General features: G+C 41.8%; 6 protein-coding genes and 1 non-coding gene across 8 annotated transcripts; 4 read left to right on the forward strand and 3 right to left on the reverse strand.

Annotated features, from left to right (window-relative positions):
- Nucleotides 1-5326: 5326 nt before the first annotated feature.
- On the forward strand, nucleotides 5327-14664 carry sass6 (SAS-6 centriolar assembly protein). Its single transcript, XM_076141604.1, has 16 exons — nucleotides 5327-5562; nucleotides 6028-6088; nucleotides 6348-6427; nucleotides 6560-6664; nucleotides 7565-7733; nucleotides 8398-8475; nucleotides 8779-8898; nucleotides 9135-9326; nucleotides 10654-10848; nucleotides 11255-11344; nucleotides 11467-11646; nucleotides 12590-12671; nucleotides 12911-13020; nucleotides 13383-13486; nucleotides 13841-13932; nucleotides 14256-14664. Exons 1-16 carry the CDS (start codon nucleotides 5501-5503, stop codon nucleotides 14306-14308), a joined length of 1773 nt encoding a protein of 590 aa, XP_075997719.1. The 5' UTR covers nucleotides 5327-5500; the 3' UTR covers nucleotides 14309-14664.
- Nucleotides 14665-24219: 9555 nt separating this feature from the next.
- LOC142991470 (leucine-rich repeat-containing protein 24-like) lies at nucleotides 24220-31051 on the reverse strand. The gene is made up of 7 exons (XM_076141636.1): nucleotides 30870-31051; nucleotides 29595-29681; nucleotides 28654-28845; nucleotides 28323-28491; nucleotides 26769-27031; nucleotides 24861-25436; nucleotides 24220-24621 (listed from the first exon to the last, which is right to left on the reverse strand). The coding sequence occupies exons 1-7, from the start codon at nucleotides 31038-31040 to the stop codon at nucleotides 24220-24222; spliced, it is 1860 nt and encodes a 619-aa protein (XP_075997751.1). The 5' UTR covers nucleotides 31041-31051.
- Nucleotides 31052-37164: 6113 nt separating this feature from the next.
- Nucleotides 37165-51083, reverse strand: lonp1 (lon peptidase 1, mitochondrial). The gene is made up of 21 exons (XM_076141615.1): nucleotides 50523-51083; nucleotides 49524-49612; nucleotides 48724-48843; nucleotides 48286-48451; nucleotides 47964-48077; nucleotides 47484-47545; nucleotides 46062-46191; nucleotides 45517-45600; nucleotides 45353-45421; nucleotides 44850-45001; nucleotides 42695-42833; nucleotides 41959-42137; nucleotides 41691-41778; nucleotides 41455-41577; nucleotides 41026-41142; nucleotides 40611-40751; nucleotides 40003-40168; nucleotides 39732-39818; nucleotides 39417-39544; nucleotides 39149-39313; nucleotides 37165-38172 (listed from the first exon to the last, which is right to left on the reverse strand). The coding sequence occupies exons 1-21, from the start codon at nucleotides 51075-51077 to the stop codon at nucleotides 38029-38031; spliced, it is 3018 nt and encodes a 1005-aa protein (XP_075997730.1). The 5' UTR covers nucleotides 51078-51083; the 3' UTR covers nucleotides 37165-38028.
- Nucleotides 51084-51857: 774 nt separating this feature from the next.
- dohh (deoxyhypusine hydroxylase/monooxygenase) lies at nucleotides 51858-55620 on the forward strand. Of its 2 annotated transcripts, none has more exons than XM_076141633.1 (6): nucleotides 51858-51949; nucleotides 52306-52500; nucleotides 52772-52939; nucleotides 53915-53991; nucleotides 54711-54966; nucleotides 55183-55620. In XM_076141633.1, the coding sequence occupies exons 2-6, from the start codon at nucleotides 52395-52397 to the stop codon at nucleotides 55491-55493; spliced, it is 918 nt and encodes a 305-aa protein (XP_075997748.1). In that variant the 5' UTR covers nucleotides 51858-51949; nucleotides 52306-52394; the 3' UTR covers nucleotides 55494-55620. The 2 variants fall into 2 exon arrangements, with proteins under 2 accessions (XP_075997748.1, XP_075997747.1); XM_076141632.1 differs by having other exon boundaries at nucleotides 51861-51949; nucleotides 52276-52500.
- An 871-nt stretch (nucleotides 55621-56491) lies between these two features.
- Nucleotides 56492-56563, reverse strand: trnah-gug (transfer RNA histidin (anticodon GUG)). The gene has a single exon. It is a non-coding gene; the product is annotated as a tRNA-His (tRNA).
- Nucleotides 56564-57023: 460 nt separating this feature from the next.
- Nucleotides 57024-63862, forward strand: LOC142991468 (radial spoke head protein 4 homolog A-like). The gene is made up of 7 exons (XM_076141634.1): nucleotides 57024-57518; nucleotides 60647-60869; nucleotides 61466-61756; nucleotides 61852-62301; nucleotides 62938-63082; nucleotides 63170-63287; nucleotides 63376-63862. Exons 1-7 carry the CDS (start codon nucleotides 57412-57414, stop codon nucleotides 63608-63610), a joined length of 1569 nt encoding a protein of 522 aa, XP_075997749.1. The 5' UTR covers nucleotides 57024-57411; the 3' UTR covers nucleotides 63611-63862.
- An 18681-nt stretch (nucleotides 63863-82543) lies between these two features.
- Nucleotides 82544-88086, forward strand: LOC142991422 (radial spoke head protein 4 homolog A-like). Its single transcript, XM_076141555.1, has 7 exons — nucleotides 82544-82644; nucleotides 84535-84757; nucleotides 85860-86150; nucleotides 86243-86701; nucleotides 87417-87558; nucleotides 87644-87761; nucleotides 87855-88086. The coding sequence occupies exons 1-7, from the start codon at nucleotides 82544-82546 to the stop codon at nucleotides 88084-88086; spliced, it is 1566 nt and encodes a 521-aa protein (XP_075997670.1).
- Nucleotides 88087-114639: the final 26553 nt, after the last annotated feature.

Genomic DNA, 114639 nt, shown 5'->3' on the forward strand with positions numbered 1-114639 from the left:
TGGGTGTCTTGTTATCCTTTCCATTTAAACAAAAGTTGAGATCATGTCAGCCCTAGAACAGCTCGGCAGCAAACCAGCATCTGACCGCAGAGATGAAATTAAGTTTTGTCTTTGTGTGTTACATCCAGCAACACGATCATTCAAAGCTACACAAACTGTATTCAAGCAGTGAGTTTATTTGTTCTTTGTGCAGTTATTCATAGATTTGTTAGTGATTTCTTTTAAACCTTGCTGAATGAGTTTAACCCCTATTGTAACTTGATATGAACTGGAACATGACTGATTTTAGAGTCAGGCAAAATGTCACCCTACTCACATGTTATTTGACATGCAGCATCAGGGGGTCTCAATGTCCAGAGGTGGGACAAAGTCATTGTTTTACAAGTCATTTGTATGGCTCCCACTGCTTATTTTGGAGGGACCCAGTCCAAAAGTAATAAAATGTCAAGTATTTTGTTTTCAATGACTGTAGTTAAGAAGAGATAACAGTAGTGAGAACAGCTGTATGCAAGGTCTGCAGCTCAAAACTCATTGACACAATCATTACAACATCCCACTTCATCTGTCACTTTAGCTAACCCAGTGGACCCCAAAATAAATAATGTGTCGCAGTTTGATGAATACAATTTTTAAAATAGATTCCAGTGGAGTTTGGAAGCTAAAGGTGCGTGCGTGCGTGCGTGCGTGCGTGCGTGCGTGCGTGCGTGCGTGCGTGCGTTCAAGTGGCCAGCTTTCAAATGAGTTGTAGTTGAGTTTAGGTCTAGGGTTGATTCAAAATCAAAAACAAAGTTCGTACTATTAACATTGCAATTGAAAAAATTGCAGTGATTAAATACTTTTGTCAATTTGAACTAATTTAAGCACCTCACAATTAGCAAGTTATTGAATAAAACTTTTTTTGCCTCATTTTAACACTAGTGATGTGAAGTGTCATTTTATGTGTGTGGTGAGACTGCTTTAGGTTTCCTCCGAAAGTCACACTTGCATGTTGCATGCAGCAACAGTTTTTGGGCAATTTTTGCGGGACGATGATGATGTTTAGAACAAAACAAGAACAAAAACAGGTAAAAAAGTCCACACAGTAGTGCTGTACCACCGGCAGCTTAGCCAGAAATAGTTTTTCACAATACTTCCGCAGCATGGCACGCCAGGGTGTAAGAAGCCATTTAAGCAGCTGCTGCAGATTGGTTTAACAACTCTGTGACCGCCCCTGAAAGGGTATTGCACACCTCCCCAAAATCTCATCTTCATATCAAGGCATGATGCGTTTTCTTGATTGATTTTTGTTGTGGTTGCCCCTTATAGATAGAAAATTGTAACATATCCAAGCTTATTTAATAGCCAATAAGACTGTCTGCGTGTGCATGTGTGCGTGAGAGAGAGACAGAAAGAGAAAGATTTGTGGGAATTGATCCGCATGTTATACTACCACACCGCAGTACAACTTGGACTTGCCCTTGTAGAGCTTGAAGTCGATGGTGTAGCCATTCATGCCAACAAGCACAAAAAACTTCAGCCCCCACTTTGTTGGCTTGGCCTTCATGTTCTGCTTGATGCTGAGCTTGGCCTTGGTTACAACCATCCTTTCATCGACTGCAAGGTGCTGTCTTGGGTGGTACATGGATATCATTTCCATGAGAGGTCTGACCCGGTGGAGTTGGTCATACTCCGCTGTGCCCTTTTCCTGATAATAATTTTCCTAGTTTTTCACTGGGTCACTCATATGAAGATTAGATAAAATGGCCATGTCCATAATGACACCATATTGGCTGTAATATGTAACGTCTTAGCTTTCAGAAACTGTTAGTAGCACAGCCGTGATGTAATTATGGCAATCCAAAGTGCGCATGTGCAACGTGTCGCCGACGATGCACTCGGTGTTAAAGGGTTAACCAATAAGGGTTGTTGTATTTGTACATGTGTGTGAAGTTATGATACAAATACATGTTCAGTAGTTTAATTTTCATTGTCATTTTCATAAATCAAGACATTCTGAACTAAGTCTCAATACTTTGAAAATCTATCACAAGGTTTCTTCCTTAAGCTTATATGTTAAGGTTTTTTGGGAGTTTCCCTTGTCTTCCCAGAGAGCTCTGCGCTGGGTCAGGACCCGTCTGCTGTTGTGGGCCTGTTAAGTCTTTTGTCACATTATATTGGGCTATACAAATAAATGTGATTTAAATTGATTTGAACAATCTTCACTGTGTGTGTTCCATTTATATGCAATGCTCTCCGCCAGAATGAGGTCCATTGAAATATGCATTCAGTGTAAAAGTAGTATTTCGACCTCCAGGCTTAAGTGTTTGAACATTACAGAGGTAAATTCATCACAAGTAGTAGAGGAGTGTCCATGTTTTCCGTGGGTTTTTGCTGCGTGCTCCGTTTTCCTTGCTTCCATCACAAGCTCAGTTTAGCAAAGGAATCAGGCTCCAGAAGACTTTAAGAGAAAGCACATTAGCCTACGCTCTTGAGCAGGGGTCTGCAACCTGTAGCTCTGGGGCCACAGGCAGCTCTTTTGTCCATCTCCAGTGGCTCCCTGTGGTTCTGACCAAACTGCTACGGCAATTAACACCAATGTTTTAAAACATTTTAAAAAAATGTTTAGAAAGTAATTTTTACATGCCAACTGAAAAGCGGACAGAGACATGAAAAACATATTATTCTGCAGATGGAGGGTATCAGCTCAGCTCCAGTAGATTCAGTTAACTGTGATGACGATGTGAATGATTCTGATCCGACAGAGCTGCTGTGCAGGTGTATGAGCTCTGATGAACTTCTCCACTTCACTATTGTTCAGTTTCTTGGTAATAGCCTCCCCCAACAAAAATAACAATTATTTTTTTGTTTTTGTTCTATAATTATATTAATACAAAACATAGTATAATTGTAATGGAAAAGCAGAGTCAGAGTACAATCACATCAAATCATGTGTAACCTACTGCAGAGTCGTCACATTTGGTCAAACATTTGATTGACAGCTCATTTACAATGATTTGTAATGTTGATAGGCTCATTTAGACTTAATGGACTGTTTTCCTTCATTATAAGGCTCAGGCAGATTTTCTTAGGCCAAAAATGGCTCTTTTGATAGTAAATGTTGCTGACCCCTGCTCTTGAACGAAGCTCTGCTTTTGTATTTGTTTTAGAACACCACCATCTTGTGGCTAAATTCGTCACTGCATCCTCATCTTTACAAACCCTCTAATGACTTTATATACAACCCTCCCTCAGCATCTGTAACCATACCACTGTACCACTAACCAAACCATCTGTAACCTTCCACATTTATATAACATCACAAGGATGAAAAAATAATAATAATTATATCATGCCTTTTCACCTGGATAACCTTGATGCTAGAGGTAGGGAAGTAGGCGACTTCACACTGACTTCACACTTCTTTGTCCTCTGCTTCTACACTGGGCAGGCAAAGATGGGCTCTCATTAGGTATATTTACCGCCCTAGAATTCAACACAACACAAACTTAGGCAGGATAAACACTTGGGGCAACAACAGTATGTTTTTTTACTTTTTTTTATGCAACCTTTTAAGTGGTTTTCTTAATATACAGATTGCCCCAATTTTTTATTTGGAAAATTGCTCTGCATTTTTGAAGTTGAACACCTTTTTTTCTGGAATACTAACTTGCTGCCCTTTTCCCCCCTGCGTGCAGCAGCGAATGCATTATAATTGTACGGTCTCTACCTCTGTCTGTTTGTCGGAGCGATAACTTGGACATTTGTAATCTGATATGGATCACATTAAGCAGGTTGATAGGGTTACGATCTGGAATTTTACTGTAATTTTGTTTTTCTGGACACACAGTAGTACCTACTTTGACCAATCATTTTTATAAATTAGTATTGTAATTGTTGAACTGAAAGTCATGGAATCAAAATGTGTTTTTCCCTGAGTTCCTCGGGTCTGTAAAATAAGAACGTGCTTCATTGGCTGTCAGTTACACTAGTCATTTCATACGACTTTAGAACCAGATATTGAAAACCCTGATCAATATCTGATTTCATCAGGCCAAATTGAGTACATTTACACTATGACAGTTCAATGCGACCTGGGCTCAGATCTCATATCTGATCGCATTATTATAAATATTTAAAACAACCGGAAAAGACATTGCAAAAAACTCTGCATGTAAGGAGGTAGCTATTTTTCATTTTGATGCAACTGATGGGAATTCGAGGTCGAGCCGCATGTGAAGTTTAGAGCTGTGGCGTGCAGCTGTTTCTGTGGACAGAAGGGTCTGAGTGTACGACTGCACTCTCAGCGTAAACGAGTGGCTGTTGAGCTCTGGAGGTGAGCCACAGGGTCATGCTGCCGTGCCATTGCACATTGGTTGGGGATGAGGTTTCTGAAGCCCTCTACTCTTTGCACAAAGCGTGTAGAAGCATAACCACCTTTTTCTTTTGAGGGGGAACCATAGTGGAAACCCATGTTTTCATGACGTCTGTCCGGTGAAAGCGTTTGTTTACTATTATAGCCCTACGATCAGTTGGATTTATGTTTAATTTTTCTGCATAATAGTAGTGTGTGTGCATGTCCAAAAAGTTTGGTTATAGTGCACTAATTCATTCCAGAATTACAGCATTTTTGAAGCATGAACCAAGCCCTCACAACTTCGGCAGCCAATCATAGAATAATGTTCAGAAATATCAAAAAACAAAGCTAAAAAGTTTCATCCAGCTTGATCTAGACATTCTACCTGTAAAATGTTGGGACTGTGAACCGACCCAAAAATTTAGGAGGTAGAAAACACTATTTTGTTGGAAAAAGGCAGAAAATGGAGTTGGATGAGTGATAGTTAATGGATATCAACAGACCCAATGAACACCGGACATTAAGATTCTTTGACTTATAGTTCAATGTAGCGTATGTCACTGCCAAAACATGAGGGATTTGGAGGAAAATTGGGTAACAAACTGAAGTATCTGTGAATTTCCCTGTTGTGGGATGAATAAAGGATTATCTTTATCTATTATCTTATCTTATCCTATCTTATCTTATCTTATCTTCTTCATCTTTATCTATAGACTGCAAAACATGGTGTTCATCAGACAAATCAAGTTATTGCAAACCATTTAAACATTTTTTACAATTTTTTTTTTTTTTTTTTTTTACCTTTATCTGTTTACCACTATTGATAATGTCATGCAATCATTTCCTCATTTTCATCTGATTTGAACCAGTGTTACCAACACTAACACTCCCGCTCACTAGGTGGCGGTAATGCGCGTTTGGGTTACCGACCGTTTCCTGACGTCATAAAAAAATAAAAACACCATGGTCTGTTTCCAGGTCGGTTCAATTGGCGGCTATTAAGCGCGAAATACAACAGGACTTCGAACAACACCGAGTACACTGCGGTGGGATGAAAGTCTAGCTTCGTCAATATTCCACCGTCGTCATATTTGTGCCGTTGTCATAAGTTAGTTGACCGACGTATCGTTTCAATACACGAAGAAAAAGTGTTTGTTTTCGAATGACATGGAGGAGCTTTTCAGCAAATTACTCCAAGTGAACATTAGGTCCAAAGACAGTGATGAAAGGTAAGAGGTCACTTTAGCCTTAGTCCTACGAAGTGTACAGTGACTTAAGCATTGCATCAATTTTGTGTCCTATGTAAGACAAGTACAAGCATTACAAGTGGTGTGTGTGCATTGGTTGCATACTAACTGCCAATACTGTTTAGGAGGTCAGCACATACAGTAGTACACTTAGGTCACAACCTAAAGGAAACGCCAACAAAAGGTGCTGTTCTAGTGTACAAAGCAATGTGTTGATTGTTTGTCACTTTATTTTCTATCGTTGTCAAAAATATCCATTGTGTATGTGGATTGTCAGCTTGCTGTCAGAATTAATTTGATATGGTGATCTCTCCCAGTCAGGTGAAACAAAGCAAACAGGCTAATTAAGGAAAATTGCATTAGTAGAGTTTATTTTAGATGTTTCTGCGATGAATATCCCTCTGTTTGAGGACAAGTATTAACTTTTCAATTTCTGTGATTCCACAGGAAAGAAAATATCCGCGTCACCATTGAGCTTCATTTGACAACGAGTCCAGTCCACAGACGAGTAAGTCCTGTATTTGTATAGATAAAGGTCATTTGATGTAGTACTGATATTTACTCTGATCTGACTCAGTAGATTAGTGTTTACTCAGTAAGGGAAGATTCATATTTCTATGTTCTACAGGCTTTTCCCTCCCATTCTACCACTTAAGAGCAGCGCTAAATGTTTCTTCTCATCATCAAGCCAACCAAAACACATAATTGTCACATAATGAATCTGAAGTGTTTCATTCTGGTCGCTAACTGTCTGAATTTTACGTTAGGATCTCCTGGTGAGACTTACAGATGACAGTGATCCATATTTCCTCTTCAACCTCTCTATATCAGAGGAGGATTTCCAAAGGCAAGTACTGGACTGCACTAACTATTAATTCTATTGCAATACTCGGCTTCTGTCTGAAGTCTGGGTATAGATATTATTCACAATTCTTCTATGAAGCTCACTCATTTTTTTCTTTGTCAATCTTTTGTCTAGCTTGAAAGTCCAGCAGGGGTTGCTCATAGACTTTGCTTCATTTCCTCAGAAGTTCATTGACCTGCTTAATCTCTGCTTCTCGGAGCAAACATCAGACAATCCAAGGTACAAGAAGATGAAGTTAACGTCTCTGTATTTTTGTGTGATAGCACTGCAGTCTCCCAGCAGGTGTGGGTTCAAACCTCATGGCCTGCTGGGTTCTTTCTTTATGGTGTCACCCAGTAGGTTCTCCCAATGACTGTGGGATTCCTTCCATAGTTCTAAATTACACCACTTATATGCAACTGGATACTGGCTTTAGTTGTGAATGTTTTTGATAGACTGAACCCAGTCCACAGTCTTTGCTGCCTCTCTCACATCTGGCATATTCTTCAGTCCCCACTCAGAATGGGTGAACTGTATTAATATTCAGGAGTATATTACATTACATTACATTACATTACGGTCATTTAGCAGACGCTTTTATCCAAAGCTACTTCCAATAAGTGCGTTCAACAAAGGTAGATAAAAGAACTTCAGGTCACAAGAAATCGTAAGTGCATTTCCTTCCAAAACCAACAGCTAGGAGCATAACTAGAGCTAGAGTAGAAGTGCAATAAGTTAGGTACCAAGATGGATGAGAAAAAGGGACAAATTAGAAACCAATTAAAACATGAATTATCTCATATTTGTACTGTTTCAAATTAAGTAAATTAGTCATTTTCAAATTACTGCTTTCTGTATTTATTTGTGTTTTACACACTGTCTCAACCTTTTTTTTGAAATTGAGGTTAGGAATAGGGTCAGGTAGTTTATGCTCCAGTGCCCAAAGTCCAATTTTACTGTTGTGACTGCATGTGTTGATTTCATTTTTGCAAAGTTACCTACAGACTATTTCAAAAATTCTAACAAAAGTTTTGCCTCCATGGGTGATTCCTACATTTGGCCTGGCTGATGCACAATATGTGCCTACAATACAGTTTGTCCACTGTCAGCTAACAAAAATATCTCTTTCTTTTCCTACAGATTTCTCCTGCAGTTGTCATGTCAATCTTCACTGTTTGAAGGTCCCGCTAACTTCAGTGTTGTGGAGACAAATGCATTCAAACACCTGAATCATTTGTCCTTGCGACTAGCTCAAGGGACTGACAAGAACATTAAAGATTTCCTGGCAGTGTGTCTGTCTTCTCTGAAGGTCAGTTATTTCATCATCATTTATAACAAAAATGTAGTGGCTTACAGAAAGATGAGTCATGATGTCGACCTTGTTGGCTCAGCAGGCAGCAGCTGCAGCTCTCACTCTTCTTTCGTCTCACTTATGGTTGTTTCTGTCTAATAACTTTAGTCATCAGTCATTCAGTAGGTCTTCAAATCTAACAAAGGTTATTCAGCTCTCAATATTGGATTTTTGTTGACAAAATTCGTTACAGCTTCGAATTGATGACTCATTATATATTCTTAGTTCTGCAGATTGATTGTGATCTTGGATTTTAAAATAAAGAATATAGAAATAGGTTTTTGGTTCCTACAGCTTGTAAATTGCAGTGTTACAGAAGCTAAGTCACATCACTTACAAAAACAAATAAGTATAAGTTCTTATTATTGTTACTATTATTATTGGAACATACCTGGATGCCCCCTGATAAGGAATCCTTAAGCAGTGCTCAGTGAAAATGAGAGAGAGTTGTGGAGGCAGGGCCGAGGTGCAGCAGGTAAGAAGGTGAAGGAGGGAGTCGATCAAAATTCCCCTGCGATTCCATCCACTCCACAATCTTACTGCACAGATTGCTTCTCTTAAAATGTGAATTATTTCCACTCTCAAAGTCCTGATTGTAAAGAATGTTGCTTCCATCATTCAGGGGGAGAAACAGACATTGGAGATTAAACTGAAGAAGACTGAAGAGGATTTCTCCAGGCAGCTCACCTATGCTCAACAGGTGTATGGAGGCAATTCACTCTTTCCTTTAAGTTTCAAAAGGCCTTATCACCTTTTATTTGGCTTTCTTTTTTGAACATTCATTAGTAATCAGCTCTACATGCTTTGACTGTTTGCCTTGCTATGAATTATTCTGTTGGAAATAATTATGCCAATATTTTATGATACACAGTACAACAAGTTATCATAATTAAAAAATAATATCAGTAGTTTCATATTAAACTCTATAAATGAATTTCCCAAAGCAGTGTTACACTCGACCCCATCTCAAATATAAACTAACGTGTCTGTTTCCGGCCCACAGACTCTCTCGGAGAAGACGAGAGAGCTGGACAAGCTGCGCTCAGAATGGACGAGTCAGACGAGCTCCCTGTCCAGCCGCCACACTCAGGAACTACAGTCTGAGAGAGAGAAGGCTTTAGAGGTAACTCATGCTGGCTGAGTCCAGAGAATATCTGTGCTCAGATTTGTATACAAACCAACATCAGCACTCTCCAAAGTTCTGCACAGGTTAATGAATCAGATTATGATGTGTCACGATAATTGAATTTGAACTCTTAATGATCATTCTGCCTGTTTATTAATATTAGTTTAATTCATTCATTGTTGTTTTAGTTGGTCATGAGCAGATTCTTAACTGTGCTATATTTTGTCTCCCAGTTACAGAGCCGACTCCAGCAGCAGACTGAGCAGCTGCGTAAAGAGCTGGAGAGCAGCCATCAGAAGAGCAGCCAGCAGCTCCACTCCAGGCTCAGTGAGCTGGAAGCCTCTTCCGGAGAGCTGACAGAGAAGAAGTACAAGAATGAATCTGCCATCAGAGACCTGAAAATTAAACTCTCAGGCTCGGAGGAGGTACGTGACAGAAGGGAACGGGGCGCTCCAACTTGGTGGACAGCCCAGAATGCTTTGTGCTTTAGGGGAGATAGAGCAGTCAATATGGGTTCACAAGGTCATGGCTTGTATGTACATTAAGAGGGTCATTTGAAATATTACTTATATTATGTTATAAAACTGACATTTCAGTTATCTGCCACATTTGTTCACTCCTCATGGAAGGTCCCCAGACATTCCAAGGACAGATGGGATATGTGATCCCTCCAGAGTATTCTGCTGGTCTGGTCCTAGCTGGACATGCCTAACCACTTCCTAGCGAGGCATCCAAGACATTACATTACATTACGATCATTTGGCAGACGCTTTTATCCAAAGCGACTTACATCATGTTACCACCCTTCGCAGAGGGGGGAGCAATTGAGGGTTTGGTGCCTTGCTCAGGGGCACCTCGGCAGGGGCTCGAACCGTCGACCCTCCCGTTCCCAAGCGGAAGCACTACCCACTGAGCCACTGCCTCAAGACACATCCTGATTAGATGCCCCAACCACCTCAACTGACTACTTTCAATGAATAGGATACATTTTTCTACTCCTAACATCCGATACTTGTTCATTATTATTATTATTATTAGTAGTAGTAGTAATATCAGTATTGTTATTGTCGTTCATTTTACCACAAAAATCCCATTGAGATTATTAACTTAGTTTTCAAGGGAGTCCTCTCCACAGAGTGTGTCCTTGAAATTCTGTCCATAAAAATTGAATTTGAGGATTGGAGACAATAGACAGCCTTGCCAGAGTCCAACCCTCCCATTGAACCTGCTTGACTGACCGCCTAGACTACAGACAAAGTGCTCACTTTAAACATTTGAGTACAGGATGGCTCACAACGGCAGCCCTTGTACCACATTTTCCAATCATAAGCCTGTAATGTAATGTAATTCGTATGGGCCAACTCCTGTGACCCCTCCTGTGACCCCTCTCGTGCAGGCACAGTTCCTTGTGTTGTATAAAAATGTCATACTGCATGTGTCACTTTGGATAAAGGCATCTGCAAAATGACTAAATGTGGAGCTGGTCCCCTTTTCCATGACAAAGATGAAATCCAATTGCTCCTTAATTCACAACAATTCACAACAGTAATTGTAATTCCAATACCCATCTGCTGCCCAAAAGGCTTGTTAGGCTGTTATGATCTTGTGTTCAACCAGCTTTTCAAGCTCAAGTCAACTCAGGTCAAATTAAACTGCCTGTCCGTTAGGGAAATCATGGTTTTGAAATTGTACTTATCATTAATAATTTGTTGCCGTTATGGATTATTTCTGTCCTTTTATATTTGTGTGTAGGAGTGCCAGCGTCTGAAACAGCAAGTGCTCTCTTTGAGAAGGGAGAATAGCACACTGGACACAGAATGCCATGAGAAGGAGCGCTTGGTCAGCCAGCTACAGATGAGAGTTGCCGTTCTGGAACAAGAAGTCAAAGACAAGAATCAGCTGATGTGTCGCACAAAGGAAGTGCTAGAAGCCACGCAGCAGCAGAAGGTAGCTATGTCCAAGCCTTTAGCAACTATTTATAAAGCCAAGTAAGTAAAAACACAGGTTAAAAATAATTCTTTGCAATGTTAGGATGCTGAAAATGAGAACTCCAGTATCCAGATCAGATCAGAGTAGAAGTGATAAGAGTGATGACGAAAACAGGGCAGCGCAAACTGCCCCTTTAACTCTCTAGGTTCTCTAGGTGGGTGACCTTGACCGGTTGGGGTTGAGAGAGAAAGAGGGAGAGAATCTCATTCTCATACTGGCCCTCAAACCCTCTGACATGTGGATCAACACCTAAACACCTTTGAATAACTTCTGTGAAATACAGTAGTGCCAAAACAAATCCAATGTGTAGTTAGTGCTGTATCTTCTTCTCTTCACATATCTGTTCCATTTGTCTTTTTTCTAGGAATCAGTAGAAGGAAATGCTGAAAGTAAAGAACTTCAAATTAGAAAACTTGAAACAACGGTGAAGTCGCTGTCTGAAGAGCTGAAAAAGGTGAAGCTTGGCCATCACATGGTTAATTTGATTCCCTAAACTCTGCTGCTTGGTGTAACTGGTGTAACCTTATGTTTGAAAGTCTCTCTCTCTCTCTCTCTGACCTCCTCCTTCCTATCCAGGCCAATGGCATCATTAAAAAGTTTCACGGGGATGTCCGAGGCTTAGCTGGAAAAATGAAAGTCAAGAACACTGTGATCGTGTCACAGGAGAAGGTGCTGCAGGACAAAACAGAAAAACTAGAACACGCTGAAAAAGATTTACAGAATACTCAGCAACAGCTCGTCACCAAGGAGGAGCAGGTAAGCTGCAATCTGTTCATGTAGTTCTACCTAATCTGATTTACTGCTACTGAAATCACAGAGGACTACATGAACTTAATGAATGAATAGTTTGCTGTGGGACCTATGGGCGTTGTCAGAGCAGTGGTTTGTTTGTTCTGGTTTGATTCAGCGATCTAACCCATTTTTCCTAAAAAGTAAAATGTCAGATATCATGACATATAATCCTAGGAAAACATTATTGTGCCTGTCCTCAGAAAACAAAATAAGACAAGCTTTGTATTTGTAAGATACAACCCCCTTAGGCCTTTGGCAGCCAGCATGGAAAGTTTAAAAAGTATTAAAAGTGAAATATTATTGTTGGCTTGAAACACACAAATGAGGCCGGGCACACTTCACTTTGACTAAAACACAATAATACAATAACTGCTTCTTCCAAATAAATGATCTATGTCTGTCAGAAAAAGGATTTCAGATTACATTTTCTAATACAAAAGAATGTAATATTGACAACTATCTTTTTAGTTTAATACAATATTTGCCAAAGTCGATTTATAAACACCCCTTCTAAGAAAACCCTAACGTAACATTTCTCCCATTTGTCAAACGGAAACCATGTCATTTTTCTATTTCCTAACAGGAAGCAGTTGAATCAGTATTCATCAGCAATCATAAATGAAAAGGGAATGTTTAAATACTTAAGATTTGCAAATGTTACAGAACTTCATTTTGACCATTCCCATAACCGATCAATTGAAGTAGATACCAAGGGAGCGATGTTTAGGTCTCACTGTGATCTCTGGTAACTCCATTTGTTATTAGCTTTGATGTTTTATTGCCTAAATGACTCATCAGGTAAATTGCAATTGTTAGTAGCAGGCTTAGTGGCTAGAGATGCATAACGCTTTGAAGCAGATATGACAGAAAGCACACGTACAGAACTTCAAATTGATTCTGCTTACAGGTTTCCAAACTGAAGGAGCAGTTGGAGCTGACGGTCCAGAAGCTAAATGAAAGCAAGGAAGTGTTAAAAACAAATGAGAACGGTAAGGCGGGTCTTCTTTTTCATTTCACTAATGCATGCACTGTGAAAATATTGTCTCAAATTCTTAATACCAGATTATTAGGCCATTAAAACCATCGTGTTGGGGCTGTTTCCTTTAAATTCCTGTAAAATTTTGACTTGAATAGTTTTAAAATGTAAACACTGAGATATTTCTGCATTGTCAGTTTTGTAAACTTTTCATCATGCCTCTGATTGTTGTTGTTTTCTCATTTACAACAGTTATAAATTGGCTGAACAAGCAGCTTAATGAGAAACAGCTGGTGAGAAAGCCACACACTCTTGAATCGAGTGAGACTCCTTCAGTTTTCCTCCCGACAGCAGGACTCAGGGTAGGACACACAATCACTTTGTACAAATGTTTCTTCCTCCCACATGCTGTTTCTGCGACTTTCGTGTTTTGCTAAATCGGTGATCTATCAGGAATTCATTTGAATGTGGAGAGCAGTAAGTTGATTCACAATAGCGTTTAGTTACTCAATTTTCTGGTCAGTCTACTGTTTGTTCCAACTGTTTTGGTCTTTGGTGATGAGTTCTGCTTAATGATTGATGTCTCCTACATACAGTATATACAATATGTGTGTCTTTAATGTGAGTTTTCCTTTGACAAACCAAAGCAGAGCCAGACATCAACTGTGTAAAGTAAAGTGACGCAGACCTTGAACTGATTTCACACATTCACATATGTTTCCAGGCACAGTTTTGTCCTCTGACTGGTAAAGCCTCTGCGCCCTCTGTGGACGCCACAGACTTCACTCCTGTGGAGCGGCGAGCAGTGCAGCTGATCAATAAACAGAAGTGAGTTTTTATATATAGATTCTTACAAACAATAAGGGCCTGAAGTAGAAACAATCTGTATAATAGAGACTCTACTGTGTGTGAAAATGTGATCCACCTGAACACCAACAGAGGTAGCGGCATGATGCTCCACCAACTAACAAGCATCTTTTGTCTCATCTGGTTCCTTATATTGGCAAAGAATGTCACAAACATGAGGCCTGAACTAATGGCACAGGATCTGACCTGATTAGACTGAACGTAGCGTGCACCTAATCAGTTCCGGGCCCAGTTGAAATGAACCAAATGAAATGTTCACTCTGTGTTCTACAAATCCAAGCCATCAAGCACCTGTGTTCCTCCTGTTGTCCTCAGCGGCGATGCTGCTGGTCTGGATTCAAAGTACTTTGAGAGACGAGAGGACAGCATCCCACTGTACGGTCTGTCATCTACGCTGCTTCACAGAGGTAAACTCATCTGAAACAGCACATTGTTGACCAGATGTGTTCCACTATTCACCAAATACGTTAAAAATACATAAAAATCAAAGTTTTAGCTTCCTGACAAGTGCCTCCGGGTCTTTGGGTCACTCTGCCTGCAATGTCTTGTTATTTTTCCATTCATTCTACATTGTCAAAGTAAGTAACACTTACTTAGAGATACACTTAAGTTTAAAACGAAAACTTAATACTGTGATCATTTTACATGACTTTGTTATTTTCAGATCATGTACTTCCAAACTCGGTTTCTCACATTATTTTTTTTTTATTCACCTAATTTTCTTTCTCAGATTTCCCTCAGCGATCAAAGCAATCCGTTTCCTCTGCTTACTTCTCTGCATGAAGCAGCAGCAGCCTCACACAGAACAAGTAGTTCACGTCGTCTCCAGATGAGGAACTGAAACTGGACCTGAAGACAACCTTTGTAATTTCAGTTCTACAAATGCAATTTAGTCATACGATGTTAATGAAATGTAAACTGTCTATGTTGCGTTGGTATCTTTGTTGGCTTCTTGTCATATCTGTACTGTTTTTGTGTTTTCTGCCTTTATGGCTAAGGATGAAGCATTTGTTTTTGTCCTCATGTAATTTTCATCCTTTCTTCTTTCTACCTTTTATAGGCTTTGATAAACAAGTTTTCTATTACAGCTGTGTGTTGACTTATTGTTTTGTGTTTCCCGTTAAACTATTACTAATAAAAATGTGCTTCACTTTTCCTGAGTTCACTTTTTTGTTCTGTGTTCATTTATTCCAGATATACTATTGTGTATAAATGTGAATTGTTTATGTAGTGACCCCTGGTTCTAATATGATTTTAACTGACTTGGATGAACAGAAACACAATTGACACAAATGAAATTGAAATAACTATCCTATGATGTCATTCTTTTGTGCTAGTTTGATGTATGAATTTCAGTGATCAGCATTTCAGGCATATGTTTCCTGCTTTGAGCCGTGTGATGTTAATTACAGAGTCACTGAATATATGCCACATAGTGTATTCATAAAGCTTCCTAGACATAAATTAGCACAGCCACATTTTTAAAAGGGGTGTCCCAGGTGAAAACCAATAAAAATCAAGGTTAAAGAGCAGGCAGAGAGCAAATATGGTGCAGAGCTCAGTCAGAGATCATGGGAATGATGAAAGGGGGATCTGATCTGTCTACTTCTCTGGACCAGGAGGGGACCCTTGACCTTGAGCATGGGGTGAAGAACATGTTGGGGTATGCATATGTGCTCCTAATGGCCAGGTTCCAGGATAGTGGTATTCATTTAAGACCATAACAAAGAGTGTTTGTATTTTAGAAGCTTGTAAGAATATGAATATAGCAATAATTAATCATTTGTAGGAATGAACATTTGGGGTAATAAAATATTGCAATGCTCCAATCACAGAGCTTTGGAGATAATAAAACAAACTGTAAAGCTGTACATTTGTGGAATGTTAAAGTGGACATATCATAGTGGGGTAGAATTCAGAGTTAACAGGTTGAAGTTCTTGTGGTCTAATAAGAGGAGCAGCAGACAGCATGTTGCTTTGGACAGACGGCGAGAACAAGAACATGAGTGATAATTATTAAGGCCACACATACAATATGTGGACAAGGGACCCCTCCTAATTATTTAGGTCAGGTGTTTCAGTCACACCCATTGCTAACAGCTGCATAAACTCAAGCACGGAACTCAACCATGCAATCGCCAAAGAGAAACATTGGCAGTAAAATGGGTTGTACTGAAGAGTTCAGTGACTTTCATACAATGCCACCTTTGCTACAAGTCAGTTCATGACATCCCTGCCCTGCTAGTTTCGCCTCTGGTCAACTGGAAAGGCTATTGTGAAGGGGCAACAACAGCTCAGCCTGTAATCAGTAGAACCTGCAAACTCACTCTGAGCAGAGGCACCAAGTGCTGAAGCAGAGAGCTGCCAGAGTCAACAGATCCTTTAACCAGTGAAGTATTTTATTTTGAATGTTTCATCATAGTCATTTACCTTTAACATTAGCATTTTGGCTTTTCGATAGAAAGGTGCATTTTTGCGAATTTAAGCCATTAATGCAGAAAAACATGAACTTGCCCCACACAAAATTTTTGCAAGGGGCCCAACAAGTGTGGAGGTATTTCACTGCGTAATGTTGATAGTGTCACAATGGCACTATGTGATATCATTTAACTATCTAATGGTTCATTCGAAAATTCTAACTTTCCCTCCTCTTGCATGAATTCACACCCCTCTCACCTGAAATTGGTTTTCTCTCGCTTGTGAAGAGCGACTTGCTCAGCTTTAGCATGATAGTAAAGTGTGAGAGCCTCCGAAAAATGCTCTTTATCAAAAGCTGTGCTCTTGACTGAGCTGTGTTTATCAAGACATGACAGCTCAATGTAAATGTGCCCTTTGGAGAACCAACAGAGGGACATTTTAAAACATTCATCATAGTTGGACCTGAAAATACTGCAATGTTAGGAGCTGCATCACAAGACAGAAAAAACATCAAGACAAAGATATGAGAATGACATTTAATGAATAACCCAGTTTGACCAGCATCAACCTCTCACATGTGTATTTCACCAGGGATCAATTGATTGAGATTGTTGAGATTGATTTTTTGGAAATGTTAGATCAACGATTTTTGGTTATTTGCTGTGGCTGCAGATGTCCGAGTCGGACATGTGAGGTCTCATTTTGTGGTGGTCTCAGGTGTCCTCAGCATATGTCCGATTGAGGACTTAAACTAATCAATTGGTATCAAATATGAAGCAAGGGGAAAATAAAAAACGACTTTAGACTATGGACTAAAGTTTAGGACTATATTTTACGCAGAATCCAGGGTGAAATCAAACTGGTTGAGCTTGGAGAACAGATGATCGTGAACAAGTGTTATCCCAGCCAGGGCATCGTGTCTTTATTTTATAAAAAGAATACAGCAGACAATAAATAGTATAATTACCAATAAATGAATATAGACAATTGCCGTAAAATCTATACAAAAATGGATGGAAAATTGACGATACTTGACTCTGTATAAACACACAAACTAAAGTGTGAAAAGTGGTAAAACATGAGAACCAAATTGATTGAAATAAAGCCAAACCCCAAATATCAATGAAATAATATTTTGAAAGTAAAACAAACACATCCCAAGGAGGACACTGCCACATAACATTAAGAAAGGAAAATACCGTACACGCTTACCACAAAACATGATATAGGAAAGTGAATATCATTGGCCGGATCATGGTTTTTGACAATCATCAGCCTAAATATTTTGTATTTCGTAGAAACTTGGAGTAGCTGTGCTTGCTAATAACATTTTGGCCCATTATTTTGAGATGACAAATGAATCATTTCATTCAGCTTTTAAGTGTTAATGACTTTACTGCAGAAAGCAAATTCTGATATTCATGTTGAATATGATATATAATATTCAGTATACAGTGTCATTTTGCTCTGACACCATGACTGACTATCCATTCAATTGATTATTAACATATCTTTATCTCAGCGTGAAGGTAGAGGGGCACAAGAGGCGCCAAGACCCAAGAAAAACAAAAACAAATTTCTGTCTGATTTGGATTTACATCACATGTCTAATTATTTGAAGAAACTGCCAAAATATCATCGAAATTTTTAAAGAAAAAAACTGAACGGGTTCTTCCACGGACCGTGCTGAACCTGCCCACCAAGTTACATGAAAATTGATTTATATATTTTCATGTCATCAAACAGACAACACAAACCTAAGCAAACTCACCAACATAGATGAATGCAAATCCATGGCAGAGGTAAATGTAAGAACCAATATTTCAAGCTGGAGTGGATAGTAGGATTTCTAAATGGACAACAGAATTCAGAATCTTGAGATGAGTGGCATTTAAAATGACTAGCTGCTCTCAGCTTCCATGGTGTTTTAGCAGGTTATCAGTAATCAATAGTCGACTAAATTTCATCAGAACATCATCCTCATAGAGCTGGACACAGACAAGCGTGTGTGGTTGAGTACAGGGAATTATGTTATTCACAAAGACAATAAATTCAACATTTGCAAGAACAAGATGATTATGAATGTTTCAGTTTAGTATATGACGGAATTGACAAATAATGTCCTGAAATGTGACAACATCATGCATGTTCACACTGTACACAGAGCTTCATCCGCCAGAAACGTTAAGTCTGCTGAGAACGCAAAACCTGAGAGCAGACACGTGTGACTCAATTTGTATGTTTCTATTCAAAGGGTTGGGGATACACTGTTAACCCAGATGTTTATACATCAGGAGGAGGGACAGAAGACTGGACAATGTTCATTACCTAGCCAACAGGGTGTCACATCCACTAACTCCACTTCACATTTCCTCCAAAACCCACAGGTTTCATACAACAGGCAACAAAAAAGGACTGTTATGTTGGTAAGATAATGAATTTGTATTTTTAAGTGATCAAGCTTTGCTTACATCATCATTTAGTTCAGGTTTGTGAGCACAACTACTTTGTTTATGGTTTTGTTTGTCTATGTCTTGGCTTGAAATGTGCTTAAAAAACACCATGTCCAATGTCCATGCAGTCCACAACTTAATCCATGAATCAGACAAAAAATATGACATTGAGGTTTCATAAGAAGATCTGGCAAAATTAGGTAGTATTAAGAAGAGCACAAACATCTAGTGCACTGCTACCAGTCACACAATTCCTGTCATTATCAGGTCAAAAATTACCTTTAGGACTCTATAAGAGGAAAAAATTACTTGTTAAGACCAAGCATTGTGTTGAGACATGTAGTGCACAAACATATACGATTTTCTCATTTTGCTGCACCTAAATCAAGATGGATCCCCTTTTCCAAAATCTTACTATTTGTTTCAAAATATCATTTTTTTTCACACGCCAGGTAGAAATGTAAACTAGAGGAGAACATCACTGCTGCTGTTGTCATGGTTACGTCTGGCCTTAGTTAACCGTCATCCACATTTGTTGTATCTCCTAAAGTTTTCGAATATGGACCATCTCTTTAGAATAAATCAATAAAGCATTTCTAGCTCCAACAGCTATAGAGCTTTACCACAGGTTAAAGGCATAACAATAACTCAATAAAGATAAGAAGCAGCTGGAGAATAATGAACAAATGTGCTGCGGGAGTGACAAGCAACTAGGTTTGTGTTGAGGATGGAGTGCAACGTCGACAGGGAGGGTTCAGAGTAAACATCCGATTGTGACTCCTTGGAGGACTTGGGTGATAACTTGTGTTGTTTTGTTTTTAGACACACTCACGTGGACTCTGCACACGGCCCCACAGTTGCGTTGCCAATGGTTGATAAACCTTTAATGAACAATTGTTTTTGTGTGGGTACCTTTGTTTGTGTAATGTATGCTATAATGTGACACTTATGCTAACCATAACCAAGAAAATCAACTTTGGTAGAGAGATGGATAAGGAAGGTTTAATATTTAATGCTTGCTCATCATATTAGCTTTCTTCTCACGTGATACATTTAGTCATGCACATGCACTTCAAAAAACAGTTTGCAGCTCACAGCACATTCAAATAGAGCAAAACTGTTTTTGTTGTTGTCCCTCTGTTAGAAGATTTGTTTGCTTATTCCGCTGTTCAGCTTAAATACATTCTCAATTTCAAAAAATATAATTTAATTCCACAATTTAAATAGAAAATCACTAGGAAAAATTCACAAGACATACAACAGATTAGAAAAATAATTTCATATGATTTGATCAATTTATGAATGATTTCTTTTTGTTGTATTGTTTGTGCGATTGAGGGCCTGGTCCATCGTGTGCAAGTTAACATGCATGAAACCAGGTTAAGGAAATGCAGAGAACATATTTTCATGCACTGCAGTAAACTGATTACTCTGCACTCTGGTTTACCTGCAGCTCCTCAGTAATCAGATTATCCCTCCTACTATGTTTGAACAATGATATTGACACATGTACATTTAGAATTATTATTACCTGGGTTTGACTTGTATAAGTACACAGTCATTCAGTTTACACAGTTAACTTGTCAATGACATTAGAACTAAACAGCACCTCCACCTAGCTTAGTGTCACGCTGTAGCCACCTTGCCAACACTTTCAGCACATTCAGAAATGTGCTTACTGTGAATATGTGTGACAGTCAGTCCTATCTGAAACCCAACTATATCAAATATGTAAGTAAATGGGCCTTAAGTACATTAGTTACATCAGGAGTTTGTTACAAAGTGCCAGACTCAAATCTAGAGGCAGGATTTCCACAAAGCATTTCCAAATAAAGTCTGTGGTGATTAAGTTGGGGATAATGTGGCCTCAAATAAGGTGACCCACTAACAATACATGATCCCGTTTATTACATGGCTACTTACCAAAGAAATAAATTATTTCACACAGTATGTTACTTTTAGATCAATTGATTACTAATTACAAGCTCCCACTGAAAAAAGTAGTCCCTTGTGTTACACTGCGCTAGCCTAGCAACTGAGTTGCTGTGTAAACAATGGCACTAGGGTCAAATGTACGAGCAACTACATAGAAGTAGTCTATTTGGAATCCAGATTCAATTGAATACTTCCATTAATTGTGAAATGTGACGTATTGAATAGGGCAGCTTGTCGCTTTTAAGGTCCCAAGTTCACTTGATAGCTTTAATGACAGTGCTAGATTGTAGCTAGCTAGGAATGCTGGCAACTTTTGGCATAGCAACATAAAGTAGCTCAGCTATGTGAAACAAGTAGACGCATAGATAGAATGGCCGGTTAATTATCAAGTTCAGCCATCATTACAAAGAAAATAATTTACTGTAGAACGCCGAGATTGAACAATCAGAATTACAAATTACATAAAGCTGTATATATGCAATTTACTGGACCTAAACTTTCCATTCTGTGAAAAGTCTGTAAAAATCTAAATCTAAAGCAAATCTAAATGGGGAAGGAGTGGAAACACAAGTGCACTGTATACTGCATTCAGTGTACCATATGTATCTATCTATATGTACTGAGCATTACAAACTGCAGGAAAAATCCAGTAATATTGAAGCTAAATTCTAGCTGAACAGGAGTCAGGTATAGATAGAGATCTTTATGTATTTATTTTAAAATAAATAGACAAAGGTATGAAGGTGTTGAATGTTTAAAGACTGAGAGGGACTTAGCGGATTAAAAGGAGTTTGGTGACTCATCCCACCACCTCGGGACCATAACAGAAATGCCTGGCTAGAGATTTAGGGCCTTGTTGAGGTGGTTGGCACATCACAGTGAGCATGAGGGAGCATAAACCTGAATAAGGGGGTTCAGATTCAGAGTGAGACATATTGGACGCTTCTTTGTAGGCGAACATAAAGGACTTGAACTCAATGTGGGGAGGGACCAACATAGAGGGATAGAAGAGTGACCTGTGCTGTTTGGGTTGGGTGAAGACAGGATGAGCTGTCACATTGTAGATCATTTGTAATGGTTTATAATGATGTGTAATGGCACATTCTGATATACTGACCAGTAAGGTATTACAGTAGTCAAGGCGTGAGATGACAGGAGACTGGACCAGAGCTTTAATAATGGCCAGTTGTGTTTGTTGGGATGTACTGTACACCGAAGCTGGAGTTACTGGGGATCGAACCCCTGTGCCATCTGTCTACATTGTTCTCCCTTCAATACATACATATATATATATATAATGTGCATTGAATATTTATTATATTCTTCTCAGTATATATATTGCAGTTAACAGTATATCATGCAGTACACAGTACACTTTGGTGTTGTTTGTGATATAGCAAGTTTTGACAGAAGGTTCTGGAATGCCAAATTCCTTCCTGCCTATTGTTGCAGAACTGATACCTGATACAAAGTGTACCAGTAGGTCCCATTCATGCTTTGTTGAACCTGATGTAAATCTGAATCCAGGGACTGATAAAGAAAGATTCCTTAAATGATTCATTAAATTTGGGAGCTAAGGCGTTTATCCATATTTTGGACAATTAGTCAAAAGTAAAACAATAAACCCAATGACAACAGTCAGGCACACTTATCACTTGCTGAGCTGAGGGATAGTTGATTAGGTCTTTTGCAACCACAGTGAGATTTTCCTGCAGCAGTCTGTTTTCTTGCGCACCGGCACCAGCTCACTCACCTGGTGCTGCTGTGGGAGAGGCGTATATGGGGGCATGTCACTGTATTCCAGTGATGCACTGGTGTTTTGGTGACATGGTGTAGGTAGATCTCCTCAGAGCAGGAGAGAATTACATTGGTATTTTGTTGATCCACCCGTGAAGGCGCACCCACACCAATCTCCTACACAACAGAAACCTGCTTGATTCAGGTTCAATTACTTTGACTACACATTCTTTAACCAGCACACATATCTAAACACACAGTAGGAATACAGTTTATTCTGAATGTGGGATTTCTCCAGAATCTCTCATCATAAACAGCCTGAATATATGAAGACCTTCTCTCTCTGATCATCGATGCAGACATCAGGATACAGTCATGTCTCAGTGAGCTCTCAGAGGGCTATTATGCACCGCCTTATCAAATCATTCATCCACTTTTATAAACACACTCAGTTTCTTCAGAAAAAAATACCAAAAACAACCAGTACATTAGAATGCGGTGGACATGGGACCCATCAGCTATAGTGAATTTGAGCTGTGTCTGCATAATCCTGTTCATCCAACACTGAATAGAACAACATTTCAACAAAACACAACCAGTTTGGGGGTGGGGGACTTTTCCATGCATATCTAATTGAATGTAATTTGGCTTTGATATTTTATTTATAGTACCACATATTCACATTTTCACTCCGGGCTGCTGACCCTTTAAGGGGGAACAAAAGCTGACATTTGTTTGGAGGTTTCGATTACTATCCCCAACACATCCATTGATATCATATGAGTGTATTTATCCTAAACAAGCTCAGTTTCCATGTACGCTGGGCTCCACCACCATGCTCCCTGTCATGAATACCAAAAGTCACTCCCCCAGTGCAGACCACTTTTAGGGTATAACCCCAACCTATGAAAATTGAGCCATGTACGATTGTGTTCCCAAACTCATCAATACGTTTTCACCAAATTAACATGTTGCTGTCCTTGTCACTCCAACCTTTGCTGCTTCCTCACCTCATCAGCATAATCTGCATATGAAAACTTTAAATGTGTCCACATCCACACACAAGTATGAGTGTTGTTAAAGATGTACACCCTTTTCACAATACTCTCCTTGTAAATGATAAAGGGTTTGTCTTGTACTGTCAAGAGTTCCAGTATATAAATCCTATTAATTTATGCTGACCCAAATGTCAGCATAAATAGAAGAACTGAGCTGTGTGCAGATCAGTGGCAGAGTCTTCTGATCTGTCAAGTCGTTCTGTTCTGTCTCTGTTGTCCAGTTTTCACTCCTTTCCTGTATTACTTCGTAGGAAATCCCAAAATTTACATAAAAGATTTAAATTGCATTTGGAAGAAATTTAGAATGTGGAATTATGTGAGTAATGCATTGATACATTTTGGTGTGGGTCTGATTTCAATAGCGCCACCATTGAACTATTGGAAAAGCACATTAAGTGTTGGTTCATACCTTCTCTAAAAACCGGCAAGGTGTATTAGAAAAAGGTTTTGAATCACCATAAGCAATGCCGTTCCTGCAGGACAGATTTCCTTCCATTATGTTCTTCCACTGTTGCTATAAATTTCATCCAATCTTCACAAAATCGCTACGTAAAATATTTGGATGAATCTGAAAAAGCTTTTGTATTCATATTCCATAAACATATATATATATATATTTCTATTAATAAAATAACATTTAGAGGATTGTGCAGCCTTTGCAGATGTTTACACTTGTTTGCTCTCTGTTTTGGAGTGTGAGGCTATGAGGTCTATGAATTACCTCCATCAGCCTTGAGAACACTCACATCTATCTGGCCATCAACCACCGGTGGGCCTTTTTGCAGTGAACAAACACAGTATACCCATTTATAAGTGTCATCACTACCAACTAACACTGGAATGTGAGCTCTCTCAAGCATGGGAACATCCTCCATTCTTGGTTCATCACTGGGAATAAGTACATTTTCCACAAGGATATATAGTTTTTCATTTATGAGTAGATTCCAGCAGGAGAACCCTAACTTTTATTCAGATCAAATCCGTTATTCTTTGCAGTGAATCTACTACCCAGACATAACAGAGGCTCTCTAAATCACACAGTGAAATCAAACATCCTCTCTGATTTGCTGCTCCACTGGATCCAGCACTTTCTTCAGCAGTGAATCTCATAGGCAATCTGAGAATCCATGAAAAGGCCAGTGTGGTTAAGAAACATTCCTTCAGCCTCTGATGTGATCACAGGCTCTGCCTCTCCTCCCTCCCCTGCCATCCTCCGCATGGTCCGTATGTCGCCATCCTGCTGCTGCTTGTTGGGAGCCAGAGCTGGACTCATGGTCTGGCCTGGCCCTGAGGAGGGGGCATGGCTGGAGGACTCTGATGAAGCTGGGTAATCCAGGTTAGTCGTGGCAACAGCTGGAGGTGGCGCCGGAGGCAACACAGGTTTGGCTCTGTTGAGTACAAACATCTCATGGCCTCGCTCATCACGGTATTCCTCCAGCTGGGCGAAGGTGGTAGGGCCGTCAGAGTAGTCATTCACATAGAGGATGCTCTCCTCCTGCATGATAAAATTCAAACTTTATTATTTCAATCTGCAGTGGTTTACAATAAATGGAATTAAATTGTATGTGATGGAAAAGTACTTTTTGTTGCAATAAAACAATTAAAGTGCAAACATTTTACCCTTGTCCATATCAAATTCCATATTGTTGTCAAAACACTGAGTCTTTGCTCACTTTTCAAAACTTTTGCCCTTGCTCAGTAATACCAGACTGTCACTCAAAGACAAACACACACCTTCTCAGCTCCATCAGCCTCCTTCTCTCTGTGGTAATGCCGGCTGTAGATCATGGCTACCAGCAGCAGAGCAGTGAGAGCCAGTAGCGAGATACCTACAGCTATGGCTGTCTGAGTGGCAGCTCCAAGAGCGCTAAAGGCCATGCTGCCCAGGGCGTAGAGTGGCTCACGGCTGACATCTGAGCCCCCAGCAGGACCTTGGTTCCTTAGTCGTGGCCAAGTGGGGGAATAAGGTGAGGATGCCTGGGACCATGAAGCCCAGATGGATGAGGAAGAGGAGGAGGATGAAGTGGATGAGTTAATGGCCAGCTGAAAGGTCACCCTTGCAACACCACCTGCATTCCAAGCTTCACACTCATAGAAACCAGCATGAGCCACGGTCACATTACTAAGAAACAGCATGCCGCTGCCCGTGTCAGGGTCGAAACGTTCGCCTTCACTCTTCTGCAGACTGACTCTGGGTTCCTCTGAGGGCTCCTCTGCTCCTCCACCTCCGCCTCCTCCAGCACCGATTTCGTGCACAAGCCCCCTGGGAGACAGCACCACTTTGCCCTGCGACGCCTTCCTCCAGGTCACCTGCAAAAGTAATCCACCAACATCAATGCAAAACAACCATAATTACCTCATGGACATGATTGATTAATAGGTGAAATGTGGTCCCGATACAGTTTTTCCTTAGGACAGAAAAAGCTAACGAATCCTATTATTTGTTTTTTTTTTATTTCCATCACCATGCTGGCACAGTACACAGGAAACATTTTTCAGTGCTGCACACCTTTCATCCTTGGTTAGTTTTTTCCAAATTTATACCCACTTTTCCCCTGGACCTACAGCCACAGACAGGAAGTGAAAACACATAGAGCTTTTCTTTAGAATAGACAATGCCTTATTTCAAGAGAGAAATACCAAAACTTATTTATAAGCTACACAAGCTTCACATTACTGGACAACACTGTACGCATTGGAATGCTGGTCCATATTTATATTTTATAGCACGTTCAAAGCTAGGTATTGGCATTTAACTGGAACAGTGAGGAACCCCTGGCCCTCTGTAACTGGTCGGGTGGAGCTGCCACAGGTTCAGATTGACTTAAAAACAAATTACAAAAAGTAAACAATAGAATAAAAAGTGCGGCATTATTACAATAAAAGCTTACTGTTCCTGTCTTCCATTCGGACTGAACAAAAAATGCAAAGTATTAACAATGGGACTATGTTTCCTCCGTAACAATTTTTTTGGTAAATGAATATCCTGTGAGTATATTAATTTAGCATTAACATCTTGTCTGAAATGATTTGCTTCTTTGGTAAGTAGTCATGTAATAAGTGATACAACGTGATACAGGACCTCCACTTAATGCCGTGCCAGGCATTAATGCCATGTAAATCACCCACTGACAAAACATTATCCTTCACTTAAAGCTTCACTCTCACTTTTTAAGGCCCCATATCGTTGTGTTACTGTAATTGCATCAATTCAGTCAGTGTTTATCCTGGTTTCACTTGGGTTTTAGTCCCAAACAGGGTTTTTTTTCGCTGAGCTTCATCCTCCACTGCAGTGAGTCCTGCTAGACAGCACAGGTGTGTTTGTGTGTCTCTATTCACAGGGACACACAAGATGAGTATTGCACAGGTTTGTTTGCAAAGCCTTCCAACCCATCTATTTTAAAATACAAGTCCCACCAGGAAAATATAATACTTTGTAATTCATAATCAGACAATGGGGCAATCTGACATATCCAATATTATGGTTCCATAATGGGATAGATTTAGCTACAGTAGTAGTGCAGTAGCTTCTAGTTATAAACATTTTTTGAAGTATGATAATCAGAATCCATAAATTGCCAGACCAATGTGATTGTTGGAGCAAGCCAGTGTGGACCATCAAGTGTCTCAAATATACCATACCTGTGGACGTGGGTATCCAGAGGCATGGCAGGACACCCTCAAGCTCTCCCCCAGGCGCACAGCTAGCCTCCGGGGCTCAAGTTGCACTAGCGGTGGGATACAAACCAGGCTGTTGAGGGGTACCTCAACCAAACTGAGATGGGAGAGACGTGGTGGCTCAGTGCAGACCAGACGACGTTCTGCTGAGCTGAGCAGCCGTTGGCCCTCTTCATCAATCCAGCTCCTCAGCCAATGGAGAGCACAGTCACATCGCCAAGGGTTGTCTAACAGAACAGCATAGAACAGAAACTTTGCTAAACAATTATCCAACAGAATGAATATACCATATGAAAAGTAGGAAAAGTAGTATATGTGCTGAATGCGAGCTGTCATCGCTCTATCAAAGGCTTCTTCATCACCTCCGGGGGGTGTAATCCTGGTTGATCTAGACCTGTACTACCTGACAAGCTGTTGAGCGAGCGCCAGCGCAGAAACACAGGGGCGAGTACTGTCCTTTGCGCTGTCCATAGTCTGCTTGGACATGATGTGGAAAGTTGTAGCTCCTATAATCTTTGGGAATAGGTCCGCAATGAATTAGGTCTGGGAACATCAGAGCCTGATCGTCGACCTTGAGCCTTGTTTGCTTCAATCAGTTCAGTAGATTGCTCCTTAAGTGTTTTGATATGGATTACTTGGTCAACAATTCGGTTGTCCAGCTCATTGGGTGTTTTCGATGAGTGAGGTTTGACTGGTGTGGAGAGCGGATTCAAGACTATTCTCGTCCATTTTCCTTATGGCTGCCAAGATGAAGGTTGAGGAGGCTTCATCTTCTCCCTTGGCCGAGGCACCATCCAACTACATCTCCCTCCCTCCTTTTCAGTTTTTCTGTTTCTGGTCGATCTGCAGCTTATTTTGTAGTCTTTGTGATCTGCTTCTAACAGCCGTAATTTCTGATATTATTATTATTATTATACCAAATATATTATTATTGTAGCATTTGGTTTGGCATGTTAAGATAAGATTTTGAGCAAAATGTAGCAGAGTAACACCAGTGAACTGAATGGTATTCAAGCATAAATTAAATGCAACTTTCACAGAAAATTATAATGTAATTACTTTGTTGTAATGGTAATTTTACAGTGAAATCCTGTTCCTGTTCTTTACTGTGTTTTCACTGGAATCACCTGGTCGTTTTAAACCATACATTTACAATCATTCTGATTGTCTGATCTGTTATGTTTGCATCATATTTTTTAACAGTCAAATTCATACTGAAAGTTTCTTTACCGTGAATGTATACTGCTACATTGGATTAATGTAAGGGAACACCTTGTTTTATCCTAGTTGCACAAACCCCATGCAATTCAACTGTAGTATCATCATGTGATCATGGTCTGTGTGGGAGGGTAAATTTAGATAGTAACATACAGTACTTACTCTCGACAGATTAGTTCAGTCATCGCTTAAACAAATGCCAGTGTGATTGTGCTGCACTGTTACTGCTTCAAGAATTTGTATCAGAATTGGGGCACATCTGTAATGTTCTCTCAGTAAATTCCAGTGACTCAGTCTCACCTGTGATCCGCAGCACCTGCAGGCTGACCAGTGGTCGTAATGATGCTGGGCCAATGGTGTGAAGATTGTTCCTGCTCAGGTCCAGCAGAGCTAGAGAAGTCAAGCCAACAAGTGCCTGATCTGCTAGCATTTCTATACTGTTGTGTTGCAAATGAAGTTCCTGGAGACGCTGCAGGGACATGGATGTGACTGTACAATCATCAAAAGGTATGGCTCAGCATATCAAACAGTTAGGAACTAATCTGAAACTTGAGAATTTGATATGGTGATGAATCAAAATGATTCTCAAAATTAATAAAAGACACTTAATGTGTGCTCTAATCTGCCTTACCTGTAAGCCACGGAAGGTATAGTCCATCAAGCGTGTGATGTCATTTCCTGCCAGGTAAAGAATGCGAAGATGTTCGAGCCCCTGAAACATGTCAGCGGTCACCAGATGGATCCGGTTCCCATTCAGTGCAAGCTCCAGCAACTGAGCCTGGTTCTGGAATGAGCCAGGCTCCACTGCTGAGATGGTGTTATTCTAGTGGAGTAAGTGTAACAGAGTCATTTATGTTTATTTATCATTTCTTAAAATCCACCAATTGCGTTGCATTTTTATTCCAATGTTATTATGACCTGACTGTAAGCTTCCATAAATTGTGTGAACACACTCTAGTCTAGACAGTGTTATGTTTAATCTCTACCCCCTGCAACACTTTGTTTTTAGGGACCTTATTGACATCCGGTCATGCCTGACCTTATCCCCTTTTCCACTTCTATTTTTGTAAAATGACTGAACTACTCTTTAAAATTGCATTTCCTCTTAGGATATTGTTCCGTAAATACTACAAATACTGATTTATAATGGAGTGATGTGAGGTATGGGTATGGTATAAGCAATGCTATTATGATTTGATTTGAGTTTATTTCATTTTGGTTTGATGGGCTGCTTTCGCCCCAAGATTTAAAGCAATGCATCATGAATGATTGTGACCCAACCACTATGACAAAAATGTATTTCACCAATACAGATGTAGAAATGAGTCAGCTAATGAATTTTTTACTGTATGCTAACCAGTTAGTGGTATAAGAAAAGTGTGTGTGTGTCATGCAAGAGAGACCGAGATGGGTGAGGCAGCTGGAGCTGAGTAAAAGATGATAATGGAAGTAATAAACCACTTACATTATCAAAATAATCTATTCTTTGGTTTATTAACAGCAATTTATCAATGACTGATGAATTATTAAGATTTTTCTTTCAGTTTATTTTTGGGCTTGTGTGTGTCTTACCTGCAGGTACAAGTAGTGCAGTTGACCCAGCAGAGCAATGTCTTGTCGACGGATCTGACCAATAACATTGTCTTGAAGGAAGATTGTCTGGATGGAGAAAAGATGAACAAAAGACAGACAGGGAGAGTTCCTCCCACACAGTCATCCATACTGGTCCACTGTTATTCTCCAATTGCAATAATGTTTGGCCTAGTAATTTGAGAAAAAAGGCTTGCACGTCCCCAGATATGCTCATGACACAAATGATGATCCTGATGAAGTCCAAAGAAACTAACATAACTTCCGTCTATAATTATTGGAAAGGCCCTGTTGTAAAACGCTTGTTGTACAAAAATTTGATCATTAGATTCAATGTAAAGGTTAAGAGCTCTCATAACTTTCAGCTTTGACGAGACACTAACTTGTGTCATTAACAAATAACAAGCCAGCCCGTAGGGGGCAGAGGCTAACACCCACAAGGCAAAGCTGTAGATCATTCTGTGGTAACGCTTAGAGTCAGTCCTGATAAATGAACTAAACTGCATAAATGTGTGGTCTTAAAGTGATACATTAACCTGTGATTTGGTCAATGACATTGTTTTTTTGTATGTTGCAGCACTCTGGAGATACATATTTGGTGTTCACTTACCAGGTCCGTAGGTCTCTGAATGGACCCTTATGGATTCCCTGCTATTTCAACAGAGCAAAGACAGACGTTATGCACGCAACAATAAAAGCTAAAAGTATCTTGAGGATTCCCAAATAGATCTGTGTTATGCTATGATGACGCCTGGTCAAATGTATTTTTCCATATGTGGCACTGCATGTTTATCTCCACAACATTCTCTCAGCGAATTCATGGTTTTAGAAAAACTATTTTTCATTGTGACCTAATGAAATCACCTTCAGATGCAACAGTGAACAGAGTTTTTATCTAACTTCATGCAGAGTTTTTCAATGTGTTTTGCAAAGTTCTATCAAGGTTCATTTAAAAGCCGACAGACCTGGTAAGTGAACGCCAAATATCTCCAGAATGCTCCACTTTACAAACAAAGAAACAGTGTTGCACATCGCAACTTTCCTCCATATCATGCAGCCCTAATTTGTACTCTTAACATTTGCAAAAAAAGAAACATCCGACAGGATAACAGTTACATTATGTCAATAACTTTGGAATAAAACATGGTAGACTCAAAGATTTGTTGGTTTGTGAGGGGGCGGAGTGGGGATGGGGTGGCTCATCGTCTAGTCAATAACTTGTTTAATTTATCAATGCCTTGAAGTTCAGTAACTCACCTGTGTTGACGTGGGGATATGTTTAGGGATGTCCCGCAGGCCAGTGGAGCCACATTCTACAGTGAGGCTGTAGCAGCGACATCTGACTGGACAGGGAGGAGATCCATGGCTGGAAGTGTGGAGCAACAGCAGGAGAACAAAGAGGAGACGCAGCAGTAACAGAGCCATCATACCACACGTCCACATCTGTCAATAATGACACAACAGGCTTTAACCATGGAGCTAAATCCCAGGCCTTTTAACAGGAGACACAAACACATACTGCTCATCATAATCAACAATGTATGCGGAGCAGAACAACCACTCAGTGCCAAAAATCACATCATGCTTCATCAATCATCTGGTTTATAAATCTAACTGATAAACCAGCCAGCTGAAAGCTGTAACCTACTTATTTTTTTTATTTTTTTTATTTTTTTTTTATTGAAGAATGCATTTGACATGACATTGAGCATGCAGTTGTTGGTGATGAATAATTGTGTTCTGTACCGGAGTGATATTAGTGAAGCCACATTGTCAAGGTTCTGTTAGTTGGGTCCATGTGTGTAACACATTGCCATACACAGGTTTTTGTTTTTCACATACAGGGGAGAGAGAAGCAAAGACAGAGAGAAAGAAGAGAACTAAAACCATAAAGAGAACAGGGCTGTGTAATGTCCATGTTGATTAAGACAAATGAATATGAGTGAAATATGTCAGTTTGACCATTGTCCATTTCTTCATTGCCTCTTGTTGGACAGAATGTATTAATTTGTCCATTAGCATTAGATTGTGTTGGGCTACTAAACATGGCAAAGATGTCAATGGAAGAGGAAGCTACAGTATATGCCTGAAACTAGGATACAGGTTTTGCCATAACAAGCATCCGACTGGCAGGGCTCAAGCTCAAAAACAGGGACGTTTGTAAAGCTTTACGAACATACACAAGTACAGAAAAGGAAGTAATGTCAAATCTGTACTTTGTCAAGCAGAAATCTGATTGTGTGTCCTAGTGTGAGACAATTTAATACCTGGTAAACACAACAGACATCCTCCAATCTGGTAGGCCAGAATTTATTAGATCATCATGTTCAAGAGAACAGGCAGTCCCCAGCTTACAAAAAGATCCATTTTTATTTTGAATATAAGTCGGAACACGGGCACAGGTCACATCTAGAGTCAATAAACCAAACACAACGCACACAACAGTGTTTTACCTCTGAACCACTGAAAACATGCAGGGTTTTAAATGTAATTAATTCGGACACAAAGTACTCCGCCCGTTTGTTAGTTAGAACTATTGTATGTATGTAACACATTTTTTTTTTTTAAATAATAGGCTCTACAGAAGTTGGTACGTAAGTACAGGATGTTGGTCAGTCGGGTATTTTTAACCGGGGGACTGCCTGTATAATCAAAAAGACAGTGTCTCATCCCTGCTTCTCTTTTCTATTTTTTACGACTGTAGTCTTAGTGCAAGGTTTGCGTTCCCGTCTAGGTATGTGGGGGACTGATTGCTGGAACACTGACTTCAACTCCTGAACCATCCACACCATTAGTTGATACCTTATGCTAATAGTTGTGTTCTGACAGTGGTAGGGATAGGTTTGCTATTTTGTTAGCTCATTCACTACTGTTTTTACTGGCAAAATAAAGAAATGGTGATAAAACTGCCGACCAGATATTTGTTGAGTTTGCGCGAGAGAAATTTGTGTTGTGTGATAAATAGCGCTTACGATTTCTTGTGACCTGAAGTTCTTTTATCTACCTTTGTAGACACTTATTGGAAGTCGCTTTGGATAAAAGCGTCTGCTAAATGACCGTAATGTAATGTAATGTATTGTAAAATAGTGTCACGTAAAACTTTTAGCAGCTTTGGGAAGCCTCACCTGTAGTTATCTATGATTATGTTTATTTCAAAAAATGTTTGCCATGCAAAGTAATATAATATAAGTGAGCCAAACATTATAGGCCTGACAAAAGCAGCTGTCCCTGTGTGTATTCTATATCAGGGTCTCATAGTATTGACTGTGGCAGTAAAGGGACCAAAGCAGTGAGGGCCAGATGTACTAAGCCTTTTCTGGTCTTAGCCTAGTTTAGGACACAGATATGACATACTCTAAAAAACATGTGTGTTATGTATCAAACAGGCACAAGGGCGGGAGTGCATGCCCACTACATGAGTCATCAAGGTGCATTATAAGCCTGAAAGACACGCTGAGGGAATCCTTGCCACAAGAACCACACAATATTAACTCTCCCAACAAGAAATTGTCAAAACTACAGAATAAGCAGTCATGCAATAACTGCACGATGGGAAAAACTGAAAGACAACCTTGAAACTCCCACACAACATTTAGTCTTCCACTGTCCCTGGTGGTGTTATTATATTACATCTTCTCTTTTCTTCACCTTTTAATGTAATGGCATCCTTTTTTTTTAAATGTTCCAGGTAGTTCTTCTGATGACTCCTGTTGCATAGATTTTATGAGTAATAGACACCCAAATTCAGTTTTTAGCAGCTGAAGTTAAATTGAGTTCCTGTAAAGTAATGTGATATTACATATCGTATCATATATTACTTCATTGATTAGAATTTCTATTTCAACATCACTGAATTGAGATTGTATTTTATTTTCACACATGTAAAATCTCATCTAATCTAATCTGTAAAAAACCGTACAGGTTCTCTGAATAATATATACATATATAACTTGAATTATATATATATAAGTGGATGAATAAAGTATCTATCTATCTATCTATCTATCTATCTATCTATCTATCTATCTATCTATCTATCTATCTATCTATCTATCTATCTATCTATCTATCTTTCTATCTATCTATCTATCTATCTATCTATCTATCTATCTATCTATCTATCTATCTATCTATGTTGAGTGACAGAATATAAGTTCTGTATAACATTTAAGCAGGTTGAGGCAAAGCAACAGTGACAATGGCTGACTGAATGTATGAATGTGCCACCCAGGGATTTAAATTCAGCTTGAGCCCCCAGATAGTCTTCCTGCGTCCCTGCAGGTAGAACGAGTCAACAGAAAAACCATTGCAGTAGGTCCCTGTTATCATCATCATCAACATGCATGTGTATTTTCAGCCTTACAGCATTTCCCAATGATTATAAGGTTATTGTTCAACCTCCGCATGTCATCTCCCTGATGAAGAGAGAAGCAGTGCTGCAGGCCACCTTCAACAGCTGAGCCCACAGTAACAGGAAGCACCAAACAATAACACAGGCACGTAGCTAAATGGTCACCTCTAAGCACGGTTGTGTTAATGTTCATGCATAAACATATGTGTATTGTCCCAGATCAGCAGACGCATAAAGGTCCGTGACATTAGACGGTATTGTGGGTTACAAACCTCACTGAGGCAGGACGGAGGACACTCCCACCGTGATGCACGACGCCTTCTTCTTATTTCTGACACTACGAAAAGATGTATTCCAGTTTAACGTCGGTGCCTCGAATCCAGATTAAAGGCCAGGGGAGAGCGCGGCTGCAGCGGATGGACACAGAGACCCGCGGGCCCGGAGAGAGAGAGAGAGATGAGCGGCGGAACGTCAGGTGGTGTACAGTCCGCTCGAAGGAAAAATACTGACAAAAACCGCTCGAATGTTGTTTTACACATCCATCCAGTATCTGAAATGTCCACTATCCCGGCGCACCGTCACATCCCGGTCACCCACGCTGCTCCACACACCGACGAGTCAAACCCGAAACCCATCAAAGCAAGCTGCTTCCGCCAACCTCGGCACATTACAGGCACGAAGCCTTGGTGTTAGGATGCTCCTAGCCTGTCTGGTACCCTACATTCATATTTTAAATAGGAAATAAATAAATAACCATCAGTGTTTATAGTATTATTATTATTATTATTATTATTACTATTATTATTATTATTATTATTATCATTATTATTATTATTTTATTTATTTTATTTTATTTTTTATTATTATTATTTTTATTATTATTATCATTCTCATTCTCATTCTCATTATTATTATTAATAATATCATTATCATTATTATCATTATTATAATTATTATTATTATTATTATTATTATAGTCGTTGTTGTTGTTGTTGTTGTTTTGATGTTGCAGATTACAGGGAATCGACATAGAGGATCATCTTTGAAGAAACATTGTTAATTTTACCATGTGCAGGTCTGCTAACCAATTCTTCAATTCATTCCAATCAGTCCCCATGCCCACTATTTTAGTTTTTGAAATTATTTTAATAATTCACAGACAATGAAGATAATGGAAATATGTTTGTTAAACATTTTATTTCTGGGTTACGCATGATTGTTGCAGACTGGACCCTCGGGAGATCCATTTGCAAATTGCAAAGTGTTTTTTTAATTGATACCAAATCTTTAAAGTATTGACAACCACAGTGTTTTTGGTGAACTTTGAGATCTTGGTTGGGGGACAGGAGTATATTAAGGTAGCTACAGAAGACGAAGTGCAGCAGGATTGGGTTTCCAGCCTGCACCAGGCTAGGCCAGGGAAGTCTATCCAGTAGTAATTTATTAGTATGAATTGCTGAGTAATAAGATTGGAAGTTTGGTAAGGCGAGACCTCTACTGAACTTACATCTTTGTTATAATGATTTGCAGATCCCTGGAGGCTTTGCACCCCAAATGAAAGCAATGAATTAAACATTTATTTTGTTGACATTGATTTTCCTAATTAAGGAGAGAGGTAGGTTGTTCCATCTCGTCCGCTTGGTGGAGCTGCAACCTTAATGTGGTAATGGGGTAACGTTGACTCTTCCAAAGATTTATTTAAGATTAATTGCTGTAAGTGTCAGAAATGGACAGGACAGCTGGGAGACTACATATATGGTCAGTTACACAGAACAACAAATATCTATGTACAGTGATATTCAACAGCTTTACAGATAACGCCTTCAAAGAGAGTGGCTGTAAAGTAATGACCAGTGGCTCAGACTGATGGTCAGGGCATCCCTGGTGTGTGGCGTGTTCTGAAGTAGTATCATGTGTACAGCCTGTGGTGCTGAGTATAATAATCTCACCTAGCTGATGAATTTGTTTCTGAAGCATAATTGTTTCACTACTGCAAATAAATATTCCCATTCTACCCTCTCAAAGACTTTTTCAGTGTCCAGGGAGTAAATGTTTCATTTGCATGCAACAGGGAGGTTTGGCTACGGTGACATTGACCTTTGCCCTCCTGATAATAACAGCAGCTGTGGTCACAGCAATATCAAGCTGCTTTGATGATCTTGTAGCCTTTACCTTCACCATGCATCTTCTCAGACAGTTCTCCACGTTTCTTTCATTCGTCAACGTTCAGTGTGGTGCACACAATGATACCAAACAGCACAAAGAGAACCTTTTCCCATATAAATAGGCTGAATGACTAATTGGAAGATAGATGAATACTTGTAATATCACTACAATCCAATTATTTAGTATCACCAAAAGGTGTACATTTTTCATTTCTTTAATTAATTAATACTGAGTGTTTTTTATTTCAAGGGTACAAAGACTTTTAGCCACACCTGTAACATTTGAGAGGGCTGGACAGGGCAGCTGGCCACTGTCCATGTTGAGCTAAGCTAGACTAACTGCAAACTATACTGGAAGCACACATGACCATGACATTGTGAGAGTTGTGCAACAGAGCGACAAATATTAAATTCTTGGCTGGAGAGCCAAAAAAAGCCTAATAAGACACTGTAAACTGGAATAACCCTTCAAGGCATGCCAGGGGTCAGCAACCTTTACTGTCAAAAAAAGCTTCTGCTTCTGCCTAGGGCTGTCAAACACAGCCTATTAAGTCTAAAATGATCTATCAACACCACTAATCATTGTAAATCAGCATTCCATAAAATGTTTCACCATGTGACGAGTCTGCAGTGTGCTATAAATGAGTACTTGGTACTTTAACTCTGCATTTCCTTTACAATAACACCATGTTTTGCATTTGTGAACTTCTGGAACTACAATAAAGAAAACATCCAAAAATGATTGTGTTGGGAGAATAGTGAAGTGGAGAAGTTCTGTTATGTTTGGTCCACCTGAGTTCATACAGCTGCACAGCAGTGTCATTCACATCCTCATCACAAGTAACTGAGTCTAATGGAGCTGAGCTGATGTCTTCCATTTATAGGTGATGTTTGTTGCAAGTTTCATGACTGTCTCTCAATCTCGGTTTTGTTTGATATTTTAATAAGATAAACTACACATTTTACAATTAGAGAATATAAATCTCACAACAATAATATATAAATGAATTTAACAATAATTTTTTTGTCAGAGCCACAGGGAGCCGCTGGACATGGGAAAAAGAGCAAATGTCGTCAACCAACTACTAACTGTAGGGAGAAAATAACGGCCAATGACACTCAATGAGAACAGACAGCCAGCAGGGTTGCGGTTCACATAATTTTAACATTTCATATTTGTCAAAGAATATTATGAATTTACATCAGGAATGGGAAACAATACATCAGTCAATAAAGAGTCTCTCTCAGGACCCACAGGAAAAAGAGCTGCTGACATGGGCCGCTGCCAAGCACCAGAGTTGTCTCTCGATTTCTGTTCTGCTCATCTGTCACACCATTCAGGAGATCATCAGGCATGTGTGTGTGTCTGTGTGTCTGTGTGTCCGTCTCAATATTTCCCCACATCTGTCTGCATTAGTTCAGCTCAGGGGTGATGTTGGGACATTTGGAGGCAACATGAAGACTGTCTGCATGTTGACTGGTTATACCATGGACTTTCAGATGATATCAGAATAATTACCATACCATCGTCCTCCAGGACCATGGAAGAGTTATTGAGGCCATGACCAAAGTGACGGTCTGCAAGGAAGTAGTAATCAAGTACTGAGGTGGAGGCAGCGATTTTGGGGCCGCCAGGGTTTGGACAGTCCTGTCTATTTGTTGAGTGACTGGCAGCTGGACCATCACATAACCCTCGAGTAAGATTCAAGTCGCCACTGTTTCTGTGTTGATTGCTGGTGTAAGCATTAAAAGAAACATTTCAAATGGAGAATTTGAAACCACCCAGTTCACATCTCTATACTTGGATATTACTTACTACAACCATGAGAATGGATGTACTGTGTATGTGGCTGTAAATTGTAGAGTCTTGTTCTGACACATTCAGCTCAGCAGTTAAAAGCTACTGGAAGGCGATGGGGTGGATCTGACTGTAGTGATCAACAAAATGGACCTCCAGGCCCTCAGTGATGTAGTCTGCCAAATCAGAGAAGTCCTTCTTGTTCTCAGCTGGCAGGATGATGCAGGTCACGCCCGCACGTCGAGCCTAAAACAAACACACACACAAACTGATAGTGAGAATGATCACATTCATCGTGTTGACAAGGTCTTTTGAGCTGCATTATATTATGCAGAAAAGCACCTGGTAACAAGTTTAATTACATGAGTCAAACCTGCAGCCATGATGACAAAATAAAGTAGAAAAGCGAAATCTTTACTTATCCCGCAACAAAAAGAAAAAACTAAGCTAAAATGGGAGATGGGATTTTCAACAAATGAAAATATTCATACTAATAAACAGCATGATGTCAGAAATATTCACTATTATACAATCAATCAGGACCTAAATAAACAACTACATTAAAAATCTATATCTGTATTTATGATAATACACTGACATTATACTTCATTCCTCTTGCTCTTGAATGCACCCAGTTTGCATTTGCGTCCTGGATGAGCTGCACACCATCATTCTGTCATGAACCTGCCTTCTGTGGCTTAGCTTGTGAGCAGCAGGCAGCACAGTGTTGCACTTACAGCTTATTAGTAGTAACACAACTGACTTATAACCCCTGTGTGGACAATCAGAAGTCACTTTTAAACTGAGTTCAGTCAGATGACACACTGTTTCATATAATTTGTTAAGTATTAATCCCCATGGAAAAGACCAGTAGTTTTGTACGGTTGTGTTCGCATGCTAAAGATCTAGACATTATCCCAATGGTTCATTCATTGCCAGACTTTAGGGGTTTTTGGCTTTCATTTTAGATTAATTTTAGATTCATTTCACTTCACGTCAACTCAGAACTTCCCTAATCACTATATGAGCCAGTATTATGCGCTGTTATTTAGTTATCTTACCATTTTAATACTTTTCCCCATGAGTCAACATGTAGATTGTTTTTATTAGGGCAGATAAACCTGTGAAACCTGTGTCATAACATCATGATAAATAATCCAGACAGACTGCATGGTGGACAGCACTGACTTGTGGAAATGCTCCAATGAGAGTGCATACTTACTGCAATAGTTTTCTCTTTAATTCCTCCCACTGGTAATATTTTTCCAGTCAACGACACCTCACCAGTCATGGCCAAGTTCTGCCGCACCGGACAATTCGTCGCCAGAGACAAAAATGCAGTGACAATCGTGCAGCCAGCACTCGGTCCGTCTTTGGGAGTTGCCCCCTAGAAACAAAATGCAAATGAATGGCTAGTTTATGGACGAACATGTACCGAGTGCAGAGTGTAAAGATAATTGTTCCAATACAGCGTTCCATCACATGGTTACCTCGGGGACATGCAGGTGCAAGTGGGAGTTGACCAGGAAGTGATTTTCTGGTTCCAGGTTCATAAGGAACGCTCGAGCAAAGGTTGATGCTATCTTCGCACTCTCCTTCATGACATCACCCAGCTGACCTGAAGAGACAGAGGAGCAACTGGCTGACCTCAGGTTCATTATAACAATTCTGCTTCTGATATTTCATCTCAAATAAATATCAGACCAAACATATGAGATCTCAGAAAGCCTTGAGTGTTACAGTGTTCGATTTCAACAAACATTCAAAACTACACAATGGCTCAATTCCTCTGCATCCTGACTAACCTGTGACCTCTAGTGACCCCTGCACTTTGGACTCATCCGCTTCGCGTGGACGAGACAATGACGTCTCAATGAACAACGTTGTACCACCTACAAAGACAATGAGATGAAGATTTAGATATTTACTGTGTGTGTGTGTGTGTGTGTGTGTGTGTGTGTGTGTGTGTGTGTGTGTGTGTGTGTGTGTGTGTGTGTGTGTGTGTGTGTGTGTGTGTGTGTGTGTGTGTGTGTGTGTGTGTGTGTGTGTGTGTGTGTGTGTGTGTGTGTGACTCACCCATAGCAGTCCATGCCAGCCCCATGACCACTCCTGGTGGTGTGATGTCATACATTCGATCAACTGTGAACAGTGGTTTGCCAACGTAGTCCTGCAGGTTGTCAGGTACCACTGTTTCCATGGTTTGTTTACCACTGACGATGTTAAACGCCACCTTACGGAAAACCTGAGGACAGACAGACAGGCAGCACTGAATAACTCAAATCACACACACACCCAGCGGTGTCATATGAACTAATACTGTACCTGTGGCATACAGTGGGCTACTGTTACATTTTGGGACACTTGGTTAAAAATGTAATAAATCAACATATATCTTGTATCAAGCCCTTTTAATACCAACTTATTGCCAGTGTTGTGTATCAGGACGCTACCACTCCTCTACCATTTTTAGTAGTTAGACAGAAGCTTAGCTATTTTCAAAACAATGCGACTTGTCTAGAAGCAGAGCTGCTTCTAGTGTCACACTAGGAGCAGCTCTGGTGTGTAATGTCACACTCAGCAGCCAGTTGACAGCCAGCAGCCTCACAGTAAACAGGTGAGATTGAGTAAAGGGATTTCCAAGTCGTGTGAGAGTGTGTGTGTGATTCATTACAATGATGAATTACCTTCTCTACTTGTTTCTGAAGGTTTCTGACCCCTGACTCTCTGCAGTACTGCCTGATGAGCAGATTGAGTGCGTCGGGGGAGATGCTGGCATTTTCCTCAGTCAGACCGCACAAAGAACGAAGCTGGGGGACCAGGTAACGCTGGGAGATCAAAGAGAGAGCCAGAGAGAGAGAGAGAGAGACAGAGAGAGAGAGCCAGAGAGAGAGAGCCAGAGAGACAGAGACAGAGAGAAAGAGACAGATTGAGAAAAAGGTACAAATATGAGGCATGCCACAATGAAATGATGAATACAGAATCACAGTATCGTAGTAGTGTAACACAACAAAGGAAAATTGACACCACCACAATTGACGACTTAAAACTAAAACTAAATGACATTTAAAAAAACCAAACCTAAACAAACAGTTGCCTTACCTCAGCAATGGCCAGTTTCTCCTGAGCCACATATCCAGACACATTAATCATCTCCATCCTGTCCTTGAGTGGCTCTGGGATGGTATCCATTACATTGGCCGTACAGATAAACAGCACCTGATTGGAGGAGACGGAGACTTACATGTGAAAATGGAGCGTGTTGTTTCAATGCAGCACAGTCACTTGTTGCTTAATATTTAAGGATACTGACCATTTATATAGATGGACACTCTCGCCATGAACTCTGATCAAAACTAGGAGATGGCACTTTCACAGAACCACTGCAGCAGTACAGAAGAGCTGAAGCTGTGTGTGTGGATGAGCTTCCCTTTACTGGGTAATCTAAAAGCACCTCTACCACAGAGGTGCAACTTGTTTCTGTGCCGCATAAACATTCTAGCATATACTTGCAAGTATATACACTCCTACCTTTGATAAGTCTACAGGTACGTCGAGGTAGTGGTCGAGAAAGTTTGCATTCTGTTCAGGGTCAAGAAGCTCCAGCAGTGCTGAGGATGGATCGCCTTGGTAACCACGGCCCATCTTATCAACCTGTTAACGGCAGGATGGATAAAGACAGACGCAATATCAATATTGAGTGTATGTCTGCTTTAGCTGTAGATGATGAAGACAGGTTGTACTCATATTGTCAAGTCCATACTAACCTCATCTATCAGCACCAGGGGGTTTTCTGTCTTCGTCTTCTTCAAGCACTGGATAATCTTTCCTGGCATTGCTCCAACATAGGTCCTCCTGAGCACACAAAGAAACAAACACATATGCATATTTGTGTCAGGCTGTAATGTGGAGGAAATGCTGGACAACTTTAGAAGACAGTGTCACAGGATCAAATGTGACTAAAGCATAACATAAAAGTCAAGCCTTTTACTATTCTCACAGCATTGGATCTGTAATCGCAGTAGATCTGCTGACCTGTGGCCTTTAATCTCAGCTACGTCAGTCATGCCTCCCACGCTGAACCTGAAGTACTCTCTGTTGAGGGCTCTGGCTATGGAGCGAGCGATGGACGTCTTCCCCACACCTGGAGGACCGTAGAAACACAAGATCTTCCCCTGGGTGGATCCACGCAGCTGGCTCACTGCTATGAACTCCTGCACACAGAGAAAGAAAGGCTTTCTGTGTGAAATGCATCACAAAGCACTTTTCAAAGGAAGTCCATCCTTAATCAACAGCCACAAAGCAAAACTTACAGTGAATGATAGCATGTGTAAGGACCATCCTGGGCCAAACAACAGATACCAGTGTCTTGACAAAGTGGTTACCGGGAGAAATGTTTGTCATTTACAATTCGACTACCTAATTGATCCGACTCCTTATATAATCTCCACCTCCCCTCTCTATCTGTGCATATCCACGTCATTGCATTATTACTGCATTTCATTGACTTCCAAGTGCTTGCTCATGGGGGAATGTTGGGGCTCTTTAAATGCTTTATGTTTGTTGTGGTTTGGTGCTCTATAAATAAAGTTGAATTGAACTGAATAAACAACAAACAGTATTCCTGAAAATTGGAAGGCTGTGTCGATTACAAAAGGTTTTTTTCAATGTGTGTGTGTGTGTGTGTGTGTGTGTGTGTGTGTGTGTGTGTGTGTGTGTGTGTGTGTGTGTGTGTGTGTGTGTGTGGGCGTGTGTGTGTGTGAGCTCTAACCAGAATGCGTTTTTTGACATCATCCATCCCGTAATGGTCCTCTTCCAGAACCTCTTTGGCAGGGTGCAACTCTAAACTCTCCTGACTGTTGGTCCCCCATGGCATGCTGGTCAGCCAGTCCAGGTAGTTCCGGGTTACACTAAAATACAAAAACATAACTTGTGATCCAAGTCACCAAAAATGATTACTGTTTTTTTAGCTGATTTTCATTAGCTTGTAGATAATATATAAGAGACAGCTGCCACACAGAAAAGAGCAGAGTGTAGTTTGGAGTCAAGTTGAGTCGACTCAATTTCCCAATATCACATATAATGACCCGACCCTGTCCAAAGCTCTCTAGGAAGGCGAGGGAAAAAAAACAGAGAAAACCTTTCTGTATTAAGGTAAAGGATAACGTTAAAGGGTAAGCAGATCGCAGAGGGATCAACTGTAAGTGGGAGCCCTGTAAGTGGACACACCAGTCTTCCCTAGGTGCGAGAAGCAGTAGAGACAGCTCAGGAGCCAAGGAGCTGGAAAAGAGCTGATCTGAACAGCCTCACGGGCCAAGCCCTGAACTAAAGCTGTGTTGGCAAAGCACTGGGCACAGATCCTTCAACATTTTGGCAGAGAGACAGTGGCCAAGGAAACTGTGGGCGCTATTAAGGACCAACGGGGTAGGACGTGTGCTCGAGTCTCCCGCAGTATTTAATCTTAAATGCTTTTTATCTGTGTTTACTTATCAGCTTTTTCCGACACTTTGTTTGACTAAAGATTTCCCAACAAATTCTGCACCAGAAGCTCACTCAGCTGCATGCTACAGTCAGTCAAGTTAGAGAACAAGTACAAAGATCTAGCAGCCAATGCGCCTCGCAACAACATAAGAATCATTGGCATACCCGTGGAAACTGGTATGCCAGAAACTGCTGTGGGAGTCGCTTCAAGCATTCCTTAGAGGTCAAATCATTTCCAATTCCAAAAAACCCAGTCGATATCACCTCCCTCGGCCAACAGTGTGCATGTGCTCCCTTCAATCTCACCTCCACTAATGTTGCTGAGCATTGACTACTACAAACCTGAGCTACTTATGAACAAGGCGATAAAGCCAGCCCCATATTTGCATGACGATCCACCTCCCGTCTGATACCCTTAATCTGTATTAATGCTAACACTACCACTAGTGACCTCTCCACTACTCCTCCCTTAACAAGTCCGAATTTCCTACGGACACCACAGGGATGAATCAGTTCCTTGCTGATATCAAATTCCCAAACATTAAGGAAGCCACTGCTACAGCTGTGGATTCTTCACTTACCTTTGAAGAATTACACGCTTCAAAGAATTCAAGAGCTATGCAGTCTGATAAAGCTCCAGGCCCTGATGGATTTCCTAAAGAGTTCTTTAAGAAACTCATTATCAAACTTCTCTTCTACTCCTGTCGATGTGTAGTGAATCCCAAGAGAAAGGCTCACTTGCCCCCACTCTAATTCAAGCTTCAATAGCCGTTCTCTTATGAAAAGAGAAAGACCCCACTGCCTGTGGCTCATATGTGGCAGAAGTTTTGGCCAAAACCATTGCTCCTCGCTTGGAAAGTGTTTTGCCTAGTATTATTTTAAAGGAACAAAATGGATTCATTAATGGTCAGACACTGTTTTTCAACACTCTTATATTATTATTCACTCCACTTACTCAATCCCGATTGTAATTTCCCAGGATTACTGCCCCAGGTTACACAACTTCTGCTCTGTTTACTTTAACATAGTGTATGCCAGGGGTGCCCAATACATCGATCAATGTGGGTAGATTGCATGGCGTTGAAAAAAAAAAGTTAGCCTTCCGTTAAAAGTTAGCCGACACCGGCAAGTGCACAGTTAACGGCATCGTACTGCAGTACTTACCGGCACCGGCGCACTCGGCGATAGGCTTACTTTTGTTTGCGCTGCACACACTTTATTTCAATAAAATCTGTTGTTAAAAGTTTTTTTTTTTTTTTGAATGCAGTATCATAAAATTCATTGGATTGGATTCACTGTAAACTAGTTTTACCAATACGGCTGAACAATGTGACTGAAAGGTACATTGCATTACATTACACCTGTATGCAACAAACAGTGAGCTGCTTAACTAAGCTAAGGAGGTCAACATGGTACAGAAAAGTAAAAAAAAACATTCAACCTACTTGAATTCTGAGGAGTGATTGTCCAACAGTCCAAGTTTGTTGAGTTCTTCATTGATGACATCCATGATGTGTTGAGGGACAGTTCTGTCTTTAAGTCTCTCTCTAAACTTCTCCTCGATAGCTTCTTTGTCTTCCTTCTCCAAACCAAGTTCCTGGTAGTCACAGCAAAACAAAAGCGTTCGCAAGCCTCTCAAAGCTCAAAGCTATACGACAGGTGTTATGGGATGTAACAACACACTGCCTGTGATAGTGATTTCAAAATCATTACTGACTAGATTTGTCAAATTTGTGTGACTGAAGCTGTAAAAGCAAAAAAGTGCATCAACTGTGTGTGATGAAAAGGAGGAGGATAGAACACCAAATAAATAATAATAACGAAACTATAACAATGACTATTAGTAGTGGTATGATCATTATTATTATTATCGTTTCTTCACTTCTTTTGCTTGCCCCACGTAAAGGAGAGACTGTGTTGCGGACTGATCACATCATGTTTCCTATACCTTCTTAATGATCTTGAGTTGTTCCTGTAGCAGGTACTTTCTGTGAGTCTGTTTGATCTTCTCTTCCACCTGCAGCAGGGTGAGGAGACGCATGAATGAGTCAAGACGCAAAGCGAAGCAGTTTGGTATTTTGTGTGGCTTGTGTGAAGATGTGGAGGTCTGACCTCTCTGCCCAGCCTCTGCTGCAGTTTACTCAGCTCATACTCCTTCTTCAGCAGAGACAGAGCCTTGTACAGACGCTTTGGGATCTACAGACACAGACAGACACACAGACATGTTAACACTCTTATAATCATCAACGGTTTTAGAGGTCAGGGTGTTGATTTGATCCTATTGAGCCTTTCAGTGTAACATTAGCCATTCAGCATCAAGTTGAAAAGTTTGGAGTTTGACATTAAACCACTATTGTTAACTATTATATCGGTTGCTTATGATTTTTGGAGATGAAAATGTGTTTATCAGCTTGGTTAGAAGACAGATAATTGTTTTGGTTGTGTCTAATCTGACCTTTTTTAAGTCACCTGATTTGGTAATGTTATCTGTGGCACTGACCAAACTACACAAGTTCTGCTTTTACACAAATTCAAAAAACTGAATTTTCCTTATTCATTCAATTATTCATCACCATCAACAAATGCTAATGCTTGTCTGGTTGGTTTGTATTTAGAGTTTCTCTCTATGCCAAGTTCAGAACAGGAAAGCTACGCACATTTGTCTCCTCCAGCACGTCCTGTAGCTCGTGGGACTCTGCTCCTGTCAAAGCTGCTCCCATGTCACTGAGGTAGATTGGATTATCGACCACTCTCTGTCCGGCCTGCATCATCTGGAGGACTGACTCTCTGGTACACGCACAGACACACACACATACAAGTATAAAGCTATATACATGTATATTTAAATAGAATATGATCAAAATGTAGCAGGCTTAAGGTGCCCTGAAACATATGAGTGATCTATTTTGTCCACTTAAACACATAAATCATTCATATGAAAACAAGGCCTTCTGCAGCATCTCACGACACAAGTGTATGTAATTACCCATCAGTGTTGACAATATGGCCACTAGTGAAAAATTACTTGAATAAAGGAAACCTAATTATCTTGTCCTCTATGTTGCCCTGTGTTGTAGTCTCCACTAGACACTGCATGGGGTGAAACACTCATTTCAAAAGTGAAATATGGTCTAATTCTTCTTCTAAAAAAGTGCTACATGTCATACATATGTCAGCATCTTTGATTTAAGAGAAATATGGAGTTTGAGACATCGGGCTTTGACCAATTACAGCATTCAGCCATCACTCACAATGACAGTGAGCTTGATAATGGATTGCTGATCTGGACAGAGTGATACATAGTCTGTGAAATGGCAGCAAAATTTTTACGCTGTATTTGAGTGCTCATCATTAAAAGGTCGATTCTAAGTGGTACATACATCTTCAGTGTGTTGAAGGGCACATGGAGGTATAAACATGGAGGTGCACAAAATCGTAACACTGCTTTTGTTCCTTTACATATACAAATTCATTAAATTGTTCCATAGCAACTTCCAAGCATTCGGACAGAGGATTATAGCTATGAAGCAACAACCGCAATTTATTGTCAGCAGGTGATACCAGGATAACCCTTTCAAAACAGTGTTTGTACTCTATCCCCATTGTTCCAAGCTCAACAGTACTGGCTGGTACGTTTCTGTGCAGCTGGTTTGATTCTTAAGCTCCCAAGTCAAAATGAATGGGATGAAATAGGGCAAAATTACAAGGCTGTACAACTTGTAAAATCCCTGATATTTTGAGCACTATAAACTCTTTGTGTACTCACAAATTCCTGGTTTTATTTACATCTTAAGTGCATTTGTATTTAGTTATTTGTGAAATTGTAGCTTAGCAGTTTGCTGTTGCTGCAGCTCAACCACTTAGCTAATGATAATAACCTCGGTTCAAAGAGTTGCAGCTGAACTAAACTAAACAATCTTGCCCATAAGAGGGAGTGTTTGAGTGTTAGCAACCAGCCTTGCACCTGGTGCATGTTTGGAACACTGACCAACATAAGCAAGTTCTGTATGAAGAGGGAGACATTTCCGTTCCTTGTGATTTATTTGACCAGTAATCCTTTTAAGAGATAAGAGACTGACCTGTAAAGGGGGTTTAGAGCAATGATGTCTCTAATGGTCTTCACGATCTCCGCTGTCAGTGCCTGCAAAACACATGTACGAATAAACACAGGTTTCCACAGACACAGAGTACAGTGAAAGTCTAAAGTAAACTTCCCTCCTGTAAAGATGAGGACACTGCATGACATCAGACTGCACCTGATGTACCTGTTGTACATCAGAGTCCACTACCACAAAGCACTCAAAAAGCTCATACATTCTCCTGTAAAATGATTGATTACAGACTGTGACTAAATCCATGTTGTTGTGCCATCATGGACCAAATACTATTCTATTTTTTCAGTATGGCTCAACACTGATATGGATTACATGTCAATCTAATCGCAGCTGAACAGTGTGTTGTGTCAGGTTATGTCAAATAGGCAACGTCAAAGGAGAACAGTAAAGAATCTAGTTTTCGAACAGTGCGATTGAAATCTTTGTGGTGTGCTTCACATGTACCTTAACCTCCTCTGTCACGGTAAATTGCTCGTGCTGAATGTTGTCTACTTCCACCATCAGGATGTCAGGGGAGGGCAGCGGCTGGAGCTCTGGACTCAGGTCTGCTACTGTAATCTGGCATGAAATAAAAAAATATCAACAAAAACATTCCACCACTACTCTTTGTGAGGATCATGGACAAAAAGAAAGGTAGAGTGAGAGAGAGAAAATCATTGCATTTCATATCATTGTTTCTTTACTTCTAACTGTCCTCCCTGTCTGTCTGTCAGTCAGTGTGTGTGCTTGGCTGTGTGAATTGAGATAAGGAATTGTCTCTACAAACCTTTTCCTCCAGCTGCTCTGTCGTTGTACTTGGCTGGTCCTTGGGGGTGCGTCTGGTTTTGCGTCTGGGCAGAGGTGGAGGTTTTGGTGGGGACTCAGACTCCGACCCTTCAGGAGATGCTGCCACCTCCTCAGGCTCCACTTCCAGCTGTTTTGTGATCCGGATCCTGGACGGAGCAGAGCAAACAATGGATACCAGTGTTCGACAAAGTCAGCCACCAGCAATCTCAAATAATTGCTGGATTTCTATATTGGTTTGTTTGGGTATACTTCAAATATATTGATAAAATAAACCTATCAACCTACCATGAATAAGTGTATTCATGTTAATGTTAACCCAAATCAAACTCATCATATTTCACACACAGCGGACTTGCCTGTATCCTTTACGCACTTGTTTCAATGGAACTAAGGGGAGAAGATATTTTCCTGGGCTAACCTGCGGTGTCCCATGACAATCATCCTCAGCTTGTCCCCCAGGTCCTGCATCTCATGAATCTGTACAAAGGTCCCTGTAGAGTAGACGGCATCAAGAGACTCCACCACATCCGACTCATTACTGCAGAGAGACAGAGGCAGTCAACACGACTGTACACAGAGAAAACATCTGATTCCGCAGAGAGACATGGGCAGTAATAAAGAACAGAGGTGTCCTCAGACTGTCACCAGGGCTTAAAGCAAGGAAGAATGTTGTGCCTGAAATGCTGATACATGTGAGAGGAGGAGGGGGAGGTGCAGTTTGGATTCAATGATAACTTAAAATGATGATTTTTGTCAAAACAACACCCCAATCATATTTCCTTATCTTACATAATTTAAGTAGTCAGTTAGTTAGTTATCTATAAAAATAATGAATTTGGGAAGACCTGCACACATGTTTTTTCCAAACTTGTTCCAAACTTCTCCCATTTCAAAGTTATTGGGACCTCTGTGCTCTTGGGAACACTGAAAACAGACCCTGATCCAGTGGTTCCCAAACTTTTTCTGCAGGGCCCCCCAATTTATAGATAATTTCTGCTTTCTTCACATTTTCTGTCTTGTTGCCCCCCCTCACATAGACACAAACAACTACTCACTCTCACATTCACACATACGGACAATTTAGAATCACCTAATTAACCTGCATGTTTTTGGACTGTGGGAGACATGTCTTTACCACAAACATGGCTGAAAAATATGTGATTTCAGTTAAATCAATTTAATGTCCACTCCATAATCAAGGCCTCCAAAAATACTTACTTATCATCTCTCTTGAGGAAGACTCCAGCGTATGGCTGAGCCAGGCGAACCTTCCTCCTTAACAGCTCCATCAGTGCTTTGTTCTTTACCTTTAGAGGCAGACAGAAAAATTACATAAACTGATGTTAATTCCACCTCACAACACAAATCTAGCAATGAAAATAATGTCTAAATTTGTTCTGAGACTTGCGCTACAGGACAGGTCCATTAAAATGGGAACATGAACGTGCTCAGCGACTGTGGGCATCAGAAAATGTCATAGTTACCTAGAAGCTCCTCTAAACCGCTCTCTCTTTCTCGGAAGTGCTAGAAGTACAGACTTACCACCCATCCAACACCAGCATCACCAAACTAAACTTATGAAAAGTAACGATATGTAATTAAAAAAATACTCTTATCTTTCTTAAACTTTTGTGGCTGAGAAAAGCTCCTCTCCCGAAACTGTTTTCCTACTCATATTCTGACAACAAAGGGCAAGGAGGAGCCAATTGTATCACTTGACACAAAATGTAGAGAGACTGGGAACAGTAGCAACATGAGAAGGTTTTGACAAGTCATCAATCAGAAACATGCTAGAATAATTCATTGTTTTATTTAGTTTTAAGGTAAGTAGTTAGTGTATGTCAAGATGTGTGTCTAGCTAGCACAGTTCTCATCGTTCTGTCATAGCTGATAGGACTGGGGACAAGTTGCAACAAGTTGTTGGAACTGTCCCCAAGCTAAGCAGCTACATCAGAACAAACCACACAACAGTATTTTCAATTCAATTCAACTTTATTTATATAGCAAATCAGAACAAACGTTATCTTCAGGCACTTTACAAATAAAGTATACATTCATACATATCGACAAGTAAAGATATCACTTCAGTTTCTATATGTTTTGTCAATTAAGCAACAGTATGACGAGCAAACACCGTTAGATAACTGGATGCAAAGATCCACACGCCACTGAACTGTAACGCTCTCGTAACGTCATTACGTCAGCCCCCTCTCTCACCTCTATGATCTTGATGAAGCGGGGGAACACGGGGTTCCTGTTGACAGCGATGAGCGGGACGTTGGGGAACACCTCAGGTACCATCATAGGGGTGAGCGCCGTCATCTGCGCTCCGTTGTACGACCCTCTCCCGTCTCCCCCCGACTCCTCTCCTCCAGAACCAGCACTCTCTCCGCCGTCCTCCCCGGAGAACCCCGCTGCCCCGCTGGACCGGTTTGAAAAAGCTCTGTCTAGAATGAAGTTAGAGCGGTAGGAGGGAACCAAGAGTTCTGTTTCCCCACTTAACGCTGCCCCGACCCGCATCCATCGGCGCGACCTGCCGGTGACCCTACAGGACCCTGTCGTCGCTGTGTTACTGCATGTTCTCTGTAAGATCCCGGTAGTGGTGTAGCGACGTGAGGGCGAAATGCGGAGGAGGGCAGGTGTATCGGTGACGGAGACGTGGCTGCTGCCGGGTCTCAATGAACCGGCACACTTAAGCCTGCCAAAAAGAGCAGAACTTCTGCTCATCTGTCCGGCTGCCATCAGAATCTTCATGCAGGCAGCCATGTTCATTTTGGAGCGTTCTGTAAGCATGTGAGCATTTTCCGTCAACTTCTGATGACGTCTCAACGCCTGCGCAAGGTTTTAAAGGGATACTGACATGTTACATCATCCATCCTCTTGTCTCCAATACATTTCTCAAGGTGAATAGAATCCCCCTCTGCATTTTACTGATAATTTTTAGATTGTTGAGCTCCTTCCCTTCTGAAAGTCTTTCGAAACCGAATGTTTAATACAAAAAATGCCCTCCCTCTTACTCTTACCAAGGTATTTTGTAAAAAACAAATGTATAACTTATAACTAGTAAATGAGAGTCGCTATGACTTTATAATTAGCATCATATATGCCTACTTTACAATAACTATACAGTGCATGATTAGTGTTAACCCAAAGACTGTGTTAAGAAGACCAGCATGCTTTGATATTGCGGAGGAAATATCAGGTTCTGAGTGGAAGGAAGACAAAGGGGGTAGAAAGCATTTTCTGTGCAGGAATTTGTTAAAAGGGAAAGAGTTTGTTTTGTTTGCAACAGAAAGGATGGAGTCACTCTTAACTATATAAGTCATCAGTAGCATGAAGTCAGGAGGCAGTGCAGCATGTTTTGTTTCTCTGTAGCATATACAGCAAAGAGGCACCAACTGTTTGTGAAACTCAGACCTCAGACCTTAATTCTTGTTTATTTTTTAAGCAATAAGCCATTTTGACGTTTTGCTTGTTATCTGCCTTCCCCTGGCATGTTCAGTCCTGACGGCGTTAAACAGTAGATGGCAGCATAGTGCTACGCAGCGTGCAGCCTGCAGGAAATCCAACAGAAGAAGAAGAAGAAGCAGACACACCGATGTGGTGGCGTAACGCTCGAGGTGCTGCTACATTGAACGCTTCATGTAAGTATGACAAAAAAGTTGACGACCTGATAACGTGTTTATGTGTTGCGTGTTAGCAGATTAACATTCTAAATGAATTGTGTATCGATTGTTCGGTATATTGACTCAGTCGGAGTAACAGAAATGTTCGATTTAGCTACTTAGCTCGTTGTTAGCGTTGCTTTTAAAAGTAACACCGCACGTTCTCGACAGCGTCAAACATAACTGTTTATTTTGGCCTTAATGTATCTAAACATGAGTATGGTTGGGAAATTGAGTATTTTTCTCCACAGAATATGTGTAAACTCAAGACAACTCTCCAACTTCCATGAATGTTTAACTTGCAGATCCTGTTTACCTGTTTACTGAATTTGTAGACAAACGTGTCAGAGACCTTCAGCGGGAGCTCGCCTCAGCGGTGACCTGAAAGATCTTACAAGAACAGAAGAGTAGAAAAGGAGCAAATATGGCGAACGCTGAGCAGGTCTCGGCAATAGGTCAGCTTCTGGTGGACCCAGGACAGGACCTGAGTCGCCGCTTCAGAGCTTTATTCACTCTCAGGAATCTTGGAGGTACGCATAACCATTTTAAGCATCACAGCCTTTCAGTTGAAAATGGGATATCGAATTTATTGCGCTGTATTTCCTGCTAGAGAAGTTCCTATCCTAGAATTTAAGGATGTTTAGGTAACATGCCACACCCTATTTGACACTGCTGGTAATGCCTCCCTAGTCATTGTAGATGTCTTCAAACATTCTTTGTGCTTTATGCTTGTAATAGGACTCGTACGTGCGTAATGTACGAGTTTGGTCTGATGAGGTTGGTGTTTAACCTGTATCCTAGGTGCTGAAGCCATAGACTGGATCAGTAAAGCATTCAGTGATAAGTCGGCCCTGCTGAAGCATGAACTGGCCTACTGCTTGGGACAGATGCAGGACAGGCGGGCCATCCCCACCCTGACCACTGTACTCAAAGACATTCAGCAAGAACCCATGGTCAGACACGAAGCAGGTAAACATGTACGTAGATTCACTCAAATCCCCTTGGGAGTCTCTACAACACAGTTAAGGCTGTTAAGGCCTTGTCAAGTCAACTCTATTTGCCCGATATCACACCTGTTGTGTTGTTACTATTCTGTCTGTAGATTGGCTTTGTTTTGACTTTTTTCCGCCGCAGCTTGTTCTCCAGTTGTGTGCATGCTTCCTCCTGTTGCAGCCTTCTTAGTTGGCGCACGGTTATGCAAACCGACGTATTTACGTAGTCGATATTCAATGTAGTTAAATATTATTAGGACTAATTTGGTCCCAGGTTTCCCATCTATAACAAACCCTCAACAATAATGCGCTAATGTTCTGTTTATATTTGCTCTAATCTGTTTGTTTACCATTTACTGTGAGTTCCTGGGAAATGAGACGTATAAAGTTGCATATGGGCTAAATAGGAACATTAAATGATCATTATATGATAATAACGTAATTTGATGCTTAGCTTTCCATCTATTGGTTACAGCCGGGGTGTCCAAACTTTTTTCACTGAGGGCCGCATACAGAAAAATATACAAAGGGTTTGGCCACTCATTAGAGGCGGAGTATATTGCCTCACATCTAGTGTATTAAAGTTAGCAAAATTAATGGAATGTAGGTAAAGTATGCCTGACAATTTAATAACCTTAAAGAAAAAAACCATACATCACAGCTTTCCATTAATGCGTTTTCATTTATTTTCATTTGGACTACCTTGGGTTACAAGGTAAGATGTTGCAGTGCTGCAATATTTATGAGCTAAGCTGCTGCAAAGGTAGGGGAACAAATATGTGACAGACTCGCACAGACTTCCTTCTCCTCCTGGCTTCTTAAAGGTATCCTGTTTCTGAGTGCTGCTGCAGCACTGAAATACAACACAGTTTCATTGAATACTGAATGTTGCAAAATGCAGTACCATACCAAATTACCAATTGTCTTTCTGTCTCACTCTGTGTTTGTGCAGGTGAGGCCCTGGGAGCCATTGGTGATCTGCTGGTTTTGGACCTACTGAAGGAATACAGTAAGGATCCAGTCATAGAGGTGAGAACCTTACCTTCTGTCTGGAGTTACTGGCTATTTGCTCCAAATGATGGACCCATAAAATGTGTTCCTGTTCCAGCCCACGAGGCACCAAAGCAGCCACAAACCTTCAAGCTCTCTCTACCATGTTTCACACTTCACTTAGTGTTGTGTATTTCTGCCAAAAAGTAAAACCTTTTTCTCATTAGTGGACAGAATATTGACCCAGGCGCCATTCATCATCTAAATGGTCTTTCCCGAAACATGAAGCTTTCTGATTTTTTCCAGATCACTATCTTTTAAACTATCAGTTATGAATGTGTCATTGTTGAGGGGGAAAACAATTCTTTATAATTATTCCATGTTGTCCTTTTTGACCCAACATCTGTTTTTTTTTTATCAAGTCGCCCCAAAACAGAATGCTTGCAATTCCAATTTGCTCATTACCTAAACATATTCTCATATCATTCTGGCATAGACACATCCTTTCAGAAATGTACAGTGATTCTAAGGTTGAATGAGAAAAAGACTCGTTTTTGCACCTTGCAACCTGTTTTTCATAGTAAATATAATCACAAAAATGAAGTAGCATGTTGAAATCCAGGATTTATTGCACCCATGAACATTATCACACATGGCTGCTGTTTTCTCTGTGTGCAATCATACAGCAGAATTAAGAGTCACACACGTACCTTTTAAAAATGTTTGTGACTGCCTTACATTTCTCTCTCATCCTCTAGGTGGCAGAAACATGTCAGTTGGCTGTTCGCCGGTTAGAGTGGCTGCAGAGTGGAGGAGAGAAACATGAAGTAGATGGAGCTTCAGATGGGAACCCCTATTGTTCTGTAGACCCGGCCCCTCCCGCAGCAAAGAAGAGCGTGTCAGAGCTTCGCACCATTCTGTTGGACGAGAGTCTGCAACTCTTCGAACGCTACCGGGCCATGTTTGCACTGCGTAACATGGGCAGTGAGGAAGCAGTGCTGGCACTGGGAGACGGTAGGGAATCACTCTGTTTCCTCTCAGGCTGAGTGCGCTACAATTTTGTGCTTCACCACCATCATGAATAAAAGCATAGAATGTTTTTTAAAACTTTTAGTTCAAGGTCCTCAGAGAAAATGTAGATATTGTTTGCAGCCTTATGCTCATTTCTCGGTGAAGTGGCACTGTAGCAACATTAGCTTGTCTGATTTGTTCTCCCACTGTTTTGTGCAGGCCTGCAGTGCTCCAGTGCTCTGTTTCGTCATGAGATTGGTTATGTCCTGGGTCAGCTACAACACCCAGCAGCAGTCCCAGCCCTGCGTGCTGCTCTGGAGCGCTCCGGGGAAAACCCCATGGTTCGGCACGAAGCTGCTGAAGCTCTGGGCTCCATAGGCAAAGAAGAGTGCCTGGCTGTGCTTCAGCGCTATAGAGAAGATGAGGAACGTGTTGTCAAGGAGAGCTGTGAAGTGGCTCTGGATATGCTGGAGTATGAAAACAGTGACCAGTTTCAGTATGCAGATGGACTGGTCAGGTTACAGGGTTAGTCACTGTTACAACTGAAATAAATATTGCAAGGTTTTCCTTCAGAGACTTTTATCTGACCATTTTGAGTGTAAACAGCTTTATAAATGAATGCTAAATCAATAAAATTACACTTATTTATGTTTGAGATGAAAATTGTCTTTGAAACAAGTTTGTACTCGTTTATGAAAGAGTGATTATGGAATCTTTTGAGGGGAGATCAGAAACTGCTGCTGTTCCTCTCCTCTCCTTATCGTAGAGTAGCTCTGCTCTGACAAATCAATGAGACGACTGCAGGTCGGGTTCCTTTGGTCTTAAAGCTTATTGTGTTCTCCGCAGTGGAACCTTGATAAATAAGTAGTTCAATAGAATTGAGATGAGACAGGCTTTGTTCTACCTCAAGTCACTGTCTTGTTTAAGAAATGTCGAGGTCAGTCAGCTTCTCTGTCGTAAATAGAAAGTACTTTGGTACTGCAGCAACCCTCATTGAATTAAATTCAAATCTTATGTATTTATGGTATGGGTTCACATTTTAATCTGGCAGATTTTGTTAGATTTGCTCTGGAATGGAAAGAACACAGATGGGTAAGATTGACTTTTGTGCCTGGCATATACCCGGCAGCACATTCAAGCGGAATGATGCTGTTACCAAAGGTCACAGGCTCAGTTTGTAGCATGATATATAATCCCCATAGACTGCTAGATACTAAAATACTTTTTTAATTGTTTTCATGCAATCCACAGCAAATCGCAGGCAATTGAAATTTATCTTGCACCCTCATATCACACACACACAAACGCATGCATTACAGAGGGGGTGCAGGGCAGCCATTATACGGCGCCCATTGAGCAGTTGAGGGTTCGGTGCTTTGCTCACATGCACCTCGGCAGTGCTCTGGAGGCAGACTGGTAACTCACCAGCTACCAGTCCACTTACTTGGTTCATACGGGACTCGTACTGGCAACTCTCCAATTCCCAAGCTGAATCCCTATGTACTGAGCTACTGCCGCATCTAAAATGTGCCGTGACCCGGATTCGAACCGGGGTTGCTGCGGCCACAACGCAGAGTACTAACCACTATACGATCACGGCGTGTTGAGATCTACATTGATATAGATGGACTAATCTACATTGCCTTTCATACCCGGTGTAGGAGTGTTTGGGCTTTGGTGTCATTTGCACAACAAACCCGTCTGAATTGTCTCAAGACTCAATAGACTCAAGACTCAATTCTGTCTACAGATTGTCTATGTCAACATCTTTACAAATCACAAGAATCATGTTTATTAAGTGATTTGACAGGGAGAAATGTGCATCTCTAACTCATCAACTTCCTGGCATCTTAATCTGCCCTGTGAGCAATGCTGATACAATATATTAACTGACATAAGCAGTTATTTAGGGTCTCCATTAAAACATTTTTTGAAAAAATTTGAACGCACCTGACTTCTCAATCTTATATATCTTATATATATAATCTTATATATTCAGGCATGGGTCTGTTACTAATACAGTTTGGAATTAATTGTACAATGGTATTTGATTTTGCAGCATTAGTGACTAAATATTTAATTCTGCAATGTCATATTTTGTCTCAATTGTAATAGATCAGTTATTTTGTGAGAATTTTTACAGTTTTGTCTTATTATTTTTAGGGTGTTTGTATATATATATCCGGGAAAATATCTGATCTGTTAAATAGAATGTACAAGACAAACTAGTCCGTCATACTGTTCCCTCCCTCGACCAGATGGGTGGGGGCATGCTTGGTCCCCTAAAATGTTTACGTCCGGCCCTGCCCGCGAGCCTAGTAACCCTTCTGTTGTAGCAACCTGTAGAGCTGTGAGCGCTGCTTCCCGAGCATTAATTCGCTAACTGAAAACTCGGTGCGTTTCAGTGTTCTGGCTGTTGTGTGCGCTCTAATTAAGTTCTGACGAAACATGGCGACAGCGGGTGTAAACCAAGACGAGACTCTAGAAAGGCAGCTGGATGCGGCTTCCTTCAAGGCGTTCATGATGAAGAACGGTGCGGGGGGTAACGCCAACCTGTGAGTACAGAGCCCAAACATGCATTGACGGCATTCAAAAACATTTCCACTCCTCCTGTTTGACGAGAAGCTGACTTTTCAAGAGAATAAAAAGTAGTGAAAGGATACGGTAAAATGTAAGGAGAATAACCCCGCATCTACTGTATATGAGATTGGCCTTGATCAGTACAGCTTCCACCTGTTCTCTGTGTACCTGACACATAGGGAACAGGTGGTAGCTGTACTGTAGCTTCTTCTGTGAACACTTCGTGGGTCGTGTTTGACCGAAGTGAAATTGGTTTTGACGTTCGATTTTCGACGGAATTTATCCTTACTGAAGATATTCAGCGGCGTCTCTTCCTGCAGGTTTACCCCGTTGAGGCAGCTGGAGGACGAGCGGGGTTTTTTTTTTTAGAGTTGCAAGCAACTTTGAAAGGGGTCCAAGCTTTCTGATGCTAATCGGAAACCATGGCATGTCAGCAGGGGACCAGTTGTAAGGGAATGACATTTCAGGTGAACAGGAGAATAATTTGTTTTTGTTTTTTCGCAACAACAATTCTTCGAATAAGTAAATCAATCTTAAATACTTGGTTTTACAGAAGCCATAACTGTCTTCAGTAGAGTAATGATCTTCAAAATGGTAGTTTTCCCCTAGTTTTGGTCAGGACACGTCTGTAGGGACTTATTAGGGCAGCCTGATGATAATGAAGTACCATAGAACAGCCAGAGGTAACAAATGCATTTTTTTTCGAATTTTTCCGATGTTGCTTAAGTGAAAGAATGCAGTCCTTAAAATTTGTTTTATGTGGTCATTAAACAACAAATCCTGATCAAAGATGACTCCTAGATTTCTAACTTGGTGTGTATGAAAGATTCAAACAAACAAAGAAACAATCTGTTGATCTAAAAAATGTAGTAACAATAATAATGATACAAATATGAACAAAAACAGCACTTCATGCTTATATCCCTACAAAAAGGAAATATGGGATTGTTTTTCTGTAGCTTTTAGGTCAGGTGACCAGCTGACTTGAAATGTATCACAATTTGTTGCCCTACTCTAGGCATTTTAAGACGCACCTCATAAATTTCCAGCTCTTTTTTGATTTTATATGAATAATGTGTCCTCAAAAGTTGACTGTTTGTGACGTAGGACTCCTCAGCGGTCTCTAACGACCCTGAACAATGGTTTGCCAACCTCTCTTCCCTTTATGGCTGAAATATATACCAGGGGCAACTTTCATAGGACGAGGTTGGGTGCAGTATTGGTATGAGTAGGCTTTAGGACTTTACAATGACAATGCATAGGCGGGCTTCGGTCAAACTCAGACTCCCCAGAGTTTACCATGGCTATGCAGTATATGCATTAGTAAATTATACGTCCCTTCTGAAAAGTAATGTTGGCCTCCACCAGATTTGCAGCATTCTCTGCTGTCTCGCTTTCCGTTTTGTTTTCTGCTTTTTAGTGTCTGTAGATGACAAGGTTAAAATCTTGTATTGGCTAAAACTTATCATTTTCCTCAAGTTATCCCCAAGTAAGATACAGTCTACATAACACAATCCCTACTTGACCTTACCTTGATGCTAACCAGCTTCAAATACACTAACCTGCATCTTTATTCATCCAATCACAAAGTAGATGAAAGTAAATAGTTTTTTTCTGGCTGCTCGTTTACGAGGTACCGGTTTCCACTGTTGAGGAGCTGGAGAGAAATATCAACATCTGTGTGAGGAGATGGCTGGGCATCTCAGGAGGCTTCTGCTTGATTGACCTGTACAGCAAGCTGCAGCTGCCACTGACATCCATGATTGAAGAGTATAAGGCAACAAAAACATGCCAGGCAATAATGCTTCGAGACAGTAAGGATATGAGAGTTCGGCAGGCAGACAGGTGGTGAGCCAACAGAGCACTGAAGCGGCTGGATTGCCTACATCAAGCAGACATAATCGGGTCAGTAGCCTGGGGCAGTGTGAGACTTGGTGGCTCCACCATATCAATCTTGAAAAAGGCTAACTCGAAGGAACTGCGTTGGATGGTTAAGAGAGGTCCGCAGGCAGCAATACAAGATTGGACAACATGGACAAGACGGGAGAGCATGATGAGAGGGGACATTGACCTGGCATGACATCTGGAGCATGGAGGGACACAGGATCAAGTTTCTGCTGTGTTCTGGATGATGATGGGATGGGAAATTCCGGTGGCCACCTGACCAGATTCTAACAGAGTTGGCTGCTGGTGTGAAGGCGAGGAAGAAAGTCTGATCAAGAATACAGTGCACTGGGAAGAGAGGATGGAGGAGGCTCATGAGTGCAAGCTAAAGAAATATCAGGCCCTAATCTTCGAGAGACAACAGGATGGATAATGGTCTGGAATCTGACGGTTGAAGTCTGCTGCAGGGGCTTTGCACGTAAAGGGCTGGTAGCAACATCACCAAGCGAAGGCTGCATCCAGGCTGTTCTGGAGAAAGCAGGAAAAGTGGTGGTCAACAGGTCGAAGGGCTAACAACATCAAAGAGTTCAGTGGTGCACAGCAGGGGTAGTCCTATCGAACAGTTGCACTAATCATAGGGTTTTGGGCAATGCTATTTGTCCACTTTACCACTTGACATAACGGCAGGTATTCCAGTAACACAGAATAGAGTTAACACTGCATGTTTAGTTACTGGATGAGTCTCCTTGGTGGAATAATGAGACAGAGGCGGCACCTTGGTTGATCTGGGTAGAGAAGGAAGAGCAGTAGCTTAGCCATCCTGGCGACAGAGTTTAGTGGTGGACAGCGGGGGTAGTGTCTGGTTCTATTGTCGAGCCCCCCTGAGGTGTCATGGACTTAAATTGACAAAACATTGACTATGGATGTGCCCCTTTGAAAACCTGCAGAAGCCAAAATCAGTGCTGTTGGAAAAGGTTCATAGATGTACGAAATGTAATTGTTTGTAGTCAAAAGGAAAATAATGCAGTGGACATGCATTTGTCTGTCTGCATATCACTCTGACTGCGTGATTGTAGTGCAATATGGCAGTTCTGTGGGTAATTGTACTAGTAATTGACCTGGCATGACTGGCATGTTCATCTGTTTGTGTGTGTGTTCTTGTGGGGGAAGAGAAAAATGTTGCAAAATCTTACAGTTATGTTATTCCTTGATGTAACAGCTATGACCACATGACACGTCTGCTGGTGAAGGTGATGGAGGAACGTCCAAGGAATGCAGTAGATGTGTTTGAGGACATGAGTCGTGATGTGAAGCGAGCTGCGTTTGAGCACAAACAGAGCTCCCTGCGAGACCAACGACAGACTGAGGCTACTGAGCAGCTGGCAGAGCAGCAGCAGCTGCTCTTTGCCCAGACACAGGAGGCTGACCAAGAGGATGAACTGGTAACAGCAACATACTGTTTACTGTCAGCAAACACAGTGTCAGCATCAAGACTAAACGGTGCAACATTTGAACTGACATGTGAACGTTTTCTAAAAATCTGCAGGTTGCCTGTCAGCATTTTAACAGGTTTAAAACATATCGTCACTTATTACGGGTACTGATTTTAAAAAATAGCTTAGTTTCACTTCATTTGTTAGGAATAAATCCTTTCTCATCACATGAAGAACTGTTTTTATACATTTTAAAGTCATATTTTACGGTGAATTGTATCATGCACATAATAATGCACATTGTTTGCACAGTTTGATTGAAAGAACAAGATATGCACAATTTAAAAACAAGGATTTTTTGAAATGTCTAAAAACTGATTTTTGTATACAAACTGCTCACATGTAGAAATAAATATAAAACACCAGCGTTTCACATTTTGACACAGCATTTCAGTCGTAGTATCAAGGAAGAGTAAGCTATTTTTTTTGCTATAGCTAAAAAAATCCTGGTCTAGATTTCCACTTAAATTGTCATATTAATGTTAATTAAGTTTCATTGTGAATTGTAGATTGAACAATGACTTTGTGTCCTTCACTTCTATCAGGTAGAATCGGGTCTTCCTAATGTGAGTGAGCTTAGCTGGTACCTGGAGCAGGCTGGTGTGGGTCTGGCCAGAGAGGAGATGCACAGGATCTTCCTGGCACTGAAGCAGCTGGTGGATGCGCATTCACTGCAGCGCTGCCGTCTGTGGGGAAAGATTCTGGGAGTTGAATGCAGCTACATTGTTGCTGAAGCAGAGTATAGAGAAGGGGAAGAAGAGGAAGAGCAGAACACAGAAGAAACAGCTGAGAAAGAGGATAAAGATGTGGAGTCTCGGGAGGATGAGGACAATGAGGTGAGTCTTAAATCTACCAGGTAATCATACATTTTTTCAAGCAAAGGCACTACTAACTGGCATATTTTTTTGTCTTGTGGTGGCTTTGCCTTTAGAATATTCCACTTCCTCAGTCGACCTATAAGCCGCAGCCTGTGATGCCTAAGGAAGACATGGGAACAGGTACTAACAGGTGTGTTTACTATGTGTGCAAAGTGCCGGGGTTGCCCTGGGTGAAGCTCCCATCACTTACACCTGCACACATCACAGCTGCTCGGCAGATCCGCAAACTCTTCACGGGCAGACTTGATGCCCCAGTCATCAGCTATCCACCATTTCCTGGGAATGAAGCCAATTATCTGAGAGCACAGATTGCTCGTATCTCTGCTGGTACACATGTCAGCCCGCAGGGCTTTTACTGTATTGGAGAGGAGGAAGGAGACGAGGTAGACGAGGCAGCTCGTGACAGCCATGAAGTCAACCCAGACTTTGAAGGCATTCCATCTGCTGAAATGGCTGAGTCTTTGTCAAAATGGGTGCATCATGCTCAATACATCCTGCTGCAGGTAAAAGTCTAAACAAAGATGTGTGTGTACATGCATGCGTGTATGTGCGTCTGATTTTATGGACGGAGCCTCAATTTTTCAATCCTATTTCCCTGTTTGTCTGACATTTAGCTGGATTTCATAAAAAATACTTTACTAGAAATTAGGAAGTTCTTTTTGTTCTGACTGCCATGTGGTAATTTGCCTCGATGAAGTGCTGGAATAAACTCTTTTTCAATAGAGTTGAACAACAGTTTTTCCTGCCCGTACAAATTTCACACAGTCTTCATCAAATTTTGCATACTGTAACAGAAATGGCTGATGAAGCATTTGTTGTTCTTTGGTTTAACTTACTAGTTGCTACCTAATGTTGTAGGTGTGGCCTATTTCACATAAATTGCCACAACACTAAAACGCAGTTGCATCATATTTATCTTATTGTTTCAAGTAAGTTTGAAACACTCTATGTTAGTTTCACAAGTAAGTTTATTGTTAATTTAACATGTAGCAGAAATACTGCTACACCTACTGGAATTTTAAAATAGAGCATATTTAAACTGCTGATCATATCCATGTTTTGAAGCTGTTTGATATACAGGACAGCTACCAGTCAATGAGAAAGAAGAGTTAATGAAGGTGATTATGGACTCCTTTTAGGGTCGCTGTACATGGGTTAACTTGGCAATGAAACCAGGGGATGAATCTAATGACGAAGGAGAGGATGAGGACAAGGAGGAGGAGCCTGATGAGCCTGAGCCAGAGGTGGGACCACCTTTGCTCACGCCGCTATCACGTGATGCAGGTCAGTCTTTTGCTTTGAGCATTTTCATGTCATACACATGAGTGTAGGAAAGGCAACAAAGAGTTTTATAATGTATGTTTCTGTTAGAAATATTCAATATCCCTCCTTGGAGCAGCAGGCTGTCCTCTACACTCATACCTCAGCATGCAATAGCAGTGCTGCGCTCCAACATCTGGCCAGGAGCCTATGCATTCGCTCGTGGAAAGTAAGAAACAGAACTTGATTGGTCTGTGTTTCAATTCTCTGCTGAAGCAGCTTTGCATCTTGCAATTATGTGCTGTGTGTTTGTGTAGGAAGTTCAACAACATATATATTGGGTGGGGCCTGAAGTATGTAGGAGATGGGTACAGCCCACCTGTCCCACCACTGCCACAGAAGGAGTATCCCACTGGAGCAGATATTACAGAGGCCCTAGACCCAACTGTTGAAGAGGAGCAGGAGTTGAAAGAAGCCTTAGAGGAGCAGCAAGCGGACCAGGAGGAGATGGAGGACACCGATGAAGAAGAGGAGGAGGAAGACGATGACTGAAAGTTGCTTCTAAGCATTCATAACAATTTAAAAGTTCATTGATGTGATCTTCTAGTCTTTGTAGGAAATGTTTTTCGATATAACTGGTGGAGATATTTAATAGAAACTGCTTGCACCTCATTTGTTAACAGATAATGTACAGTTGAAGTACAACATTTCTTCCTTGTCATTTTTATGTTATTTTGAAGATCAACTGAAAAAAACACTCTGAGGAAAATACACTAGAATTTAAAGGGTGGTTAATACATTTTGAGTTGGTAATATTGTTTTAAGGCAGTTGTTAAATAAACAGAATGCGTGTGCAATCATGAGGCTAACTGCCAAAAGAAGCTCAAATATGTGGAGCAATGTAGTATTCTAAAATGCATATAGGATAGAATATATGCAGCATAATGAAATGGCCCAGCTGAATGTGCACATATACAGTTATTTCCTTAAACTAAGAGAGAAATTGCAATGCAAATATTTCTGTTAAACACTGCAACACACAAAGTTTTGCATCAGATTTTATGGGACCCAGAAAAAGCTCAAACGACTTTGCTAGACCTTCATTTGTGACTCATGTACCAACACTAGTTAGCCAACTCAACAGACTGCTGCTCCATTGGGGCTGAGGTCACAGAAGGATTTAAACTTTTCTGCATTGGTTGAGAATTAAGGGCAGTTAAAATGAACAACAAACAGGTGAAACAGTCTTCCTTGGGAGTGGAATCAAGTAGAGAGTCACATTTATGATTAGTCCTACTGCACAAATGCAGTAGGATTTGATGCTTGATTCAAATCCTACTGCTTGATGTGATGCTTGATCTCTTAGCAGAGTAGCTGCCTGTGTCCCTTATGTTTATTCAAATGATCAGGAAGATTTGAAGAACAGTGGGAGTGGCCAGTGGAATGTTTTGGATGGATCAAACACACATAGGCACTCTTTCATTTCACAGTATGTATGCATGTATATATAGGTATGTGCCAAATAAACATCTTGAATCTGTTTACAGACATGCCCATCTTCATGGGACCCTCATAAGCTCCAATTTAAAGTTCAGTAAGTTCAGCAGTTACTACTTGTGATACCTTCACATGCTTGTGTGAACACAAATTCACACAAGTATGCAATAAGGAAGTTCAGTTGAAACTTCTGACAAAGTTTGGATCTAAGGCAAAGGATTGCCGCTCCCCTTTCAGCAGAACGGAAAGCGTTGTCACTCAGTAGGTAACTTGAGCATTGGCCGAACGCAGGGTAACATCTGCAGGTCCTTTCTGTGTGACATAGGGGCACAAAGGAGCATACTGACTGCATGGCAGGTAAACACACTGACAGACAGGCATGACCCTTGCCAGTTAACTGCCAAAGGCAGCCCCATCCCCACTTATGTGACAGATGACGTGGAGCTGTGTTTCGGGGGGCAGCGCTACAACTGGAACTTTCCTGTGCACTCATGGACTGTTGGTGGACATAAAGGACCGCAATCTGATAATCGCTGCAACTTTATGTTTCCTGGTACGAACAAAGAACAAACCGGATGTCACCAGACTGTCCAGCATTCTCACAGCTGCAGATGGGTTTCCAGATGGGCTTGCATTGAGTTCCTGCGGATGCCGTTCAGACAGTCTAGCCACTCTTGAATAATGCCACGTGAAGTGGGCGCCGTGCACAGCTGTGGGTGAATGGGGCATGGCACTTGTTAACAATCTTCAATTGGCAGTAACACCCTGACAGGCCAAACTAAATAACCTTTGATTGGGAGCTTCTCTGCCACTACCTCGTCATACGACACTTCCGTTTCCTGCTGTAGGCTGGACGGTTCAAGACGCCTGTGGATCACAAATTACTGTTCATTTGGTGGCCAAGCCATTGTCTTTCATTTTGGAGTTCACTGCAGACATACAACATGTTACCAGCAAACACAACCTGGTTGCTGATTTTCTCTCTCGAGCCAGCACCTGAGCAGTCCACTTGGGGCTAGACTATACCTGCATGGCGGCGGATGAAGTGTTGTACCTAGTTGTTCAGGCATGGCGGTCATGTTACTATGTTTGGAGGAAGTCACTTTTGACAACATTGGCACCTCACTCCTCTGAGGTGGAAACTGAAGGTTTTTGAAGGTGTCCACAATCCGTCTCACCTAGGTCAGAAGCCATCTCAGAGGTTGGTGGCAGCCAAGTTTGCCAGGCATGGATTAAAAAAGACAGCCCTGTCTGACGGGTCCTCCGACCAGGACCCTGAGTTCACGTCCAAACTCTGAAATGAAGTCCCAGAAAACCTACATCAGTCCATTAGACCATGCTCCAATACAAGGCAAAACCACTGCAAAAGCTATTCCAAAAAAATGTAAGGGGCAAACAACTATCCCCAAAAGAAGCAAAACAGCATCATGGAACAGATCAGGCAAAGTCCTATTGGCTCAGGAAAGGGAAGGAGATACACCAAATGCAGTTATCCTACTGGGAAAAGTACACCTGCCAACAGCGATCTGCAGACAATTTAGGATAAATGACAGAAGAACATGTATCACTTATTCGAGAACGTTCTTCTTCTTCTTCTTCTTCTTCTTCTTCTTCTGAGAGGAGTGAGTGAGTGAGTGGAAGAGCTGAGTGGAAGAAAGCGTGAAAAAGTTGTCCTATACCTGTCTTTCTGTATGTTAATGTTGTTTTGTTCTCCGTGTGTTTGTTCTTTGTCTCACTTTAGTCTGTTGGTGGTTTGGGGCTTTGTGTTTTGCGTCTGCTAGCAAGCGGGGCTAGCTAGCATGACTGCGGTGTTTGACAAGCTGACACGCCGGCATGGCGTCAAGCTGTGTCCGGTTGTTGGTTGCACGGTGGAGGACTGTAGTTTAGCGGTGGGGGCACTGGTGGGTTACGACAGCGTGAAGTCCGCCTCACGCATGAATAACGCGGTGGTGATCTTCTTAGAGAGCGTGGAGAAGGTGGACCAGGTGGTGGGGCACGGGGTGGAGATTCATGGAGTCTTCACTCCCGTCCTGGCTCTAGCTAACCCCGCAAAAAGAGTGGTAGTTTCTAACGTCCCCCCGTTCCTGAGCAACGAGGCTCTGGAGAAGGAGCTAAGCCGACACAGCCAGCTCCACTTGAGGCACGTTGTGTCTTTTAGGAGACAAGTGTTTATGACTTTGAATGACAACCGAGAGGAGCTCAACCTGGTGTTCAGGTTTAAAATTGAAAACTTTTTGTACACTGTTCATGTAACGACTGACGGCATGAAGTGTTTCGGGTGTGGGAGAGAGGGGCACCAGGTGCGATCGTGCCCGGGGAGAGCGGGGGAGGGCCGGCAGGCTGAGGCTCCAGACGCCGCCGGAGCAGAGGCTCCGGTCACCGCCGGAGCGGAAGCGCCGGCCGCTGGCGGAGCAGAGGCTCCGGCCACCGCCGGAGCAGAAGCCCCGGTCGAGGCGCTGGCCGCCGAACCATCGACCCCCCCGGCTGAACCGACGCCCTCCGCGGCAGCATCAACGCCGCCCCAGACAGACGCACACACGGACGGACAGAGCACCGGAGCTGCTAAAGAGGCAACTAGACAGAACGTCGGAGATGACAGACAGAGCACCGGAGATGAGGGTCCATCAAGTGGACATGTGGAGATCGAGGGCGCTGGGCAGCAGGCAGCAGATGGAGCAGAGGAGATGGAGGAGGACCAGGTCCCCCCCAGTACTCCTCTGAAAAGAAAACCCACCATCTCTCCTGAAGGTTCCAAGGGCAAGAAAATAAGTGCCAAGAGAGTCAAAGAGGCTAAGGTACAGAGGGAAGACAGCGCAGGGCCAGAGGAGGAAGTGAAGACAAGAAGTCCGTCGTCATATAAAGACAATGAATATAGTTTGGCTAATGTGAAGTTGTTTTTGGACGTAACTAAAGGTATGAGGAATGTAAAAGTGGAAGGCTTCTTCCCTAACAAAGAAGATTTTCTATATGCTCTTCAAATGTTTCTGGATGACGACGATGTTGTGAGAGGAGGCTTCACTCGGCCGGAATACTACAGGGTAAAGAAGTACATCACTAAACTGGGGAAGGAACTGTATCAGGAAAGTGATGTAAACAGTGACACAAGCGTTGATGAAAATGATGAGGATATCTGAGTTTGTTTTTCTTGTTTTTTTCCCCTCACGGTGTTGTTTTGCTTAAAGGTTTGTTTTGTTTTGTTTTTTGGTTTAAGCATGTGATGGAGTCCTAGAACTCGCATAATTTAGTTTAAATGTAAGGTTTATAAACACCTGTAAATAAATGTAAATTTAAAAATCAAAATCTTCTTCTTCTTCTTCTTCTTCTTCTTCTTCTTCTTCTTCTTCTTCTTCTTCTTCTGCTGAGAGGAGTGAGTGAGTGGAAGAGCTGAGTGGAAGAAAGAGCATGAGAAAGTTCTTCTATACCTGTCTTTCTGTATGTTAATGTTGTTTTGTTCTCTGTGTGTTGGTTCTTTGTCTCACTTTAGTCCGTTGGTGTTTTGGGGCTTTGTGTGGGTTTTGGGCATCTGCCAGCAAGCGGGACTAGCTAGCATGACTGCGAGGTTCGACAAGCTGACACGCTGGCACGGCGTCGAGCTGTGTCCGGTTGTTGGTTGCACGGTGGTGGACTGTAGTTTAGCAGTGGGGGCACTGGTGGGTTACGAAAGCGTGAAGTCCGCTTCACGCATGAACAACGCGGTGGTTATCTTCTTAGGTAGGAGAAGGTGGACCAGGTGGTGGGTCACGGGGTGGAGATTCACGGAGTCTTCACACCCGTCCTGGCTCTAGCTAACCCCGCAAAAAGAGTGGGGATTTCAAACGTCCCCCGGTTCCTGAGCAACGAGGCTCTGGAGAAGGAGCTAAGCCGACACGGCCAGCTCCATTCCCCCGTCAGGATGACCCCCCTTGGCTGCAGTTGTTGAGGCACATTGTCTCTTTCCAGAGACAATTGTTCATGACTCTTAATGACAACCGCGAGGAGCTCAACCTGGCTTTCAGGTTTAAAATCGAAAACTTTTTTTACACCGTCCATGTAGCGACTGATGGGGTCCGGTGCTCCGGGGTCCGGTGTTTTGGGGTCTGGTGCTCCGGGGCACAGTGAGATGGGCAAGGTGGGGGAGACAGGTGAGGGGGGGGGGGACAGGTGAGGTGAGAGAGACAGTTGAGGTGACAGGTGGGTTGGGTGAGGTGAGAGGTGAGACAGCTGGATTGTGTGAGGCAGAGGAGGGAGGTGCAGCAGCAGCTGCAGCTATGGACACCAGTGTGTCCAGTGGATCAGCGAAGAGACGCAGCAAGCGTAAGAGCGCGGTGGATGCGAGTGGGGGCTGTAAAGCGGGGTGTCTGGAGGGGAAGCCCCTGGCTGCAGACAGCAGTGATAGTGAAGCCTGTGTGTCTGGCTCTAGTGACACTCTGCTGTCTGCTGGTCAGGAGAAAAAATTGTACCCAGCAAAAATGTTTAAACTCTTTCTGCAAAAGACCAAGAGCATGAAGGGCCTGGATCTGGAGCAACACTACCCTGACAAACTCAACTTTTAGCCAGATATCACGTTAAACACAGAGATGCAACTGATCTTTCAACGCAGGAGATTTATAGACTTACAAAACGAAAAGATGAAGTTAGGAAGCAGCTAAATTTTCATTGATGATGAGGTGTTTTGGTTTATTTTCTATTTTTTACTTTTAACATCCTCCTCATGACTATTTCACTTAGAGTGGGGACATTGAATGTAAATGGATCCATGTTGATGTATTGTTCTTACAAGAAACACACAGCGATGAAAGCATTGAGGCAGACTGGAACAGAGAATAGGAAGGAGAGGTGGTGCTGAGCCACAACACCACATCCAGTGCTGGAGTACGATTCCTGTTCTCTAGAACTTTTGCTCCATCATCACTGGAGGTTGAGCATGTTGTGAAGGGGAGGCGTCTTTAGACCAGGGCTCATTTTAAACATCACACTCTGGTCTTCATTAATCTATATCGAAATCCTCACGTCAAAAAAAAATGGCTTTAGCCAACCTGGTAAAGTGTAAGGTAAAGGATGCACTGGTCCGGTCCCGGGTCCAAAACATCACAGAAATGGATGCTCCCTCTAGCTTCTTTTTCGGCCTGGAGAAGAAGCGGGGACAGAAGAAGGCAGTCCACTCGCTGCTCTCAGACACAGGGCAGGAACTGACAGAGCCTAGCCAGATAAGAAAACGAGCTGTGGATTTCTACTCTTCCCTTTACTCGAGTGAGTATGTAGAGAACGAGTCTATGTTGGAAGGATTCTGTGTGGACCTGCCTCAAGTCTCTGAGGAAACCAAGTCGCAGCTGGACCGGCCTCTGCAGATGGGGGAGCTGCACGCCGCCCTGCAGAGCATGCAGGGAAGGAGGGCTCCTGGCATCGATGGCCTGAGCATTGAGTTTTACAAAGCTTTCTGGCATATTTTAGCTCCAGATATACTAAATGTGTTTAACGAAAGTCTGGTTTTAGGGTCTCTGCCGCTGTCCTGCCGCAGGGCTGTTGTGACGCTCCTGCCAAAAAAAGGCAACCTACAGGAGATAAAAAACTGGCGGCCTGTGTCCCTTCTGTGCACGGATTATAAAATTCTATCCAAGGCGTTGGCCACCAGGCTGAGGGAAGCTATGGAGCAGATTATCCACCGGGACCAGACCTACTGTGTGCCCGGAAGGTCTATGATAGACAATGTCTATCTAATTCGAGATATTTTGGTGGTTTCCAGCTCGTTGGGCGTCAACACTGGTCTCATTTTGCTAGACCAGGAAAAGGCATTTGACCGTGTTGAACACAACTTCATCTGGAAAATCATGGAGCGGTTTGGGTTCCGCACTGGATTCATTGCTAAGATCCGGGTGTTATTGTCACTATGTTGAACTTTTGTTGCTGACCACTAGATGGCACTCATTATGACTTTGCCTTCTCTGTGTGTTTTTTGTTTTTTTTCCTTTTGCCTAATTATGGTGATTGCTTACAGCCTCACCTGCTCTGTCAATTGCTGTTCACTACTTAAGGCCTGGCTTCCCACTCTGTCTTTGCTGAGTCTTCACGGAACCTTTGTGAGTAGTGTGCCTCTACCTTTGATTCTTTGAACTTTGCATCCTCTGTTATTTGACCCTTGATTTTTGAACTTTGCATTCTGTTATTTGACCCTGCTTATTGGACTGCCCTTTTGGAATTATTGCTTATGGAGTTTTTGCCGGTTCCTACTTTTTGGACTTATCTTTTGTTTTGCCTTTTTGCAATTTTTTTCTTTCACATTTTGTAGTTACCTTCTGAGCATTTTTTTGGAACTTGAATTTTTTGTTGGAATTAAAAAACCTTTGAACTGAATTCGCTGTTGCTCAGCAATTGAGTCATTCTCTGTCCTTGGTGGTTTAGAGGATTGCTCCCTGACTAGCACGTGGGAGACCCGGGTTCAAGACCGTTATACAGTGACATTGAGGGTACACTGAAATTTAATGGCAGTGTGTGTGCTCCCTTAACGATGCATAGAGGCATACGGCAGGGCTGCGCTCTGTCTGGGATGCTCTATGCACTCTCTCTAGAACCCCTCCAATGCAAGATTTGCACAAGCATTGATGGCCTTTAACTGGTTGTAGAGAGAGCATTGTTTTATCTGCTTATGCAGACGACGTCATAGTTCTGGTAAAAAAACAAAGAGATGTCGATATTCTAATTGATGTAACTCACTCATTTAACACTCTGTCCGCAGCAAGGGTCAACTGGAGCAAGAGTGAAGCCTTTGCTGTCGGTAGGTGGAGTGACGGTCTCCCAGTCCTTCCCCAAGACTTATACTGGAAGAGAGACTGGCCAAAATACCTTGGTGTCTTCCTGGGGAATGACAAAATGAAAAAAAGGAACTAAAAACAAATTGCTCCCTCAAATGTCATATAGGGGTAGAACACTTGTAGTGAACAATCTTGTGGCCTCCCTGTTGTGGCAACGTCTCGCCTGCGTAGACCCCCCATCTGTTTTTTTGACCGCGATTTAGGAGAAACTTGTGAATTTCTTCTGGGGTGTGCGACACTGGGTGCCACAGGGACTGTTGATTTTACCGAGAGAGGAGGGGGGACAGGGACTTATCCATTTAGCCAGCAGAACTGCCACATTAAGGATTCAGTTCATCCAAATATTTCTGACAGGACCAGCAGACCTGGTGGGGAGAGAGGTGGCCAGCTGTATCCTTGCACGTGTGGGTAACATGGGACTGGGTGCAGCTTTGTTTTTAGTTTTCTAAAGCTGAAGCCTTTTTATCAGGGCATTTTCAGGTCTTGGGCCCTTTTAAAAGAAAGATCTAACTCTCTGTTCTGGCTTTTGCAAGAACCAATTGTGCATGGAGCCAGACTGGATATCTGCAGCGGAGCCACACCTGGGCTGATGGCAGCGCTGTGCAGCACTAAGACTCTGGTCCTTCAACAGCTGGTGGACACAGCGGGGCCGACGCTGACCAACTCCCAGGCTGTGGGATGTATGCTGGGCATCCAGTCGGCCAGGGTGGCCCGGAAGGTCTTGGAACTGTGGAAGATGAGGCTCTCTAGGAGAGAGAGGAGCCTCCTGGCAGACTACGGCAGAGGGACCAAACCTAGCAGCACAGACCCGTTCCCAGAGATCCACAGTTGGGCGAGTTTGGTGGACCTCTGCTCAAGGAGACAAAGGACCTCAGCCTGCGCACTGCCGACGGGAAGATAATATACAGGAACTGTGTGAAGGTCCTAAATAGAACAAGACTGTGCAACAGAGCGCCCAGTGTGTGGACTGGCAGCAAGACTGGGACACCAGTGTCCATTCTGTGGCGTCGACGAAACTGTACTCCATGTTTTCAGTGAGTGTAAGAGACTTGCGGTGCTCTTCACTCTTTTGGCAAGTGTGTTTAACTTGTTTAATGAAAGATTGCACACTACTAGTTTTAATCTACGGTGCAGGGTACACGACGGGGCAGCGGGAAAAGTGGCAGCTTTTGAATTTTATTTCTGGGGAAGACAAATTGGCGATTTACATCAGCAGAAAAAACAAGATGGAGGAGAGAGCAGGACAGGAGGCAGCACCAGATGCAGACTGAGGCTAGAGTTTTGCTTTTAAAAATGGTCCATGATCTAGAGAGTTTTAAAAAAATCTGGTGTTACAACAATATCCTGTGTACTATTACGGACGGTGAACTGCATTTTGCAAATTTCCTCCAGGAATAAATGTCACGCTAATTCATGTATTTATTCTAGAGTTGTTGTTTTGTTTAACAATATCCTGTTGACCGTGTAAGCTGCCATCATGTACAGTAATTTTCGGACTATAAGACGCACCTGACTATAAGCCGCAGAAGCTAAATTGAATGATGTGTACATATATAAGCCGCACTGGACTATAAGCCGCCGTTTTTTTAATGTTTAATTACCATATGTAAGGGTTCGTGCACAGAGGGGATTGTCGGGAAAGTGGCGGCTGTTTGAGGAAGCTCCCATTTATTAACATTTCAACAAACAAGTTGCATATTAGCATAACGTTTTCAAGTGTTACCATTTAGTGCAATAGTAGCTACAGAACATGTACTATGCTGTGTAAACTGTACTGTATCACATAGCGTTTCAGACACACAAACTTTTCAACTTTCAAACTTAAACGGTGCGCTCCCAGCGCACGTACCGGCAGTGATCTACAGCAGTGGTCCTTGGCATGAAAAAGATTGAAAACCACTGATCTACATTATAGCCTACAGTAGTACCATAACAAAAAACAAAGCTTACAGCGCTTGACGAGGCAATATCAATGGCTAAATTAAATGTTTATTTAAAAGTGCAAAATGAAGTGCCTGTAACACGACAGTAAGCGCGTAAGCCTAAAGTTGCAGTAACACGGCTGCTTGAAATATACGGTAATCAGCCTACCAGAAAAGTCATTAATCCTCGTCCTCATCTTTTAGGCTACGGTGCAGTACACGGCCGCCTTCCGGAGGACTGCAACCTGTAAAATCCATAGATTTAGGAATTCCCCTAGTGGCCGTTAGCTGTAAAAATCCATAGATTAGCCGCACCGTTATATAAGCCTCAGGGTCGAAAAATGGGGAAAAAGGCGCGGCTTATAGTCCGAAAATTACGGTAAATAAAATGTGATTGTAAAAATCAAAAATTCTTCTTCTTCTTCTGCTGAGAGGAGTGAGTGAGTGGAAGATCTGAGTGGAAGAAAGAGCGTGAGAAACTTCTCCTGTCTTTCTGTATGTTGTTTTTTTGTCTCACTTTAGCCTGTTGGTGTTTTGGGGCTTTGTGTGGGTTTTGGGCGTCTGCTAGCAAGCGGGGCTAGCTAGCATGACTGCGTGGTTCGACAAGCTGCGGTGGAGCTAACGGACAAAGCGGAGGATGACAAGATGGCGGCGCGTGCACATGGCAAGGCTCAGCGTCTAACTAGATTTTGCAAATTAGTGCTTATTTACATAGTGGTGATTTCAAACGTCCCCCGGTTCCTGAGCAACGAGGCTCTGGAGAAGGAGCTAAGGCGACACAGCCATGATCCTCCTCGGCTGCTGGTCCCCCTCAGGAGTTCAACCTGGCTTTCAGGTTTAAAATCAAAAACTTTTTTTACACCGTCCATGTAACGACTGACGGCATGAAGTGTTTTGGGTGTGGGAGAGAGGGGCACCAGGTGTGATCGTGCTTCGGGGGGAGCGGGGGAGGGCCGGCAGGCTGAGGCTCCAGACCCGGCCGGAGCAGAAGCGCCGGTCACCGGCGGAGAAGAGGCTCCGGCCACCGGCGGAGCAGAAGCCCCGGTCGAGGCGCTGGCTGAACTGACGCCCTCCGCGGCAGCATCAACGCCGCCCCAGAACGGCGCACACACGGACGGACAGAGCACCGGAGCTGCTAAAGAGGCAACTGGACAGAACGATGTGCACGTGCACATGGCGAGGCTCAGCGTCTAACTAGATTTTGCAAATTAGTGCTTATTTACATAGTTTTCTCCTGTGTGTTCGCCCCATTCAGCGGGGCGAATCGTTCATATAGTAGACAGTCACTTTTAGACATTTTTTACCGAAGCAATAACGTAGTTTTGGACCACCCATTCAACTTTGACGAGCTCCCACCTGAGTTGGTAAAATCACTGAGGTGTCAAGGAGTCATCCTGCCGACCGGCAACTCTCGGCGCCGGCATCGAGACCGCAAACAAAGACGGGGGAAACGCGGAGGTCTGTGTGCTAAGCTACGGCTAAATCCACACCGGCCAGCGCTCCCTAGCAGTTGCTGCTGCGGTTTATGTCCCACCGGATGCTAATGCAAAAGCGGCCATGAAAGAACTTTATGCTGCCATCAACAAACTGCAGACCATACATCCGGATGGGGCCTTTATTGTCGCTGGGGATTTTACCCACTGCACTCTTCGGACTGTTCGTCCAAAGTTCCACCAGAACGTCTCCTGCTCCACAAGGGGACAAAGCACTTTGGACCATGTTTACACCAGCGTAGCTAAGGCATACAAAGTCACTCCCCTCCCCCACCTTGGTCACTCTGATCACCTCTCTTTGTTCCTGATCCCCAAGTACTCCCCCATCATCAAACAGATCAAACCCACATCAAGGACCCTCAAGATCTGGTCCGAGGGTGCTGATTCCATTCTCCAACAGCAATTCCAACAAACAGATTGGAATGTGTTCGCTCAGGCCACCACAGACTCCCTGATTAACATTGACATTCCCACAAACTCTTTCCTGGATCATATCAACAGGCGTGTGGACAGAGTGACATCACTTAAAACAATAAAAACTTTCCCCAACCAGAAGCCCTGGATGAACAAAGAGGTTCGCCTTCTGCTCAAAGCCAGAGATGCAGCCTTCAGGTCTGGAGACCGGGAGGCCTACAGCTCAGCTAGGGCCAACCTGAGGAAGGGAATCTCACAGGCAAAACATGGCTACAAACTGAAGGTTGAAGAGCACTTCAACTCCTCTGACCTGCGGCGTATGTGGCAAGGCATACAGACACTCACCAGCTACAAACCACCCAACACTGTGCCCCCTACCAGCTCCACCTCCCTCCCTGACGAGCTCAACCACTTCTACGCTCGCTTTGACCGGGAAAACAGGGAGGTGATGTCCAAGGCAGATCTACCTCTCAACGATCTGCCTCTCACACTCTCCACCTCAGAGGTCTGTTCCATCCTGAGCAAGGTGAATGCCCGGAAAGCAGCTGGCCCCGATGGAATACCTGGACGCGTGCTCAAAGCGTGTGCAGAGCAGCTGGCCGGGGTCTTTGCGGACATTTTCAACCTGCCCTTGGCCCAAGCAGTTGTTCCCACTACCTTCAAGACCGCCACCATCGTGCCAGTGCCGAAGCACTCCACCGCTACGGCCCTTAATGACTTCCGTCCTGTTGCCCTCACCCCCATCATCGCCAAGTGCTTTGAGAGGCTGATCCTCTCACACTTAAAACCCTGCCTGCCTGCTACTTTGGACCCTCACCAGTTTGCCTACCGCCACAATAGGTCAACTGAGGATGCCATCTCCACGGCACTTCACTCCACACTGACACACTTGGACACCCCGAACTGTTATGCCAGAATGCTGTTCATTGACTTCAGCTCAGCATTCAACACTGTGATCCCCTCCAAGTTGATATCCAAGCTCAGCCGGCTTGGTATCAACTCATCCCTCTGCAACTGGACTCTGGACTATCTATCCAACAGACCCCAGTCTGTTAAGATAGACAACCTCTCCTCCTCCACTATCACCCTGAACACCGGCGTGCCAAAAGGTTGCGTGCTGAGCCCTCTCCTTTACTCCCTATTCACCCATGACTGCGCTCCCATCTATGGTTCCAATTCCATAATTAAGTTTGCAGATGACACCATGGTGATAGGCCTGATCAGAGGCGACGAAAAAAGAGGGCCTACAGGGAGGAAGTACGGCACCTGACCGTGTGGTGTGCTGACAACAACCTGGCACTCAACACCAAGAAAACCAAGGACTTCAGGCGGGCCGGAAGCCATGCACACACCCCCATCTCCATCAACGGAGCTGCAGTGGAGCGTGTGCCCAGCTTCAAGTTCCTTGGCATCCACATCTCCGATGATCTCACCTGGTCCATAAACTCCTCCACCCTGGTTAAAAAGGCGCACAGCGCCTCTACTTTCTTCGGAGCCTTAAGAAAGCTCACCTTTGTCCCAAGATCCTGGTGAACTGGAAGGCCGGAAAGCACTCCAGCGCGTGGTGAAAACCGCCCAAAGGATCAACGGTACACAACTGGACAGCATTGAACAGATCTACCGTCGACGCTGTCTGGGCAGAACCAGGAACATTTTAAAAGACTCATCCCACCCCAACAATAAACTTTTCACCCTCCTCCCATCCGGCAGGCGTTACAGAAGCCTCCGCTCTCGCACCAGCAGGCTCAGGAAGAGTTTCTTCTACGAGGCGGTGACCCTGCTGAACTCTACTCCATTCCCCCACCCAACTCCATCCTCCCCCTAGCATCATCTTGCACTCCACTGCAATTTGCACAACTTTCTGTTTGCATTGATCATTTCCATTTCACTTCCGTTTTGCACTAAGACTCCTTGCACCATATATTTACATATTTATTAATTTATAATTATAGTTAGTATATATAATGTATATAGTTTATTCTGTATATAATCTGTATATATTCTGTATATATTCTGTATTCTGTATATATATTAGTACACTATTGCACTTCTGGTTGGATGCTACTGTATTTCATTGGCTTGTACCTGTACTTGCTCATTGACAATAAAGTTGAATCTAATCTAATCTAATCTAATGAGGGTCCATCAAGTGGCATGTGGAGATGGAGATCGAGGGCGCTGGGCAGCAGGCAGCAGACGGAGTAGAGGAGACGGAGGAGGATCAGGTCCCCCCCAGTACTCCTCTGAAAAGAAAACCCATCGTCTCTCCTAAAGGTTCTCAGGCAAGAAAAGAAGAGTCAAGAGAGTCAAAGAGTCTAAGGTACAGAGGGAAGACAGCTCAGGGTCAGAGGAGGAAGAGAAGACAAAAGGTCCATCGTCACAAAAAGACAATGCATATACAGTAGTTTGGCTAACGTGAAGTCGTTTTTGGACATAACTAAAGGGATGAGGAATATAAAAGTGGAAGGCTTCTTCCCAGACAAAGAAGATTTTCTAGGTGCTCTTCAAGTGTTTCTTAATGACGACAATGTTGTGAGAGGAGGCTTTACTCGGCCGGAATACTACAGGGTAAAGAAGTACATCACTAAGCTGGGGAAGGAACTGTATGAGGATAGTGATGTAAACAGTGGCACAAGCGTTGATGAAAATGATGAGGATATCTGAGTTTGTTTTTTTTGTTTTTTCCACGGTGTTGTTTTGCTTAATGTCTTTGTGTTTTTGTTTTTTTTGTTTTTAGCAAGTGATGGAGTCCTAGAACTCACATAATTTAGTTTTAATGTTAGGTTTATAAACACCTGTAAATAAAAGTAAATTTAAAAATCTTCTTCTTCTTCTGCTGGAAGGAGTGAGTGAGTGGAAGAGCTGAGTGGAAGAAAAAGCGTGAGAAAGTTCTTCTATACCTGTCTTTCTGTTTGTTAATGTTGTGTTCTTTGTCTCACTTTAGTCTGTTGGTGTTTTGGGGCTTTGTGTAGTTTTTGGGCATCTGCTAGCAGTGAGGCTAGCTAGCATGATTGCGGGGTTCGACAAGCTGACACGCTGGCACGGCATCAAGCTGTGTCCGGTTGTTGGTTGCACGGTGGAGGACTGTAGTTTAGCGGTGGGGGCACTGGTGGGTTACGGAAGCTTGAAGTCTGCCTCACGCATGAACAACGCGGTGGTGATCTTTGTAGACAGCATGGTGAAGGTGGACCAGGTGGTGGGTCACGGGTGGAGATTCATGGAGTCCTCACTCCCGTCCTGGCTCTAGCTAACCCCACAAAAAGAGTGGTAATTTCAAACGTCCCCCCGTTCCTGAGCAACGAGGCTCTGGAGAAGGAGCTAAGCCATCGCGGCCAGCTCCACTCCTCCGTCAGAATGATCCCCCTCTGCTGCAGGTTCCCCACAAAAGGTCCATCGTCACAAAAAGACAATGCATATACAGTAGTTTGGCTAACGTGAAGTTGTTCTTGGACATAACTATAGGGATGAGGAATGTAAAAGCGGAAGGCTTTTTCCCAGACGAAGAAGGTTTTCTAGGTGCTCTTCAAGTGTTTCTTAATGACGACGATGTTGTGAGAGGAGGCTTTACTCGGCCGGAATACTACAGAGTAAGAAAGTACATCACTAAACTTGGGAAGGAACTGTATGAGGGTAGTGATGTAAACAGTGACACAAGCGTTGATCAAAATGATGAGGATATCTGAGTTTGTTTTTCTTGTTTTTTTTCCACGGTGTTGTTTTGCTTAATGTCTTTGTGTGTTTTTTTTTGTTTTAAGCAAGTGATGGAGTCCTAGAACTCACACAATTTAGTTTTAATGTTTATTAAGTTATTAATTTATTAGGTTTATAAACACCTGTAAATAAAAGTAAATTTAAAAATCAAAAAAAAAAATCTTCTTCTTCTTGTATCAAATATGATTTTAACGGCTGTTGATTAATTCCAGAATCATGATGACAGACGAGCAGCTGAAAACTTATTTGCCATTCTATGGAGATAGACTGGAAGTGCAGGGTTATTTTAGGATGAAGGCCCCCAAAAATCGAAAATCAAAACAGTTGGACCGCCTGAAGTCCAAATTACAGAAACTACCAAAGGATGACCATGCCAAAGCCAACCCAAGTCATGAGACACTAAAAGCAAAGAATGCCCAAAAGAGTTTATGGAAATGGATGTTGTTTGATTATATAAAAGAATGTTTTACACAGGTGAGAGGAGAAGAGGAGGTGGAAGACCAAAGGTTGATGCTGGAAAAGAATGGACATACACAAATGTGACTCACTGTACTATGCAGCTTTTTCTTCCAGTTGGTAAAAGTGTTAATGAAAATCATTTTGAATTAAAGGATTACCAGAAATTATCAATGGATTTATTTTTTGCGATGACACCAAATTACCAGTCTTGATATTTATCTTGACACTCAAGAGTGAAAACAAGCATGATAACAAGGATAGAGCATGATGCTTGCAAGCAAAACAAAATCATATGGAACAACCAAAAAAGCATGAACAAACTCATACGTGACGTACTGGGAAAACCTAATTTCTCTCTTCCAAGGGTGCATCTGGCCTTGCTGTGATATGTTGTGACCATACGATCTCTGGGTATGTCAGCATAAGCATTTTAACAAGCAAACTGCATGAAAAAAGTAAAAAATGCATGTATCTGGAATGTGAATTTCTCAATCACTGGGATAAAAAGGGTGTTCTTATTTTTAGATTAATTGAATCCCAATGATGCCTAATTGGATACGTTAACAGAAAACATGAATTCCATATTTTCCGATACTTTGGAGTCTATTGCTCCAAAACAAAACGAAGGTCTCACAAGCAGGACAAATTGGCTCCCTGGTTCTCAAGTGACATCCATTTGCTTAAGCTGGCCTGCAGACGTCTAGAATGGAAGTGGCTTCTGACACAGTTTACTAAGTTATAAACAAGTGCTCCACTCTGCTCGAATTGCCTATTTTAACCCCAAATTCCTTTTCAACACAATTGCACAGTTTTCAAACAAACCTGTAGTGACAGTCAGCTCTGAGTTCTCAATGAACAAGGTTGACGATATAAATGCATGAATTGACAACTCTACTCCCACTAGAACAGCACCTTCAGATGTTGCCACTATGAGGGACTCTCTTTCTCTAAGTTAGTTGCCTCCTCCAAGCCCACTATCTGGTTGCTTGATCCTCTTCCTGCTAAAATTTTAAAGGATGTATGGATCGGTGCTTGGGGCCTAACAAGCCACAAGTCAATCTCCACAGGGGTTGTGCCTGCTGCTTTTAAAACAGCTGTCATTAAACCTCTGTCTTCCTTTCCTCTCAAAATTCTTGAACGTCTAGTAGTGGATCAGCTTATGGACTACCTTGCATCAAATAATCTATTTGAGCTAGCAAATGGCATGAGGCCCCAACACATCACTGAGACCACTCAGTTGTAATCCTTCTCAATTTCAGTGCACACTGTGGATCACAATATTTTACTTGATCGTCTTGAAAATCACATTGACATTCATGGTCTTGTACTTCCCTGGTTTAGATATTAGCAAACAAATAGGTTAAACTTTGTTTTATTGAATAAAACAAATTTGCCTCTGTAAAGTTTGTTGTTCCAAAGGGTTCTCTAATGGGCCCATTATTCCCATTTTGAAACATAAATCATCAGTTTGGCATAGATTTTCATTCGTATGCGGACGATACTTAAGTGTATGCTCTACCGTATTCTGATTCATGCTGACATCTTTAGGAGGCACGATATCAGGTATAAAAGACTACAGGCTGGGAGATCACATTTTTTGTTATTCCTATTGTTTGTGAGTATTTGATCTTTGCCTAGGTATATCCAATTTTTTTTGGTTTGTAACTACCTGTCGTTTTTGTCGTTTTGCATTCCCTCCTTTATTTACATTTTTGTCTGTATCCATTCTAGTGGTCTTCTTCACTTGCCTGCCGTAGATCCCGTCTTAAATAGTTCATGGATGAATGTGTGACTTTGTTCACTTGAGAAATACAATCAATTTCAGATTTTGGGAACATACATACTTCTCTGTAAATGAATCCTGCCCATGTTGAGACTTCCCTAGGATGGGGTCCTGTGGCCTCTTTTCCTGAAAAATGTCCTGGGAACGGTCACAAAATATTTCTTCTTCTTGATGACTTTCCTGGGGTAAATCGTTGTCGTCCCAATATTGTATTTCTGCATCAGTCCATTGTTGCTGTGGTAAGGACAGGCGGATTGCCTCTTTTCTTACAGATTCTTATTTTATGTCCGTGTTTGTGGATGCCTAATAAAATTATCAATTGTGCTGCTCCTACACATCATATATTTACAGTTCTCAACTGATTTTGTCATCAGCTCCATTCATTTACTTTGTTACAGTACAGTAAAAATGTGTGGTATGGTGTGTTTCATTTATGAACTCAGGTGCAGCAAGGAACCATTATCAACAATTGGACAAAGTGCCTGAGCTGTGACCTCAGATTACTGCTGACTATTTGAAAGCTACCAGGCCATGGACAGGGCCTTGTGCTGAGCCCTCTACTCTACACCCTATACACACATGACTGCACCCCCACCCACCCCAGCAGACAGAGCAATAAAAAGATGGACAGACTTTTTTTATTCCAGTTTATTTTGCACAAAATGCCATGATTCCATATGACATGCAAATGAATGCCAGTAGAATGTGTATATGTACTATGTGTGTGTGTTTTTTTGTCGTACTTTAAAAGCACGTTTTCCTTTGACAGTCTTTGTTAAATTATTTTATCTAGGTTATTGTTTATTTTAGAGGCTTCTTATCTGAATCTTTTGCACAGAGAAGGATTATTATTATTATTATTATTATAGGATATTGTATTCCATTCTTCTGTGTAACTTTGGCATTTAAAAATAGGGTCTCCATGGTAGTTAAGTCATTAAAAGAATGACTTGAAACCATCCAATTTATGGAATCTATTGCGTGATTTTGCAATTATCAGCATCAGCGATGGAAGATTTATGATGCAGCATTTCTTCTGATGATTATTCGTTTGCATGCATGCTTGCCAAATACATTTCCAGGAAAATATCTGATAAATGTGTATTAAAATACAGTGTCACAGAAAAAGTGTCCGGCCAAAGTTTCTCCATGGAGCAGGTTGGGGGGTGACTCAGGGACCCAAACATGTGAGGGCTGGGCCTAGCAACCGGGCTGTTGTAGCAACCTGTAGAGCTTCGAGCGCGTGCGTGTATTGCGTATGTCTATGCGCAATGTCTGACGTCATACAAGACGCTCTAGTAAACAGACAGCCTGCTGACGCCACATGCTCCCCGCTTTCTCTCGGCAGGAACAGGCTCGGTGCGCTCCGGTGTGTTGGCTGGTTGTTGTGTGGGTTCAATCTGAGGAGACTTGGAGAGATGGCGGATGGAGATGAAGACGGGGCCCGAGCAAAGCAGCATGCCGCAGCTTCCCTCAAGTCTTTCATGATGAAGAACAGTGACGAAAGCAACACTAACCTGTGAGTAGAGAAGCTGAAAATATGTTAGTTTTCTTTAGAAAAAAAATCAATACCTTCTGAGCTAAAAGTTACGACGGGTTATTACTGTTGGAAAAACAGAGACGTTTCGAGAATAGTGTTAGAGCGTGAGGTGGAAAAAACAGACATTTCTGGAGAAAAAATTAAGAAATTGTTTCGAGAAAAATACCCAAACTATCTCAATCTAAATCTCAGGTTGATAAATATTTAGAGAAAAGGGCGAAATGTTCGTCCCACGCAGCGGCGGTGTGTGTAAATGTGTGTGTGTGTGTGGTGTGACAATAAGTGTACATTCCGATTTTTATTACATTAGATAGGCAAAATGTGTTCCCTTGAGCTTTACCAAAACTGCATCATTATGTCAACTTAACCATCACAATAAATGATTAAAGGCATAACAATTCTTCCCAGATTTTTACAGCAAAAAAAAAAAAAAAAAACACACAACAAACTTTTGCATGGATATTTTTGCTGCACCTGACACAGTTCAGAGATATTTCAATTTCATTTCTGATCAGCTCTGTGCTGCAGCTGTTTCTTGAGTCTGACCATTTCATGGTCATCAGTAAGAAAATCCTCTGTACAAAGACATTTGAACATATCCAACAATCCTGAACTGTTTGATGAAGTTTGCTTTTCGTGTGCTTTGGAAAAAGGCCCCCACTTCTCACTACTGGATTTTGTGGTATCCTGTCTGACTTTCTGTATTTCCTCTCGGCTGGCACAAAACTCTTCATAGAGTTGGTCCATACTGACATGTCTCATCTCACTGTCATTTGGAGGGCAGCCACCACCTGCCAATCGGTTTAAGTTTCACCGTTACATTTTCTAGTGAGAAATCAAACCACTTGTCAATGTACCTGAAATATGCCATAAGTTCTGGCCACCTTTTCAGGAGATTGTCGACAGCTGGATGAATAAAGAGCCATATTATGACTGGATATCCAGCTGGACTGGATATCCAGCTCATGCTTCCATAAGCAGTTTCATCACTGCCTTCATAAAAGTCAAGTCAAGTGCACATCACTCCATCAGACACAGAGAAATATCTCATGCACACATTTTTATATTTCCCTTGTTTGAGGCATAGTTGGCAACTGAGAAATACACAGGCTCAACTTTGTTCAGGGACAGATCATCCAAAATATTCCACAAAAAATATTTCCCAAAACATTCCCTGTAGTCATCACGGCTTTTGTTCTTTCCAAGTGGATCTTCTTCACGACATTTGTGCCGTGAAACAAAGCACACAGCTGAGTCCATGTTTAACTGTATAGTATACATACGAGGCTTCACTGGCTGTGATACTGTTGTTTTCTGCAGTAGATGTCACAAAGAATGCATCGATATTGCTTGCACCTTTAGCTAGTGTGGCCTTCTTGTGCTTGTCTGTTGAAACATGTTGAGTAAGATCATTCTCAGCTCCTTGGCATTTGAGAATTCCCGACGACATTAAGTACAGAAGGCTTTCACCTAGTCAGGCTTAATCCATATCTTTTTGGCTTCCCATTTGTTGTAGTCCTTTTCTTTTTTCCACATTTGGCAGGAATTGGTGCATTTACACACCCTGTACAAACAACTAATGCAATGACGCGGCCTGTGATTGGATGACAGGTCTCATCCGCATCCTCACACATCAGTATCATTTTACAGGTCCTTTAGTGTCCTTGCTTCAGTGCTTTTGATCTCTGCTTTTGGATGTAATTTCTGCATTCCCTCCTTTATTTACGACAAACTAAAAAAACACATCAACATTTCCCCCAAAGTAATCACAATCCAGTAAACTATTAATTATTAGGGGACAGAAACTGTGAAGCCCCAAACCTAAACCCAGCCCTTTGCTTGTATTGTTGTTGTTCCTTGATGCAACAGCTATGACCACATGACACGTCTGCTGGTGAAGGTGATGGAGGAACGTCCAAGGAATGCAGTTGATGTGTTTGAGGACATGAGCCGTGATGTGAAGCGAGCTGCGTTTGACCACAAGCAGAGCTCCCTGCGAGACCAACGACAGACTGAGGCTACTGAGCAGCTGGCAGAGCAGCAGCAGCTGCTGTTTGCCCAGACAGAGCAGGCTGAACAAGAGGATGAACTGGTAACAGCAACACACTGTTTACTGTCAGCAAACACAGTGTCAGCATCTAGACTATGCAACATTTAAACTGAAATGTGAACGTTTTCTAAACATCTACAGGTTGCCTGTCACTGTTTTAACAGCATTTCACTGTTTCCATTTGACAGGTTTAATACATATCATCAGCTATTGTCACCTGTTTGGGGTACTGATTTAAAAAATAGCTTAGTTTCACTTCATTTGTTATGAATAAATAATTTCTCACCACAGGAAGAGCTCATGAAGAATAGTTTTTATACATTTTAAAGTCACATTTTACAGTGAATTGAATCATGCACAAGTGTATGCCACTTATGTTTTCTACATTTATTGAAATGGTTTATTTGAACCGATTATTAGGACAAGAGAGGCACGATTATATAAAAAAGGATTTTTACAAATGTCTAAAAACCGATTTGTCTATTTTTGCAAATAAACTGCTCATATGTATAAATAAGTATTAAACCACCAGCTTATTACATTTTGAAAAAGCATTTCAGTTTAAGTACCAAGGAAAAGATACTTTGATTATTTGGCAGAAAAGACGTTAGATTTGGGAGGCAGTAACTCAGTGGGTAGAGCTTCTGCTTGGGAACCGGAGGGTCGCCGGTTCGAGCCCCTGCCGAGGTGCCCCTGAGCAAGGCACCGAACCCTCAATTGCTCCCCCCTCTGCGAAGGGTGGTAATGTAAGTCGCTGTGGATAAAAAGCGTCTGCCAAATGCTTGTAATGTAATGTAATGTAATTTGATCAGCAGCTGTTGTGATAAGCTGAGTAAACGCAAGTTGTGTCAGTCTTATTATGCAAAACAGGCTTTTAATCTCTAAACATTAAGGATATTTGCTCTCTCTTGACTAAAAAGAAAATGTTGTTGAAGTGACTTGAAATACCATATCATTATAAGGTGCCACAATACAGTCACTAAAATACTGTTGAAACAGTTAGTGGTTACATGGCTATTGTTATTGTTAAGACAGTTTCCAAATTCTGGTCTAGATTTTTACTGAAATGATCAAATCAATGTATACTGGGTGTCATTGTAAATTGTAGATTGAACAATGACTTTGTGTCCTTCACTTCTATCAGGTAGAATCGGGTCTTCCTAATGTGAGTGAGCTTAGCTGGTACCTGGAGCAGGCTGGTGTGGGTCTGGCCAGAGAGGAGATGCACAGGATCTTCCTGGCACTGAAGCAGCTGGTGGATGCGCATTCACTGCAGCGCTGCCGTCTGTGGGGAAAGATTCTGGGAGTTGAATGCAGCTACATTGTTGCTGAAGCAGAATATAGAGAAGGGGAAGAAGAGGAAGAGCAGAACACAGAAGAAACAGCTGAGGATGAGGATAAAGATGTTGAGTCTCGGGAGGATGAGGACAATGAGGTGAGTCTTAAATCTACCAGGTAATCATACATTTTTTCCAGCAAAGGCACTGAAATTAATATTTTTTTGTCTTGTGGTAACTTTGCCTTTAGAATATTCCACTTCCTCAGTCGTCCTATAAGCCGCAGCCTGTGGTGCCTAAGGAAGACATGGGAACAGGTACTAACAGGTGTGTTTACTATGTGTGCAAAGTGCCGGGGTTGCCCTGGGTGAAGCTCCCATCACTTTCACCTGCACACATCATAACTGCTCGGCAGATCCGCAAACTCTTCACTGGCAGACTTGATGCCCCAGTCATCAGCTATCCACCATTTCCTGGGAATGAAGCCAATTATCTGAGAGCACAGATTGCTCGTATCTCTGCTGGTACACATGTCAGCCCGCAGGGCTTTTACTGCATTGGAGAGGAGGAAGGAGACGATGAAGACGAGGAAGACGAGGCAGCTCGTGACAGCTATGAAGTCAACCCAGACTTTGAAGGCATTCCATCTGCTGAAATGGCTGAGTCTTTGTCAAAATGGGTGCATCACGCTCAGTACATCTTGCTGCAGGTACAAGTCTAAACAAAGATGTGTGTGTGTGCATGCACACTTATTACGTGGAATGATTTTTAATGCAGCATTTCTTAGACAATACTTACATTTAATTTGTGGAAAATGGGAATTACTTTTTGATCTGATATACCTACATGAAGTGCTGGAATAAACTTTTTCAAATCAGGTTTCCCCGCCATACAGATTTTTACCCAATCTTCATCAAATTTTGCACATCATATATGGCTAATGAAGCATTTGATGTTTTTTTGGAAGTCGTTACAATTTTTTTTACAACTTGTCTGTGATTTTGCCAAAATGTTGTGGGTGCAGACTCTTTCACACAAATTGCCATATCACAAGAGCTCAGTGTCCAATTTCATTAAATTTAGAAGATGCATGCACATCAACAGGATTTGATGGTGTTTTGCCTGTAGGTGGCCAAACAACAACATGATAAATTCAACTGCCCATAAGTCAGCGATCATGACTCTGACAGCCTATTGTTGTTTCAAGTTTAGGTTTGAACCATGTTGTGTAAGTTTCACTAATTTAACATGAACATAAAGATAATTCAAGACGGAGCAGAAATACTGCTACACCTACTGGCATTTTAAAATAGAGCATATTTATCTGCTAATCATATCCATGTTTGGAAGCTGTTTGATATACAGGACAGCTATCAGTCAGTGAGAAAGAAGAGTTAATGAAGGTGATTATGAACTTCTTTTAGGGTCGCTGTAAATGGGTTAACTTGGCAATGAAACCAGGGGATGAATCTAATGACGATGAGGATGAGGACAAGGAGGAGGAGCCTGATGAGCCTGAGCCAGAGGTGGGACCACCTTTGCTCACGCCGCTATCACGTGATGCAGGTTAGTCTTTGGCTTTAAGCATTTTCATGTCATACACATGAGTGTAGGAAAGGCGTAAATGTTTTTGAATATGTGTTTCTGTTAGAAATATTCAACATCTCTCCTTGGAGCAGCAGGCTGTCCTCCACACTCATACCTCAACATGCAATAGCAGTGCTGCGCTCCAACATCTGGCCAGGAGCCTATGCATTCTCTTGTGGAAAGTAAGAAATAGGACTTGATTGGAACTGTCTGTGTTTTGTTTCTCAGCTGAAGCAGCTTTGCATCTTGCGATTATGTGTTGTGTGTTTGTGTAGGAAGTTCAACAACATATATATTGGGTGGGGCCTGAAGTATGTAGGAGATGGGTACAGCCCACCTGTCCCACCACTGCCACAGAAGGAGTATCCCACTGGAGCAGAAATTACAGAGGCCCTAGACCCAACTGTTGAAGAGGAGCAGGAGGTAAAAGATGCCTTAGACGAGCAGCAAGCTGTCCACGAGGAGATGGAGGACACAGATGACGAGGACGATGAAGATGATGACTGAAGGTTCTTTCTAAACATTCTTAACAATTTACAAGTGCATAGATGTGTTCTTCTAGTCTCTGCAGGAAACTTTTAGATACAACTGTGGGAGATATTTAAAACAAGTGCTTGCACCGTATTAACAGATGCTTTCAAGGTGAACAAACTTTCTTCATTGTAGTATTTTGTCCAACAGGACATTGTCACAAAGAAAAGCTGTCATCTGCATGATGATCAACTGAAAATAAACTGTGGAATAAAAAATGGTTTATATACAGTGTTCTAGCTGTTTTGAAAGCATGTGTTTGAAGTTATGTGGCTCACTGTCAAAACCGTCTCAAATATATACAACCATGTAGTATCCTAATATCTAATACATAGGATACATGATGCAAGCAACAATATTGGACAATCACATTAAACCTATTTTTGGAGTTAAATTATTGAAATGACTGTAGTTAGTCAGACGGTCTGACGGGGGGATTATAATCACAGTATAATTATTTATATGCCGTCATCTAACGGCCCGCGGGCCGGTGGTTCCCGACCCCTGCTGTAGAGAGACAAATTCAGTGATAGCATATCTACAAGACCAAGTGGGGGTGATGTGACTCCACCCTAAGAGCCAAACAACAGGATCTTCATTTTGGCACGGCACGGCATTCCTGGTTTTGCATGAAAGGAACTGGTTTGGAGCTTTAAAAAGAGTGATATTGAAACTGACAGCTACACCAAAGATGGACCCCACTGATGAGGAAGGGTGTGTGGACTACAGTATATTCTTATATATAATTTGAGTCCTTACTGAGTTCTGAGGATGGAGGAATATAGAAGTTGCTGATATTAAATGATCTAATGTGTTGTGCAATACAGTTTCGTGACCCAGCAGACATGTTAGACATGTTAACAACAGCAACAACACTGAGCCACTCTACACTACCCCTTGCTGGTCTAACTACGTCTGTCAAAAAACAATGTATGACGAGCTTGGTAAAAAACTGCAACATTATATAGCGATGAACTTCACTCCATCGAGAACAGATGACCGACATCACACTCGACCCACAGTGAATCTCTCTACCTGGCCAGAGAACAAGCGGTTTCCATAAAGGTCTTGTGCAATTTAAGGTGCATGGGGGTCAAATAGGGGATGAAATCTCTTGACATAATTTGTAACAGCACCTGTAACGATAGATTAGGAAGTTAGGGAAGGTTTCACAAAGGCAAAAGTAATTCGGGCATGTTGAGGATTTTGAGGCCAGGTGCCTTAAAGGACATGAAGTCATGACAGACCAGCACAGACATAAGGGTTTTCTCTGGAGTTTTTCCTTGTCTTCCTAGGGAGCTTTGAGCAGGGTTGGGAATTTTCTGGAAGTTGTGGGTTTGTAAAGCCCTTTGAGATATTGTGGGCTATACAAATAAAATTGACTTTACTTGACATTCTCTATGCTCCTAAACCCAAGAGGTTTTCCTTCACTACATTTATTAGGGCCTTAGACTTAAGTATGCTGATATCAAACAGCAGGAGCATACCTATGTTCCCTCAGCCCTATGTTCCCTTATTTTGAAAAACTTCTGTTCCCGTTCCTCCTCTTATGTCAACCGTCCCTGTGCTTCGGACCTACGCCTGAACCTGACTTTGTCTCCCGTCTCCAGCCCTCGGACCTACGCCTGCCCCCGACCTCATCTCTCTCTCCAGCCCACGGATTAACCTGCCTGTCCCCAACACTGTCTTTTGCCTACTCCCTTGGTTACTTTTGTTATAATAAACTCCTGTACCTGCAAATCTGCACTTGGGTCCTCTGTCCTGCATAACGTGACAAGCATGAATACCAGCATACCAGAAAACCTTCTCTCTTGAGAAAATAAACTTTCTACTGCCGAAGAAAGGCGACCTGACCTTATTGAGGAACTGGAGACCTGTTGCATTTTTGTGCTCGGATAATTAGGTGCTCTCCAGAGCTCTTTCAAACAGGCTCAGTGATAATATAGACATGTTGGTGCACATGGACCAGACATACTGTGTTCTAGGAAGAACTATCATGGACAATTTATTTCCAATCAAAGACCATTATGAATTTGTGTGTTTACTGTGATTTAGATATTGGTATTCTTTCCTTAGACCAGGAAAAGGCCTTTAACAGGGTGGACCATGGGTACTTATTTTCTGTTCTCAAGTCTTTTGGTTTCAGGGAAAATTTTGTTTGATGGGTGGAGTTACTGTACCGTGGTGCGACCTGCATGGTGAAGGTAGGTGGTGGTCTGAGCAAACCTATTCCAGTGCTGAAGGGGATCCTATTTCAGGACAATTGTATAGTCTGGTGTTAGAACCACTACTCTGCAGATTAAGGGATCAGCTTTCCGGCTTTTCTTTACCAAACAAAGATCACAACTCTCCATTATTGTTATCAGCATTTGCTGTTGATGTCTTTGTCACAGGCCCTGAGGACATTGAGGTGTTAGTGGACAGTCTTAGACAATATCAAAAGACCCCTGCAGCTAAGGTAAACTGGGCTAACTGGTGGAAAGGTGGAGGGACAGAGCAGTGTCCAGTCTACCTGGGGGTCTGCAGTGGGGGAAGGATGGTGTGAAGGTGTTAGGTGTTCACTTAGGCACCCCAGGTTATGAGAATAAAAACTGGGACGGATTAAGAGGGAAAGTGTGTGCAAGGTTGTCTAAATGGAAATGGTTGCTACCCTAGCTGTCCTATAGGGCAGCGGTCCCTAACCACTCATCCGCGGACTGTTACTGGTCCGTGGGTCATTTGGTACCTGTCCGCATAGAACGACTGATAATGGATATAATATTTTTAAGAGTTTTATTTTGAAGAATGACTGGAACCATCCATCTGTGTGTGTGTGACTGTGTCTCTTGACACATATTAAGACATTTGTCTCAGTTACGAGATACTTAACATCCAAAATGAAGCCCACAAGCTAGCAAAAATGAGTGGAAAACAAACGTCTCTGAAGAGGCTCCATTATCCGTGCTGATTCACGATCACCTGTCTTTACTTTTAAAGGAGTTTGAGGTACCTCCCAACGACAAAAGACCCACAAACGTGAAAGAAGCGGTCCCATATGTGAACAAACCAGGTGAATTGAGCCTGTCCGTGCCAGAAGAAGATTGCAAATGACTGGCCTTAAAAGTTAATTTCAGACAACAACTCCGCCAGTGTTCAGGATTAAAATCAAGGCAGAATATCACCAAAAAGCTCTGTGTGAAGCGAGGTTTCTGCAGGGTCTTACATGAAACAGGTCCGTGGCCCAAAAAAGGTTGGGAACCCCTATAGGGGTTACGCTATAGGGGGGGGGCATGTTCCTAGCCTGGTTGACTCGATGCAGTGGCATAGGTTGACTGTTCTTCCTCCACTGAGGGGACTAATAGAAGAAATCCAGAAGCGGCTTGTGATTTTTTTCTGATTGTGTCAGCATTGGGTGCGTGCCACTGCTCTTTATCTACCAGTAGAGGGAGGACAAGGTCTAATTAACATCCAGTTCAGGGTCTTGGCCTTCTGACACAAAGCTGCTCAGTGGTTTCCTTACTACAATGGGTTGAGGTGGCAGGAAACAACAGACCTGCTCCTGCGTATAGCTGGGTGGCTGGGATACAGACCTTATGGACTCACATCTTCTGTCATCAGCAAGTCATACTCTGCGGGAGGCAGGATGTGTCAAAGTTGGTCATTTATTGAAGGCCACAAGACTTTCTATTGAAATCCTAGGACAAATGACCAAAATCAGGTCTTCGGGGTTGTTGACCAGGTTAGAGAACACTGCTCTGGTTGAAGACTGGGATGATGGGAGCATATACAGCTCTCCATCACTCAATGTTGCCCCTGCTGTCAGGGAGTGGCAGGAGAAACAACTCTGCAGCTTGGAGTTTTTAAAGAGTTGGGGAAGAAAGCTGCCTATGCCATCTGTGTCAAGGTATGCCATATACGTTCCCTGGCGGGCATGAAAGCGTCGAGGTGGACCGGCTTTTTTGGCCCAGACAAGTCTCTGTATGGCTGTTGGCGGTCCCTGTACAAGGTGCCCACTGAGAGGCGCACTGGTGACCGCCAGTCGAGGGTAGTACGATGGGAAGATAGCTCCGAACAGACACATAGCACACTGTGATCCAAGTCACGGGGGCTGTCCTTCTTGTTTACCAGAGGTAACGTTAGAACATCTCTTCGTACATTGTCATAGGCTTGGTGGTTTGTTTTCACTTTTAGGTTCTTGGTTTCTGGGTTTTGGGTTTTCATTTGATCGCTTTATTTATTTCCCCAAATACTTAGTCAGGAAGCGGAAGTTTCATGTCCTGATTTACTTTCTTTCAGGAGTGGCGAAGTCGACATACACACTAGCAGTGCTGGACATCCGGTTTCCGGCCATGGCGGAGTAGGCAGGACGCGTGAGGAGCTCTGACCTAATTTGCACTTTACCTTGTCAAATGTAATATCAGGATCTCAGGACTGAAGTTATATAGGCTACGCCTAAGTACTTTATTGCGTCACATGGCCACACACAACTAATGGCTTCTTCCAGACAAAAACAGGCTACTCGGATGACCACGTGAAACACAATTGCTATCAGCCATGGCTTCTCCTGCTAGCAGTCGCTCTTCCACAGATGAGGGAATAACCATGACACAACTGGTGGAAGAACTGTCCAAACAATGCACTAGTCTAAAGAAGGACATTTCTAGACTCATTTAGGACTCTCTTGGGCCGTTGCATACTATGGTGAATGCCCTAAAAGAGACAGTGGACAGCTTCCAACAACGCCTGACTACAATGGAATCCCTAGGAGGGGATAACTTTGACAAGATATAGGCAACCGAAGTGGCTATCAAAAGTCTGTGAACCCAGAATGCTACACTCTAGGACCGTATTGAAGACTTAAAAAATCGGTCACGTAGAGCCAATTTGAGGATTGTAAATGTTCCAGAAGACAGTGAGGGTGATGAGGACACTGATAAATTTGGGTCCGGCATGCTGATGGAGATCATGGGCAATGCGCTGAATCTGCTCCAGCTGTGGAGAGAGCGCACAGAATGGGCAAGAAGCCTGTAAAAGCTGGACTATCTCCGCGTCCGTTTGTGGTATGTTTTCACCGATTCCAAGAAAAAGAATGAATGCTAGACAGCACAGAGCTACATACCAGAATGCTACCCTGAGAATATACCCAGACTTCAGCGTTAGCTTATCTAGGAGACATGCGGAATTGAACGACATCAAACAAGCAAACAGCCTTATACGTGAAGGGGATAAAATTCCAGCTACTTTATCCTGCCATCCTGCGTGTCACACTTAGCTGTAAAACCTTCAAATTCAACACACCAGAGGAAGCAAAGGCTTTCTACGACCAACAGGTGATGGTCGAAAACATTTAAAGCTAACTGGACTTTGGACTCAGCCAGCCACTTTGGCTGGAAGCTAGCTTGTTGTTAAAGCGTCTGAAGGACTTTTCTACACGCAGACTGAGAATGTTAACTCGTCCCTTTTTGACGTTAGCTTTTATTTTGCCTAACCTACTGGGATATGGGAACTAATAGTCCGGCTATTGAACTGTTTCGTTTTGTTTTTGTTTTTCTGGTAAGTGTCGTTCTTATTATTGTTTCAAGTGTTACTGTGGTCACCGACTGCCACCTGTTGGATACAATGCTCGATAGCTAGTGCTAATCTGTAATATAGCCGTGTCAAAGTTGTTCATGTCTGATGGTGGATTTTGGTTGTTTGATTATTTGTGCGTTGTGGTTATTGCTATAATCCGAGAGCTTTGTTATATGCTGTTCTGATTCACAATGTTAGTGCTAAATGGTCAAAAGCTCTTCAAAGTTTATGGTAGGAGAGGATGTACCGGAAGATTCAAGAGTTAGGAGGTAGCCTACAGTCTGCTTTTGTTCTAGAGGCAGACATAGGATGGTTGAGGGTTGTGAGGGGACTAATTTCTAAGATAACTGATGCTAAATGGGATTTTGTTTTGTTTTGTATGATACTTATGTATTTGGGGGTTATTGACAAATACTATGGGGCGCACTCTTTTCTTTGCTTTTTCTTATTAACTTAACATGTCTCATGATATAGATAATGTCAGGGCTGAAGTAGGTGCAACATCAACTCGTTTTATTACTTGGAATGTAAAAGTAATGAATGGGAATAAGAGAGCAAAGATATTTTCCCACTTAAAGAAATTAAATGCAGAAATAATATTTTTACAAGAAACACAAGAAAGAAAAACAGATTGAGTGGTTAGTTATTTTACCGCCAGCCTGTGTTTTGATTCATTCTCTGTCACCTATATGGCTCTTCGAAATGATGTTGGGATATGTTGTGGCTCTATGAGCTGGACTAGTTGACCACTCCTGATTTATTCAATTCAAAGCTTCACACATCAAAGCAATCATTTTACATTTATTGTCCACTTGATTGTCCAATTGATGGCACAGTAGAGATGGTGACTGAACCAATTGGATGGAAAGCTTCAATGCTTCATCTCGCAATCACTACAATAAATTATGAGCTTATATATTGATATGGTGAAGGGAAAGTGGAAACAAATCCGGAAGAAGGTTGTGATGTGACTGTGCTTGTGTTACATGGTTTGTGACTGCTTATGTTACTAGGGACAACATATTTTTTTCATATTCATTTTTATTTACAGCTTCTCCACAATGCTGGGCTTCAGGCGGTTTCTTTTTTTGAGGCCACGGCATGGATGAAGCAGGGGTACAAAGAAATGTAATTGCAATTTCTTACAAGTTGGGAAAGACATGTTTGTGTCTTTTCCAAAAGCTCCTCGGATCGATTACAACATACGCAATAATGGGAGAGCAGGGGATCAGGTGTGTTGCCGCTGCCCCTTTTGTTTCAAATCGTGCGCCAAACACGCGAACCAGCTGTTTGGGAATTAGTCATGTGGTACTGCAGGTTCGCGAGGCTTCGAACGTCGTCACCACCACATACATCACCAACACAAGCCTCGATATGTGCTTCACAAAAATCTTCCTCCACATAATCACTGCCTGTTTTACATTAATTAGATGAAGCACCATTTGCTCGTTTAATTTTGCACGTTTTTTTCCTCTTGGTTTTGCACAAAACTTGCATTATTAATTTTATTTAATTTCTTTGCACAGTTGTTTTATATGTTTTATATGTTGATCCTATGCTATTCGGATTCTGATAAAGCTTCGGCACATGTGTTGAGCAATTGGATGGAAAGCTTCAACGCTTCATGAAGCTTCATCTCGCCATCACTACTGACAAGCGAGAGTGAGTGGATCCCCAAAACAAAATCCTGGAGAGCAGGAACAACAAAAAGTCCAACTGCTAAAACAAAATCACATTATGCACGGCCCAACAAAAAGTACCATGAACAAAATAAATTTCAAGGGGACTGGATCAGAAACAAACTGGAACGCAACTGGAAGTAAACTGGATTCAAACTCGAAGTCTCTGGCAAGGCATGGCTTGATCACCTGTAGTCTATATGCTACTGCTGATGAGCACTCAATGGGCGTCAGGTGTGTGCAGTCAGAAAGCGGGAACAGGGATCAGGTAGCCACGCCCAGCCAGGAACAAAAACACAAGCATGAAAACAAGGAAGATGACACATCACTCTCCTGCTCACGACTGAAGCTTGAACGGGGCGTACACAGGGCCATTGAGAGGGCGGGACTCTGTCCCTGCTCGGTTGGGCCTGCTGAAGACAGAGGCATACCTTCTAATCCCCACAAAATCACTTGAAACTCTCGGTTGTCGGGTTTGCTCTCATTCTACTATATGATAAAAGCTGCATTTTCTGTACATAAACAGACAGCTGCATAACATTATTGGCATATATTGATGTATTATTTGATTTAAATGTATTACCAAATGCTGCATTCATAGCTGGGGTCTAAGAAAGAATTGATCATATCACAACTATAACTTCAGCCTGAAAATTATATGTATGCTGCTTAACTTACTTAATAAAACTGAACTGTAACTATGAACATAAAAAGTATTATACAGACCAGACCGGGATACCAGTTACCCTTTTGCGAATGATTTTGAAAAATTAACAAAAAAGTTGAGCAATCCAGCAGAAGGCACATTTACCATCAATGTATGTGAAGAGATGCAACTCAGAATAAAAGACTACAAACATTAAATAAAAGCAAGAAAAGACAAAAGAAAGAGAAAGAAGGAGAAATAATAAAACTGTTCAAAGATGAAAGCAGACAGAGAAAGAGCTGATGTCACTAGGTCCTGCAACAATATTTCCAAATCTGGCGTAAATTGTTCAAATCCCAGGTGACATTGACCTAGACTACAAAGCATCCTCTGCCCAATATGAAGAGTCAACTCCAAAGTCTTGTAATAGTTGGAAGAATAAGCAAAATACAAAGAATAAGGAAAAATTGTTGTTATGCCGAGAGACTCTTTAAGGAAGGGAAGGAGGAGAGTCATAGACACAGACTCCATACATCTTTTGTTTCTTTCAGGCCAGACATTCGGACTCTTATAGTCCCTGCTCCATATTTGGTGTTGTTCATTAATGTTGCTGGTCATGTGGTGAGCCAAATCGTTGAGAGTGGCCGGAACACTATTAATCAATTTTGTGATACAAGATATTAAATCTGATGGTACACGTGTCTGCGTTCATTTTGGGGAGGCAGTGGCTCAGTGGGTAGTGCTTCCGCTTGGGAACCGGAGGGTGGCCGGTTCGAGCCCCTGCCGAGGTGCCCCTGAGCAAGGCACCAAACCCTCAATTGCTCCCCCCTCTGCGAAGGGTGGTAATGTAATGTAAGTCGCTTTGGATAAAAGCGTCTGCCAAATGATCGTAATGTAATTTTTACCTTTGATTTGTGTCTCTACCGTGTATATTGTAGAGTTACTAATATAAAAATAAGCGAAAAACAAAAGCAGGATTGCCTCATATCTGCACAATGAGGTGTAGTTCACACGTTACATCTACATTCCAAGTGAGCATGAACTCATATCATTAAATAAGTCTGTACATGTATGGTCATACTGTTTGTATAGTTGCATCCAGTCTGGAGATTGTCCTTATGACCATGTTATGTGAAAGACAAATGCTGTGTAGAATGCACTGTTTTTTTTCTCCAAAAGATGCTTCATCTAGAAAGCCGCATCCATATACATGGAGACGTCTTGTGTGTCTTGTCAAGCACCCCCCCATGCACCCCAACATGTCTAAAGGTCATCGAGGTCATGGTATCTAACAAAAGTAACGGCAATCAGTGGAATCTGTGGAGCCGTGGTCTTTATGTTATGACTAATCAGGAGTATCGATGACCCTGATGAAGTATCCACGAGCCTGATATTATTAGTTATGACTAACCAGGAGTATGGAAGATGATTTCCTTGAAAACAAACAACAATGGCGTCCTACATGCAAGAGGAAGAAGAGCTGCATCCTTTGCTGTACTTAGCCCAAGCAGAAAAAGAAAAGCGGAAAGGAAATGAAAGCGGTGTCTGTGGCCACTCGATATAGTATATATAATTGTCCCTCGAACTGTCACGGGTGTATAACACCGGCTTAAGACAGCACAAACTTTGTTGAGGGTTGTTCATCTTTGGTGGTGGTCTGTTCTCTGATGAAACTGGAAAGAGTAAATTGTGTGAAATATTGATGTATAGCTGTGGGTTCTCTTTGCCAGATGTACGTATCTGTTACCTATCTGTTGCCTACCAGTCTCTATCCATGCTTGGATAGGCATCATCCTTCCGGTCACCCTGAAAAGGATCAGGTAATCTGACAAAAATCCCTGTACGAGTGTCTCTCTCTGTACTTACAAAGGTGCAGAGGCTAAACCAAAGATGCTCTTCCTGTTCTCTGACATGCTGCTCCAGGCCAAGCGCTGTGGCCTACAGCATCCCACCAACGAAAACAAGTTTAAAGGCCAGCATGCATATCCCCTTTAGGACTGCATTGTAAGGGGGCGAAATATCCTTTCTGTATAACTGAGTGTAATGCAATAAATCAATGATTGAATCAGTGTAAAGAAATTCCTTCTAAAACACATCTGGTATGGAGCTGATTTTGAAATATCAATTATGATTTAAATTTCAAATTCTGATGAAATAAAAAGGCTTTATTTTATGTAAAAACAACAGTTTCTCATCTTTCAGTTATTTTTGACCGGATAACTACGTCCAAGTCCATGCTATTACATGTGAAATCTTTAAGCTGTTTAGATCAATGAGAATAATGAACTAATAAAAAGCCTGCTGATAAATAGGTCCTGTATTATTTGGTGTGAGTGTGTGTGGTGTGTAATTTGCCAGTTGTAACAGAATCTCTAGCTTGCTGGATCAGATAAGACTGTAGATCCATCTATTCCTGCCCACCAGTAAATACATGTATATCTTCTTTAAGCCTGTCACCTCTCTCCAGCCCAAATGCATACTCAATAGAATCCCATAATTTCTCATAAGGACACATTATTGATCCTGTGCCCCTACCTTAGCTCAAGGAAAGGGCTGACAGCAGTCCAGGGCCCTCGTCATCCAGGGCCATAAATAATAAAAAGCCAAATTAAATTTGACAGCTGTAAATGCCATGGCAATCTATATCAGAATCAGAATTAGAAGAGCTTAATTCCCAAGTGAGTAAGTTTCACTTACAGGGAATCTGTTGTGGTCATTGGTTCGATCAACATATAAGAGCAATAGTAAATCTACAGTAAAAATCATACATTGTTATATAAAGAAAGTGCAACTGAATGGGTCGGAGTGCAAAGATAAATATAATATGATCCAAATGTGCAATATTCAAACTGTGCAAAAAATTGTTATTACATGTGCAAGTTACAAAGTACAAATTGTTCTGATTGTATGGTCAGTGGAAGACCCAGGCCTTGTTAATGAGGCCCAAGGCAGAGGGGAAGAAACTGCATTTGTGGCGTGAGGTTGTGGTCCTGATGGACCTCAGCCTCCTGCCAGAGGGGAGGGTTAAAAACTGTTTGTGTCCAGGGTGGGAGGGGTCGGCCACAATCTTGCTTGCCCGCCTCAGGGTCTAGGAGGCATACAAGTCCTGGCGGGATGGCAGATTGCAGCGGAAGATATGCTGCAGCCTGCCCTTGTCCTTGGCAGTGGCTGCAGCGAACCAGATGGTGATGGAGGAGGTGAGGATGGACTCAATGATGGTAGGCTGAACTTCTTCAGCTGCTGCAGGAAGAACATCCTCTGCTGGGCCTTTTTGGTGAGGGAGCTGATGTTGAGCTCCCACTTGAGGTCCTGGGAGATGATGGATCCCAGGAATCGAAAGAAAATCAGAAATCCACAACCATCTTCTTTGTTTTCAGAGCATTAAGCTCCCGATTTTTCTGCCTGCACCAATTCACCAGATGATCACTCTCCCACCTTTAGGCCGACTCGAGATGAGTCAAATGAGGGTGGTGTCGTCCGCGAACTTCAGGAGCCGGACCGACTGATGACTGGAGTCCCAGTCGTTGGTGTATAAGGAGAATATGCAAAGTTTGGAAAAAAAGCTTGTATTAAATCTGCCAGTGTGTTTTCTCCATCACATTTGAAAGAGGCTTTTTTTGTGGTTGGTCTCTTTAGTGTCTCCTCCCTGGCTGTCTGCGGTCTGATTTCCCCCTCACAACTGCTACAAACATTTTGCCACGTCCATGACGCATTCTTCTTTCATTTTTACCTAAGAGGGTCAGATTTCCTGACAAATTCCTGATTATCGCATTGCAATAGAAGTGCAATCTATTTGTGCATAAATAATGTGCCACTCTGTTCAGGCCCACTCTCACAACTCTGTCATAAGATAATACTTTTGATGATGGTACGTTTGAAATCTTAATGTAAAATCAGACATTCCACTTCATTAAGAGTCAGGAGTTATATGCTTCCAGAATTATCTGTCCAAATACAGATGGAAATTGTGGTTTCGTGTGTTGAGACTCTGACGCCTGAGGTAAACATAAAAGGTCATGTAATATAGCGGAGGCATAATTTCGATCATGTGTTATTACACTTTCCCAGTGTAATTATGCTGCTCTAAAAAGCCTCGTTTGTTTAGGTTTGGACAGCTCCAATTGGTTTGTTTGACAGGTGCAATCGGAGGCAATAAGCAAAGGGAAAGAGAGAGCTGATAAGTGTTGACTCAGGAACTGCTTAGCTGACTTCAGACCAACACAACAAGACAGACATAATTTGAGCCATGAAGCAGGACCACAGTCATTTTTTTGTGCCGTTGACAAATGCTTTTAATTTTTCCTCTCATGTTACTTAAATTCTCTGTATAAATGGTATAAAATGCTGCAGGAGCTTTTTCAGTGTTGATCTGAGAGAAAGAGAGTTCTTAACTTGATCTGGCCTGCCCTCTACTGTCCTTATAATACATTACATTACATTACATTACGAGCATTTGGCAGACGCTTTTAATACTGCAATTCCTGTTCTACCTTACAGAGAATCTTCTAATGACTAGCCCTGGCTGAAGCAAGATAAATGAATTTGTGAGGGTACATATGCATTGTGGAAAACCTGGAATTATATAATGATGGCAACAAACAATCCAACCACTGTTCTCCTTCAGCTCAGTTTCCCAAAGGCCCAAATGCTGCTGATGTCTGAAAACCAGCAGGATCTCAATGACTGGTACCAGAGCCTGAGCTCAGCAACCAGACACACACACACACACACACACACACACACACACACACACACACACAGCTTTGACCAAATTTTTTATTTAAAAATGGATTTTCTTTTACAACACAAATTCCCAAAAAGCTGGTCTGCTGTATAATGTAAATAAAAACAGAATGCAATGATTTAGAATTCTCATGAACCCATATTTTATTCATAATAGAAAATAGGAAACATATCAAATGTTTAAACTGAGACATTTTCCTATTTCATGCAAAATATTGTCTCATTTAGAATATGATGGCAGCAGCACATCTCACAATGGAGGGGGGTGAAAGGCTGGAAAAGTAAGTGGTACTAAAAAGAAAGAGCTGGGGGACCATTTTGCAAGTAATTAGGTTAACAACAGGCAAAAGGTCAGTAACATGATTGGGTATAGAAAGAGCATCAGAGAGAAGCAGAGTCTCTCAGAAGTAAAGATGGGCAGAGGTTTACCAAAATGCGAAAATCTGCATCTGCAAATTGTGAAACATTTTCAGAATAATTTCCCTACATACAATTGACTTGGAATATCTACACTACATAATGTACTCAAAGATTCTGAGAATCTGGAGAAATCTCGCAAGGGACAAGGCCAAAAATCAATATTGGATGCCCATGATCTTCAGGCCCACAGGCGGCTCTACATTAAAAACAGGCATGATTCTGTAATGAAAATCACTGCACAAGCTCAGGAACATCTCCAGAAATCATTGTCTGAACACAGTTCACTGTGCCATCCACAAATGCAGGTTAAACTCTATGATGCAAAGATGAAGCCATACGTGAACATGATTCATAAATGCTGTGGTCTTCTCTGGGCCAAAGCTAATTTAAAATGGACTGAGGCAAAGTGGAAAACTGTTTGAAATTTTAAATTACTTTTTGGAAACCATGGATCCGGCGTCCTCCGGACTAAAGAGGAGAGGAACCATACGGCTTGTTCTCCATGCTCAGTTCAAATCAGTGTATCTCTGATGGTACCGTTGGTGCCTATGAAATGGGCAGCTTGCACATCTGGAAAGGCAACATCAATGCTGAAAGTTATACAGGTTTTAGATCAACATAGGCTCCCATCCAGATTTTCTTTTTCAACTTTTTCGAAGGTCTTGCATATTTCAGCAAGACAATGTTAAAACGCTTTCTGCATCTAATACAACAGCATGGCTTTGTAGTAAAAGAGTCCGGGTGCTGAACTGGCCTGCAGTCCAGACATTTCACCAATGGAAAACATGTGGTGCATCTTGAAACAAAAAGCATGACAAAGAATACCCTGGACTGTTGAGCAGCTAGAATCCGATATCAGACAAGTGACAGGGACAACCCTCTTTTCCCAAAATTTCAGCAAGTGTTCTCTTCAGTTCCTTGACGTCGCGGGCTGTTGTTAGAAGAAGCTGGGATGCTACACAGTCGTAAACATCATCAACAACAACTTCATTGAGACATGTTTCTGCTATCAAACTTTCCTTTTTTCTTAAAATGGTACACAGTACTATTGTGAATAAAATTTGGGTTCATGGGATCTTCAAATCATTGCATTATGTGTTTATTTACATTGCACACAGCGTCCCAACTTTTGGGGATTTGGGTTGTAAAAATTTGATTAATTTCAACATCCAATCATATTTAATTGTGCAGAAATAATTCCAACCAATGAAATGTCTTACCATCCTAACATATACTATATATTCTGTTTACCTGCACACATGCAGTTCACCATTGAAGTCGGTCCATTCCATCAACTCTGGCTGAGAACAACTGATTGATTTTCAATGGACAATGGCTGTCACCGGGCTGTTTAAACTACCAAACTCTCTCACTCTCTGCTCTTAAATTACCCCTTAGCATTCATAAGTTTGACTTATTCTAAACGTTTACACATTGTCGCTCAGGCCTGACATTCTGTCAGACAGCCTCTCAGCATTGATCAGCAACTCATCTCCCAGAACTACCTGGCCCCAGCTCCCTGAAGGAGGGTCCAGGTCAGCTACCCAGATGTGCTTGGCCAGGCTAATTACTTCATCAGCTTGTCAGAGAGGAGAGAGGCGGGGCTGTCGGCTCTGAACTCCAGGGAGTGTAATTATCTGTAGCAGAGGACAGAAGAGAGGACGGGCAGAGAGGACCAGAGGTCACTAGCTCTAAAACCACAAGGGAGGAGTGTGAGGATGAAGGGTGTCTGTATATGTTCAAAGATTCACTGAGTTATTGATTTAACAAACTTGGGGTCTCAGGGTTTCTATGAACGTATTGAAAAACATTTTTCTATGCATGGAAATGATTTGGAAACTCGAAAATATCCTTTTATTGTTGTAATTATTTTAGAATTTTGTAAGTTGTTGGAAATTTTCAACTAAGCAAAACTATTGAAATTGTATTTTTACATCTTAGCAAATCAGCCAGTCAGAGTCAACAAGAAATGAAGGTTGCTATACAGTGCTGCCTCCCTCCATATTTACACTTGGGCTAGTTTGCAACAACTCACTCAACTCATTGTGACCATGCCTGGCTTATCAATTAAATAATCTGCCTAACAATGTCAGCCAAGAAGGTCACTATCATAACAAGCAAGGTCCAATGAATTGTCAGGATTTGTGTCCTTCCACTTTGACCTTTAAGTTTGATATTGCAGCAATATTTAACTGCCGTTCCAGATTTTTAATTGCCATTCCTCGATTTTTAAGTGATTGATGTAACATTTTGCCTTTTTTTTTTGTTTATCTCTGAGAAGAAGTGATTCTTGCTTGCTTGAAAAATTATGTCCATAAACTTTTGACATCTTCTTAGCTTTGTAATACAACATTTTCAGGTGAACATGTAAAGTCTCATTGAAATGTTTTTATCAAGACGCACTCAACAGTGACAGCAAATCCTATTTAAAATATTAATATAAGCAACAAAATACTAAATATGAGATATAAAATGTTAATGTTTATCTCAAGGTTAGAAATAAAGGGAGTCCCACACCAGGAGATAATGCTACACTGAAGCACACAATTACTACATTTGATCTTAGGGAAAAGGCAGACTCCTCTCACTCTATCAATAGCAACAGCAAATGTGACATGGTAACGTGTCAATGCATCTCGGCAACTAGAGCAAAATAATGATTTGGACACACACACTTACACACATGACGCACAATGTATCGATTGTTAGCAGCATGGCAATTGAAGAAGAGTTTCCTCAAAAACAATTCTTCATGTCACTGCGTTAATAGGAATGTTAAGTCAATCAGTTGACATTTATCCGAACCGCTCCCTGACGTCGTAGAATTGCTTATAACCCGGCCGGTGGCAGTTCTTAAGCTATAGGGATACGCCCTGTCTTAAACGAATGATCTAGCCTAAGTGAAGTTAAGAAGGTATATTCCTACCAAATTAATCCCGGATTCCCGCACTAATATAACGATTAGAAACTCAACACTTCTTATTCTAAACGGAGAATAGGCAATCTATTTTCAGAATCAAATGATTAGAGACTAAAGTATCACTAGCGACAAATACTTTTATCTTGTAGAGTCAGATAAACGAGAACATTAAACTACAATAAGAATAATTTCACAGTGCCAATTTGGAGATTTAAACACGCCTTCCCTCCGGGTTTTACACTAACCATCCAATTTAGCTGTGGAAATGTAACTTGCAGTTAATATGAAGGTGAGCGGTCGTAAAAACGAAAGGAATTTTGTTCTAATGTATCTGAAGTATAACGTGTTTGATTAAGAGGTAGTGATTTTTTGTTGATATAGTTGCAATATTTTATTGATAGGAGCATATACAGTATGTTGTTGTGCTCAGCACCTCTCCATTTGCACAATTTGCATCATTGTTAGGATCCTGTGTTTAGTTTTTGCAGGTTACTTTCTGTTTTATTTTGGAGTTTCTGTGGTGTTTTACCTCACTTCCTGCCCCTTCGTTCCCACGATATGGGAACTACAGGGAATTCCCTGAATTACAGGGAATGTGAAGGGAAATTGTGACAGTGATATGTGTACAGACTGAAAATGTGAAATATGAAAGGTATAGTATTGGTAAAATAGTAAAATAAGTAACTATTAATATAAAAAACAACAACATTGTTTTGTTTTCAATGAGATTAATATGATTTAATTGGTGTGAGCTTGAAACTGAAAATGTATACAAAAAAACATGCTTATGTTGCTGAATTGAAGTGCATTTTGATACCAAATGTGAGTGTTGGATATCAACATTTTGTAAATGTTCACACAAAAGACATTTATTCAGCTGGTTTGGTTGGAGAATCAGCCATGTGGACAAATGTTACTAATAATGTTAAACATGAGTAGCTCTCAGACACTTTTATTTTGTCAAAGTAGCTCTCAGAGACAAAAAGGTTGGAGACCACTGGCATATAGTATACATAACCCATTGTAATATCAAACCAAATGCTGATACAGGTGGTGCAAAGTTCTCATAAGAAATAAGATACTTTATTTGTCATATTACATGCAATTCACAATCAAATCACATGCAATTGAAATTTGTCTTGCACCCCCTCTTACATAACACAAACACATTCATTACAGAAGGGGTGCAGGGCAGCAAGCCATTATACACTGCTCAAAAAAATTAAAGGAACAGTTTTTTATCGGGGTATGGCATGAATTCAATTGCACTTTTCTGATAATGATTTGGTCAGTTAAGTGGCAGAGGGGGTTGTTAATCAGTTTCAGCTGCATTGGTGTTGATGGAATTATCAACAGGTGCACTAGAGGGGCAACAATGAGACAACCCCCAAAACAGGACTGGTTTTGCATGTGGAGGCCATTTCAAGTTTCTCCCTCTTGATCTTTTTGAACTGGTTTTCCACTAGTGTTGGCTTTAGCTAGAGTCATTATCACGACTGGGAGCATGAGGCGATTTCTTAACCCTACAGAAGTTGCACAGATTGTCCAACTCCGCCAGGATGGCACATCCACGCGTGCCGCTGCAAGGAGATTTGATGCGTCTCCCAGCACAATCTCCAGAACATGGAGGAGATTCCAGGAGACAGGCAGTTACTCTAGGAGAGCTGGACAGGGCCGTAGACGGTCCTCAACCCATCAGCAGGACCGATATCTGCTGCTTTGTGCAAGGAGGAACAGGTTGAGCACTGCCCGAGCCCTACAGAGTGGCCTGCTGCAGGTCATTCTGTGGTGTGAATGTTTCTGCACCAAACAGTCCGAAACAGACTTCATGAGGGTGGCCTCAGGGCACGACGTCCTGTAATGTGCCCTGTGCTCACTGCCCAGCACCGCGGAGCTCGATTGGCATTTGCCATAGAACACCAGAATTGGCATGTCCGCCACTGGCGCCCCGTGCTTTTCACAGATGAGAGCAGGTTCACCATGAGCACCTGTGATAGACGTGAAAGGGTCTGGAGAAGCCAAGGAGAACGCTATGCTGCCTGCAACATCGTTCAGCATGACCGATTCGGTGGTGGGTCAGTGATGGTCTGGGGAGGCATATCCATGGAGGGACGCACAGACCTCTACAGGCTAGAGAACGACAGTCTTACTGCCATTAGGTATCGGGATGAAATCCTTGAACCCATGGTCAGACCCTACGCTGGTGCTGTAGGTCCTGGGTTCCTCCTGATGCACGACAATGCCCGGCCTCATGTGGCAAGTGTGTGCAGGCAGTATCTGGAGGATGAAGGAATTGATACAATCGAATGGCCCTCACGATCACCTGACCTAAACCCCATAGAACACCTCTGGGACATAATGTTTCGGTCCATCAGACGTCGTCAGGTTGCTCCTCAGACTTTACAGGAGCTCACTGATGCCCTTAGACAGATCTGGGAGGACATCCCACAAGACACCATCCGTCGTCTCATTAGGAGCATGCCGCGACGTTGTCAAGCATGCATACAAGCACGTGGGGGCCACACAAGATATTGAGAAGCATTTTGAGTTGCAGAAATTGAATTTTGGCAAAATGGACTAACTTGCCACATCATTTTTTCACTTTGATTTTTGGGGTGTCTATATATTGAGCCTTCTGTAGGCTGAAAACTTTTATTTCCATCAAAAGATGTGCCATCCTTTTGTTCCTAAGACATTAAACTGTCCATATCAGTATAGATATCCAACATATTTCTTTTTCACATTGAAATCTGATGTGTTTTCAAAGTGTTCCTTTAATTTTTTTGAGCAGTGTATGTTGGGTTTGGTGCTTTGCTCACAGGCACCTCGGCAGTGCCCTAAAGGCAAACTGGCAACTCACCAGCTGCCAGTCCACTTTCTTGGCCCACACAGGGACTCGAACTGGCGACCCTCCAGTTCCCAGCGGAGTCCCCTATGGACTGAGATACTGCTGCCTCATTTGGTGATATATGCTCGTCTCACAGGTTGCTGTGGAAGCCTGTTCTGTAGAGATGAAGACCCTGTCCTGCTATTAGTATCATTAGCTGTTTTTTTTCAATGGCCAAGTCGTTCGTCAATAGTTGTTGTTCCAGTGCATCTCTATGTGTCTCTCTCCCCTTTTTCTATCTCGCTCTGCCTTTCTCTCCAAACCCAACGAGTCAAGGCAGATGGTCGCCCACCTAGAACCCGGTTATGCCTGAGGTTTCTTCTTGTTAGAGAAGGGGAGTTTTTCCTCACCACTGTTGCCAAGTGCTTGCTCATGAGGGAATGTTGGGCTACTTTTAATGCTCTGTATATAGAGTTCCTAGAGATGACATTTCTTGTGATTTTGGCGCACTATTAATAAAGTTGAATTGAAATTGAATCTACCACATACATTCATTTAGGTAGTTGCGTCATCTAAATCTAGTAGTTGTTTGCTAGATCTCTGCCTGCTAATCTTGTTAAAGATCTCTCGCCGTTACTTTCTCCTTGTCTACTTAATATGATCAATAGGTCACTCTCCACAGGGTTGTGCCTGCTGTATTTAAAACAGCTGTGATGAAACCTATAATTGAAAGAAAAACTCTGGATACAGCCATCGTAAACAACTATAGGCCTATCTCAGACCTTCCTTTTCCTTCCAGAATCTTGAAGCTGACCAGTTGACAGATTATTTTACCTCTAATTAATTTGAGCCCTATCAATCTGGTTTCTGGCCATTTGATAGCACTGAAATCGCCTTGACTAAAGTGGCAACTGACTCTTACCGCTGACCATACGAATATTCAACACTCTCCAAACTGGAATTCTACCTTCTACCCATTAAAGGCTGGATGGCATACACATTCCTGTTTCTCAATGTTAATAAAAGTGATGATGATGTTAATCTCAGGTTTAAAGAAGCAGATATTGACACTTCAAAAATATCTTAAAACCCTTGTCCGAAATTCCACAACAATAAAAAACCTAGGGGTAACATTCAATTAAGACCTGTTCTTTAGCAATCATATAAACAATATTACTAAGGTTGCTTATTTTCATCTCCACAATATAGTCAGGATTAGATCGTTTCTCATCATGACAGATAACAGTAAGAGCAGGTTCCACCACAAACCTGCACAGACACATCAGAACTGTCCATCCCACAGTGCAGTTGGAGCATAGGGGGCAAGCTGGCTCAACATATACTAACCCTGGTGTGTCCGGTCCCAAACCAACAACAACTGCTACAGCATCGACTAGTAGTGCAAGTATAACCCCTCTTACTGCAACTCAAAGCAAAATAAGTCAGTTTATACCAAAGCAGATGACCCCAGCCAAACAGCATAGTATTGATGAGGAGTTGGCCAAAATGGTTGCCACTGATTTCCAGCCCTTTTCCATTGTGGAGAACACAAGTTTTAAAAGTTTTGTCAAAGCCTTAAATCGCACGTACACTCTACCCAGTAGAAAAACACTGTCCCACATAATGATCTCAAAACTAGATGACACAGAACGTGCATTATGGCAAGACAGGGTGAAAAAAGCTCCATCAGTTTGCTTGACAACTGACTGCTGGACCTCCAGACACACCTGCTCTTTCATGTCTGTCATTTGCCACTTAAATGAAAACTACAAGATGACATCTTGCCTGCTGGACTGTTTTGAGTTCACCGACAGACACATTACAGTAAACTTGGCACAGGAGCTATTCAGAGTGGCAAATGAGTGGCAAGTACAGGACAAAGTGGTGTGCTGTGTGAGTGATAATGCTGCAAACATAACCAAAGCCATAAAAATTCTGAAGTGGACCCACCACCCATGTCTGGCGCATACATTCAATCTGATGATCAGAGATGCCCTGAAGGTGGTGAAAACAACCTTGGACAAGGTAAAGGCTATAGTGGAGTTTTTTCACAGAAGCACAGTTGTTGTTGATCATTTGTTTTTGTGTTTGATTAAATATCAAACAAAAGTAAGAATGCCTGCTTATGTAACAGAACAACTGCACAAAATTAGGTAATTATAAGACTTCTCTTAAAAACACTGAATGCAAAAGGGTTAATCAACACACAAACCATCATATTTGCCAAGTTAGACTAAAATATGAGGCTACAGATGATAATAAATTTGGGAGCCGTTTGTTTGAAAAGAACCGAACTTCCCATCACTAGAACCTTAAGCATAATCACACAGGTTAAGATCAATCTTAAGCAAAAGATCCCGCAGAACAGAAATAAAGATGTACAAGCATGAATGGCAAACAAAACAGATACAGGCTAGGTGGCTAACAACAGGAACAGAAACTAATTTTTAACTTACAAAACACTGCATGGACTCACTCGTAGACCTAACTGATCATAAAACTGTCATGTCTCACCATGTTATAGTTTAGTTCATGTTCATTGTTTGTCATGTCCTTAAATCAAAGACCAGGCCATGTTATAGTTTAGTTCATGTTCAGTGTTTAATGTCTCGTCCTTGTCTCACGTTATGTAATTTAAATACCGTCACTCATGTCTTGGAATCGTCTGCCCTGCCCTTGATTGTTGTCACCTGTGTCTCATTACCTCATGTATAAGTAGTCCATGCCTCCCCTTGTCCTGTGCCAGTTTGCCTTGCAATGTCTTGTTGAGTAGAGTGTTAAGTCCAAGTGTCACGTCAGGTCCAGTTTTTGGCCTCGTGCATATTTTTGTAAAGCCTTGTTTATAAAGAGTAAAGGATATTTCTGACAAAATTTTGCAATGGGAATAGCTAGATCAAAACAGAAAAGTTGTGAATTTCCTTTAACGTAGTCCGGCCAGATGTCAGTTTGACATCATAGCTGGAGTTTTGAGTTATTGGATGACATCGTTTTGTTAGCGTGATGCCATCACACTCATTTATTTAAGTAGCTTCAGATTCAAACAGCTTCAGCAGCATTGGAGACACACTTTCTGGACAAACATCTGACTGTGACTCTGTGAGTGAGCTCGTCTTGTGGCGACCATCTACAGTGAAGACAGCTTATTACTGTCGTTGTTGTTGTTTGTATCATTAATAATCATGCTAACAATAATCTAAGGCGTGGGTAACAAAAGTTATGTGGATAAATGTGAAGTTTAAGCTGTGTGGGGTGGCCAGGGACTTTTGAGAAAGTACCATGACCATAATGTCAGATTGAATCCTAAACTTGACTGTTTTTGCTTTGTCATTTACCAGGTCATGTTTTGGATTTCACCTCCTGGAGTCACCTTATTTATTATTTATTTTGTTATTAATTACGTAAAAACTGAAATAATGTGGTGCTCTAAAATTTGTGTACTTGAATGCACTTGAAAATATTTTGTAACATTTTGATTATAAAATTTAAGATTCACAATAAAGTCCTCCCTCATGTGTAGTGCTTTCTCTAATATTTGATACTTAGTTTAACCTAAGATCATTGCTTGTCTTTGGGTCTCTGCATCCTTGTCCTGTAAGAAACTCTGGAGATAATTGGAATGACCATGAAAGTAAAACTTAATTGGAAACTTAATTGATGTGTTGCTCAGTGTGAACACTTTTCTGTACTTGCTCCTAGATTTGATGGGAGCAATTGTGGTTTCCCAGCATCTGCCCAAACCCTGAACCACATCACCAGCATCATGCCAGTGCCAGCAACTCCTACTGGGGATGAGCATGAAACTCTCTTTGGAGAACTGCAACTACAGAGTTGTGTAAGAGCTCCTTTGTAGAGAACTACATCAACCTGAAAAACATGGCTGGTCTGTAAAAATTTTAGGGACATATTTGTGTTGTGACAACACCAAAACAAACTTCTTTTTATGTGTCGTATTTGCTGTATGTCATTTTCCTCTCTCCCCTGTCATTTTACATTACGAGTATTTGGCAGACGCTTTTGTCCAAAGCAACGTACAATGAGTGTTTCTGTCTTTAATAAAGTTGTCTATGCCTGGAAAAAAAAGCAGAACAGTAGTTTTTTTCTTTTTCTATAGAAACAAGCTGAAGCTGCAAGCACATTCCTGATATCAAATAATACAATAAAAATGTGCGGTGTTGACAAGTCTATTTGCAATACAAAACAAAATATAAAAAAAAATGGAATGTTTAATATAACAAATGTGCTATGAAATATGTAACAAATATCACAAATCTGCATTAAAACTACAGTAGTGAGTGAGACTGAGTGGCAACATTAACTTTTACCACAAGTTAACTGTCTTAAAAGCACCCAAAGCCGGGGGAATTCTTGATTCCAAAGTCCATGTTGGCTTTGAAGGCACCATAACTGTCCAACAGAGGAAGCTTTAAAATGTTGGCACAGGTATTTGCCATTGCGAATCTTGATGAACATAGGAATTGCAGGCATGGCAGAGGACTCAGACCAGCAGGAGGCACACATGGCACACCTGCAGCGAACATTAACACCTCCTCCAAGGTCACGGAGCTGGCATCTTCTAAAAGTAGAGAGCATTGAAATCAATTGTCAGTAAATACTATCTACATCAACACTGGAACTTTCCATAATTTGTGTGTATAAAATCACGTTTATAGAGTGTACATTACCTAAGCCTAATTAAAAAGAAAAGAATGAAAGAAGCATTACCCCCACTTGTGCCAGGTGTGTCATCAACATCACACAGGAATTTGATGCCCTTGCCACATGAACAGCAAAACACTGGTTTCAGAGGCTGCTGGTGTCCACAAAAAGGACAATACATTATGATCTGCAAAAAACAAACAAAAAAACAAGTATCATTAGGTTGCTTTGGACTTCAATTGCATGAACATTTTAGCCGTCAGTTCAATACCTCAATCTGACATTATGGTCATGGTACTTTCACAAAAGTCCCTGGCCACCTCACACAGCTTAAACTTCACATTCATCCAAATAACTATTGTTACCCACGCCTTAGATTATTGTTAGCATGATTATTAATGATACAAACAGCAACAACGATAGTAATAAGCTGTAGCCGCCAGTTGTTTCTACTCTCGTTAGTGGTCTCCCCGTGTTAGCCGAAGCTAACAATACACCGGCATTCTCCAGTTCAACTTCAAACCTGGGGCTACATGGCCAAACCAAATAACACATTAAAAAGTACACGTAGCGACATTAAACACTATCATGTTGACTTACTTTCTAGTTCGTTTTCCTATTCGTAGTTTCTTCTTCGTCGTCGTCTTCTTCTCCTCACACAGGTGCGTCGGTGTCGTCTTCTACTCACACAGGTGCATCGGCAAAAACAGTCCCCGGTAACCCACTTCCGTTGTGGCTTTTTTATTTGCATCGTCTTTTTTATTTTTGCAGAGTTTCTTTTATCTGCATCGTTTTTTTAATTTTTGCAGCGTTTCTTTTATTTGCAGCGGTGGCGGTTCTCGGCCACCGTACTTTTACGTTAAGGGCAACTGTAATTCATCGAAATAAAATTCCTTCCTTCCTAGGTTAGCATTGCTACCTGAGTGCGAGGGTGATTTACTGCCATTCATAATTTTGTCCTAAACTTTTGTTTCATATCACCTTTGCCTCAATCTTCACAATTCTGCATGTAGAATGCCTGGACCAAGATGTTTAATGAAAGAATAGATTCTGCATAAAATGATTAGATAATTATTATTTTAGGGGAAGTGCTGGAACCCACTTGTTTTTGCTCAGCGTTTTATTATTTTGAATAATATTGTTAGAATGTTTATTATTATATGTTGTGTGCAAATGAAATGCTAGAATCCTGTTTTTGTACCAGTTATTATTACTATTATTGTTTTTAGGGCTCCAAGTGCTAAAAGCATATCGAATTTGCTTGTTTTTCTTTGTCTTCTTATTGTTTTTATTAGGGGGTCCAAACGCTTAATGCCAGAAACTTATTATTTGCTCTGGCTCTGATCTTGAGGGTAAAACCACATGCAAGGGTTCATCATCGGATTTTCCCAGCTGATCTGCCACCCCACAGTCATTCTGACAGAGTTAAGGTAGAAACTGCTGCAGCTCGGTTTCTGTCCGAAGCAGGTCAGGTGAGATCCGATGAGGGGTCTTGAGTGTTGGATCAGCTCTGAATTGCAGACTCCGAGCAGACACTTAATTATTCAATGGAATAACTAGAAACGGCCTTCATGGTTATTTTCAATAATTACGATGCATGTATTCAGCATTGATGTCTAACACTACACCAAAGATCAATCAAACAACAGATCACTGAATAAAACACTTCATTATAGTTGTAACCTGTAATAGAGAAGAGCATTTCACACATGTATTTCTCATTATGTTGCATATTTTGCCTTCACAATTGAGGTATGTGAAGGAGTGAATATAGTATTGCAAATGGCCGGAAAAAAAGAGGAACAGTGGTGCAGATCCTTTCATTATTCAATACAATTTAATACACTATTTTTGTACAGCAGTGTGATGTGGAGAAGGAAAGAGAGAGTGATCAAATGAGACACACACACACACACACACACACACAGAGAAAAAATATTCAGCTGCATATTTTATAGACTCTCTACTCTCCTCCCTTGAGGATTTTGTGTCTCTGACAATACTTCACTTACTGCTTTCAAAATAGCAGAGTGAATCCTCAACATTCCGCAGATACTCAAAGTGGGCAGATGTGCTTTTCTGTGCGTGTGTGTGTGTGTGTGAGAGAGAAAGAGGGAGAGAGGGCCATAGTGCTGAAAAGAATACTTTTCAAAGACCACTCAAACAGGAGAAATTGTTGTAATTTATAGTTCAACACCCTTGTTTATTTTAAACATATTAAATAATGGGGAAAATAGTGATGATTTAGAATGTTATATTGTTAGAATGGGAATTTTCAGAGTTTGAATTCTCTGTTTAGGTACTGGGATCCGCAGTGTGCCATTTACTTCTGATGAAGAGGTTGGGGCCAGTCAGTCGACTCCAGCATTTCCAGAACTTCAGCATTTCTGTTTGCATTTCTCTGAGCCTTTTGTAAAGATAGTTGGTGAAGTCGAAGGTCTTGATATTTTACGTACTGAATACAGTCTTCCCTGCTCTGCATTCTGGCATCAATTGGGCGCTCATTTGCAAGGCTGGCCGCCAAGTGTAGAGTTGTGTGAAACTCACTGTAGCGCACAATACAATACGCACAGTGGCTTCTGCGGCGCCATTTCTGTGTGGAGAATCAGCCGGATTGATCTTCCACATCCACTCAGTCCCATTCCTTATGGCAGTCTCCTCCAGTAAAGCTCTGTTCTGACTGTCCAGGATTTTATATAGCTGTTCCAGAACTGCCTCTGCCCCTATGAAATTAGTACCTGGATCTGACCAGATCTTTTTTGGATGCCCCCTGATTGCTGTAAACCTTTGGTAGGCCATCAGGAATGCTTCTGTAGAGACAGAGTTTGCTAGTTCCGTGTGGATGGCGCTGCAGGCCATGCAGCAAAAGCCAATGCCCCAGACTTTCATTGTCACTCTTCTCTTGACGTCATCTCTCACCTGGTAGGGTCCAAAGAGATCCACTGTCATGAACTTGAAAGGTGCTGCAGGCCTGGTCCTCTCAGGCGGCAAGTTACCCATTACTTGTTGGCACTTCCTTGCTTTTGCCTTCCCACAGACTAGGCAGCTGTCAACAACCTTTCGGGCACTACTTCTTCCTTTCACGACT

This window comes from Genypterus blacodes, unplaced genomic scaffold (genome assembly GCF_046128005.1).
Source record: "Genypterus blacodes isolate CSIRO-AG114 ecotype Tasmania unplaced genomic scaffold, CSIRO-AGI_Gbla_v1 ptg000019l_1, whole genome shotgun sequence".
Lineage (NCBI taxonomy): Eukaryota > Metazoa > Chordata > Actinopteri > Ophidiiformes > Ophidiidae > Genypterus > Genypterus blacodes.

Bases quoted from the DNA above. Each gene is read 5' to 3' on its own strand.
- sass6 (XM_076141604.1), top strand. From the start codon at position 5,501: ATGGAGGAGCTTTTCAGCAAATTACTCCAAGTGAACATTAGGTCCAAA. The intron at 10,849-11,254 runs GTAGCTATGTCC...TCTTTTTTCTAG, and splicing joins AAGCCACGCAGCAGCAGAAG to GAATCAGTAGAAGGAAATGC. The intron at 11,647-12,589 runs GTAAGCTGCAAT...TTCTGCTTACAG, and splicing joins TCGTCACCAAGGAGGAGCAG to GTTTCCAAACTGAAGGAGCA.
- dohh (XM_076141633.1), top strand. From the start codon at position 52,395: ATGGCGAACGCTGAGCAGGTCTCGGCAATAGGTCAGCTTCTGGTGGAC. The intron at 52,501-52,771 runs GTACGCATAACC...CCTGTATCCTAG, and splicing joins CACTCTCAGGAATCTTGGAG to GTGCTGAAGCCATAGACTGG. The intron at 52,940-53,914 runs GTAAACATGTAC...GTGTTTGTGCAG, and splicing joins CATGGTCAGACACGAAGCAG to GTGAGGCCCTGGGAGCCATT.
- LOC142991422 (XM_076141555.1), top strand. From the start codon at position 82,544: ATGGCGGATGGAGATGAAGACGGGGCCCGAGCAAAGCAGCATGCCGCA. The intron at 82,645-84,534 runs GTGAGTAGAGAA...TTGATGCAACAG, and splicing joins GACGAAAGCAACACTAACCT to CTATGACCACATGACACGTC. The intron at 86,151-86,242 runs GTGAGTCTTAAA...CTTTGCCTTTAG, and splicing joins GGGAGGATGAGGACAATGAG to AATATTCCACTTCCTCAGTC.
- LOC142991470 (XM_076141636.1), bottom strand. From the start codon at position 31,040: ATGATGGCTCTGTTACTGCTGCGTCTCCTCTTTGTTCTCCTGCTGTTG. The intron at 27,032-28,322 runs GTGAGACTGAGT...CTGTTCTGTTAG, and splicing joins GCAGGTGCTGCGGATCACAG to ACAACCCTTGGCGATGTGAC. The intron at 25,437-26,768 runs GTATGGTATATT...TTACTTTTGCAG, and splicing joins CTGGATACCCACGTCCACAG to GTGACCTGGAGGAAGGCGTC.
- lonp1 (XM_076141615.1), bottom strand. From the start codon at position 51,077: ATGAACATGGCTGCCTGCATGAAGATTCTGATGGCAGCCGGACAGATG. The intron at 46,192-47,483 runs GTCAGTCTCTTA...TGCGTGTACCAG, and splicing joins GCTCTAAACCCCCTTTACAG to AGAGTCAGTCCTCCAGATGA. The intron at 45,601-46,061 runs GTGCGTAGCTTT...CTGTGTCTGTAG, and splicing joins ACGTGCTGGAGGAGACAAAT to ATCCCAAAGCGTCTGTACAA.
- LOC142991468 (XM_076141634.1), top strand. From the start codon at position 57,412: ATGGCGACAGCGGGTGTAAACCAAGACGAGACTCTAGAAAGGCAGCTG. The intron at 61,757-61,851 runs GTGAGTCTTAAA...CTTTGCCTTTAG, and splicing joins GGGAGGATGAGGACAATGAG to AATATTCCACTTCCTCAGTC. The intron at 63,288-63,375 runs GTAAGAAACAGA...GTGTTTGTGTAG, and splicing joins TATGCATTCGCTCGTGGAAA to GAAGTTCAACAACATATATA.